This window comes from Hydra vulgaris, chromosome 13, assembly GCF_038396675.1.
Source record: "Hydra vulgaris chromosome 13, alternate assembly HydraT2T_AEP".
In the NCBI taxonomy this organism is placed as follows: Eukaryota; Metazoa; Cnidaria; class Hydrozoa; order Anthoathecata; family Hydridae; genus Hydra; species Hydra vulgaris.
In genome coordinates, this window is record NC_088932.1 from 55,343,026 (window position 1) to 55,487,204 (window position 144,179).

The 144,179-nt window shown below is 27.1% G+C and overlaps 3 protein-coding genes and 1 long non-coding RNA gene across 4 annotated transcripts in view; 3 read left to right on the forward strand and 1 right to left on the reverse strand.

The window, feature by feature from the left end:
• The window catches only part of LOC136090024 (piggyBac transposable element-derived protein 4-like), a 1,730-nt gene extending 1,263 nt beyond the window's left edge, over positions 1 to 467 (forward strand). The window contains exon 2 of the mRNA XM_065816128.1: positions 1 to 467. This exon is cut by the window's left edge and continues 496 nt beyond it. Coding sequence (XP_065672200.1) covers positions 1 to 467 — 467 coding nt within the window.
• A 15,774-nt stretch (positions 468 to 16,241) lies between these two features.
• On the forward strand, positions 16,242 to 86,924 carry LOC101241111 (conserved oligomeric Golgi complex subunit 1). Its single transcript, XM_065816987.1, has 25 exons — positions 16,242 to 16,365; positions 27,611 to 27,655; positions 32,718 to 32,784; positions 36,347 to 36,432; positions 36,803 to 36,872; positions 47,730 to 47,861; positions 48,248 to 48,313; positions 51,608 to 51,649; positions 53,960 to 54,046; positions 54,497 to 54,533; positions 54,620 to 54,715; positions 55,083 to 55,145; positions 60,312 to 60,377; positions 60,462 to 60,543; positions 63,039 to 63,153; positions 64,071 to 64,181; positions 69,631 to 69,875; positions 78,277 to 78,370; positions 82,127 to 82,308; positions 82,544 to 82,883; positions 84,774 to 84,850; positions 84,916 to 85,081; positions 85,276 to 85,416; positions 86,451 to 86,600; positions 86,746 to 86,924. The coding sequence occupies exons 1-25, from the start codon at positions 16,286 to 16,288 to the stop codon at positions 86,818 to 86,820; spliced, it is 2,715 nt and encodes a 904-aa protein (XP_065673059.1). The 5' UTR covers positions 16,242 to 16,285; the 3' UTR covers positions 86,821 to 86,924.
• A 1,022-nt stretch (positions 86,925 to 87,946) lies between these two features.
• Positions 87,947 to 106,377, forward strand: LOC100211058 (U3 small nucleolar RNA-associated protein 15 homolog). Its single transcript, XM_065816988.1, has 13 exons — positions 87,947 to 88,100; positions 89,691 to 89,783; positions 91,904 to 92,035; positions 96,661 to 96,713; positions 96,807 to 96,930; positions 97,777 to 97,831; positions 97,924 to 98,049; positions 100,039 to 100,174; positions 100,540 to 100,624; positions 100,942 to 101,106; positions 101,187 to 101,416; positions 101,493 to 101,551; positions 106,121 to 106,377. Exons 1-13 carry the CDS (start codon positions 88,005 to 88,007, stop codon positions 106,363 to 106,365), a joined length of 1,599 nt encoding a protein of 532 aa, XP_065673060.1. The 5' UTR covers positions 87,947 to 88,004; the 3' UTR covers positions 106,366 to 106,377.
• A 21,160-nt stretch (positions 106,378 to 127,537) lies between these two features.
• Positions 127,538 to 140,817, reverse strand: LOC101240951 (uncharacterized). Its single transcript, XR_010643390.1, has 2 exons — positions 140,649 to 140,817; positions 127,538 to 127,969 (listed from the first exon to the last, which is right to left on the reverse strand). It is a non-coding gene; the product is annotated as an uncharacterized LOC101240951 (long non-coding RNA).
• Between the last annotated feature and the right edge of the window lie 3,362 nt (positions 140,818 to 144,179).

Sequence of the window (144,179 nt, forward strand, 5' to 3'; positions counted from 1 at the left end):
TGGGAGCTGTTGACCGAGCTGATCACTATTGTTCCAGCTATTCATTTCTACGCAAGTCTTTAAAATGGTGGAGAAAAATATTTTTCTGGTTGTTGGAAGTTGCAGTTGTAAACAGTTATATATTGTTCAATAAATTTTGTGAAGGCAATGGTAAAAACAAACTTAGACACTTAACCTACAGACAAAACCTCATTGAGCAATTAGTAGGAGCATGTCGTAACACTCAAGAACGAAAAGGAAGGCGATCATCATTAGATGACAATGAACGCCTCAACCAAAAGCCACATTTTATTGCACAAGTTCCAAGTAATAATGCTAAAGACTGTTTAGTCTGCAGTGACAGAAAAACACAGGGTGGTAGAAAAAAAACTGTATACTTTTGTAAAACCTGCACTAGAAAACCAGGACTACACCCTACTGATTGTTTTGAACTTTACCATACAAAGACTGACTTTCGTATAAAATAGGATATTTAAAGTCAATATTGTAATTTAATTGTGAATAAAAACAAGTGTTTACATATTTTTGTTTTTTCTTTCTTGTTTAGAGCTTGCACTTAGGTCATAGTGTTTTTGGTAGAATAAAAATTAAACAATTTAGTGCTACACTAAAAACCTTTTTTTTTTGAAAAATAAAGAAAAGCCATGGGTCAAACATATTTTTTCTGTTATATTTAAGGTCAATAAGTAAAAAAAAAATTTGGACCTGATAGGCAAAAAAAATTTTTTTTTAAAGACCTCAAAGGGTTAAGGAAATATTTCATAATATGTATATGAATTGAAAATATTAAAACACGAATATCTTTGGAACTAAATAAACTACAGAAGTGGTTGTAACCATTTTGAATATAAAATATATTAAGGAATCCAATGCATTTTAAAGAAAAAAGATTTACATTAACTATAAAATTTGCCTAAACTTTTATAATCAAAAAGCTTAATTGTAAGTAAGAACTTTACTTTAATTAAATACTCTTGCGTATTTACAGATCACAAACTTTTACAATTGTTAGGTTTAAGGGGTAAATATAAATAATTTAACGTGAAACATTTTGCTAAAATGCGCAGTTAAATTATTTAGGAATAAATTTAAATTATTTAGGAATAAATTTGCTCGTGAGATGACTATTTTATAACTATTTTATTCGATATCATTAAAGCATGTCTGATTTTAGCATACTTATCCAGTGGGTGACCTAAGAAAAACAGAAAAGTTTTCTTCCTGAGAATATGTTTCTTGTTATACTTTACTGTAAAGATATAAATTTCGACTAGAATATACACCGTGAGTTAAATATTATTAAAAGTAGTAAATTATCTCTATAAAAAATGCCGTAAAATAATAATAGTTCGCATGACAAAGTAAATGCTTTTAGTTTGGTTAACGTATGTTTTTTTTAATTTGTTCGTCTTGATCAATTATATATATATAAACTAAATATATATCATTGGTCTAGGTTAACAAAAAATACCTTGACTGTTTAATTTGCTTACTTATAATATATAAGTAAGCAAATTAAACAGTTAATTTGCTTACTTATAATATATTTTAATTAAATTTAATTAAGCAAATTAAATAGTTAATTTGCTTACTTATAATATATAAGTAAGCAAATTAAACAGTCATTGATTAAATTGATCAATTAAACATTTAATCATTTAAAAGATTTAAACATTTAATAATTAAACGTTTAATCAATTGATTAAATTGATCAATTAAACAGTATTGATCTACTTTTTTAACTTAACTGTTTAATGAGTATCCGTAAAACATTATTTCGTCTAATTTAATTTACTTATTTAACGTGATACCAGGCTTATAATGACGTATAATGAATACTATAACGGAGGTTATACGTATTCATTATACGTCCGAAAATCACATTGCGGTTCATCTATTCAGTATGTTAAATAGGCCAAAGCCCAGCAGTGCCATTAAGTTGGCACTGCTGGGCTTTAAATTTCAAAGGTGAAGAAACAACAAAAGCAATGATAAAAATAATAAAAACAACACTATAAATTCTGTTTTAAAAAAAACGTGAACTGCTTTAAAAATTTGTGAGAACGAAGTAAAACGCCATTTTTCAAGCATCAGTCTTTATATATATATATATATATATATATATATATATATATATATATATATATATATATATATATATATATATATATATATATATATATATATATATATATATATATATATATATATATATATATGCAGTATTTAAATAAAATATGTTGAAGTTAGAGCAAGACAATGATTTTTTTATAATAAGAATTGAATTATTTGGAGAAAAGAACTAACTTAGATTGAAGTAAATAAATTAAAAGATGAATAAATCAACAGAAGATATGAAAAACTGAATTGTAAAAGTTGAGGACATTTTTTTTAATTTTTTTTTTAGCAAGCAGTTGGGTACATTTTAAGGATTTGCCTACCCTAATTTTTTCCTAGAATTGCCTCTTTAGATGTTGTATGTAAATTTATTATTACCCAAAAGTCTGTTATTTAATCTCATGTTATTAAAACTCATGTCAGCATTTATTTTTTCAATTTTTTTCAAGATTTTCTTCAGGAACGACCAAATTTAATTTATCTCATTTGTCAGTATGAAATACATACAACAAAATAAGTTAAAGAAATTTGGCCAATGTACTGAGCAAGTTAGCGATTGGGTGGCTCGGGCGCAAACATTATGTGTCGAATATAAGACAGTATACAATTGGGTTCACAGCAGAAATTCAAATAACATTGGAAAAGATGGTTTAAGCTAAAAAAAGTGACTGTCGATTGACATTGATAACCATTAAAAACAAAGATATTAAAACAATTTAATATTAGCGTCACTACAACAACTTCCTTCAGTTAGCTTTAAGGTAAATCATTTTCATTAAAAGATGTGATTAAAGAGCTTTCTACAATAAGCACTAATAAATAATAAATAAGCTAAATCAATAACAAATGTTTTCGATATAGAAACTCGCAGAAGATCAATTAATGCAGATTCTTGTAACGATTGAATGTTGGCTATGTTTTACTAGTGAGTTACATCCGGAAATTGTTTAGTGGATTTAGCTGTCAAAGTAGACAGTGCTCAAAATTACGCTCGTTTGTGAAAGTTGTTACGTTTGAGATCTACAGCCCAATGTTAAACCTGGTGGAAAAAATCTGGTCCAAAATAAAAAATATTGTTGAAAATGTAAATCACATTCTGCCTGTGTTAAGTGCTGGGATTGTGGAATGCAGTATTTAGAAATTATTGTCACTGCGGAAAAAATAAAATAATGGAAGTTAACTGTGCACGTTCTGAACAAGATGCGATAATTCAACGTGCATAACTCTATTACAAATGTAACCAAAGAAACTTAGTGAAACAATGAACATGGAGATAAAAGAAAAAGCAGTGGATAAAAGCGGGCGCAATCAATTAGAATTGTCATAACTCAAAATCAGAAGTTGTTGCAATTCATTGATCCTTAGATTACCGAACGAGTAACAACGGGTACGAGAACGTGCTAATTCGCACAAGAATAAAAGTCAACTTAACTCTTTTTTCATTCTAGTCACATTGGTTAATAATGCATATTTAAAAAAATGCCTTAGAACCTGAATTCGCTATGCCCGGATCGCGCGCGTGCTTGGTAAAACTTGCTTTCTTATACACATTATAAATGACAAAATGACAATTATAATCTTTCAAGTATTTCAAGATGTCAAGCTCAAAAATTAATAATTTTTAAGATATGCATACATATTTTTAGATATATACCTCATCTTTATATATGAATGTGTGATAAATAAAAATAATTGAATTCATTTGTAAATCAATATACTTCGAAGCTTTAATAAACAAAAATACTAAAAAACTAAAGATACAAAAACATAAATAAAATTATTGTTTTAAATATCAGATGTGAGAGAACCATGGCAAGAAGCTTGATTTTAGTAAACAGACACTAATCAAAGTATGGTCTCCCAATCTATTTCTCAAGCGGCTATGGCGAGTGATTAAAGCGCTAGCTTTAGAAAAAAGAGATCCGGGGTTCAAAACAAATTCTGGACATATTTCGCTTCATCGATAAGAAAGGAGGCGTAAACTTCCTAATTTATTGCTGTTTCGCGGTGCTCTGTGACAAGACCGTTAGGTCTTTTTGGGGCACCTAAAAACAAAAAAATAATAATAACGCGACTGCACATATAATTAGTAGCTGAAAAAGCTCGCTAGGCCTCAATGCTTGTTGGCAATATTGTTACCAAGTATGTTATACTTAGAAGGTTGTTTCTTAGTCTGTTACTTTCATAGGCAGACAATTTTTATCTTTTTTACATTTTCTGCCCATTTTTTTTTTCTCTTTATGTATTTGATTTTCTAGTTCATCTTTTAGTGATGGAACAGTAGGACTAAGTTGTTGAGAGTCCTCAATAGATTCTTCATCGTCATCTTCTTGTTCTTTTATTGGATAAACTCTTGTCATCAGTTTTTTTTATTTTATGACGCATAACTGTTTTGTTTGGCATTTAGAAAATATTTTAATTTTTTTTAATTTCTTGTTTCTATTTTTTATAATTTCTTTAACTTTAGCCTTTTTCTTGTAAGATATACTTCTGTAAAAATGTATTTTTTTAATAATTTTTTTAACTTATAACTTTTAATAGAATCTATGTAATTGCTAACTAATAAAGCAGATGGTTGATCCAAAACTATTGCTAAACCGCAATCTTCACGTATAACTTCATCACCATCAGTGGTATCTTATTCTTCATCTTCCACAATTTTCATACGTTGTAAACAGTTTTTCAAATTCTCCATTATTTTTTTTGAACAAATTATCCATAGCCGCATTTTGAATTCTGTGAACATAACATAAGGCCGGGTGAATAAAGAAAAGCAATTGATTTTACTCGGCGTTTTTGGAGTAATTTTTTAGTTTTACGTGAATAAAAACTCGAGCAAAATCGCTCAAATTTTATTCACGTAAAGTTAAGCAGTTTACTCCAAAAACGCTGAGTAATTGCTCAGCTTTACGTGAACAAATATTTGAGCAAATTTGCTAAATTTTTTATTCACGTAAAGCTGACTAATTCACAAGCTCCCGTAATTTACAATGTCTCTACACGACCGTTCAAAATTAAGAATCTCTGATTATTTTGTGATATCCATCAGTCAAACGTTATGGAAAACTTTTGGTTTTTCTTTTTTTGAGTTACAAATTCTTTTATGTTGGCTATTACTGATTCTGAAAGTTTTTAAACCATTGGTTTAACTGCATAAGGTGAAGAAGGAAACCGAAACTTTGAAACCACACTTTGAAAACAAGTACCACAAAGCTGAAGATGTGCAGAAACTATTAAATGTGAAGTCATCTTGAGCAACTATACGCGATACCATTTTTTCACTAAATTTCTTTAATAAAAAATGTGTCAACTGTTCTGCAGCCGTATTCACATCTCCCCGTTAAACTATCAGAGAATTTTAGTGTCCGTCAAGAAAAAAAACATAAATCAACGGGTTAAAAAACGAAGGGAAACAAATGGTACTCTAATCCTACCGTTTAGTCTCCGTATATTAACCGTTCCGACAGTTTTTTCAGTTAAAATTCCTCCGTTAGCAAGTTCCGTTAACTAGTTTTTGTGCTGTTTTTCTCATTGCATCTAAACGTTGCGTTGCCAAAAGATGATGATATTGTTCAATTAATAAATCGCAACCAGTGATTTTTTAAATGGTTGCTGAGTAATTCTTTAAATTAAATTCAAGGAATTTAAAGTTAGTTTTGTTTTTTTTAAATTTTATGTATATGCCTCCACATTCTTATGGATTAGGGACGAGCGGGATTGGTTGTCACGCGGATTGGTTGTCACAACGCTTATATTAAAAGACAATAAAAGATGCAAAACTTTTGAATCGCTTGTTTAATGAACATTGGCAACGTTTATCTGCCCACTTGATTTCAAATTGATCAGACCATTATAAAAATAGCTATTGCAAATATTTCATTTTAAGCATTGGTAAGTAAAAATTTTGATATATTGTGTTTTTCATTTGCCGAATTTAGTATATAATAGATGTTTTTAATATTGATTAATCTAGTTAGTTCATCAATTCATGAATTTAAATCAACTAACAAACGGCTATTAAAGCACGTGCATCTAGGCAAAATCAAGCTTCATATATTTATAGTCATGAAGGGGTTGATTGTCACATTTTGTTTGGGGATGGTTGTCACACTGTGACAAACAACCCCATTAACCTTTTTAATTGAAAATAATATATTTTACATAATGAATATGTTTTTTTTTTCCCTACAGAAATGCTGCGACAGTTTTGTAGAAAATCAAATAAAGGCAACATTCTATGATATTATGCTTCGAGCTATTGAAGATGTCAAAATGAATGCCAAATCTATCAAAGGGGTAGCAAAAGACTATGGCATAAGTTATCGAACTCTAGCGAGATATTGCAATAAACTAACCCTGACTGACGTACTAGAGAAGTCTTAAAGTATTAGTGCTTGGTATATTAAAAATTGACAGACTTAAAAGATTTACTGCACTTATGAAGCGCCATCCACAGATCTCCATTTGGCAACCTGAAGCAACCAGTTTAAGTAGAGCTTTTGGTTTCAATAAAGTAAATGTGAAACTATTATTTGACAATCTACAACAATGCTTTGGACGTTGTTCTTTTTCTTCTAATGACATATGAAATATGAACAAAACAGCAGATAAGGGGCCATTACTTCTGTAATGAAAAGCAGATCGGGGCCATTGCTTCTGTAGAAAGAGGAGCATTAGTTACACTTGCTTGCACAGTAAATACAACTGGCAAGTATTCCTCAATTTTCATTTTAAAGATTATTTTATTAGAGATGCTCTTCCAGGAGGTACAGGAGATTCAAATGCAAGTGGCTGGATGAACGAAGCCAACTTTATGAAATATTTAAATACTTTGTAATGAACATAAGGTGCAGTAAAGAGAAGCCCTGTCTTCTACCGCTTGACAACCACAAGACTTAAGCATTGAAGATAAAGATAATGGAGTGGTGATGCTGACACTTTCACCACACTGCACACACAAACTACAACCATTAGACAAATCAGTATATGGCCCACTTAAAGCACACATTAACACTGCAGTTAACTCTTGGTTGTTTATGCATCCTGAAAAATCATTTACTATATATGACATTCCAACAATTGTGAAGGCTGCGCTTCCCATGGCTACTACTCCACGAAATATTTAAAGTGGTTTTGCTTCAACAGGGACATTTCCTTTATATCCAGATATTTTTCTGATAAAGAGTTTGCTCCCAGTTGTGTAATTGATCGTATGAATATTTTGTAAACATCCTCTCTTTTTAAAAACTCTAAAACAACCTTTCAACCTGCTGATATACCTAATGTAGGTCCATCCAATGAAACAAATTATTCTTTAAATCTTGTCCAATTTTATATTGTATTAAAAAGCTTTGTCTATTATTCCAGATGTAATGTTCAAATGTAAATGATTTTATAACAAAATAACACAATTAATTATATTTTAATAATGAATCAACTGATACAATTGTGTGACAACCAACCCTGTCCTTGATGATAACCAACCCTCATACAAGAGTTTATTGTCACTCTGATGACAACCAACTGATTTTTAAAATTAATGTTTCTCATAGTATCTGCACTTTTGTGGAATAAAATGAAATAATAAATATGCGGAAATGAACAATACACTTTGTTTAAAATTGCGCTCCCTTTGGATAAAAATTGAATAAATGACATTTCAAAAAGTACAAAGTGTGACAACCAACACCGCTCTTCCCTACACACTTTCTCATAACTATTTTCTTCGATTTTTGCAAACTGATCAAAATATTAAAACTGGGTAATTTTATTGTGATACATTTTAGGAAATCACAATCTTCGTTATCGCACCAGAGTGGAAGTTTTATGAAACATTAACAAACAATGTTCCATAAAAGATTTAAATCCTTGATAACTAAATTTACTCCTGCCATTAACCTAACAGAGACACAGTGTTATAAAATAAGTTGTAACCTTAACTTTTTGACCCGGGAAAACCCTTTGGTGGAATGGTAGCCCTTACTACGGGAATTATTAGATATCAGGGCTGACGACACGGGTTTCGAAGTGGGGGGGGGGGTACAATCGTAAATTTTAAAATAAGTCTTGTATATCTAACATATTTTTTTTTTTTAAAAAAAAGGTCTTTCAGAAAAAAAGAGAGGACACTTTTTTTCTGAAGAGGCACTTGCTGCCCCCCTCCCCCGGTGTTGTCGGCCCTGGACATAAGTATCAAAACCAGATTACATCGTCCTGCAAGTTACATTTGAGTTTTTGTTTGATAAGCAAAAACGTGTTTTAAACGTTTAATATACGTATTAAAACGTGTTGTAGACGTAATTAACACGTTTTGTGTTTAATTGAATATTTTATTGATTGCACAAACATGCAAAATTAGAGCTTATTTTGCTTTTCATAGTATTAAAAATCTTCAATTTACATCAATATAAACAAGGAAAGCAAAATAATATATTCTTGAAGTTATGCAAGTCAAAAACATAACATATGTTCACAAAAAAACTGTTTCTTTTAAATATAACTAATTCAAAAATAATTCATTCATAAACCCCTTCTAAAAATGACTTCTCACAAACAATGTTTACTGTTGAAGGCAACTGTGCAACATTGCAACTTTTTACTGTATTTTGGATGGTGATTGGGCCTTTTGTACTTTTGCCAATGTATCTGAAAGTTGTGATGGATTGCTTCTGTTGCCTGTTCTGAGTAAAGCCCAAGAGCTTAATCATGCCTGTCGATGAAATCGTTTACAAGGAAAAACACTGCATGTTACAGACACATTTTGCAATGCTAGGTAAGACATTTTGAATGCTTTAATTATTTGTGAGTAGTTTGGATTAAGGTTGCATCCAAAACTGCCAGACACTACCGCATTAAATTTTCGAAAAGCATTAATAAATGGGATGACTGAATGGCATGAGTATTTCTCAGCAATTGATTAAGAATATCAATACTGTGTAGCAGCTTTCTGGACGCATTTCCTGCAAAACATCTGCCATGGTAAGGTTGTGTTTAATGCATCAGTCTACAGAGTTGCTGGAGGAAAAATTTGAAGTAGCGCAGCAACAAGATGGTTAAAGCTCCAATTAAAGATGGTAGCAGCATAAAGCTCCAATTAGGAAATACAGTTCCATGGGAGAAAGAAACTTTTTTTGTAGTCACGAGCTTTTCTGATATTGGAACCAGCTGACTTGAAGTGAGACATTTTTTTCCAGATATTCAAAAGTCCTCAACTTCCCTTGATTTACAAGTTCTTTTTAACCAGATTCACGCCAGGTGCAGGGATGTGCACTTGAGTGTGCTTGAAGCCCACAAATAGTATTTGTAAGTTTTAGATCACAGGAAATGAAAAACTCTTTTCAATTTAATCAACTCAAATACTTGCAAAATGTTAGTATAATTTACTTGAAGCTCCTTAAAGACAGCAATGATGAATTGTTGTTTTACACCAGTGTCCTAAAAAACCTGGCTTGTACAGTTGAGTTTTGCTGGGGGAATGCTAGGTTTATGATTTAATTCAATAACTCTCAGGCTAAACTTCAGAAACCCACCTCCTCCGTCAATTCCAACCTTTACAATGTGATTTTTTGATGCACTTCTAATGGCTATAATTTCATTTTTAAACTTATGGAAGTCCTTGCAATGTATGACAGTCCTCACACATTCAGCGTAATCTTAAGTTGATGAACTTGTGAAAGTTTTTGTACAAGTTGCTTGCTGAATTTGTCAAATTTTATGGCGTAATTTTTCTCAACAATCTGTTGTAAGGTTGACTAATTAATAGCAGCTGTTAACCTCTTTATGCCACTGTTTGAGAGCCCTGTGTTTACTAAGGTCTTTTACACTTATTGATGAATTCAGTGAGAAAAGTTAAAAATTTAAACTGTCAAAATATAAAACTAATATATTTTATCGCTGGCGTTAAAAACTGCCGTTTAACTTTTAACCAGTCGTTAACTAATTGCAGAGTTTAACGGAGAGGTGAATACGGTTGCTGACCATTTTTTTTTTATATTTTGTGTTATATTTTCATTCTCAATTTAGACCATCGTGTGTACACTATAATGTATTTTTTCATTGAATTTGTAAGTTAATTTTTTAAGTATCAATGAATGTCAATTGTGGATTGTTTCCTCGGTAAGTAATTGTGCGTAAATACGAAATTGTGAGTAAATACGAAGTTTTTTATTTTATCATTTGAATTTTTTATTTTATTATTTTAAATAAAATGATTTAAATCTTAATTTAATATTTATAACCATTGATTAAAAATACATTTTTTATTGTGTTCGTATTACATAATAAAATCCTTTACAACATGTAAAATCCGTAGACTTATAAATTCAAAGTCTAGATAATATAAATATACACATTGTATCATAAAAATTCATTATTGTAATAGCTACGTTATCAAAAGTATTTAAAAATATTATTTTTTTTTAATAATTATTAAACATTTTATTCAACTGATAGAATGAAAGTTTTAAAAATTTTATTTTTGAAGACTGAAAAAGTAATCGACAAATCAAAATTTTGTAAAACAATCCTATCCAGAGAACCAGAGATGTAGTGCACGATATGAAATACAAAATTGTTAAATCTTGTTTTAGAAAGCGATTCATTTACAAAATTATTATTTTTTAAGGCGTATTAGTTTATGGTTTTTAAAAAAAATAAATCTTTAAAAACTAAAGGGCATAAATCGTTTTTCCCCATATAAATGAAACATAAAACATTAAATACATTTAATTCGTATACATTGAGTATTCTAGTTTCCATAAAAAATATTTTAGTATGCGAGAAGTGATTTGCAAAATTGACGCATAGCCTGTTTCTGACGGTGGTAAAGACGTTTTAACTTACTTTTGCCTGTGCTACCCCAAGCAATAATTGCATGATTTGTATAACTGTGAACAAATGAGTAAAAAAGTTGTTAAACTTTTTTAATTTAAATATATTCTGGTCTTGTTTGAGATTCCAATACTTTTAGACACTTAAGCGCAAATGTAATTAATAAGTTGTTTTCATGTGATAATCTCGTCAAGAAAAACACCTACAAATTTTTTTAACTAAATCTCTTTTTATTCCAACTTGTTCAATAAAAATTTGCGCCATATTTGTGGGTAAAGAACGTTTTTTGGAAAGGAGATGAAAGTGAATCCCTTTTGTTTTGTTTATGTTTAGGGTTAATTTGTTGCATTTGAACCAATTAAATACTTGTTGCAATTCATCATAGTCGAAAAGAGTTGGTAAATATTATTAGAGAGAAACAAATTGATATCATCTGCAAACATGATACTTAAAAGATTTGAGGCTTTATAAAAGTCTTTTACGTAAATTAAAAACAAAAGTGGCTTTAGAATTAAGTAATTAATCGCACCTATTTAGTATCAAATGTTGATTTTTATATAGTAAAATCGTTCCTACTAATTCCCACTAATCGCTAAAGCGATAGTCCTACTAAAACTTTAATCTAAATTTATACCCTGCACATTTAAATAATATTTATAAAACTTTTTATAACTTTTACTTATACTAATGAAATAGTTTTTCTATCTAGTAGTAATTGTGTTTTCACACACGATTTTATTCCGTTTTGTAAGAAACAAAACCTAATACATATAACTATGTTTAATTAAGAACCGTTACGTTATGGCTAGCGGAGTTAGAGATCGAGGGCGAAAACACTTAAGTGTGGCTGAAAAAATTAAACGGAAGGAGCAGCGGGATAATTATATCAAACAGTAAACATACTCGATTTTAAAGCATGTAATTGAAACTCATAGACATTCAAGACATCAAATGAAGATGAAGAACATGCGGTAATGAATTAGATAGCTTTGCAAGAAGAAAAGCATGAGTTGAATACATCTGTGAAAGAAAATGAAGAAGAGATCAAAGAAACTGAATAGGATGAAAGTGAAAGCAATAGAAAAACGAGCGGTTGTGAAATTCAGCAAGAAAAAGGTACAAAAAATATGTAAATTAAGGTGCAAATAGAAGAAAACACAAATTTCGACATTAAAGATCCAAGCATGTTATTCATTGATAGAATAAACGGTAACTTTAATAGTTAAGCATTGTCCGGTACAAAGTTGCCCAATTTAACTTCCCTGAGAACGAAAATAGTTTTTCTAAAACATATTTCAAAAATATACTGACAAATGGGCAAAGGACAACACGAAGATAGAGAATTTATTCTAAGTCTAAAGATAAAGTTTATTGTTTCGCTTGTAAATTATTTTCTACTACAGATATTTTTTTGGGGCGGACGGATTTTGCCATCGGTCTCCTTTAACACAACGTATCAAAATGCACGAAAGATCCATTCACGAGTCATAAACAGTTGCTTCAAGTTGAGCAGAATTTTTGCACTGGCTATTTGACAAAGAGTGCGAAAAACTTATACGACCTGAAACAGCACGATGCAAAAAAGTTTTCCAAAGAAAAACTGCTGTTGACTTGTATTTGGCTTAACATAATTTGGCTTTCCAAAGAAGTTTCGATACTTTGTACACAGCACACAGCGGTAATTTCTTTTGTTTAATAGAATTGATTGCCAAATTTGATTCTGTTCTAAATGATCATTTAAGTAGACCATAAAAGAAACCATTGTCAAATTCAATTCAAAATAAACCCATAAGTTCAATTGCAAATAAAGTACAATAATTAATGATCGAATAAATAAAAAGAGCATAATATTATTCCATTTTATTGGATTGTACATCAGATACTAGCCATCAAAAGCAATTATCTGTGGTTCTTTGTTATGTCAACATAACAGACAAAAAGATTGAAGTCAAGGAACATTTTATTAAATTAGATATAGTTCACAATACAACAGGGAAAGGACCATCTGAAACTATCATGCTCATTCTGGATCAGTTGGGAATACAAACATGCAACTGTCGTGAACAAGGATATGACAACGGTGCAAACAACAGTTCAAGCAAATATATTGCGTGTAAATCCTAAAGCGTTTTACGTACCATATGGGAGTCACGACTTGAAATTATTATTGGGAAATATAGCAAAATCATCAACCCAAGCCAAGGGCGGATGCAGACCATGTTGTAAGGGGAGCAATTTTAATTTTTTTTTCGATTTGGGGGATGCAGACGATCTAGTAACGGGGGGAGGCGATTTTCAGATTTAATGATTTGTATGCAAGCAATCACAAAGTTTTGATTTTTATTAAAATTGTAATTTTATTTAAACAACATAACTATGTTTTGTAAGTTTATATATTAAACACAAATGGCTGTGTAATATATAAACTTACAAAAACAAAAAATTTGAAAATTTTCTGATGAGGGGAGGTGGGTGGGGGGCAATTAAGCGTTTAAAGACGCCTTGATCAATAGAGGAGTCATTAATTGACATTCTCAGATCTAATCAAATTGGTGAACGCGCTATAAAACTAAAGAAACTTCATGCGAAATTGAAAAAAATTGAATTTTTGAATCTAAAGTTCATAAGAAAAATTTTTTTTTAAATCTTTCTTGTATACTTTATACAGATTACTAACTGTTCTGTTTCTTATTTGTTAATAAAAGCTGCTTATTTATTACTATTACTATTTTGAATAAAGAAAAAAACATGTCATTTTTTTGAAAAAAATACATTTTTTAACTTTTTTTTTTCCAAAAAAGAACAGGGGGAGGGGAGAAAGGACCTTTTTTTTAAAAAAAATTGTTATTTATATTCTTAAATAACACAAAAAGTTTCCTCAATTGCAAGTGTTTTCATAAAAAAATTTTTTTGTTTTTACTCTTAATGTGTTTTACACTTTATACACTTATACAGATACTGTATAGTATACATCAAATGTCCGTCATGGTTCGGCTGTATTTCCGTCAGTTTAACGGGGTTTTTGTCATGCTGCTCATGGATTGAAATCAAATCTTTACGACTCGCCAAATGCCAAGTTAAAGGCGACATTATAATAGTTATTGTCACATTTTTACGATAATGACATGTGACTTGAAACATTAAATGTTGAAAAGTCAACTCATTAAATGTAATAAGTTAAAACTTAAAAACTGGTAATTTCGAAAATAATGCAACAAAATGTCTTATTTTTTAATTAGTATCATAAATGATATAGAAATAAGCAATAATTACTTAATTTTAACCAAATAACTGTGTTATTAGGTTATAATTAATGTGCTGGAAGAGAAATTATTTTCCTACACATTAAAGTAAATTGGTTTTGAATGTAGATTATTTAAAACAACTATCTGAAATTATATTCTGCCTAGTCTCAGAATGTATTAAAACTTTTTCTTACTAAGAAAAAATAAAAAGTAAAATTTGTTAAAAAATTTATTGTTCTTTTGTTAAGCCTAATAAAAGAAAAAAGTTACGAATCTTAGACATCTAATGAATGATCTATTACATACTAGATGATCTACTACATTAAAGTCCTTGATTTTCACTGAGATTTTTTAAATCGGCCCAAATTATTACTTTATTTTGAATTTTAGTAAATATTGGTTATAATTATTAGAAATTAATTATTATTAAATATAATTATTAGAACTTTCAACTTCTAATAATTGCTAAAATTAATAAAAAAAATTTATTAGTTTTTTAAGCTAGCAAAACTTTGCCAAAAGGTTGGTTAATAAAATTTAAACTGCAAAGAAGTTTAGGTAGGTTATCCAACCTTCTTTGCTTGACTCGTTGTTGCAAGATATACAATTAGTGGAATATATAACAAGTGTCACTTATTTAATGTGAGTCACATAACAAATGACAAGCATTTAACATAACACACTGTCAAATAACAAGCTTGTCACTTATTTAATATCTCTCTAAATTAATAGTATTAAATGTACTATATAATCAAAAAACCTAACAAAGCGCAAAATTGTTTTGATAATTAGTTAAAGTTCCAATTATTAATTTTTAAAAAAAAGTTCATTTTCGTTGTTTTTTTTTATTTTTTTTTTCAATTATGTAAAGTTAACTAAGTAACTAAAGTTTTATTTTATTCATTTTATATGACTATTTAAAATTGATTAAAATACAAAAAACTCACAATGTCTCTCTAATTGCTAATTCAGAAAGATGCAAAATTACAATTTTTTTTTGCTATAATTAATACTTTAAAATGGGGTTTCTTTGGACCTTACAACTTGAGAGAAAAAATTTAATATTTTTTTTTAGATATATATAGCATCTGTATGACTAAATATAATGATATAAATAATCTAATGTAAATATATATATTTATATCAGCCCTTGGAATAAAAAAAAACTGAAAACAGCAACCCTTTGTGACATTGCTTTTTTTAATTCTAATATTAATATATATATATATATATATATATATATATATATATATATATATATATATATATATATATATATATATTTATATGTATGTATATATATATATATATATATATATATATATATATATATGTATATTTATATGTATTTATTTATATATATGCATATATATACATATGTATATATATATATATATATATATATATATATATATATATATATATATATATACATATATATATATATATATACATATATATATATATATATATACATACATATATATATATATATATATATATATATATATATATATATATATATATATATATATATATATGTATATATATATATTTATATATATATATATATGTATATATATATATATATATATATAATATATATATATATGTATATATATATTTATATATATATATATATATATATATATATATATATATATATATATATATATATATATATATATATATATATATATATATATATATATATATATATATATATATTAGTAGTAGAAAATCACTTAACAAAAATTTTTTCCATTTAACACTGTGTTTCATCAACAAAGATTCATCAGAAAATCTGATGAATCTTTGTTTTCTGATGAATCTTTGTTGATGAAACACAGTGTTAAATGGAAAAAATTTTTGTTAAGTGATTTTCTACTACTAATATAATTGCTCTGTTCTTTTAAGAACATTGAGCACTCTATTGTGTAGAATACTTTTTAAAGTTGTTTAAATATATATATATATATATATATATATATATATATATATATATATATATATATATATATATATTTTTTTTTTTTTTTATATACATATATATACACACATACAGATTATTAAAAATAAATGTATCATTGAATATGGTTTCCTTGCCAGATGTCAGATTACTTTTCCAAACTCATTCAATTGAAGAAATAAATGTTATTGAAAAAAAAATAAGGTAAGTTTTGAATTTTTTAAATCTTTGATTGTGGTTATGTTTATAGCATTTATTATCGTAATACGTAATTATGTAGTTTTATTGTAATAATTATATAGTTTTCTCACACAAATACAACACTAAATTGAGAAGTTTTCTCTTAAGTTAATGAGAACCTGTCTCTTGAAATTCTGAATATTTTATTAAACTTTCTTTTTTCCGGATACCCAAATAGTTTTTTGGAAATTCAAGTTAAAAAACGTCTTTTTGTAACTTTCTCATGGAGTAATTGAATTACACAGTAAAATGATTGTTTGTAAATCACACAATGCTATATTTGGTTAATGAGCAAAGCGAAAAAGATGGAAATTTTACCTCCAGAATCTTTAATTAAACCATTAACTGCTTAACTACAAGGCTCAGGAATTCTGGTAAAATGCGTTATGCTGCTTGCATTTTATGGCGATCAAAAAAAGTTTTGTATTAAGCAAAAAAATTTTGATATATTAAAATTATCCTTCAATATCATTTATGTGTTACTTATTTAGGAAATATTAGGTCATAAAAAAAAAGCATTTAAGCACAACTATGAATTTATAATGAAAGAAATTATTTTATAAAAATATTTTGAAAAATACTTTAAATATAATTTGACAAGTGTAAATATGATTTGAAGGAATGTAAAATAGTTTTACAATTTTTATTAAAGAAATTTTTTTCTTAATATCTGCTAATTCATTACATAAAACATCTCTCTACATCATGTGTTAACATAAATTATAATATGCAAAAGCTAGTTAAAAACTTTTTTTTTTTCTTATAAAAGGGATAAGTGTTTTGTTTAAGAGAATTTTTTTCACAAATGTATTTAAAATTTTTTGTTTCCTATTAATTCCATATCTTGTAAAGTTTTTTTGATGTAATACATTTATGTAAATAATTATGTTTACTTTTATTTTACTTACGTTTATCTTATTATTAACTTATAAAATCTATCTATAAATTGTTTATAACCTATATTTAAAATACTACATTAAATTTGTAAAAAGTAAAATAAGTAAATAAATTGTGACTAACAAACAAAATATTATGTTAAGTATGAGGTTGTTTTAAAAAATAAATTATGAGGAAATATAATCTTATTAATCAAATACTACCGAATTTATATTCTATCAATAACTTTTGTTAAATTAGTTTTAAATGATTTTTAACACCATTTAAAATTAAATTAATTAACAGTGCGGTAATTTAAAATACTTTCAAAGTATCAATAGTTTTCAGCCTCCTGTAACAAAAAAGATACTAATAATTACAACGCATTAAAAGCAAAGGATTTTAAAGTATTTGTAAATTGTTTTTTTTTATTTGTGAAGACTTTGATGTTTTAAAAAAGAACGCTGATTTTTTTAATAAAATAAGTGTTTAGTTTAAGTGAAAAAACTAATGGGGTATATATCGGCATGTGCTTTATCTGAGAGTAGATAAGTGAATGTTATCAATAGTTTTCAATATTACTTTTATAAGGAAGCCATATAAGAAAATATGACTAGAATATATGAGAATTTTTTTTTTTTCAACTGTACTTTTAACTTTGTTTTTCTTTTATTTCAATCTTTGTATTTATTTTCTTGTACATTAACATTTTGCCCCAAATTGCAATAAATAAATAAATGAATTAAAGTTATTTTAATTGCACTTTTGCGTCTTTTTTTTAATAATAGGATGCTTAAAAAATATATATATATATTTAGTGAATATTCATTTTACATAACATCAGCAGTTTGTAAAATGATTTTAATGAGCAGAGAAATAAGTTGTGCAATTATTTTTCTTTAACTTTTTTAACTTTAAAGATTTAAGTTCTTATTTAGTTACTGCTTGAAATTGTTATACATAACTAAAAGTTGGAAGTGAAAAAACATTTTCACTTCCAACTTTTCTTTTTTTTTTTTATTCATTCGCAAAATCATTGCAATAAAAAAATTATTTTAAAATAAATTTAAAATTATTGATAGAGCATTTGCACATGCTTTAATTAATGAAAAAAATCAGACAAAGCATATATTTGAAAATATATTTTCAGTAGAAACTTTGTTTTATGTAACATAAATTATTGTTACAATAGCATTTCAAAAAAACAATTTCTTTAGTATTAAGTATTCAGCTTAAACTTTTTAAATATTTTATAAAAATTGTTTCATATTAAGAAAAAAAAATCCTTTCAGTATTGGCGTAATGTTTGCCTGGCTCCATTGCCTTGATAATGAACTTGAATTAAAACTATTCATGAAAATTATTTTTAGTGGAATACAAAATAATGTTGCACAGTGTTTTAGAACATATGGACTTATGCCATCAATTCCGATAGATTTGTGAATATTTAAATTTTCTAGTTTCTGTATTATTGTGGTTTCATAAAAAAGAAGATTTGCTTTATCGTTTGCTTGACTTAAGGAACAGTTCTCAAATACAGGAAGCTCATTATTTATATTATTTGTGAAAACTGATTGAAAATGTTTGTTAAATATATTAGCTATTGTTGTTTTGTATGTTAATTAAATTACTTGTCTTGTATTGAATTGACACTCAAGTTCAATTTTAGTTTCATTTAACATACAAAAACAAGTTTTTAAGTTTGTTTTTTAACTTATTAATTAATGACAATTTGAATCAGAATTTCTTATTCTTTATTTTTCTATAGATTGATTATTTTGAGTCTTATATTTCCATATTATACTACAGTGACCATGTGTAATGTTGCCAAGCATTGGCCCCGGAGATATCTCTGATATTCGTTCTTGCATTTCTGTAAATATTAGATCGATTGTAGACAGATCATAGGTGTTTTTATAACATGTTGAATAAAATGACAATTTTTCACAGTATTGATAAAATCTGATTCGTTTTTGAGACTGTTTGAATTGAATGGGTTGCATTTTATGTCCCATTTGTTGTCAGCATAATTAAAATCACCTGCAATCATTGCCTTATTGAAATTTTTAGACACGGGATAACAATCAGCTTCATTGCAGGATTCCTAGCAGCAGTTTTTCTTTGCCAATTGATAAACAGCTTTCTACAACACATTCCTCAGTTAGTATCTTATTATTTGTTTCAGTACTGGTATATTTCGAATTAACATATATGACTACTCCACCCCCACAACTACCACGATGTTTTCTAAATAACTCATAGTTGGTAATATAAGGAATGGATGTTTCTGTAAACCATGTTTCTGTGATGAAAATAAGGTTGAAATTATGATGAAGGGCGATTGTTCGAAGCTCTTGCAGTTTGTTGTTCAATGATGTTGTGTTGATATAATAACAGTTCAATGAAGTTTGAGCTGAGTAATAAGTTGATTTAGATGATGAAGTTCTGTGTAATGGTTGGAAATTTAAGTGTATAAATATTTTTAAGTTACTCAATGGTATAAGTTTGCCTTCCTTCAAGGTTAACTTTAATCAGTGAATCTCCTTTTAAAATGAATTTAAATTTGTTTTCTTCATTTTCGTAATTATTTGTTATTTAGCGTAGTAGCCCTCTTATCAGAGGGCTACCACGCTAAATTGGTGGATTACCTCCTGTCTGAAACTCTGAACTAAGAATGCTACCACTCTAAATAACAGTGGATTACCTCTCATAGTGAGTTTTTTTTTTAATTATTATTACCTTATTAACACAAATACTGTGAGAAGTTTAGATGTGTTTTTTTCTTAAAAAATATTTTTTTGATTTTTTTAAATATATTTTTGGGAAAATATTTTTGGATTTTGAAACTATGACCTAGATAATCATTGATGCATTCTTCTTAAGTTCATTGCAAAAATTTTCACTGTTTATGTGCACTTTATTTGGTTCAGAAACAAAGAAAAATAAAGAAGAACCATTTCAAATCTTAATAATTGCAGCAGCAATCATTAAAGAGGATATTCAATCATTACTACTTGATAATACCTGTTATCCCTTGCCTAGTTAAATATTTGAAGATTTTATGATAAGATAGGCACTATTTAAATTGTTACCTCAAAAAGTTCCATTACAAAAAATCATATACCACGAATAAAGGAAGTCTTTTCAGCAAAAGATTTTATGACACAGCTTATGCGCTCCATGTACAAATCTATCAAAATAGTTTTGTAGTCAGTTAAAGTAAAATAAATGTGCAAAATATGTCTAATGTAGCTTGATAAAATATTTTTGCAGCACCTGACAGGATTGAATTATCAAAGATCATAGTATAACTAATAGGATCTTATTTACTAATGTCATTTGACCACGTATTTATTATATTTTTGCAACAGCTTAACCATGGCTTTATAGATTTTTAAAAACGTTTAAAAAATGTGCTAATTAAAGTATAAGGTAATAAAGCAAAAAATTGCTTTTAAAGATTGTATGCTGTAAAAGACATTTATTTAAATTATCAAAAGATATTATTTTGTTGAAAAGTATATTTTTTATTAAGAGTATAAATGTTTTTAAAACAATTTGTATAATTAGTTTTACAAAAACAACAAAAATGGTTTATTAAATAAACTTTTTGATAAATCCATAAATTTAATTCAATAATTGAACACATAACAAAATTATTTTTTTTTGTTATGCTATGTAAACTGTCTAATAAAATTTGTTTACACTTAAACGCTTTTAAATAAAGTTTTAAAACGCTATTCAATAAATTCATAAAACGCTATTCAATAAAATCATAGAATATTAAATAAATCTTTTACAATTTAAAAGTTTTTAAAATATAATTCTATTGATGAATGTTTTTTTTAAACAATTTGTATTCTTAATTTTTTAAACAATGGCAACAACAAATGCGTTCAATAAACTTTTTTCAAAAATACTTTTTAATAATTTAAATAAAGTTAGTCTTTTATTAAACGATAATTAGATATAAGTATTTTCTTGTTTAAAGAGTTAGCCTAATATTATAAAAACATTAGAAAATATTGAAGTTTTATAGTTCATCACGTTAGTTTCAAAAGGTTATTAACTGAAATTTTTTGTATTAGGACAGTTTAAAAAAAATCTTTTTATTTTTTTTTTAATGTTTAATTAAAATTAATGTCATGATTAGAGTGCGATCGCACGCCTTTCTTGTCCATGACTGATTCAAGAGGTGCTTTTAATAACTTATGCACCTAAATCATTAGAAAAATGCTTAATACATTCTTATGCGAGAGCTGTTAAATGTTCATACATTACTTTAGCTCATTTTATCAATAATAATATCAAAAGTTCTTGTTATGACAAGATAGTTGCAAATCTTCATTTAATAAAATTATAATAAGGATATAATAAAATTAGAAAAGTCAATAAGCCATAGTGTTTATCAAAGGTGTATTAAAGGATTATTCACTGTTAGAAGTTATAATAAACTTAGTTATGGTTCAACAGGTATGGTGTTTGAGCAATCAATTATTAAGAATGGTTACATCAGCATGCAGATACAAGTTAATTCACGAATAAAAAAAGATTCTGAAAAACTTTATAAATGGTTTTCATCACATCATCTTTTCGCTTAAGTTAAAGAAATCATATCAATTACCAGTGGAATTGTTGGTGATAATAAAACTAACTGCCATAAAGCTCATGTAGTTGGGATTATTTTATTTTAAAATGTAACATCAAATAAAAATGCACTGATTCAGTGCTTACTCTTTTAACTACAAGTAGCGTCATAAAATTTCATGATGAGATAGAAATTATTATTTTAATGTATAAGTATTGTATATTACAATGTATATTATTGAGTATTGTATATTACAATGTATATTATTAAGACATTTGACAATAAAATTAAAAATATTTTAAATATGCCCCTTATCCATTATCACTGTTCAAGGAGGAATGTGTAAAACACAGAAATCAGCTTTTTACAATTGCTTTGAATCAGTAAACATTCAAATTGACATCAAAAATGCTTGTTACATCATAGATTGAGAGTATTTATTTTTGTCATTGAGTCTTTATAGAAGTATTTGATGGTTATACTGAAGAAAAACATCAAAGCTGTAGGACAGCGTTATTGAACCACAAAAACATTTTTATTTTTTGATGTCATTTTTTGATTAATTTATGACAGTTTCAAAAAATCAACAACAATTCCTTGCCAATACTCTCTCAACAAGTCTCTCTTCATTTTAATGTTATGCAAACAGCTAAAAATATTAAAGTGAAAGAAGCTGATAATAACACCGATCCAATACAACAAATACAACTATTGTTGATAATGTAACAAATACAACTTTTTTTTTAATGCTAATTAACCTCCCCAAGGCCATGAAGACTACTACAGTCAACGAGGCTTCTTTAGTTGTGGTTAAAACCCTCTCTCAACTCTATAACTCAGAAACACGAACCTTGATGAACAAGGCGGCTGCTTAAAGAAAAAGTTGAACAGGGTATTACCAAGGGCATAAAGGTTATTGTAACTGCTGGCTTATGAGGCGAGCACTCTACCACTACACCAATACCCCATTGTTAATAAAATAATATTTTTAATAAGGACTTCTTATTTATTTATTTCTTTTATTATTTTTTTCTTATCTTATTTTTACATGCAATAAATGGCTGCGATACTACATCAGCATTTTTTTAATAAAACAACAGTATTTAAATTATTTGAAAAATATTTAACTAATTGTGCCCAAGTGTTTCACATGATAGACTCTAATCCTTTTTTTTTCCTTCAACATCTGCTAATTAAGTATACTATCAAGTTTAAGTCTGGCTTGTCATTCAACTGAAACCAGTAGACCTCTGTTGGAAATTAGTAGATAATACATTAGACCCAATTCAAAATTTACCTCTACCTATTCTCCACCGGAATGTTTTCTCAAGACCATCTTTTTCAATTGCAAAAGAAGAAGAAGTAGAAGAAACCAAGGAAGATATATACTAATATATATACTTATGTATATATATACTAATATATATATACTAATATATATACTAATATATATACTAATATATATACTAATATATATACTAATATATATATTAATATATATATATATATATATATATATATATATATATATATATATATATATATATATTTATATATATATACAGTGGTGTACACTTGGATTTTAGTCGGTCGCCCAGCGGGCGACTGAGAGTAATAATTTAGCTAATCTCGGACACCCTCCAATATTTTCAGTTGTCCATTACCATTTTTTAACAACATTTGCATTTTGCGTAATTCTCATACAGTAAAGTCTTGACTATCTCTCCTAAACTCGATTTTTTTTTAAACATGAAATATTTTTTTTCTGACTGTCACAACTGTTTTTTATATTTAATGAGGATTACATTATGAATAATAAGGAGAGAAAAAAAAATTGAGCGATAATTGTTCAAATTAATGTTTTTATTTTTTGCAACGTAATTTGATTGGTAGCATAAAGATGTTAAATAAAAGCAAACTTTTTATGTATTATTTTTTTAAACTATGTCACTTTGTTTTTATCATTTCTTTTAGAATATTACAACAAGATAATATTGAAATAATAAATAATGTGTACAATTTTTGTTTTACTAGAAAAACTCTTTTTTACCATTGACCTTGAATAATTTTATATGCAGATGTGGGATTGGTGGGGACCTTTAATATTTTATTAGTAATAATGTCAATATGATAAGAAAAAAAAAGTTGATTGAATGAAGAGTTGCTAAATGGAAGTAGACAATGGAAGTAGAATGGTCAGAGAATTCAAACCTAATTTTACATCAAACAGGTGAATTAATTTGCAAGTATCTGTCTGAACCGAGCATGTGGTTGTTGGAATCTTACAAATCAAAGAATTATAACCATCAAAAGGTCACAGAAGTCTAAAGATGAAACAGCTAAATTCAAATTAGTCTTTTAATTAGAGCAAGATCTTGTGAATTTTACAAGAGGTAAGATTTACCTGGTGAAGAATTATTTTAAAGACCATAAATATTCTCAAAAGACAAATTTTAACAATTAAGTGCTGGTAATGTTTTTTTTTATGTTTAATATTTTCAAAATATTTTATTCATATTTTAAGTTATTAGAAAACTTGAATCAACTATAGATAGCAGGCTTCGGCAGGAATGGCGGCCTATGGCCCGTGCCCGTCTCCGCACCCGTCTAAGTCAGTTTAGACGGGCCAAAAAAAGCCCGTCTCAAAAATAAATTTTAGGTAAAAATTAAGGTGAATTTTATGATGTTTTTTTATTTATGTACTCTTTCAAAATTTCTCTTATGACATAATTTTAATATGGATAGCAAAATCCATGTTATATTTTTTTATATTCAAATGTAAAATTTAAACAATTATAATTTAAACAAATAAATAATATAACTAAATCGTACAGTTTTTCAAACGACGATAACTGATTGATATAATATCGAATTACCGTATTATATCGAGTATAATATCGAATCGATATAATATCGAGTTACCGTATTATGTTATAAATTTAATAATTATTTGATTAAAAAAGGGAAATATACGCAATTGATGCACAAGAATTAGGTTTTTATTTTGGGTTTTTGGTATTTATAATAATAATGATAATAAAAAAAATTATCCATGTGATCTTTTTTTCGATAAACTAGTTTGTCTTACTTTAAAGACATTTAAATTATTTCCCTGTTAACTTCCACGTTAACTTGATGGTTTTTCTTAACGAGACGGCAGCTTATTTAATATGCAATTGTATAACTCGTTATTAAAAATGAAATATCTCATTAAAAATCAACAGACGGCTAATCAATTTTTATAGAATAATATAAATAGTGTGTCTGCTTTGTAGTTATCAAGTTATTCAAGTTATCAAGTCATTCAAGTTTTCAAGTTTTTCTAGTTTTTCAGTAAAGATAGTAATGGCATCTTCTGGTAGAAGAGTTAGACTAACAACATTTTTAAGTTGGGGTAAAGATGGAGTCTGTGGAAAAGAAACCGAGGTGGAGAATGGAACAATTTTTGTTGTGAAGATAGGGTGTAAAGTTTGCATTCAGTATAAAAAAGAATAATGCTTATATTGTATATAATACATGCTTATATTGTATAAGAATTATTTAATACATGCTTATATTGTATATGAAGTAATGGAAGCCCGGTATCTTAAAAAATTAATAGTACTTCTAAATAAAAACTTTTTATTAATTTTATTTAGAGAAATTTGATTTCAAATTTTTTTATTTACGTATCAGATTAACTATTTCCGATCAGGATAGGCATAGGTAAAGCGAAGTTATAAAAATTATAAAACAAATTATAAACAGTTTTTAGTTTTTGCGCCCAATAAAATGCATAAGTATATAAACAATTGAATTGAAACATTAACATTAGTTACCAAACAATTCTTAAACTATCGAACTCATTCATTTAAGGTTTAAAAAAAAAAGATTTCAAACTATTTGTGGCTATAGCTTAAAAAAGTCGCAGTTAGATTTTGAAAATTTTGTCATTCTATAAGATTTTTATTCACTAGAAACGAAAGGAACTAAAGAAGCACGATATACTAAAATATACTAAAATAAACTTTGGTAAAAAAATATACTAATAATATACTAAAATAGACTTTGGTAAAAAAACACGTCAGGATGCTTAAATAAGGAAATGTGATGAAATGCATGGTTGTTTCTATGATTTTTTCCGTCGTTTTCAAGTTTATTGGTTTGCCTATATCTGGAATAAAGAAAAAAAATGAACATGAAACTAAATAAAGTTCACTCAAATAACAAATCTAAATAAAAGCAACCATAAAACAGCTAACCCGCGTGAAACGAAAATAGCTCTGAGCAAATAAAAAACTTTGAAAAACAATTATTGAAACTTGAAAAGTATCCAACTCATTGACTTTTATTAAAAGATTTTTTTCTAATTAGCTCTCAAACAATTGGCTCTCTAAGTTATTATTTTAGTTCAATTCACAAAATATTTCATATTCAATGACATTTTCATTCAAAAATAGAAGATAAATTTATAAACTTGAAAAAAAAAAAAAAAAAAAAAATTTAAAGTTGTAAAAGCCCGTGTGAGATCATCGAGACGGGCGGCCCTCCTAGCCCGCAAAGTCTATTTGTGACGGGCTTTTCATAGCCCGTGCGGTTTTTACTCCTGCCGAAGCCTGAGATAGCATATAGTATCTTAAGCAATGAGCTATGCAGTTACTTCAGTTCTGCTAAATTAATCAAATGTTGTAACAAAGGATTTCTTGTGGTTTGCCGATTCACACCAAAAGGCATCATCTATGTGTGACATGGCACTATTAACACTCTAATAATTTACAGCTGGTAATGTAATCAGTTTCTTTGAGTTTAGAAAATCTTACTCCCAGCCTCAGAAATATTAAGCTGAGTTTTAAGTTAGGCAAAAACCCATGTGTGAAGTCAAAAAGCTCCAGTATTCATCATCCTAGGCGTTATAACAACTACTTCAATGTTTTTTTAAAAAATATCAAGTACTGTTAGATGATTGATGCCTAGTCAAAAAAATGCTCCTACGTTATATGTTCATTGCTCACCTTTTACTGTAAGTTTACCTTTCACCGTTCGAATCTTCAACAAGTCAATAGCTGGATGCAGTTAACATCTGTCCAAGATTATTATTTTTATTAAGATTATATTATCTAACCTTTTTAATGTACAGGTATTTTAAGTTAGGTATTTTAAGTTAGATATTTTAAGTTAGGTATTTTAAGTTAAGTATTTTATTCCTAGCCTTCACCTAGAAAAATGTTACAAGACAGAAGAGCATGGAGCAGGTTGTACTGGATTACATTTTACACACAAGTTGGATCACAAGGTGATCATGGTAGTCACAAACTTGACCTGACCTACTCTTAAATATTTGAAAATTTATTTGTTGTCATTTTTTCCTTTTTCTTTTTTTCTTTTCTGTACTAATAAAAAATTTTCATTAAACATAAAATATACGCTTTCAAAAACAACAACACATATACGCAAAAACAAACATATACGCTTTCAAAAACAACATAAGAAAGTAACTTTATAGATACAATTGCTGCTTTGTCTGTAGCTTCTGTATCTCCATGTTCGTCAGCATAGGGGGGCCTGGTGTAGCACCTCTTCATCAAATTATAAATAGATTATTGTATTTGTATTTGATCACTGAATAATAATAATAATAATAATAATAAAAGTTTGCTTTTTTTTAAAAGTTTTTTCTTTTACTGTTATGTTTGTTTGTTTACATTTGTTCAAAAAAATGCGCAATTCCTACATTTCAATTAAACCCTTTTATGTTTATTTTTTTAGAGGAGAAATTGAAAAGAAAAAAGATGATCTTCGTATTATGGTTGGGTAGGCTAAAATTTTTCGAAAAATTAAATATATATAGTTTTAATTATAAATACATACATAAAGGTTTTCTAGTATATTTTTTATATGTGTCAAAATTTTTTAGTGCTGAAATTGTGTGTGCATACATATTTTTTTTTCATTTATTCCAATCATATTAACAAAATACATTTATAATTTACTTAAAACTAAAAAGTTTTCACAGGTTAGATCTTAGTTAAAATCATAGTATATATGTCACTAATAGTTACAACATTTATTCTTTATTTATCTTAATTTACACAATTTCGTTTTTTCCATTTCATAATAATCTTCAAAAACTTATTACATTGTTAATTCATTATCATTAAAATTGTTATATTTATTTGTTTAAATTTTTTATTTTTTAATTGATATGAATTTTTTTTGACCATTATTCATTTATATAAAGTTTTTTTTAAGTTATAAACTATTTTTATGCTTTATTTTTTTTTTTTCCATTATTTTAATATAATATAATGTATATAATAATTTATATTGTAATATAACATATTAATAATATATGTTTTAATATATAAAATATATATTGTAGTATAACATATTACAATATGTTACAATTTATTCTTAATCTTAAGCTCCATGATTTAGTGTTGCAGCAAGTTTAAAATTTATATTGTGTTCATTAGTATTTCTGGACTTGGGTATCCTTTGTATGGCTGCTGTTTTAACTTCTTTTCTTTCATCATTTATCATTGCCAATAACATATTCTCAGTGTTGGCAAAATATGAGTTTTGTTTTAAAACTTGCTCCATTATCTCCTTGTATTTTGCATCAATAACTGTAATTCTTATTAATTGAGGTAGATGCCATAAATTTTAAGCACCATCTATGCTAAATAATTTAAAACCATCTTGGTACATAGCATTGCAGGCCTTGTTAAGAAATGTTACTCTGCTCGCATTTTACGCGCGAAAAGGCAATTTGCCTACGCGTTCTGCAATTTTATGTTATGCAAAAAATAATATCTTTTCGAATATTTAAATTATCTTTTGATGTCGTTTATGTGGCGTTTTATTCAGAAGATATTTGGTCGTAAATAGAAGCATTTTACCGCAATTGTGAACTAATTGATTTTTAATTAGAAAAAAAAGCTTGTTTAATAATTTTATGTTTAAATTAAAAATGAATTCAAGAAAATAAAATGTTATAAGTTTAAACTTTTCATCATATTGAATTTAAAAAAATACATAAAAAAAGTACTTATGATTAACTTAAATTATTTAGGTTAATCATAAGTACTTTTTTGATTAAAGTATTGCCTTATCATCGAATGGCAAGACCCAGTGCAGAATTCACGGGTAGTGTGAGAAGGAGGTTCTTGCCCTTCCCTCAACCCCCTATCTTCCTTAAGAAGAGGGAAGAGTCAACATTGGGCTTTTCAAATTATGAAATAAATGACTTTTTAGTGTCAAAGTGTTGCTTTTTCAAAGTTTTTCTATTATCAATTATTTTATTAGATTGATCATAGAAAGAACGCTGATGAGAAATGTTGAACAAGTTTATGTGTAGTAGACAAATATTTTACCAAAGTCAAGTTCTTTAAAAAAAATTGTTGATAGTTTTTTTGCTTTGCTTAAGCACTGTCTAGAACTAAATGAAACTTGTAACAAATCAAATCAAATGTATTCTGAAATAGATTTTATATTTCATGGAATATTTACATATAGTACAAGTACTAATTTTAAGGTAAATGCCATAATAAGGAGCTAAAAAACAAACAAACAAAGAAACAAAAAAAGCGTAAAACAGTACCATACTTAAGCAAAAAACTTTATGGAATAATAATAAAGTAAGAAGTTTGATAGATTTAGGACAAAATTCAATTGATTTTATACATCTATCTAGAACAACTATTAGAAAGAAACAAAATAAAAACAGATCTTTTTATTACTTTTAATTTCAACCCAAAATGGCGTGATATGACTGAAAATTAATATCCGGGTTAGATAGCAAATGATTGATCAGATTTGGTTACTCAAGTATTTAAACTCAAATTACCTCCTCAATGATATTTATAAAAATTTATACAAAAATATAATATTTATAACAAATACTTAAAAAAAAATGATACTATTTAGCATAACTAATTTTTTCTTGTTTCTAAAGATGTTTTCCCTTTAATCACGATGATTTTATGGATCTTTCTTTGGTAACGGGAACTGTTACATTGCTTATAATTAAAACTTAGTTAATAACTATCGGATTGTAAAATTTTAAACATTTGGAAAAAAATTAAGACATGTGACTACAATAACTATAATTTAAAGTAAAGTAGTTGTTACACTTAGTAAGGTTGGCTATTGTTTAATGCGCCTTAAGTTTGTTTCAAGACAGTATTGCTTTTTAAAAAAAAGATAACGGCAACGTGTTTTTAATAAAGCAGAATAAACTTCTAGCTTATGATAGTTATTTGTTATTTCCTAATGACATTTTCTTTATAAGGGGTTTTATGTTTATTATGGCTTTCAACAAATCAAATATTCAATCTTTCAATAATAATCAAATTCAAATTAAGTTAAAATTTTATTTGTAACTTTAGTTTTAGTTAAACTGTAAAAGTTGATTAATTGAAAAAGTTTTAATGATTTTTAATGCTGTTTGAAAATAACAATGCAGTACTTTAAAGTACTCTAGTGATGCAATTTAACTTTTAACGATATAAATATGTAAGCTAAGTTGAGTTACTCTAAAATGCATTAAGCGTTTTTGTTACGCAGCAAAATCTCATAAAAAGGCCTGCATTGCATAGTGATTGTAACCAAGTTAACAATTTTTTTGTTAGCTACTGTAGATCACATTACACTTTTGTGAGCCACCAAACATAATGAATGTTTCCAGGAGAACTTTTAGATATTTTATTTGAAACCACTCCTGATCGAATAAATAAACCGACACTGTAAAGATATTTTTGATCTGAGCTTAATGTTCTGAGGATGTTATCAGAAAGTAAATGAAAAGCATCTTTTATTTTTTTTGAAAGGAATTACTGCTAAATTGGTTAAGTCTTCTGTCATTTTTTTACCAATATCTCCTTTAAATGATGCTGGACCAGAAGTTTTTCTGTCAATCAACTCAAATAGATGTTTAAACAGAAGTTTATTTAAATGGAATAGAATCATATTCTGTTTCTATTAGTTTTATCACTCTTCCAAACTTACCCGTGTTTACTACAGTTGCATCGCATAAGATAGCATTTAAAGAACCATTAGTGCTAGTTTCAAATTATGAATATATAATTTCATCAGCAAAGCAGCAAGAAATTCCATTATCGAGTGTTAGATGATCTATATTGCTGCTGCTTGGTTCTCTAACTATTGTAATAAGTTATTTTTTAACTGTCCCTGTAGTTGTGTGTTTGTATTGTCTTTTCTTCCGTCGAAACCAATACATTGTAATTTCAAATTTTCTCCTTTTCTCCAATTACATTTTTTTGTCCAACACAAAGTCTTCCTCAATCTACTTTTTTCATATTAAGATGGATGGATTCATTTGGTATTCCTATGTCTTTTAGTATTCCCATATCTTTTAGAGCAGCATTAATAATAGCAGTTGTTGCTCTGCAACTAACACCATCTGCCAGTTTATTGTAAAAAAAGAACAATTTTGATTACATGTAAGACATTATCAGGTTCATATAATTTGTCATTTTTATCATTAGATTCATCTATTTTGATACTTTTTTCAGGTTCATACAAATTATCATCAGTAATGTGATCCATCTCTTCCTCAACATTTTATTGTGTATATAACTGCTGTTGCCTTGATACAAAATTTTTTTTGTGTGTTTCAGCTTTTTTTTAAAGTAGATGTGTAACAAATGCATCCCATTCATTTTTTGCACTTTTAAATTACATCTGTATTTCTCTCTTTCTACTCCTGTATCATAACAATGGCACAAACATATATCAAACATTGTCAAAACAAATTTGCTTTATTTGGCAAAAAAGTTATCTTAAAAATTATCATGAAATTAAGTCTTGAAATTTTATTCAAATGCTTTTTCCATTAATCTACATACTTTTGAGAAAATTCCTTCTGTTTTGATTGTTGTCAGTGCAATTCTTTTGATTTTCTGATTCAATTGTTGCGCCATATATTTTCAATTTCTGTAGTAACTAAGAGTAACTAGTAACTAACATTTGTGAGCAGAACTTTTTGTCATTGGTTTTATATGTCATATTTTTTATTTAAATCTTTTAATAGTTTTATTTAAGTCATGTAACACTAATTTCTAAGTTTTTAGTTATATGTTTTTTTTTTTATAATTTTAATATAGAATTTTATGTCATTATTAATCTGAACAATATAATAATATTAACAATATAAAAAAATTAAGGTTCTAAAATTTCAACTTACAAAAGAGATTTTGATAAATATTGATTTATGTATACAGAAACGAAAATGCTAAAGGTATCTTCATTTCTGCATACATATAAGCAATGTCAATATATTGCCCAATAGAACCAACCTATTCCTTGAATTAGAAATTCCAAAAGACACTCATTAATAATTTCTCAACAGATTTAGAATTTGTGCTTGTGCTTTCTTGTAAGTTGGTACAGTTCTAAAACTCAGTTTAATATTTCTAAGGCTGGATGGTAGTAATATTTCCTGAACTCAGAGAGACTGATTCCATCACCAGCTGGAAATTATTAATGTATTAATAGTGCCATGTCACGCATAGATGATGCCTTTTGGTGTGAATTGGCGAACCACAAGGAATACTGTGTTGCCTTTGAAATTTAGAATCTTACTATTTTTCAGATTTATAATGACATAAAATCCTATAATAAAAATAAAAAGTATAAATAACTAAAAACTTAGAAGTTAGTATTGCCTGAATTAAATAAAATTATTAAGAGATTTAAATAAAAAAATTTATTAAATTTGTATTTTTTGCAAAAGTTGTGGTTTTTGGTGCTGATTACTGTTTTTTACAGTAAACTTTAATTTAGCTTATTTAATTTTAGGTCTCTGTTATTACAAATGCCTGTCTCTATTATAAGAATTTTATTATCGTTTTAGAGAGCGTTATAGAGACCTTATTAATGCAGCAGATACTATTAAAGACATGGAATCTGAAAGTAGTCAGGTATTAACATAAACAAAATTGTCAAAATCTTGTAACAAATAAAAAATTAGCAAAAAGCGTTAGTTTTTGCTAATTTTTTTTTTGTTACAAAAAATTTTTTATATAAGCAAAAGAGTGATTTAACAACTTTTATATTTTTATTATATTATTGGTTACTGAGTAGGGTTTCTCAAACGGGATCCCGGGGATAAAAGTGGCAGCGGGAATTCCCGGGATATCACTGTTATATCCCGGAACATAATTTTTTTTTAATTTTACATATGATAAATGTTTGAACTAATTCGACCCATAATAAGAAAAATATTATTGCATTTAGTTACATTTTTATGTGTTCATATCTCTTATTAAAACCTAGCACAACAAGAAATGTTATTGAAACTATCTTAAACTATCTAACTCAAGGAATCCATTTCAATTTGCAATGCAATGTTTTCTTTTTTCTCGTTATTATAAAATATAAAAAAGATTTCTTGCGACAAAAACAGTAAGTTTGATTTTTAAACTTCTAAATTATTGAAAAGTTAAACTTTTTCTGTGTTGAAATATTTAATAATTTTTGTATTTAAAAAACGGCAAACAAAGACATATAAAGTCATACGTAAGATAACATACATATGTAAGAAATATTTATAACTTTGCCTTTAGTTGTTTTACGATTCAATTTAGTTATACCATGTCAATTGTAAATGGATCGAAAGCATGGCAGTATTTTTGTAAAGAAAAATCTGGTGAATCTGCAATTTGCAAAAAGTGCAATGTAAAGATAATGTGCAAAGGATTTTCGACAAGTGGGCTCCTTCGTCATTTAAAAAACGCACATAGAGATTTGGATTTATATATGAAACGTCAACATGAAGATACTAGTTCAGAAATTAAAATTGTGCAAAAGAAAATCACATTGTTTGTTAAACAGCAGACTATCGAGAAAATTGTGTCAAAGCTAGCAACGGTGGATGGCTTGTAAATAAATGGCATAACAAAAAGTTAATTTGTTAGAAAATCATTGTCTGAAAAAGGCATGTTATTACCAAAAAATCCATCCCATGTCATGAGTATATTAAAAAAACAATATGATTTAGCTAAAAAAACTGTAATTTCTGAGATAACAAAAGAAATATCTAGCAGGTTGCAATTTTCTTTATCGTTAGACAAATATATGTCTTTATAAAATCGACGTTATTTAAATGTAAATTTACACTTATTAACAAAGTTTTGGAACCTGGATTGACTCCGATAGCTGGATCACTTCCTGCAGAAAAAATTGTCGATCTGGTTGAAAATAAACTGTCAGATTTCAATTTATCAATTAAAAAGCATATCATAGCTAGTGTCATTGGCGGAGCATCCGTAATAAAAAAATTTGGACAGCTAAGTGGTATTGAACATCAGCTGTGTTATGCCCACGGACTTCATTTGGCACTTTACAAAAAGTCAGACTCTTCAGTAAAATATATTGAATAGCAGTTGCAAGATTCCGATGAAAGTTTGAGTGATTACAATAAGTTTGATGATGTCTTTGACTGTAATAAGGAGTCATACAGCTCAACAGGCGTTGCGTTTATTGATGATTTACAAAATAGCGTAAATATAGCCTTAACAATTCAGAAGGTTCGAAATGTGGTTTTAATGTTCCGCAAATCATCTTTTAAAAATGACGTTTTACAAATCTACGTAAAATCTATGTTTCATAAAGAACTGAAGCTGATATTAGATGTCAAAACAAGGTGGAATAGTCTTGTTGCAATGCTAGAAAGATTCCTTTAAGTAAAGAAATGTATACTATAAGCAATGATCGATTTAAAAGAAGTTCTGAATATCTCCGAAGATGAATATGCAATTATGAACGCCATAGCAATTTCTCTGCAACCGATAAAAGTTGGAATAGAAAGACTCGGTAGAAATAATGCTACTCTACTTGACGCAGAAGGTGTTATGATATTCATCTTGGATGATTTGGCGGAGAAAAAAAATTTGATAATTTATAAACTGCTTCAATCTTTTCAGCAGAGAATTGAAGAACGCAAAAATGCCAATTTAATTGAACTACTAAAATTTTTAAACAACCCAATTAGTTATAATCAGGAATCAAATATCAACTCCAAACTACTCTTACCGTCCAAACATGCATTAAAAGCAACAGCAAAAAAAATTTATACCAGGTTGTACATAGAGGATGCTAGCACTAGTTCATCAAATAATGAAATAGTTGAAGTGAGTTGTGATAATGAAAGCATGGTTTCTGACCGTCAATACCTCAACCTGTTGCTCCAATTTTATTAGGCAAAAGTATTTTGACACTTGAACAAAAATTGGATGCGACTATTTGTAATGTCAAACAAGTAGAAAAAGCAGCTCTAGAAGACATCTGCAATATAAAAAACCTCACAAAAGAAATCAAACTGTTTGAGGCAACTGGAAAACGTAGCGAAAGTTTAGAAATGATTATCAAGCCGACATCAATTGAATCAGAAAGAGCTTTTTCTGCAGCGGGTCTATTTGTGGGAAAAATTTGTTCACGACTAAGTGACAAATCAATTGATTGATTATTTTAAACAGTAATATAGATTAGCGTGCTAAGATAAATTTGTCCGAAATTGCTTGTATTTATATTAAAAATAATGCCAGGAAATCTCGGGAAATCCCGGGATAAATAAGTTGCACACTGGGAATCCCAGTGTGCAACTTATTTATTCCGAGATTTCCCGGGATTTTAATTCTAACTTGCTCCAAACAATAATAGTGGTCTGCAAACAACCACCTTTAAGTTGTCATGTCACAGAACACCACGAAAAAATACTTATCAAGGAAATTCATGGCACTTTCTTAAATAACAGGACTCCCAGGGATCCTGTTATTACATTAATAATCTTCCTAATAAAATAATTCCCCAGAAGCTACTGAAAATGAAGAAAAATGTTGGCATTTGAGGATGACTTTAATACTGTATATAGAAAGAAATAATCTGTATATAGAAAACCAAAATATTGTTTGTTGTAAATTTTAAATTAGCTATTAAAATGAACTAAAGTTTGTGCAGGTATGAAATATAGGATAAGAAGCAAAACTGACTTTCTAAATGTAGACAAAGTAAGAATAATTAATTTGAGTTGATTTAATTCTTATGAGCCCTTTGAACTTAAATGTTCAACAATAATATTTTAATGTTTGTTTTTAATATTTGCATTGAAATATTTTTAATATTTGCATCTAAAAGTGTCAGTTAAACAGTACAACGTTATTTAATAAAATAAATTAAAAGTAAATTAAAAAAATAATAGTTTTTTGTTTTCTTGTCAAGATTAACTTTATTTATTGCTTAATTCAATGATTATGTTTAGTAAATCATATTATTTAAAGATATATGTTTCATTATTTGCTTTAAAACAATGATATCAGCTTATTGTTAAAGTGATTTGTAATAAACTTTGCCCTATTTAGTTGCAAAAAAAAAAAAGAAAAAAAAAAAAGAAAACCAGATGTACCTTTATTAGTTGATAAAAAGAAAGGATTAACCAAATATTATGATGCTAATAAACAAGATATAGTTATTTTTTTTATTTAGGTGTTTGGTGGTATAAAAAATATACAAAACTTATGTTTGAGTTTTCATACTTCTCTTATGTCTTCATGTTCTAGCAAGATTACTCAGTAAGTACTTGATGTTCTAGCAAGATTACTCAGTAAGTACTTGATGTTCTAGCAAGATTACTTAGTAAGTACTTGAAGTTCTAGCAAGATTACTCAGTAAGTACTTGATATTCAAGAAAGACTACTCAGTAAATACTTGATAAAATAGTTTGATATGTATTAATGTAACAGTTGAGGTTAATAGGTTTTGTAATTTGAAAACAAATACTTGTAAAAACACTATTATTTGAGAAAATTTTATGAAATTGAAAATTTAAAATAAAATATTTTTATACAGTTAAATATATTTTAAAGAAATTCTATAAACTGTAATAAGTTGATATCCATAAGATTTAAAATTTTAGTTTTAATATCTTTTATGATTTAATAGATCTCCACGAGATGTTGCATTTTATTCATTAGCTACTCAAATGGATCTTTTAGTTAACACACCTGAAAAGGTTTGTTTTAATCATTTATCTTTTAATTTATTATTATTGTTTAGTTGCTTTAATTTTTAAAATTCCAACTTAATATAGACACTTTTTCAGGCAAAGCAGAAAAAGTATAAAAACAAAGTAATTTTTTCCAAAAATTCTTCATATTAAGATTTTGCTGCTTAAACCCAAACCTTTTGTTGATGTACTGAAGTACATCAACAAAAAAAGTACGATGTACTACACAAATAGATTTTTCCATATGAACTAATCAGTATTAGTTGATTTTCACTCAAATTTACAAATCCTTGGTATGTTATTAGGTTTTAAAATATTCGCTGGACATGTCAGTTACCCGCGTTTTACTTATTTGTTCTATCATTCAACTTATTTTTCATATAATTTTAACAGTTCTCTATAGGTACGAAAGTACGATGTACTACACAAATAGATTTTTCCATATGAACTAATCAGTATTAGTTGATTTTCACTCAAATTTACAAATCCTTGGTATGTTATTAGGTTTTAAAATATTCGCTGGACATGTCAGTTACCCGCGTTTTACTTATTTGTTCTATCATTCAACTTATTTTTCATATAATTTTAACAGTTCTCTATAGGGCTCTGGGGGATTTCACAGGCCAGTCAAACACCTGAAAGTTCTTAGTTTGAAGCAACTCCATGACCCTGTTCTTAAGTAATTTAAACAATACAAGGAAGTTGTTAAAAAAGGAAATACAGGTCGTCCTGAATGAAATACAGGTCCCCATGAGGAAAATACAGTTTGTTCAGAATAAGCATATTTTACAGTTAAACTGTGTACTTATTAACATGATTTAATAACAATTCATATTTGATAATTGTTTAGCATATATTAAACCTGATTGGATAACTCTAAAGGTGTTTTCATTATAAAACATTACTTGCCCCCACTGTTTTGAAAATATAAAGATTGCTGTCCAATCTTTATATTTTCAGGCAAATGCTAGTCTTTTTTTATGATTTTTCGATTTAGCGGTTTTTTGACAGCAAAATGACAAGACATTTTTAGGTCTTTTTGGAAATGATACTGTATAGTTCAAAAATTGTGTCCGCAAGACTTTCTTGGGTTCAATACGTGTATATTAATATATATATATATATATATATATATATATATATATATATATATATATATATATATATATATATATATATATATATATATATATATATATATAAATATATATATATATATATTTACATTTTAGGTCTTTTTGGAAATGATACTGTATAGTTCAAAAAATGTGTCCGCAAGACTTTCTTGGGTTCAATACGTGTATATTAATATACAGTGGCGACAAAATAAATAGCACAGATTGATGTTCAATATGTCATGATATATTTTCAAGAGATCTGAGTTTTTGAAATCTAAACTTTTTCAGCCAAATAAGATATTATTTTTAGAAGATAACATTATTGAGTAAGAAAAGAGAGTAACTTCGTTAAAAAAAAAGTACAATCGTTTAAATGATTTAGAAGTAGAGAACAAGGGGGCAATTCTTCTTTGTATAAATAGTTTAGAAAACCTTATTAGAGGTAAATTAATACATAGTGGGGTATCCTTTTGAGTCAATAACTGCTTGACAGCAACAGCCCATTGACGAGATCAATTTTTGGCATCGTTCAGGTGTAATGGCGTCCCAAGCAGCCTTTATTTCGATCCAAAGTTGGTCTAAATTTGTTGCAGTTGACCGGTTTATGTTTCTGTCAACTTCCTTCCACAAATTTTCTATCAGATTTAGGTCTGTGACTGTGCGGGCCGCTCCAATACATTAATCTTCTTGGCGTTAAACCACATTTTAACACTTTTGGCAATGTGCTTAGGGTCGTTGTCTTGTTGGAATTTCCAAACCAAAGGGAGATTTTCCTTGGCATATGGCAACATGACGTTTTCAAGTACTTCTTTGTACATGTGTTGATCAATTGTCCCTTGAATTCTATGCAACGGGCCCGCACCACATTATGAAAAACTGCCCCAAACTATCACATTGCCACCACCATGTTTTACGGTCTTAAGAGTATAGCGAGGGCTGAGTTCTTGGTTTTGGGGACGACGAACATGATGTTTTCCGTTGGATCCAAAGCGATTAAACTTAGACTCATCAGTCCAAAGCACATTTTGCCAAAAACTTAAATCTTTGTGTACGTGCTGTTTTGCAAACTTTAAACGGCTGACAAGATTACGTTTTGAGACCAATGGTTTTTTTCGGGCAACCCTTCCAAATAGCTTATTTTCGCGTAAGCGACTTTTAATAGTGCTGACAGGCAGATTAAGTTTTAAATTTTGAGCAATTTGTTCTTTAATTTTTGGTGTGCCAACAAAAGGATTCAGCTTAGCAATACGGGCAATGGCTGCGTCTTCTCTTGGGTTTGTCTTTCGTTTGCTAGACTTGCGTAATTTGTTGCTTAAAGAACCAGTATCGTTAAATAAATTAATAGCATAACTTTCTTTTGATAACTTTCTTACAAGAACAATCCAATCTTCGAGCTATTTCAGAATTGTTCAATCCTAGATCTCGAAATGCCTGTACTTGTCCTCGAAAGACACCTGTTCCATGTTTACCTCGTCCCATAGTTGATAGGTAATGAATTTTTTTTTTTTTTTGCCAAATGAATTACAAGGATAATCTTTAAATACTGAATAGAATGATTATCTTTTGATATAATAAAAGAATTTAAGTTTTTTTGAATAAAAAGTAAATATGTGCTATTTAAAATGACTGTCAAAAGGTAAACACGACCACTTAAATGCTCAAATCAAGCAATTTTGACAGCTATAAATGTCAAATGAGTATTTCCGTTCCAAAAGGTGAGCATTGTTGATGCTATAAAAAATAACAGCAATTGCTATAAATACAAAAAAGTTCTTTTATATATATATATATATAAATATATATAAAAGAACCCTCGTAATCAGGGTCGGCATTGGGCAATGCTGACCTACCTGCCGACTTGAAAGTGTTTGAGGTCGGCAATTTTTTGCCGACCTCGTTTTTTATGTTTTATGGTTAGACTTTTGTATCAAATAGTTTTTGATGAACTGATGCACACCTCAAAAAGATTGAGGTCGGCAAATTATTGCCTCATTTTTCCTAATTCTGAAGGTTAATATATATATATATATATATATATATATATATATATATATATATATATATATATATATATATATATATATATATAGATATATATATATAGATATATATATATATATATATATATTTATATATATATATATATATATACACATGTATATATACATACATATTATATGTATGTATATATATATATACATATATATATATATATATATATATATATATATATATATATATATATATATATATATATATATGTATATATATATGTATATATATATATATATATATATATATACATACATACATATACAGGCTTCGGCAGGAATGGCGGGCTATGGCCCGTGCCCGTCTCCGCACCCGTCTAAGTCAGTTTAGACGGGCCAAAAAAAGCCCGTCTCAAAAATAAATTTTGGGTTAAAAATAAGGTGAATTTTATGATGTTTTTTTATTTATGTACTCTTTTAAAATTTCTCTTATGACATAATTTTAATATGGATAGCAAAATCCATGTTATAATTTTTTATATTCAAATGTAAAATTTAAACAATTATAATTTAAACAATTTAAATAATATAACTAAATCATACAGTTTTTCAAACGACGATAACTGATTGATATAATATCGAATTACCGTATTATATCGAGTATAATATCGAATCGATATAATATCGAGTTACCGTATTATGTTATAAATTTAATAATTATTTGATTAAAAAAAGGAAATATACGCAATTGATGCACAAGAATTAGGATTTTATTTTGGGTTTTTGGTATTTATAATAATAACGATAATAAAAAAAATTATCCATGTGATCTTTTTTTCGATAAACTAGTTTGTCTTACTTTAAAGACATTTAAATTATTTCCCTGTTAACTTCCGCGTTAACTTAATGGTTTTTCTTAACGAGACAGCAGCTTATTTAATATGCAATTGTATAACTCGTTATTAAAAATGAAATATCTCATTAAAAATCAACAGACGGCTAATCAATTTTTATAGAATAATATAAATAGTGTGTCTGCTTTGTAGTTATCAAGTTATTCAAGTTATCCAGTCATTCAATTTTTCAATTTTTCTAGTTTTTCAGTAAAGATAGTAATGGCATCTTCTGGTAGAAGAGTTAGACTAACAACATTTTTAAGTTGGTGTAAAGATGGAGTCTGTGGAAAAGAAACCAAGGTGGAGAATGGAACATTTTTTGTTGTGAAGATATGGTGTAAAGTTTGCATTCAGTATAAAAAAAAACTGCTTCGCGAGTTAAAAGATCTGGCAAAATCATCAGCATTAGCATTTATAGAGGGCACTACTAACGTTAAAGCTAGCAACGTATGTATTTACAACTAATTATTAAATAACGTTTTAAATTTTTTTCTAATGTAATTAATATAAGAAAAAATATATTTTATTTAGGTTAAACGACATTACGACGAAGGCAATTGCCATAAACTTGCATTGCAATTTCAAAATGCCGAACATGTTTCTTCTGCTGCAACTACATCGAACCCTTCTAAACGCCAGAAAACTTTGGTTGATATGATGCATAACAATAAACGGGATTCTTACAAAAAACTGAAACAAATAGCATATGAACTTGCATTGAAACCCAACCTTCCTTTAACGGCTTTTAAATTCGCAATCGATGTCTTACAAAGATGTGGTGTCCAGATAATTAAAAGAATTAACTTTTTTTATTTAAAGTAATATTTTTTTAATTTTTAAATAAGTTACTCAAATAAATTTTTCCTGAAACACTGATAAAACAAGGTTTTTTTAAAAATTATCAATAAAGAAAATAATAAAGAATGAGTACCCAAACTTATGCAAACTAGCAAGTTTAATCATATGCTAATCTGGGTCGAACTCATCAGTGGAACGAGCCTTTAGTCTCTTGACAATGCTAATGGCAGATCAAAGACTCCGTATTAATCACAAAACACTTAACGCTATCTTGGCCATTAAAATAAATGATCCGAATTTCACTAATAGTGAGAGGGAAAGTGTTTTAGAACGTGTTACTGATGTTTTTTTACAAAAACGACGTACAGCTATTTTTGATCCGATCAGCCAAAAATCTGCTACACAAAAAAAAGATGAACAAGTAGACATAGATTTCGTTGATTCAGATTTAAGCAGTGAAAGTGAATTGGAATTATCAGAATTGAGTGGAAGTGAAGAAACTGAGTTAGATTTTGAAATTGGAAAAGTTTTGCCATAATTTTTGTAAAACAATTAAATATAAATAAAATATAACTATACATGTTACCTTTTTTTTATAAAAAATTTATAAAAAAAATAATGTACAGTTGTCTTCATATTATCGCTGTTATTCTAACACTATATTTAATGCATTTGAATTCATTATAAATATATTTTAAAGCAATAAAATAATGCTGAATTTTAAAGTCAACAACGGCGAAATTCAAGCTTTTTTTAGTTTATATAACGCTTCTTTAATACATGCTTATATTGTATAAGAAGTAATGGAAGCCCGGTATCTTAAAATATTAATAGTACTTCTAAATAAAAACTTTTTATTAATTTTATTTAGAGAAATTTGATTTCAAATTTTTTTATTTACGTATCAGATTAACTATTTCCGATCAGGATAGGCATAGGTAGAGCGAAGTTATAAAAATTATAAAACAAATTATAAACAGTTTAAGTGAGTTTTTAGTTTTCACGCCCAATAGAATGCATAAGTATATAAACAATTGAATTGAAACATTAACATTAGTTACCAAACAATTCTTAAACTATCGAACTCATTCATTTAAGGTTTAAAAAAAAAAGATTTCAAACTATTTGTGGCTATAGCTTAAAAAAGTTGCAGTTAGATTTTGAAAATTTTAGCATTCTATAAGATTTTTATTCACTAGAAACGAAGGAACTAAAGAAGCACGATATACTAAAATATACTAAAATAAACTTTGGTAAAAAAATATAATAATAATATACAAAAATAGACTTTGGTAAAAAAACACGTCAGAATGCTTGAATAAGGAAACGTGATGAAACGCCATGGTTGTTTCTATGATTTTTTCCGAAGCCTGCATATATATATATATATATATATATATGCAGAACGAAGCCTGCATATATATATATATATATATATATATATATATATATACATATATATATATACATATATATATACATATATATATATATATACATATATATATATATATATATATATATATATATATATATACATACCTGTATATATATATATATATATATATATATATATATATATATATATATATATATATATATATATATATATATATATATATTGTCAGATCAGGTTATCCTGCTACTGGTAACATGTAACCCAGTACATTCTGCTTCATGTCCTGCTGCCTTGTAGGATACGTCTTTTTAGGCAAAGGTTAGGAGATGCCAATTCCGATTTAAAACACCCCCTGCCTTGGGGCTCTTGGTTGAGTAAAGGCTAGAGATGGTGTCTCAATAAAAATACTCACCTTGGGCAGATGTTAAATGCACCCGGCTACTGTCTCGTAGAAGGCCTCCTAGGCAAAGACTTAAGGGGTAAACAGATTCTATCTGTTGACCAGCCTCGCACCCCTTCTTCATCTATTAGGCTGGCGCAGATGTATTTTTAACACATTGTTTCCAGTTTAGGATGTTGAATGCTGGATCTTCTTTACTCAATGCATGGGTTTTGCTTCTGTCTCTGTTTTTATGACTAGGCAACTCATTCTATTATCTCCTAATGAGGGTACAGCTCTAAAACTCAGTTTTATGGTTCTGAGGCCAGCTGGTAGTCAGGTTTCCCAAACTATGTGGTAGCTCTCAGAGAGGCTGATTCCATCAACAGCTGAAAAATATCAAAGTGTTAACAGTACCATGTTGCGCATGGATGGTGTCCCTGTTTGTACTTTTGGTGTGCATTGCGGAGGCCACATTTGGAGCCCTTTGTTACGGCTTAGGGTTTATAAGTAGTAATGAGGCAATTGCTTGGGCTATTAAATGGTGTTCTGAGTACTATCTATGCTTTGAGTCAAGTTCTTCAATCTAATTTGAAAATGAATAAAGTACCAAAAACTATAAAACACAAAAAACCATCATCATCACCAAGTTCTCTAAACCTATCATTCACTAATATACGTGGTCTTCGAAGTAACTTTTCTTCTGTTGAGTCTTATCTCTTGCAAAGTTCATTAGACCTACTTGCTCTTTTTGAGACTAATTTGAGTTCGGCTGTCTCATCTTGTGATCTTAGTGTTGATGGTTATCTTCCTCTAATTCGTAAAGACTCCAATAGTCACATGCTTAGCCTGGGCATTTACATTCGCAAGAATTCACCCATTTGTCGTGAAACTAGGTTTGAATCCACAGACTATTCTTTCATGTGCTTTCGTTTAGCACCACTTCACTCTATTGCCTTTTTCTTTGTTCTATATCGCTCTCCCTCATCTCAAGACTGCACTCTTTTTGACATTATTTCTGATCATATTGACCAAGCCCTCTCTCTTAGTCCATCAGCTAATATAGTTGTTGTCAGTGACTTTAGTGCTCACCACTCTGAATGGCTTGGCTTTAGTGTCAGTGACTCTGCAGGCATTAAAGCCCACAACTTTTGCCTTTCTCAATCTCTAACTCAAATAGTCAACTTTTCAACTCGCTTTCCTGACAACCCGAATCATCTACCTTCTCTACTCGACTTATGTCTTGTTTCCGATCCTAGTCAGTGCTCAGTTTCTCCACATTCACCCTTAGGTTCTTCTGATCAAAGTTTCGAGTTTGATCTTTCATTGAGTTTGATCTCTCTAAAACTAATATCTCATTCTTCTTCATAACCTGAATCCCCCTATTATTGAACCTGTTACAACTACAGTAAAGCTGACTGGGATTCTTTCCGTGATTTCCTTCTGATGCCCTTTGGATAGAAATCTTTCGTCTTCCTGTCGACAAATGTGCTTCTTACATAACTACGTGGATTCAGGCTGGCATGGAATCTTTTATTCCCTCTCGACGATTCCAGGTCAAGCCTCACTATCCTCCATGGTTTTCCTCACACTGTGCTGCTGCGATTGCCAATTGAAACCGTTACTTCCATATTTATCAGCAAAACCATTCTCCAGAAAACAGACGTCTAATTATTACTGCAAGAAACAATTGTAAAAAGGTTTTGTCTAACGCTAAAACCCGTTATTCTCAGGTCATGAAATCTCGTATCTCATCTCAAAAATTAGGCTCTCGTGACTTCTGGAGAATCTTTAATAATATCAATAATAAGGGCAAATCTATAATTCCATCTCTCTTGTATGTTTCAGACTTTGTCACCTCACCGAATTGTTTGCTAAAAACTTTTCATCAATATCATCTCTTGATTCTACCAGTTGCGTTCTACCTGATATTGCCAACAAACAGGTTGATCCATTGCTTGACATTCATATCACTCCAGCATCTGTATCTAAAGTGATTTCCTGCCTAGACTCTTCTACAGCTTGTGGTCCGGACAACATACCTGTTATTGTCTTGCAGTAGTGTTCTCCGGAGTTGTCATCTATACTCTCAAAACTCACTGCTTAAATTCTTCTTCCTATCATAAGCAAAACTTTTGAATCTTTAATTAACAAACACTTAATTTCTCATCTTGAATCTAATAACTTTCTGACCATCAATATGGATTTCGATCTTCTTGTTCTACAGCTGATTTGCTAACAGTAATAACTGACAGGTTTTATCATGCATTAGATGAAGGTGGAGAGGTTAAGGCCATCGCTCTTGACATTTCAAAAGCTTTTGATAAAGTTTGGCATGCTGGTCTTCTCCATAAGCTTTCTTCTTATGGTGTATTCGGCAACATCTTTAAGACCATTGAATCCTTCCTTTCCAATCGTAGCATCAAAGTTGACCTCGATGGACAACACTCTTCTTCTTATTCTGTAACTTCAGGGGTTCCTCAAGGTTCTATCCTTGGCCCTATACTCTTTAATCTACATTAACCATCTTCCAGATATTCTCACATCTAAGATGGCATTGTTTGCTGATGATACTACCATTTATTCTTGTCGTGATAAGAATTCAACACCCTCTGATTGCTTGGAGGGGACATTTGAGCTTGAAAAGGATCTCACTTCTGGTACAGCATGGGGCTCACAGTGGCTGGTGAACTTTAATTCAGATAAAACTCAATTTTTTTCAGCCAATCGTTATCGCAATAATTTAGATCTTCCTATATTTATGAATGGTGATGTACTCGATGAGTCACCTACTCTTCATCTTCTAGGACTAACTCTTTCTTCCAATCTTTCTTGGAAACCATATATCAAATCAGTTGCAAAATTAACATCTGCTAAGGTTGCATCTCTTTATCGAGCTCGACACTTTCTTACTTCGGATTCCATTCTCTGTCTCTATAAATCTCAAATCCGGCCTAGTATGGAATACTGTTGCCATATCTGGGGCGGATCTTCTAATGATGCCCTTTATTCTTTTAGACAAGGTGCAAAAACGCATTGTAAACATAGTTGGACCTGCTCTTGCAGCCAACCTCCAACCATTATCACATCGTTGTAATGTTGCTTCTCTTTCTCTTTTCTACAAATACTATAATGGGCACTGCTCTAAAGAGCTAGCGTCTCTTGTGCCATCTACTAAAATTCATTCTCGTGTTACCCGTCATTCAATTAAGTGTCATCCTTTTTCTGTGACTGACTGTGATCTTAATTGCTCAAAAAATGCTTATTCGTCTAGTTTTTTTCCTCGAACATCAGTTCTTTAGAATTCGCTTCCTTCATCTTGCTTTCCTGAATCTTCATATAATTTGCAATCTTTGCTCTAAAATCTTCATCTTTTCTCTTTCAGTAACTTCCAACTTTAATTAGTGGCTGCTTGCAGCCTTGTTGGAAGCAAAGATGTTTAAAAATATATATATATATATATATATATGTATATATATATATGTATATATATATATGTATATATATATATATATATATATATATATATATATATATATATATATATATATATATATATATATATATATATATATATATATGGCTTAACACAAACCATTTGAAGCAAATTACTTCATTGCACATGTTGTGTGCAATAAAATAATTTTTGCTTTTTTTTTTTTCTATGCAACCTAAATATTTAAAAAGTTGAGTTATTAATTCAAACTGGTAATATATATATATATATATATATATATATATATATATATATATATATATATATATATATATATATATATATATATATATATATATATATATATATATATATATAACTCTTCCTGATGACTGATTCCTGATATATATATAACTCTTCCTGATGATCCAGCAATGGTGAAACTTCAAGTCGAAGATAAAAGTTAGATAAGTGTTTTTTACTAATTTATTATTGCTCTGTTCTTTAAGAACATTGAGCACTCTATTTGTAAAATACACTAACATAATTTACATATATATTCATATATATATATATATATATACATATATATATATATATATATATATATATATATATATATATATATATATATATATATATATATATATATATATGTATATATACATATATGATTATACTTTTCTATATGTGGGAATAAGTAATTCTTTTGCAAATGGGTTAGTATAGAATTATTTTAAAAATGCAAGGAATAAGAAATGGGTGTGAGGATATTTTATTTACTAATAAATATTTATATTTGCAAATTTTTTAATTATTTTCTGATTTGTTTTAATTATTTTAAAGATATGGAATGCACTTGACAATCATGAGTATTTAAATGCAACTCAACTATATATGTTTTCACATCATATTGTTAACAAGAGTTTAAATATTTTGGTCAACGATCCGAAGCCATCTAATAATCAAGATGTCTATGTAAGTATGTTCAAAATTTTCAGTTTATTTTGTTTGTTATGTTAATGGTTATAAAAATACAGAAACATAAAATGTGATTTGTTTAAATTATGCCTCGTGTGATTTATGCTGTAAAGCATATTTTACTTATATTTTATTTGATATATAAAATTATTTTTTAAAAAAATAATTGAAAATTAAACATGAGAAAACATTGTCTGTGTAGTACCTTGTGTCTCTGTGTATAATTCAGTGCATAACTTACTTTTTCTTTGTGTGTTTTGCTTTCCCTTAGTGTGCGTTTGCTATGTGTTGCTGTGTATTTTCTTCATTTTCTTTTTATTATATATTTTTCAAAGACTTTTTCTTTTTTATGTGCTTAATAAAATGTTTATTTTAAATTTAAGGCCTCATTTCCAGTGTTACATCACCAATGGGCAGCAATTAGTCACTTTAAGACATCTATTTTAAAGGTATTTTATTATTGTTTTTTAAAAGTAATTTTTTCTTGGTTCTTTTCTATATATTATCTTTAATTCTGCTCCAGTATCTTGAAAATCAATATAAAGGTTAATATTAAACTTCTAATAATTTGCTAATAATATTCCTTATAATAATATTTTTGCTGATAATAATCATAGTAATATTTTCTTATAGCCTAATAAAATAATAGTAAATATTAATAAAAATAATAATAAAACAAGAATAAATAAGAATAAAGTAGAGAAAAAAAAGTAATAAAATTAATTTATAAATTTTCAAATTAAGATTGGATTAATGGCTTGTTTTTTTGTTGTTGGTAGTTGATAAAGTTGTTTTTTTTCAGTTGATAATTGGTTGTGTTAAGTTTCAGGACTGAATTAGCTAGTCACAAATTGAATTGATGAAAAGAAGAACAGTACTAGTCCGATATTTTCATTTTGAGATAATCAATGTTTAGGTTTTAAACAGTTATAGTTATCTTAGCAGGTGTTTACTTCCATTTCCTTAGCACCTGTTAATATAATGGTTGTTCATAGAAAAAAAGTAGTTTTTGCTATTAAACAAATAAGTATTTAAATTAACAAACAATAGTCAATGCAATAAAAAAAAGTCCTCCAAAAAAAATAAACCTTAACGCTGCCAGTTGCTTTCCAGGAATATAAATTTTTATAAAACTCAGTTGCGCTAATGGGTATGTAACAATATACTATATAAATCAATATACTCATCCACAAGGTAGATGCGATCATGCTTTCGTATATTTCTTTTGATAGTACCAAAGTCTCTAGCACAGGGATATTTTTTTATTTTTGTATATTTATTTTGATAGTACCAAAGTCTCTTATCAAGGAATGAGTGTCCCCGCGTAGGAATATAATGATAAATTTTACTTTTAACAAATCTTGGCCTGGCCCCTCTTGTTCCCTTAGAATTGTGATCTTTGTTTAAAGGTTCCAAGTCACATAGCTTTAAAAATATTTGATCTTTTTACTAAAAATTTTGTACCTGGCTATTTTCAGGGGTGAAGAATCCGATAAAATAATCAGAAATGTAAAAAATTATTATTAAGTACATCTAATTATCAATTTAAATAAATTTAGGCAATTTTTTAAATGATTTGATGCTGATTTTGATACTCAATAAACCCATGTGGCCTTTATGATATCATAAAAAAAAAAAAAATACACATCATTCTATATTCAATAAACTTTCAGAAAACATAGGGAATTTGATCTGCTAATATGTGGATTTCCATATAAGGATAACAGGGTAGGGGTCCCATTTTTTTGTAGTGGAATCTTGCAATACATTTTTCACTACCTTTCAGAAAGTTTACAAAAAAAAGAACTTAATAGATAGTTTTAAAGTAATTCCATGCTAAATGACCCAGAAATTTTTAAAATATTACCTATATCTCAGATTTTTATATTTTGCTGATAATCAAAACATTTTTGTTGAAAATAACAAAAAAATTTTTTAGATGAAGCATCTTATTTAAACAAAAGTTTATTTGAAAAAAATAAATTCTGAAACATTGTCATACCTATATTCACCAGAATTCTTCCGGTAAGAAGAGTCAGCAGAGCATAATTCAACACCAGCAAAGTATTTTTTTAAAACAACATAATTACTTTCAAGATTTTATAAAATAACATTTTAGATATAGCTATAGATATATCTATATATTTTAGATTTAGATAAATTTTCAAAGGATTCTTATTTTACTAAGTACTCTCAACAAAAATCAGTAAAATCTGAGATATATGGTGGCATGGCCTGGATGAAATGACGAGGAATTAATCAAAAGCCAAAATAACAAAAACAAATTTGTTGATAACAAATTTATTTTTGTTGTTTAATTATTTTAATTTGAGATTATTTAACTATCTCAAATTAAAATAATTAAACAGTAATAACAAAAAACTAAACAAAAAACAAAATGAATCAACAAATCAAAATATCAACAACAAAAAAAAGTTGACAAAACACCTCAAGTTAGTGTTACTTGTCTTTATTGGATTATTTGTCTTTATTGGATTATTATAAGTATTTTAAAATTTAAATATTGTTAAAAGATTCTGTCAGTATGTAATCTAAAGTTAATCCCAGCAACTCAAACACTGGTTAACTTGAACTGTTTGGTCCCTTGAAATCATCTAATTGATTACTATTAAAATTCTCCAGTTAAGTTGAACCCCAGATAACTGTATTTATTTGAACCACTTTTTTGTACCCTTTCAGCAAATTTCTTCAATTATCTCAAACTTTTTGTATATGAAATAAGGAAATCTAATTAATTTGATTTATTCTTAAGAAGTCATATAAAGCATATATATAACAGTAGCCTTATATTTTCTATATTTTTTCGTATTTATTTAAATCTGAATAGAATAGATTATTATCAGATGTAAAATAATGCTACAACATTAATTAATGTAACCAAAACAAATTATAATACCGTTGAAAATAATTAAATTAATTAATTTATTTAATAAATAAAACATAAAATACAGATAAGTACTACTTTTTAATTTATTTATGTGATATTTCAGTCTGATTAGCTCAGACCGTCATTGGACATCTTTTATGTCTGACTAAAAACATATTTATTTTAAAAGTTAGTGCTTACCCGTATTTTATGTACATTAAGTAAATTATCAAGTACTACAAGAAATGTCATTGAAATATTGAATAAAGAAAATCCTCATTAACTCGAACTATTATCTTATACTAGTCAAAGTTTGACTTAACGGGAATTTGCTTTAGTCAAACATTTGCTAATTTGAACCATTTTCCTTGGAGTCCCTTGGAGGTTATCGGGAATTAACTGTATTAATAATTGGTAGTAAAAATATTGAAATAATTAAAACAGTATGCAATATCAAAATGCTTTTGAAAATTATATATTTTCATGATATTTTTGCTTTCTACGTTTCTTGTTAGCTTGCCAAAACAATAAGTCTTCAAACTATCTATTTAGTAATGTATAATTAAGGACTGGTTTAGCAGGTTTTTTTTAGGAAAAAAAACCGGCTTTCTGTTTAGAGAAAACAGAACAAAAAACCGGTTAATGGGTTGTAATTGCCACCAGTTGCCAAACCTTAACGATTATTTATTTTGCCCCTGTGTTTTATTTTGTTTAAAAGTTGTTTTATTTTTTAGTTATTAATTGATTGTAACGTGTTGTTCATACTTTTATGCAACAAAGATTGTATTTGAGTGTTGTAGTGCATTGAATATTATTCTACTAAATAAATAGTATTTATAATTTTGGATATTTTTAGGGGGCTGAGTATTCTTTAAAAGATAAAACTCTTCCAGACAAGGTATTACTTTTAAATTTCAAAATCTGCTGAACTTATTCAACAGATTAAAATTTTTTTTTAAGTTTGTATTTTATCTTATAGCCTAAGAAAAGGTCTTTGGTATTGCACCTTGTTTAAGCTATCCACTACTAGGGCGCTTCATTTAAAACTTTTAAAAAATTTTTTCTTATCTAAAAATGCTAAATACCAAAAATTTCAAAATTAGAATATTTTTTAGATCCCCCATCAAACATTGGAAGTTTGAGTAACAGAGTTGCGCAAATGTTTCACAACTTTTTACCTACTAACTGTTATTGTTTCTAGTGGAGTTCAATTTAGTTGTTAAGGAAAAATTCTACTTTAATAAAACTTTAATAATTCATGACTACTTGTACTTATCCCACAAGAGATTTGTTTTAAAACACCACAGATGTTGTGTACCATAAATTAGTTACTCTCATTCTAATACTTTTCAAATATTCTAATCTTGATACTTTCATGTCATTGCATTTAATATTGTGAAATTCCATTAAAGGAAGTCATTAAGTCTTCAGTTCTCAATTCTCTTGAAACAAAAGTAGTTCTTAAAAACATGCCACAATGTTAATAAGTATAAGTTGCTACAGTTTAATGTAAAAAATTTTAATGAACCCTATCCTATATCCTTTTAATCTTACAAATGGTAATGTCTAAACATAGTTACTAACAGTGTTTGATCTACAAGCTTCAGTCTTGTATTAAATAATGGCAATGGCTCTCATTTCAAAGAAGCTTGATAGATTTAGTAAAAGTGTGGGGAAAAATGTATCTATTGAAGCAGTAGAGAAAATACTTAGATCAGTACAAAAATGTTTAATAGACCCAATACATATTCCAGCTATTGCTATGAATACAATTATTGCTGCTAAAAACGACATTCTTGTTTAAATCATTCAAATGTTAGTTTTTTTCCTTAGAAACTTTAAAGGAAGAGAGCTATCATTGAATATTGCAATAATATCTTTTTGAGAGAAAAAATGATCATAGATGTTATCTATGATCATTTTCTCTCTCAAAATTTGATAAATCAAAAATATTGCTAATTTGATGATTGCAAAACATCAAATTAGCAAATTGATAAGATTATGATTGAAAACTTTTAGTTACCTGCTCATATTCCAACAAAGGCTAGCAGGAAGGACTGTGTTGATCAGATCTTCCATTTGGTAACCGAATATGAGACACTAAAAAAAATTCCTGAAAATAGAAGTCAAGAAAGAAAAGTAAAATAAAAAACTACATGTTTTTCATTAGAACTATTCTGCTTTTAGTAACGTGATTAATTGTATATTTATTAATAGTTTAAATCTTTTGTCGGATATGCACAAATAGTACGTATTATAATTTAATTGTGTGAACCCCACCAAGAAACAATTACAGTTAGTGGATAAAAATGTTGCACAACATTTGTGCGATCTGTTATTCTAACTTTCAATGTTTTGTGGGGGATCTTAAAAGCGTCTTAAATTTAAACGTTATCACCTGTAAAAATACCTAAATGGACCACCCTAATCCACCATGTAATTGGCACAGCTGTTCACATTTGTTTCTCACAATGCACCACTACAGAAACATTGAATATAAACATTGACTGCAATAAAATAATTTTGATGATTTTTTTAGTAAATGATTCTTATCAAACAGTTATGAAAACTTTTTTTAAGCAAAAAACTTGGTAATTGGTGTATTTGCATTATTTTTGACGATTACAAAGACCTGATAAAGATATTTTTAATATTTTGGCAAAAAATATCTAGAATTTAAGAATATTCTAGGTACAAATACAATATTCTGGCTACAAATAGAGTATTTTAGCAACAAATGTGTTATTTTGCACACAAAGAAAAATTTATCATCTTAAAAAATTTTTTGACTAAATAAATTATATTAGTTAAAATTATGTAATGACCACAACAATTAATAAAGTCATAACATAAAAATACAGTTGTGACTAAAGTACAGTTGCAACATAAAAGTACAGTCATAACCTAAAAGTATTTATGTTGCAACTGTACTTTTATGTTAAAACTGTACTTTAAAAACATAAAAGGACATTTGTAAAAAAAGGTACATTTTGCTTTAATGTTAACATTTTGAAGGTTATATAAATTTGTAATGTCTAAAAAAAATATAAGTTTGGTAAAATTTTAAAATAATTGAAAAAGGTTTTTATATCAGTTTGTAAGAATTATTTTTTACTCCTTTATATCAAATGACAGAAACTTATTTTTGAGATAAATGATAAAAACAAAAAAAGTGTTTAAATTGTTTCCATTACTATTTAATATTTAGAAATTATGTGAAAGTCTTTGCTCGCTTGCATTGCTAGACAATTGTTCACCACGACAAGTATTTGCAACTCTTTTGCTTGCTAGAAAGGTAACTTCTTTAATTAAAAAACTTTTCTTAGTTAAAAAAAGCGACAATAAAAAACTAGTTCCAAATGTTTTATAATAGCTATATTCTTTACCATATAAGTTCAGTTATTACTTTAGCAATGCAACAATGTTGAAATTTCCATTCAAACATTGTTACATCGTTTATATATATATATGTATATAGTAGTAGAGCGCTCGCTTCATAAGCGAGAGGCTCCGAGTTCGATCCCCACCACGTCCTTGGTAGTACCGCGCTCAACTTGTTTCTCCGCGCAGCGGCCTTGTTCGTCAAGTTTCGTGTTTCGGAGTTATAGAGTTAAGAGAGGGTTATCACCACAATTAAGTAGCCTCCTTGTCTGTAGTGGCCTTCTGGGCCTTGGGGAGGTGAATTAACAAAAAAAATATATATATGTGTGTGTGTATATATATATTTTTATATATATATTTATAGGTTGCTATTCAAGATGTTTTTCGTTCAAATATATATGGTATGAATTTTTTTTATTTTTCAATTTAATTTGTTAACAATTCAGTAATTTTTTTTATTATCCAATTTTTTTTTTTTTTTTTGAAGCAACAAGTGTGAAAAAACAGATTGTTGAAATTGCATACATTTTAAAACTTACAATTGAGCAGATGACTTTGTTTTACACTGAAGAAGAAGTGAATGGTAGGTTAGATTTTTACTTGTATTAAAAACAACATAATGTTAAAACAGTTCTTTAAATTTTTAATCCAAAATACTTAACAAATGATTTATTGCAAAAGTACAATAGATAGAGTGTTGATAGGATGATATGTATGATGTTAGCATGGTTTGTGAGAGCATGCTATCTCTATAAAATAATAATATAAAATAGGTAATAAGTATCTAAAAACAGGAGGGAAAAAAAAACTTTCTTTTTCCTTTCTTTTATTTACTCTTTCATAAAATCATATCCTTAACACTTTTTTTAAAATTTTATAGTATTTTGTAAAAATCCTGGTAATCAATGTTTCATAACAATATTTCATTATAATAACGATTCTTACTTTAGAAAAGTCTTTGTTTTATGCAATATTATCACAAATAACAGAAGAAAGATCAGATAATAAGACAGGTTCATCTTTTTTTTTACACTAGGTATAGTAATATTTCATACTTTGTATAATATTGCTTTATAATTTTAATTTCATTTACAATTTTTGTTAGTAGTTTTATATTAATACCTTTTTTTATTTTTTATGTTTTTTAAATTTAAATTTATGTTTTCATTTAAACGGTAAAAAAGAAACTTTTTTCGCTTTGTTATTTTTACTACTATTCATTGGCATAATTACTTGAAATATTGAAATATTGAAATATAAATATAATTTCTAGAATATTCAAGTAACTTGATAACCAATAGCTATAACCAATAGCTGGTGTATCAAGTTATAAAAATATTCTAGAAATCTTATTTTTATTTAATTATAAAAGATAATTACAACATTTCTTACATGCAGTTCTAAATGTATAATATCAGATGACTTTAATCTGCCATCAGGTGACTTCATCATCAGTTTATGATCTTCAATCATTAACTATCAATTCCAATTAGTTTTGGAGATTAATCTCATAATCTATTTGTAGAAAGACGCTCTTTAAATGCCTTAAGCCAACTTATATCTGATAATACATGGGCATAATAACCTTTCTTGATCTAATACTTAACAACTATAAAATGTGTTTAATGAAAGAAACTATTGGTCCATTCACAAGCATCTTGTGAATGGACCAATAGTTTCTTTGACCACTGTATGATTTTTTTCAATAGTAATTTGAAAAATTCTAAAGTTAGTAAAAACCAACCAAATATTATTTTCACAAAATATTATTTTCATTTACCATGCTTAATTACTTAATTTAAAACTTTCCTTACATTAAGTAAGGAAAGCTTTGAGAAAGTTAATGATTGGTTTGTTTTTTATGTTGGTTTTTATGTTGTTTGGGTGGTATTTTACTAAATTTAGAATTTTTCAAATGCTACCCAAACAAAATAAAGATGTCAAATTTTTCTTAAAAAAATTTCTTAGAGCAAAAAAAAGTTTCTGAAGGCAAAATCTAAATCTGGTAGTTCTATTGCACTGCTACTCTGGCCTGATGGTTCTCTTAATACCGATGATTGTCAAATATCTTATCTTATGAATTTATCAGTTCTGTTTTTGTTACAGATAATGGTATTGCAACTGTCTTATATTTGCAGACACATCCAAAGTCTTTAAACAATATGTTTTCTTACAATTCTGCTGTGTCAACTCTCCAATAACTTCTATTGAAGTCTCCCAAATTACCTGATGGGTACCCAGCAATATTTTTAAAATAAATCACAAATGCAATTGCTATTACTTTTTCCATTCTGTTACAATTTTAAATGTCAAAAAATGTCATTCTTGGTATCTGGAAAACTACTGTAGTATGCCACATCTTTAAGAAAAAAATCTTTAACCACAAACTATAGGCCTATTTATATAAAGCGCATTGTTTGTAAAGTTATAAAGTAAATCATTGCAGAATGCCTTACAAATTACTTACTAATTAATAGATTTATTTCTGTTCATCAATGCAGCTTTTTAAGCGTAGATCCACCTTAAACCAATGTAAACCGAATCAAATTGGTTTGTACAGTTGCATAAGTATATTTAGACACATGGCTTATATTTATGAAAAATCCAATGGTTTCTGCAAGTGAAATTTTAACAGAATATGATTTGAATCTTTTTTTGTGATTAATAAAAAATATTTAGTTATCTAAAAAGTTTATAATTTCTCCAAACCTGTATGCATTTAAATAGCAACCAAGGTTTATTAAGTAATGTTAATGAAACTTTAAGTATGAACCTTATTAATGGGCCTTTAAGCTAAGTTTTAACTTTTATTTGTTGCAAAAATGCAAAAGTATTCCAACAAATTATTTTTTAACAAATTTTTCTTTTCTTTGTTATTTAATTAACATTTGTTGATATATCAGGGTGGCCTCCTCTAAAATCCTCTGAAAGTTCTCTTTTTTCAAAAACCATCTCTAAAACCCTCTATTATCCTCTATTATCCTCTAAAAAGTTAAAAATGTGATCAACCCTCTATTATCCTCTAAAAAGTTAAAAATGTGATCAACCCTCTATTATCCTCTAAAAAGTTAAAAATGTGATCAACCCTCTATTATCCTCTAAAAAGTTAAAAATGTGATCAACCCTCTATTATCCTCTAAAAAGTTAAAAATGTGATCAACCCTCTATTATCCTCTAAAAAGTTAAAAATGTGATCAACCCTCTATTATCCTCTAAAAAGTTAAAAATGTGATCAACCCTCTTTTATCCTCTAAAAAGTTAAAAATGTGATCAGCCCTCTATTATCCTCTAAAAAGTTAAAAATGTGATCAACCCTCTATTATCCTCTAAAAAGTTAAAAATGTGATCAACCCTCTATTATCCTCTAAAAAGTTAAAAATGAGATCAACCCTCTATTATCCTCTAAAAAGTTAAAAATGTGATCAACCCTCTATTATCCTCTAAAAAGTTAAAAATGTGATCAAATCTCTTCTTTAACTCCTCTTTTTTTTCAGGCTCACAAACTTTTTTTTTTTAATTGTATAAAATAATGTTGTTATTGTTTAGCATATTTTTATAATAATTGCAATAGTTAGGTTTTTGAAAATCTTTAATTATTCTTATAAAATATTATAGAGTTAAGCAAATTTTCAGTGTAGGAAATGGTTTAAATATAGTTATTTTCTGTTATGTCTACTGTAAAGAATTTGTTTGTTTTGTTTAGAAAAGTAAAAATAATGCCCTAAAAATCAAAATTTCAAGACTTGTGGCTCATTGAAGATGAGTTCAAATGCTGGTTGCAAAGAGATAAAATGGATGAAAAAATGCATTTTGTAAAGCTTGTTTGAAGTCCGTCAGCATTGCAAAAAGCAGAATAGAAAATATAAAACAACATTCTAAAGGAAAGAAACATGTGGCAAGATGTCTATCTGATGGCAGTAAGACAAATTTTTTTAAAAAGCTATCTGAATTAGATAATCCACCTGAACAGAAAACAACTCAAAAGCAAGCGAATTCAATTGATATGAATTCAAGAGATCAGACATTAAATGCGGAGGTTATTTGGTAATTTTATCACTAGAAGTTTTAAAATGTAAATATTCATACCATTCTTCAGAGTCAAAACGTACACTGTTCTGTTCCATGTTTCCCGACAGTCAAATTAATGAAAGTTTTATATGTGGAAAAAAAAATGTAGTTACATTTTATGTCATGGTGTTGCCCCTTTTGTTAAAGAGACGATGCTAAACGAATTAAACTAAGTCCCTTATTACACCACTTTATTAGATGAATCTTACAACAAAATATCTAAAAAAAGTCAAATAGATCCCCATGCTCATTTTTGAGATGACACAGACAATGAAGAAAAAACATCTTATTAGAGTTCTGAGTTTTTAGGTAAAGCATCAGCGGTTGACATTTTTTCTAAATGTAATAATTGTTTAAATTCTTTTGATCTTACTAAAGTCCTCCAAGTTTCTTCTGATGGTCCTAATATAAATTTAGCATTTTTAAATCTGGTAAATGAAAGCAGAAAAGAAGATTTACTTGATCCTTTAATTAATATTGGGACATGTAGTCTCCATACCATTCATCATTATTTTCAAACTGGAGAAATGGCTACTGACTGAAACATTAAGAAATTACTTATTTCTATGAATAAAATATTTGATGAGTCTCCTTCCCGCAGAGTGAACTATGAATGTCTAACAGCTGCTACTTTTTCCGGCTATCCTCTTGAGTTCTGCGCACACCGATGGATTAAAAATAGTAGTGTTACCAAGCGTGCCCAAATGATTTGGCCCAAGATAATCAAAGCAACCTGGAAATAGAAAGCCTGGACAAAACAACAGTTTCGATTGTCTTGCTAAAGCTGTGGAAGATCCCACTATTCCACTGAAACTTTTTAAGGAAATTGCAGCATCATTAAATAAGTTCTTAATCACTTTTCAAACTGAAAATCCAATGGTTCCGTTTCTTACCGAGTCACTAGACAATGTCCTTCGTACTTTATGCAGCCCCTTTTTGAAGAAAGATGTTTTAGAAAAGGCAAACTCTGTATATAAACTGCTCAAAATCAACTTAACTGATAATGTAAATCAAGTGTAATTGGAGTCAGTTGATCTTGGTTTTGCTATCAAACATGATATCAAAGTTTTGACAAAAAAAGGAAAAAGTCTCGTCAAAAATATCAACTATCACTTGATAAATATAAAATGAAATTGAAATGAAATTAAGAAGGAGAAGAATTTCTCAAAGAAAGAACTTTTAACTTTTTTCCAATTTCAAAGGGTTTGTTAACTTATGTCAAATCTTTTCGACAAAAATATCAACAATTACTTGTTCATAAATCTATAATGAAATTGAGCAAAGAGAAGAAAATGAGATTAAGATTGATTTTGAAATTCAAGAAATATTAAAGTTGCTTCTTTAGAAAAAACTGTTTTTGAACTTAATAAAGATGCTGATAACTTTGCATTCAAGAGAGAAAAATAGAACAATTAAACAATCTTATCCAAATGTAATGCTTTAAAAGGGATACAATTGTTAAAGAGAGTATTTTTAGTGAACTGAAATGCAAGAAAGTAAAGTTGGTAGAACTTAAAGAACGCATTCATTAATCACAAATTTATGAGTTTTTTTTTTTTAAGTCATTTAATAAAGTTCATCATTTCTTGATGGTAGTATAATTTAAAAATACCCACGCTTGGTCTGCAAAACTGGGTAATGTCTAAAAGGGCATTGGATTGTAAAGAATTGCTTTAGCAAATCCATGTCATTTAACATAAAAAATAGCATTATTGAAACATGTCCAAACCACACAAGTGTAGAAACACGGACGTTAAACCTATTATAGTAAAAGAAAAAATCTTCTAAAATCCTTAATTTTTTTTTCAAAATTTTGTAGTTATGCAAAATTTGTTAGTTATGCAAAAAAAATCCTCTAAATTAGATGCAAAATCGTTCACTCTAATATCCTCTTTTTTATATAAAAAATTTATGTGGCCCTATATATTCTTTATTATTTCTATTGTTATTATTATATCTATTATTATTATTATTATTATTATTATTATTATTATTATTATTATTATTATTGTTATATAACAGATATTTATTTTATGATATAAAAAAAGTTTTATAAATGGCATTTAATTATTAAGGTATTTTAATTAGCATTACTATGACCTGTTTTATAGTATTAAAATTGTTTGGTGATGAAATTACATCAACTGTTGCTCCTTATCTACCAGAAAGTGTTTCAGGTATGTTAAATAAATAATTTTTAATACACTTGGTATATATAATTAGACTGTATAAATTTTTTTTGAGTTTCTTTTTCTTTTTAGGTTTTGTTCCTAAACTAAGAACTGCCCCTCTACCTATATCTAAACAATACATTCAACAGCATCTAACAGAATGGTTTCAAAAGTATTTTTTTTTTTTTTTTTTATAGTAGAATTTAAATTAGGAGCATTGAAAAAATCATCTTTTTTATTAGATTTCAGAGAAATTATATTCAGATCATTAGATTTAAAAAAAAATATTTTGTATCATTAACATGAATTATTCGAATGGTAGATAAATTAAATTAAATAATTTGTTTTATAAAATTAACATTATTTATTTCATAGAATTAATTATATATTATTTTATTAAATAATTTAAATAACATAATTTACTCAAATCCAAAATTCACCTCAAGTAATGTATGTTCATATACACAATAAAGCAGCTATTTTTTTTCTAAACTTACTAAACTCTAAATGAACAAAGTAAGAAAAGAATTATTATGTATACAAAATTTAAAATCAAAATAAAATAAGTTTAAGTATTTTTAAATTGTTGCATTATAATTCAAATTTGTCTTCATTATAGCTTACAGATAATGTTTCAGTCCAGTCAAATCATAGTTTTGGTTTTTTATTGTTAGATGGTTAGATGGCTCTTTAATGATTGTAATAGTTTCGGTGTCATCAGCATAAAGTTTGCAATGATAAATAATTAGAGTAGGCATTGTAGAAGAAGGTGAGGAATGACACTTATCCTTTTCGCAAACCCTAAGACATATCAAATAAGTTAGGCTCTGAATTTCCTTGATAAACTAACTGTTTTCTATTGGAGAGGTATGCAATTATGCGCTGGTAGATGCGCCCATTGAAACCATGCACACATATTTTTGTGAAGATATAGAGAGTGACTCTATCAAACACTTTAGTGAAGCATCGTAAATGAAAACATGACTCCATAGCTTTAGTAATAAGATTAAATGTTACTAATAGATTTGTCACACAAGACCAGGGGGGGAAACTTTGTAGGTTTTAGACAAGAAGTTTCTTAGAAGAGTGAGTGTTTCCATCACTTTGCATAGTACAGGTTTAATTGAGGTTAGGCAATAATGCAAATAAAAGCAGATAGATTTTATTTTGGTGTCTGAGTAGACAACTTTTCTGTGAAATGGAGTAGACAACTTGTATGTAAAGTGTAAAATGTAGACAACTTTTATGTAAAATGGCAAAGTCAACTTCTGTATCAGAAATCAATACTTAAATGATAATCAGGAAGTATAAACAGTTATAGTTTTATCTTTTACCTTTTGCAAATAAGGCAATGCAGTATAGAGTAATAGTTTTATATTTTACCTTTTGCAAATAACGCAATGCTAACTTTTTCAAAAGCCAATACTTTAATCATATTTTGTTTTAAGTGTTGTTTATTCCAGCATGGCCTGTTTTTTCATGTGCTTGTAATAATAATATTTTTGATGCTTGACCCACTATGTTAGTGTCTTCCAGCATACTAAGAACAGTATAATCAATCTTGGATTGATCAGTTTTTTAAAATCAGCTATTCCATTTAATTTTTTTAGTTTTTGTTTTTTATGTTTTTTCAACTCTGAATTGCTAGACAAGTTTAATATTTCATCATCAAAGGTGTTTTTTGTTTTCCATTAACTAGGGTCATTTATACACATCTTGTACTATTTAAACTATTAAGTTTTTTTAAGTTTGTTTAGCCATTTAGGCCATTTAACATTTTCAGAATTCCTTCATCTAAAGAAAATCAATCAATTAAAATTGTTTCTTGTTGTAATTTTCTTTAAAATTTAATTTCTTTTAAGTTAATTGCAATAGGTTTGCTGATTATAACTATCAAATAGTAATCTTTATGTTATTTCTTTTTTATCATAAGTATTTTTAATAAAAACAGATGGTGTTCGTATCAATATTGTTTGTTATGAGCAATGATTTGTAATAGTTCTTTTTAGTTTGAGATCATAAAGATTGCTTACTTCTTTTTTGTTACCTCCAAATTTCTCCAATCAAATTTTTCCAATCAAAGTTTTCCAATTAAATTTATCCAATCAAAATTTATCCAATCAAAATTTTCCAATCAATTTCTCCAATCAAATTTCTCCAATCAAAATTCTCTAATCATGTTTCTCCAATCAAATTTCTCAAAATTTTAGGTAAGTTTACATTACTGTTACACATTAGTGAAATTAATTTTTATTAATAAAATAGATATTTAGTGAAATTAATTTTTAATAATAAATTAGATATTTTATTAATGAATTATATCAGTTCGTTAATAAAATATCTAATATCTTTTATAAACTAGATAAATCTGAATATATAAAAATTATTAAGAAAAATTTTTTGTAGAGTAACCAAATTCAACATTTGTTACCTACCAACTATGCAATAGTGATGCAATAAACATTGTAACAATATTTGGAGCATTGTTTATTGCTTCACTATTGTCTGTCATTCATTACTATTGTCTGTCATTGTATCTATTGACTAGTGAAAAAAAAACAATTGAACAGTTAAAGTTTAATGAGAAAAGATCTCTTTTTTTCTTGCATTAATAATGTTAATATAGATTTTTGCTGGATGTTTTTAAGTTTTTTTGTATTTTTTTAGTTGTTTAGAAGAAATTCAAAATGGTATAAAAATATTGTTTCCCTATGTCAATAACATTAAAGGATTGTCGGCTATACAAGATAGTGTTTTTAACTTATTTCTGCCTGGTAATTCTGTAAGTTTTTTTTTTTTAAGATTTTGATTTTAAAGTAAAAATGCTTATGAATATACTTAATCAATAATCTAGACTGTATCCTGAATGTATCCACAATGAAACTTTTTGATGTTCTTAAATATTTAACATGCATGCCTTTAATAATATATAAACTGCATAGTTTTTATATCATTAAACGTATATCTTGAAGTAAATATCAATTGTGTAGGATTTTATAAAAGTTTAAATATTAAATTGTATTCCAACAACCAAGTGATTGTTTTTTTTATATAAAATTTTACCTTAAATTTTTTATTTTAGTATAATATAAAAATTAAGTATAAAATTTGTCATTCAGCTAAAATATAAAATAATTTTAGATTTAAATTTTTAAATTTGAAATTAAAAAAAAAAAGATTATAACTAAAGATTTTTTCATAAAGTTATATTTTCTTGTTACTAAATTAATACTCAAGAAGTATGATTGAAATTAAATTGGTAAAAAGTTTTTACCTGTTTATTCATATAATTTTTTTTTAAACATTATAATTTGAGTTTAATTTGTTTTCATTAATTTCATCTTGTGATCTGTTGTTATGAAAGTTTTTGTATGCAATTCGGATTTAGCTGAGTTTTCACTATCTCAAACATCAAAACAGAATCTTAAACAAATTAGCTGCAAAGTCTTTAAGTATACACAATCTGTGCCAAATGTTTTATAAGACCAGAAACTGGTCTTGGAAAAACTTTTCTCTAAAATCAACTTTTTTTTCAGTTGCAAACTTGAATTTTTTCCCTTTCAAATTTTTTTTTTGGTAAATTAATCTCATTAACGAACTGCATTTGATTGGCTCAACTTCAATACAGGTATATATAATCCTTAATTTATTATGTTTATAAGATATAATATAAGTAACTAATAATTCTAGAATTTTTAGGTTTCTGAAGACTTCGAAAATCCATGGCTTAAAAAATGTGATTTATGTTTTGGGAAACCTATTTCAATATGGGATGAGATATTTAAACCAGGTTTTGTGTCTCAAGCTGAGGTGAATTTAATTTTGTTTATTTATGATTTAATAATGTTATTATTTTATTTGTTATTTTAAATTTAATTATTTGTTAATTTTATTGGATTTAAAAATCATATTTTTATATACATATTTTGAATATTTAAATTTTCTATAATGTCTTAAATTTTTGCATTCAGTATATTAAAATATTTAAATATTATTGGATATTTAAAAACAAAGAATTTGTTTTTAAATATCCCATAGTTTTTTTTGTTTGGTTAAAAAGGTAGTAAGTTAACATAAAGGTATAAAAAATGAGAATAATAAAGTAGATTTAATAAAGAAAATGAAGAAAAGTATACAAATAAAGTAGAAATAAGAAAAATTATGTATATATTTTTACAAAATATCTAGAAATCTAAATAAGTCTAAACATAATCTATATATTGTCAAATCTAAGCAAAATAGTAATATATTAAAGAATATTAAGGGATCATCCATAAAGTATGTATGCTTGGAGCGGAATAGGGGGTCTGCAATTGGCGTATATGAGATGGAAAGTAAAAGCATATGTAGTTGATGGACAGTCCCTAAGGATTCTTAATTAAAGCAATACAACCAGTATTGATACGAATAGATACAAATCTGACACAATAAAAAAACTCCTTTGATCAAGAAAACAGAACCTTCGAATATTGGTGACAATCAGATACAGGTGTCTTGATTAATAAAATCTGAAGCAATTGCAAAATGAAAACACTGGTTTGTTTCTTATTAATTATTGACCATCAAAAATATATAAATTTTTTATGTTTGTTGGCCTAATCACTGGCCATCATCAAAATTTAATCACTGATTTGTTTCTTATTAATTATTGACCATCATCAAAAACTATTTATTGTTTCTTTTTTGTAAATCATTGGCCATCTAATCATTAGCCATTATCAAAGTTTATATATTGGCCATCATCGTTATTTAATCATTGTTCTATCCTGTAAATTTATTTCTACTTAACTTAATGAATACTAAAAACCTCTAGCAGTAGGATTTTACATTTAAGATTTAAGTTTGAACTCAGCATGCATAGTTACTAGATTGAACTTTAGTGCTATGGAAAACTTGCCTCAATTAGCTTTGCTATTGGAATATTTTTTTTTTTTTTACAATTTGTGCAAATAAATAAAATAATCGTGTAAGTTAAAAGCTTTTGTTTAAAAAAATCTAAATGTAAAGTCCAAATATAAATAAAATGTACATGCATATAAGCATTAGCATACAAATGATTTTTTAGGCTAGATAGTTGCATTAGTATACATATGCTGGATAGTTACTGTATACGTATGCTGGTTTTTTAAACTATTATAAAGTTTAAACTAGATTGAAATAAAACCTTTTTTTATATTTCTCTTGTTTACTGTTGACTTATTAACCATTAATTACATTGTACATTTGATGGAAAATAATGGAGGACACAACAAAAGAAAGTACATTTGATGTAAAATAATGGAGGTCATAACAAAGGAGAGTACATTAGATGGAAAACAATGGAGGACACAAAGTGGAAAACATGTTATGCAATTTATGCAAAATAAGTATATATACAGTAGCGTCCAAAAGTAATTGGACAAACACCTTTTTTGTTATATTTTCTCATTAAGTTAACATTTTTAAATGAAATTTCAAATCAAATTATATAACAATTATGAAAAACAAAACAAAAATTCCCTTTTGGGAGTTATTACTCAAAATTTTGATAAAAGAATGGAAATGATTGGCTCAAAATTTTAATAAAAAAATGGAAATGATTGGCTCAAAATTTTAATAAAAGTATGGAAATGATTGGCTCAAAATTTTAATAAAAGAATGGAAATGATTGGCTCAAAAGTAATTAGACAAACTAAATTCTAATAACTTAGTCTTTGATATAACTTAGTCTATTTTAACTTCTTTTTCTGACGGCAGATTTTTATAAAAACATTGAATGATCAATAATTTGCAATGGGACATAATAAATATTTAAGTGAGGCAGTTGGCAGTTGGCGAGGCAGTGAAAAAGTTGATTGTACAAGCATCTAATAAAGATTGTGCGACAAATTTCAATAGATTGAACATTCTGCAATCAACAGTTGGTTATACATTAAAAGTTTTTCAAAAACGGAGTCATTTCCAAGTTTTAACAAAGTTTTAACAAAGTCAGGGCGCCCGAAATCAACAACTTTTCACCAAGATAATGTTGTAGTAAGATTGTCAAAGGAAGATCCACACAAGAGTGCTAAAGATATTCATAGAGAATTTACACAGTCACATCAAATTTCTTGCTCTTATGTAACAGTAAAGTGTCGCTTAAGACAAAATAACCTTTTTGGCCGTCATCCTGTTAAAAAAAATTTGATTTCTGCATAAAGTTGTAGAGCACGTGGAGCAAAATTTTCTTAAGAACATCTAAATTGGACAGCAAACCAATGGTCAAAAATACTATGGAGTGATAAGTCAAAGTTTAATATATTTGGTTCTGATGGTATTAAGTTTGCTTGACGTCCAATATGTTTTTGAAATTATGTTATGTACCAAGTTCCTACAGTAAAGCATGGTGGTGGTTCAGTAATGGTTTGGTCATGTTTTAGCTGTAGGTCTAATCTATCGAGTTCAAGACATTATGGACCAAAACATGTATTAAGGAATAATCAAAGATATAATGCTGTCACATGCAAAAGACAAAATTGGTTAGACTTTCCAAAACACACCTCCAAGCTAGTCAGGGAATTTTGGCTCAAAAGAAAGTTCGTATCATGGAATGACTGTCACAATCTTCGGACTTGAACCCAATACAACTTCTTTGGAAATATATATAGAGAGAAAAATTAGTGTTCAAAAACCATCTAATCAGCATGATTTCTTTGAGTTGATTAAGCGCACTTGGGAGGAAATACCAATTGATGTTTTAATTAATTTGGTTGATTCAATGCCACATAGATGTAATGCTGTCGTTGCGGCAAAAGGTTTTCCAACGAAGTACTAGGATTATGCACAGATTACATACATTATGTAACAGAATATAACACTATGTAACATTATATATATTATTTAACAGAAATCTTCATGCGAAATGCTGAAAATTTGTCCTTTGTTGATAAAGTTTTTTTTTAAATGACATATTTAGTTTGTTAATTACTTTTAAGCCAATCATTTCCTCTCTTTTATTAAAATTTTGAGTAATTACTCCAAAATTTGGATTTTTGTTTTCTTTTTCATAATTGTAATATAATTTGACATGCTTATGCAAAATTTCATTTAAATATGTTAACTAGATGAAAAAATATAACCAAAAGATGCTTGTCCAATTACTTTTGGATGCTACTGTATATATATAGTTCTATAAATTGTTGCCTTTGGGAGTAAAAATGACTTTTTCGCCAACAATTATGTCACTTTTAATTACTTTTGACTTTTGTCCAACATTTCCGTGTTGTCAGAAAGTTAAAACCATTAATTTCATTACAAGTTAATTGTTTTTTAAAAAAAAAACAATTAACTTGTAATGAAATTACAAGGTCCCTTCAAAAAGATTATCCCTTATTTTTTTTTTTAAAAAACATCCCTAAAAAGAATATCCCTTATATGGACATCAAGTTGTAATGAAATTATAACTTGATGTCCATATAAGGGATATTCTTTTGTGATGGGACAAACTTTGGACCAAGATTAAGTAGTTCAGTAGTTGTTTTATCCAGATTAATATTTGTTAAATTTAGTATAGCTGGTTTTAAAATTCAATTAGGAAGATTTTTTTTCAAAACTGATTTTATAATTGATAATATTTTGCAATTTATAGTATTTTTCTTTCATTTCAGTTTTTTAAAAAAAATAATGGTAATTCTTAGACTTGTTTGTTATATTATTAATTAACTCATAATCATTAGATCTAATTTGTGATTAATGATATAAATTTAATTCATCAATTAATTTCTTACTTAAATATAATCTTTCTTTTGATTGGTTTCGAGAATGAACTAATAATTATTTTTTGTATTCTTTCATTATATTTTCAGCTTTTTTCGTACGTAATGGACTTTTTATTTTAAACAAAATTGGAATTATTTTTTTTTATATACATTTTTGAAGAAAAACAAGTAGATTTTTTGCAATTGCATTTCGTATCCTAAAATTTTGTAATTTTTTTGTTTCATTGTAGATCTCTATGCCGTAAAGAGCAGTGATAAAATCTTTAAAAGTCATTTCTTGTTATACGATATGTTTATAAATATATAAATAGATTTTAATAAAAAAGGCAGTGTATAACTATTTTTTAAATATATTTTAGATATAATAATATACTAACGATATTTCGTTGACCTATTGTGGTCAGCATCATCAGGTAATCAAAGCAGTTTATTAAACTACCTTGGATACCTATTATTGGCCCTAAACTCCAAAGAGAATTTAGAAAACAAAACATCAGAATTATATATTCTTCACCTCCCAATTTAAATAACATAATACGCAACAACAAAACAAAACTACCACCGAACTCGAACCCGGGTGTTTACGAGCTTAAATATATATACGGAAGTATATATATTGGTGAGACCAAAAGTATGTCATAATAACTTATTAAATAAGAGGAATAAAATAGTGTCTAAATGTCGACATAATGCAAATTTCTACTTGCAAAATTCAATACGGGTAATTAGGCAGCTGTTTTTAGATTTTTCTTTTTTCTTTTCATTGTTTGTTATTTTGACGACGGAGCACACACCACTGTAATTTTATATTTTAACAGTATTTTAGTTTCTTGATTTGTATTAAAGACAAAATCATCAGCCATCAAGATAAAATTAGGGTCAAACTATGTCAAGATGCATTAATTTTAATTGAGGAAACTAAATAAATGTATTGTTTTTTAAAAAAACCCACAAAAACGCAAGTTAAAAGACAAGAATGTTTTTAGTTTGAATGAATGTCTTAAAGTAAAAAAATCGTGTTTTTCATTTTAGTTACAATGATAATTTATACTTTTGAGAGAAATTTTACTTTTGTAAGAGCCGTAAATTGCTTCTGTAAACTGTTTTAGGGGAGTGTGAGCAAAAGCTAAAGCTTTCACTTCTTGCCGAGGCCTGTATATATATATATATATATATATATATATATATATATATATATATATATATATATATATATATATATATATATATTATATTCCTGGTATATCGTAATTCCTGGTACTTTCTCTGTAGATAAGTATGTAGATAAAGATCTCTGTAGCTTAAAAAAGTAAAATCAAAATAATTCTTTTTATTTTAGTTAATAATTATTGATTTTATATAAAAAGCATACTTTAAACATATTTTTTATTTTTTTTACTAAAAAAATAAAAAATATGTTCTTATATTTATTTAAGGACCTAATTATAAAAATTTTAATATATTTATGTTATAATGACAGTAAAAGATATTTTTTTAATGGTTTTAATTTTACTCCTTCTTAGATAATTATTAGCAAGCATCTTGAGACAAGCTTTAATTCTCTGGAAAAACAGCTTGAATCATCCTTAAAATCAATGGAAGATTCATTGAATGAAACATCAGAGGTTTTCTGGGATCATGATTTAGTTTCATTTTTATGGCATGATTTTCCTCAAGATTTTTCAAATTTGATAGACGATAAACTCAAGGGGCTTGATAAAAATTTTCTTTCTATGAAAATTAAAAGTTATACACCAAGCCTAAAAAAGTATGTTTTTTTTAAGAAGAATTTTAAAAAGAAAGTTCTTCTCTTTATCATTTATATATATATATATATATATATATATATATATATATATATATATATATATATATATATATATATATATATATATATATATATATATGTTTTTTTTAAGAAGAATTTTAAAAAGAAAGTTCTTCTCTTTATCATTTATATATATATATATATATATATATATATATATATATATATATATATATATATATATATATATATATATATATATATATATACATATATATATACATATATATAAATATATGTATATATGTATATATACATATATATAATATGTATATATGTATATACATACATACATACATACATACATACATATAAAGGGTGCATGGGGAAAACCAGTGATTCATGCTTTCATGGTTCCGTATATATATTTCAGGTTTGTAAATTAGTATGATCTATTAAATAATAAATTAGCGTAAAAATATTTTTTAGGAATGTAAATTATACATGCAGCATTGAATCCTAAATGAATGTCCATTTTGGACATCACTGGTTTTCCCCTTTTAATTCTAGATTCTGATTTAGAAACCAAAACAACAATCAATACGTTGCTTATCAGGGTTGATAAAAATCACGATTTTTTGAAAAAAAAACTTAAAAAAATCGATTTTTTTGATTTAAATCAGATTTTTTTGATTTAAATTACATTTTGGAAAAATAAACTCTTAATCAAGTAGTTTTTAAAAATATAATGAAATCATAACTAAATTAATTTAAAACATTGAAAAATCTTTTTTAATGTTGATTATTTACAAATTTTCAAAGATTCAATCAAATAAACTCATTCTTTTCTTATGCTTTTTGATTAAATAGTTTGAATAGGAAAACCAATTTGCCTGCTTTCTCAATTCTGAGTCTATTTGGTAGTGGTGTAGTGGTAGAGCGCTCGCTTCATAAGCGAGAGGTTCCGAGTTCAATCCCCACCACGTCCCTGGTAGTACCACGCTCAACTTGTTTCTCCGCGCAGCGGCCTTGTTCGTCAAGGTTCGTGTTTCGAAGTTATAGAGTTGAGAGAGGGTTATGACCACAATTAAGTAGCCTCCTCATCTGTAGTGGCCTTCTGGGCCTTGGGGAGGTGAAATAACAAAAAAAAAAAAAAAAAAAAAAAAAAAAAATTTCTAATGTTTGAATGCGCAAGACCAAATGATGAAAATGTTCTTTCAACTCCTGCAGATGAAGCAACAGCAGTAAGTAACTGTTCAACAACTTTTAGTAATTCCTGATTCACACGATCATTATGATATTTCCATCAATCACATGGGATAATAGTTTGAACAATGTTATCATGGAACATAAACTTTTAAAATGATGCTGCTTCTGCTTTAAAGTTAACCAAAAGTGGAAGAAAATCTGGATTTGTTGAAGCTGCAAAGTCCATGCCAATCTCTATTTCTTTATCAGTTAATTCTTTACCTCTGTATTTAGGATTAATAATATTAGCCAAGAAATGAGCTGGGTAATTGCATGTTGTATTCTTTTGGATAAATTCATCTTGGCCAAGCTTAGGACTTAATTTCCTCTGAAGATTTTTCCATATCACCACACTGTCACCAGTAGTACTACTATCCTGCTGTTGGTTTAAGCATTTGTTACAGTTCTTCTGCACTATGCTTTACACCAAGTGTATTTATAATATTTGTAATATTCTTATCAATTGTTCTGTTTTCTTCACAAATTGTTAACAGAATCGGCCAGTATTTTAGATAGGATTCAAGACAATCAGCCAATGTGTTCCATCTGACATCTTAAAACATTATAAGTTGTAGCCCCTCTTTTGCTTTGTATGTAGCAGCAGAAAAAAGGTTGTTTCTAAAATATTTAACAACTTGAACAATCTTGATGTTTTGAATTGCCAAATCTTGGGTCAACAGATTGAGAATATGAGCTAAACATCCATATGTAATAACATTAACATTATCCCGAGATTCCAATTGTTGTCTCATTTTCAACACATTTGCTGCGTTATCAGTTACTTCACTGCAAAGTTTACAACCAAATTGTTTTTCGCATTTGTTGATAGAATTAACAGCAACGTCAACCAAATAATCAGAAGTATGTGAATAGCCGGAGGTATCAATTGTATCTGCAAGATAGATATCTGAATTTATTGTTTTTATTGTTGCACAAACTATTGGTTCATTATGAACATTGCTCCACCCATCAACATTCATAGTTACAGACTGATCATGTAGCAAACCTGAACAGATAGTTAAACTGTTCTTGTGAACAGTACCTAGTAGTTTTCCACCAATATCAATTCTATTAAGAGGGTTATATCCTGGGCATAAAAAATGGATCATCTTGATAAATTCTAGATGGTCAACCATTCTTAAAGACAAGTTAGTAGTATAAATCATTCTTGCTATCTGCTCATCAATAGCTTCTTTTTCAGATTTAGTGGTTTTAATAAGGTATGAATCCAATTTAGTTGTCACTGCCTTTTTATTTTAACACAAAAAACTTGTTTTATCTACAGCAGATTAACTAGATTCAGTTTTCTTAACAGAACATTGACTAGTTTGTGGTTCTTCAGTTGTTTGGTTGATATTTTCTAAGGTTTCTTGACAAATAATAATGTTTTTGTCATCTTGAACATCTTTCAGAAAATTACATTAAGCAGCACTTTTGTGGTTTCTCATTCAAGCAACCAAATCTGCATTTGTACACCGCAGCTTTTGCATTTGGCTTTATTACCCTTTTTCTCAAACTTTGCAGGTTTCTTCGAACCATGTCCAAACTGCATCTCCTTTTCTACATTTACCAGACATTTTTGTTTCTAGTTATATTAATTTTATTTTACAACTAAAAAACAACAACCAATAAATGAACGCTGTAATTTAAACCAACCCAAATAAATGAATAATGTAATTTAAAAACCAAATAAATGAATACTGTAATTTAAAAAAATTTGAATATACTCTTATATAAAAGGAATATATTTATATTTATTATATAAATAGCAACAAAAACAGAAATTAATGTAATTACTCAATAAGTTAAAATATTAAAAAAAAAAGTTTACTTATATGGATAAAAATCTTACAATAAATTTAAAAATTTAATGATTTATATGACTAATATATATTTTATATTATAACTATTATAACTAATACTAGTTTATGCAGTAGTTATATTTAGCTAGTGCAATTGACTTTAATTTGATTAATCAATAAATAATTGTTAAAAATAATTAAAATAAAAAAACTCAATTTAAATCATAATTTTTATTCGTCTGATTTAAATCATGATTTAAATCAATTTAAATCAAAACAACCCTGTCGCTTATAGTATATTTAAATCAACCCTCAGAATTAATGAGGCCTTAATGGTGACCTAAAAGTGATTAAGGTCGGTAAAAAATTCCCGACCTTGTTTCTATGTTTTATGGTAAGCCCTTTGTGTCAAATATTTTTTGCCGACCTATTGCCAACTTCTAACAGTTAGAGGTTAGCTATTTATTGCCGACCTCATTTCTTCTAATTCTGAGGGTTGTTAAATACATTTCTGTTGTTTTTAACTTTTGTTTTGACTTTTGACTTTATATAAATTTTGACTTTATATTAACTTGACTTTTCAATTTTGAGCAATAGTCACTGTCAGTGGGTGTGCCGAGAAACAAAAAAAACCCCTTGCTTTAGATTTATATGACTTACTGCCGTAACTTATAAGTAATATGCTTGAAAAATTAAAATGTATTAAATTCATTTTGTTAAGTCTTATTTTGACAAACTTTCTAAACCTCAACCCTTCTCACCTTCCACCACCCTGAGGCTAGCTTTCTAATCTTCAACCCTTAGGTTAACAAACGAAAAAAGAAAAATTTCATCATAAAATAAATAAGAAAAATACATATGAGGTTAGTAAAGAAATCAATTTATGAGGTTTTTTTTTTTTTTTTGAGGTTTACATTTCTAAACTTTTTAAATGAAATTTTACAAACAAAATTTTTTTTTTGGTAAAATGAAATTTGGTGTTACGCAAACATAAAAAGTGTTCCTTACAGCGCAAAGAATTTTGAACATCTCCGAATTCCCCTTTGAACAATATGGACATATCTGGGGTACACCTTATGCCCTTTTTTTCACATGAAATTTTGTGACCTAACTTTTCTTTTTTTTCTTAAAGATGCACCAGCTTACCTACAACATATTAGGGATAATAACTCAAAAAATTTTATTATGTGACATCACTGGTTTTCCCCTTGGACCCTTCATATATATATATATATATATATATGCGTGTCTATATATATATATGAAGTCCAAAAATGTGGTCCAAAAATTATGCGTGTCTATATATATATATGAAGTCCAAAAATGTGGTCCAAAATACAAAAATATTTCAACAAGAAAAATTTCAGAATTATGTTCTGAAATTTTTATTGACAATGTAAAAAGAATAACAAAAATAATTAAAGACTTTTTTTATATATATATATATATATATATATATATATATATATATATATATATATATATATATATATATATATATATATATATATATTCATATATATATATATAATATATATATATATATATATATTTACATATATATGTGTGTGTATTTTTATCACAAAATTCAATAGTTATTATTCAATTAAAAATATTTGTGCATTGATCTTGAAACGTCATTTCGATTTGAAAAATGTTTTTTTTGTATATGACGTTTTTTATATAATAGGAAAATAAGAAAATAAATTGCAATTTATTTGTATAATATATTATTTGATTAATAAATTTTGTAATTAAGTAATAAATTAAATAAAAAAATAACATGATTTGCATGGACGAACAAGGCTTGCGACCACACGCGCTTCCCGAAAGGCTTGATATTATCATCATAATAATTATGATTTAAACTTCAATATCTCAATTCGTTTACCAAATCATCAGAAAAAAGAAGAAAAACAAAGTATACAATACAATGTAATATTAAAAATAAAAGAACTACAAATCACAACAGTTTAGCGATAATCAAAGAGTTTATTTAAGAAGACTTTTTATTTAAATCTTATTTGTATGTAGTATGTCATTTTTGTTGTATGTATGTAGTTTTGGTGATCAAATATTTAAAAAATAGTGACTTTAACTCATGATTTAAATCTTTTTCAATATTTTCTTTAAATCTTATTTAATTCTTATTTAATAAAATAAAATTTTTTTTTAATTAAAACATTTTATAAAATATATATGTTTGAAACTTAAAATCAATATTATATTGGTTTGATTTAACTTGTTCTTCATAGCAATATGTTCAACTTAGTAATATGCCAGTAATATGTGAATCCAGTAATGTGAGACTTCAATTAGCTATAAAATCAATCAACCTAAAATTATTTTTGAGTTTTTTTTTTTTTTTTTTAAATTTTATTAAATTTTTTTATTAAATTTTTTTTAAAAATTTTATTAAAGTTTTCAACTTTTTTTTAAATTTTAAAATTTTTTTAACATTTAAACAATAATGCTCTAAATAGTACTCTCTTATTTGTACCCCTAATTTTTTAGCATTTCGAAAACTTAAAAGCAAACTTGTAAAACAAAAAAACAATTAAATGTTTGTAACTCTCTAGTGCTGATATATAAAATTAAAGATAAAGGTGTTTAAAAAATACAAAAAGTAACTCAATCATCTTATAGTTATTTTAAAAAGAAACTAAAAAACTCTAATAACATATAACAGTAATATCTAATAACAGTACAACTTGTTTCACGTCCTGCTGCCTTTCAGGATATGCATTTTTAGGCAAAGACTAGGAAATGCCAACTATGACTTAACACACCCCTTGCCTTAGGGTTTTGGTTTGGTGAAGGCTAGAGGTGGTGTTTCAATAAAAATATTAATCTTGCGCAAATGTTAAATGCATCTGGCTAATGTCTTGTAAAAGGCTTCCTAAGCAAAGACTTAAGTGGTAAACAGATTCCATCTGTTAACCAGCTTCGCACCCCTTTTTCATCTATTAGGCTGGCGTAGATGTATTTAAAATACTTTGTTTCCAGTTTAGAATGTTGAATACTGGATCTTCTTGTGTCATTGCTTGGGTTTGCTTATATTTCTGTTTTTTAAGACAAGGCAACTTGTTCTATTATCTGCTAATGATGGAACAGCTCTGAAACTCAGTTATATGGTTCTGAGGCTGACTGGTAGTCAGGTTTCCCGAACTCTGTGGTAGCTCCCAGAGTGGCATTGTTGAGGCCACATTTTGAGCCAATTGTTACTGCTTAGTGTTTATCAATAGTAATGAGGCAATGGACCGGACTGTCGAATAGTGAACTGAGTACTATCTGTGCTTTAAGTCAATTTCTTTAACCAATTTAAAAAATGACTCAAGTAACAAAAACTATAAAACACAAAAAACCACCGTCATCACCAAATTCTCTAAATCTATCATTCACTAATATTTGTGGTCTTTGAGGTAACTTTTTTTCTGTTGAGTCTTATCTTTTGCAAAGTTCACCAGACCTACTTGCTCTTTGTGAGACTAATTTGAGTTCAGCTGTCTTATTTTGCGATCTTAGTGTTGATGGTTATCCTTTAGTTTCCTTTTTAAAACTCTAATAGTCACATGCTTAGCCTGGGCATTTACATTCGTAAGAATTCACCCATTTGTTCGGAAACTTTGAAGGTTTGAATCCACAGATTATTCTTTTATGTGCTTTTGTTTAGCACCACTTCACTCTTTCTATATGTTATATATTGCTCTCCTTCATCTCAAGACTGCACTCGTTTCGATGTTATTTCAAATTGACCTGGCTTTTTTTCTTTATCCTTCAGCCAATATCATTGTTGTTGGTGACTTTAATGCTCATCACTCCGCAGATGTTAAGGCCCACAATTTTTGCCTTTCTTGATTTTTAACGCAAATAGTCAACTTTCCAACTTGCTTTCCTCACAATCCCAATCATTTACCTTCTCTACTAGAATTGTGACTTGTTTCTGATCCTAGTCAGTGCTCAGTTTCTCCACAATCTCCCTTAGGTGCTTTTGATCACAGTCTGATCTCTCTAAAACGATTATCTCATTATTTTTTATCATCAGAATCCTTTTATTATTGTACCTCTAATAACTACCATAAAGCTGATTAGGACTCTTTCCATGATTTTCTTCATGATGGTCCTTGGGTAGAAAGCTTTAGTCTTCCTGATAACAAATGTACTTCTTATGTAACTTCATGGATTCAGGCCGGTATGGAATCTTTTATTCCCTCTCGATGATTTCAAGTCAAGCCTTATTCTTCTTCATGGTTTTCCTCTCATTGTGCTGCTGCAATATCCATTCATAATTATTACTTCCATATCTATCGCCAAAACAATTAATTAGAATACAGGCGTCTGTTTACTATTTCTAAAACTTTTAAAAGATTTGTTAACAGTTATAACTAATAGCTTTTATTGTGCATTAAACAGATGTGAAGTGGTTAGGGCTCTCAACGTTAGGTGAAGGGCCATCGCTCTCAACGTTTCTGAAGCCTTTCATAAAGTTTGGCATGTTGGTCTTCTCCATAAGTTCTCTTCGCACAGTGTATCAGGTAATATCTTCGAGTTTATTGAATCTTCCTTATCAATCGTAGTATAAAATTTGTCCTCAATGGACAGCAACTCTTCTTCATTTTCTGTAACTTCAGGGGTTCCTCAAGGTTCTATCTTTAGCCCTATACTTTTAAATAAATCTTTTAAGTAATCTTTTAAATAAATCAAGTGTTATAATTATTTAGTTTTTACTATATAATGCTCTACTTTGGTATTGAGCACTCTTTAACAAGAAATATTTACACAATTACTGCAATATATATATATATATATATATATATATATATATATATATATATATATATATTTTTTGTTTTTTTTTTTTTTTTTTTTTTTTTTTTAGATTATTCACCTCCCCAAGGCCCGAGGGGGGCCACTACAGTCGAGGAGGCTACTCATTTTTTTGTGTTTTTTTATTTTTTAGTTGTTATTCGTGGTGCAACCCTCTCTCAACTCTTTAACTCCGAAACACGAACCTTGCCGAGCAAGGCCGCTGCGCGGAGAAACTAAGTTTATATATATATATATATATATATATATATATATATATATATATATATATATATATATATATATATATATATATATATATATATATACACCTAATGCTATAAATGGGTGTTTAGATAAGCAGTATGACCTCACACTGAATAAAGCCTGCTGCTGGCGGCTTTAGTATATGCATCTTATAACCTGCTGCTGCAAAGGAGTGCTGCTACATGAACTGAGAATTTTGCATGTGGTAGCAATCTTCTTTTTCTTAAAAGTTTTCTATAAACAAAAGTTATATACATATGTATATTTGTTTGTTAAAGCATTTGCTCGAATTTTGATGGTTCATTGCTGAATATATTGCAAGATGTTTGCTTTCTTGTTGAGGGATCATCTCAAAATACTGCAAAGCAAGAGGTATCTTTTTTTAACACTAACAATAATAATTCATAAAAATTAAAAACTATTGTTGACTTATTTTCATATATAAAATATTGTATGTATTATATTTTATTTAAAAACATTTGGTTTTCTAATAAGCATGGTTTTTAAATTAAGAGAAAAGACCAAAAAAAAACTTTTTATAATGGTAGCCAATTTTCATTATTTATTTTATAAATCTTTTTCTAAGAAATATTTTTTTTTTGGTCATAATTAATAAGAACTAACAATTTTGCATCTCTTTAATTATAAAAGTTATCTCTTAAATGCAAAGTTAGTAATTATGTATGTTGATTAATTTAATCATAATATCCTGTAACTTCAGGGGTTCCTCAAGGTTCAATCCTTGGCCCAATACTCTTTTTAATTTACATTAACGATCTTCCAGATATTCTCACATATAAGGTAGCATTGTTTGCTGATGATACTACCATTTATTCTTGTCAAAAAGAAGCCAACTTCTTTTTGACAAGAAACTTCTGCTACAGCATGGGGCTCACAGTGGCTGGTGAACTTTAATTCAGATAAAACTCAATTTTTTTCAGCTAATCGTTATTGCAATAATTTAGATCTTCCTATATTTATGAGTGCTAATGTACTTTATTAGTCATCTACCCTTCACCTTCTAGGATTAACTCTTTCTTGGAAACAGTATATCATCTGCTAATGTTGCGTCTCTTTATCTCGACTCTTACTCTGGATTCTATTCTTTATCTCTATAAATCTTAAATTCGTCCTTCGATGAAATACCGTTGCTATATCTAGGGCCTAGGGCCGATCTTCTAATGATTATCTTTCTCTTTTAGACAAGGTGCAAAAATGCATTGTAAACATGGTTGGGCCTGCTCTTGCAGCCAACCTCCAACCACTATCACATCGTCGTAACATTGCTTTCTCTTTTCTACAAATACTATAATGGGCACTGCTTTAAAGGGCTAGCATCTCTTGTACCATCTACTTAAGTTTATTCTCTTGTTACTCGTCATTCTATTAAGTCTCATCCTTTTTCTATGACTATTCCTAAGTGCTCCAAAAACTCTTATTTGTCTAGTTTTATCTTTCTTTCCTGATTGATATAATTTGCTATCTTTTAAGTTGTCTGTCAATCATTATCTTGCTCTACAAGCTTCACCTTTTCTCTTACAGTAACTTCCAACTCTTATAGTGGTTGCTTGCAGTCTTGTTGGAAGCGAAGATGTAAAAAAAAAAAAATATATTGAAATATTATCTGTTTAAAGTTGTTTTATTAACTTCAAGGTTTTTTTATATTTAACCTAAAATATATATTTTATTTTCTTCTTTCTTTATTGCTGAGATCTCACAGTCCTGATCAGATATCAACAATGGCTGATATTTGATCAGGACTGTGTAAATACCATTAAAAACAACAAGAATAAGACAAGGTTAAGGCAATGTCAAGATAAGGTTAAAAACAAATTATTTTTCCTAATGAGTGATTTTAAATTAAAATATTTTGTTAAAAAGCAAAAAAAAAAACTTGAAAACAATTTCAAACTTCAACATCAAAAAAAGCATAAATCCAAAAAAATTTTTTATATAAACATAAATGATTTATAATTTTTTATGTCTACATAAAAATTAAAAATACCTGGGTATTTCTCATAATACATAAAAATTAAAAATACCTGGATATTTCTCAGGTAATACCTGGACTATTTTATCAATTACTTTTCTCAATATTAGCAGCCAAGACGAGGGTGTGAATTTTGTAGTTTAATTTTATTAAAAAAAAAAAAAACACGAGTTTTTATCAGAATAAAATAAAAAAGTTTCATAACTTTTATCTTCAAATTTTGTTTCTCTATTAATTTTTTTGTAGAACTGAATTTTTTTTTAAGTTAGTAAAAATGTTTATTAAAGTTTACAAAAACATATTAATACTTTTGTAGGATTTTGTAAGTGTTTTCTGTAGGATTTTGTAAGCGTTTGTGATTATAACAAACCCTTTTTAATGTTTTTTTTTTTTTTAGAAATTTTAAACCATATTAACTTTTTTTAAAGTTTTTAGCAATTTTAACATCACTTTGCTTTTGTTTAAAATCTCGACTTTTTTCACTGAGTAAAAATCATGGTTTCACCTACTAACATAAGGCTTTATGTTTTATAACATTTCTTTTCTTAGAAATTAAGTAAATATGTTGTGAATATGAATTCTATTTATTTGAAAGTGTAAGAGAAAATCGGAAAAAAAATCACAATTTTTTAAATTCCTTTTTAACTAGATAGGGATTAAAGTTTTATGTAAAAAAGTTCTAAGTGAAGCAACAGATGCTTTTGGAGCATTTCTATGAATTAAGTTATTTTCGTAATAAACCTAGGCTCTTGAAAAAACATTACTAAAACTATTATTAATTACTAAAACGAATTTTTGAATGATTTTTTTTGGTACTTTAGATGCTCAATACGTATTTTTAACTTTTATTTTTTAGCTCGATTATAGCTTTTGCTCTTATTACAAGTAGCAGATTAAATTTATAAACAAAAAAAAGGTTCCCATTTACTTTTTGTCCAATAAATACAGCAAGTTAGACGTCTAGTATATATATATATATATATATATATATATATATATATATATATATATATATATATATATATATATATATATATATATATATATATATATATATATATATATATATATATATATATATTTGTTCATTCACCTTCGAGAAGGCCATTACAGATGAGGAGGCTGCTTATTTGTTATATAACCCTCTCTCAACTCTAAAACTCCGAAACACAAACCTTGACAAACAAGGCTGCTGCGCGGAGAAACAAGGTGAGCGCTGTACTACCAGGGATGTGGTGGAGATTGAACTCGAAACCTCTCGCTTATGAAGGAAGCACTCTACCACTCCCAGATTATATATATATAGATAGCTCAGCGGCCTTGTTTGTCAAGGTTTGTGTTTCAGAGTTGTAGAGTTGAGAAAGGGTTATAACCATGATTAAGTAGCCTCCTCGTCTGTAGTGGCCTTCTCGGCCTTGGGGAGGTGAATTAACAAAAAAATATATATCATTGTCATAAAATTGAATTAATATTTTAAAACTTTTTTTATACCATTCACAGCAGTCCACTAATCAAAGTTTGGTCACAGCAAAAAGTTTTATTTACAAAAATAATTACAAAAAAAAATTACAAAGTTTTAAATTACCTGACTTTTGTATAATGGCAATAACGGGTAAAAAGAAACTCACAAGTTACCTGGGTAACAGGTAAAGTAATATCATGGTAAGAAACACTAATGTCAAATAATTTTTTTATTTTTACTTAAATTTAGTTTTAGTATAGTGTATTTTACTGGTACCTAAAAAGAATGTGTTATTACTATTTTATATTTTATTTTTATAAGGGTATTTTTATCATTTTATTTTATCTTACTTCTAAATCAGTTAAAAGTATTTAAAGTTCACCATTAAAAGTATTTTCCTAATATACCAGGATTTTTTTTAACTGATGGGTTATAAGAACATATTTAGCTTTGTCAATTATTGATATTTTAGCCCATTATTATTTATTATTATTATAGTTATTTCTTATATTTGTTTTATATATTTCTCCTTAGTTTGTTAGTGTTACATCAAAATTGCAGAAAATGAACTTTCAATCTTTTAAAAGTTTTTAATTATGATTTAGAGAATCATTATTATGATTTACAATAACTGATATTTTTAATTTGTTATTTGAATTTTTTTTTTTTTTTTCAGGTTGTATGTAGTTTTAGTCCGTTTGATAAATATGCCAATTCAAAACATCTTCTTAAAGTTATGCAAGAATGTTTACTGAACCATGTTGAGTGTTTATGTACCTGTGTAAAAAATGAGTTGAATGTTTTTGCGAATAAGTTAGTTGACGAAACTTTGAAGTCAACCACATTAATAATAGACAAGTAAGTTTTTTTTTTTCACTGTATTTTAGATATTTTACATTTCTTAGATATTCATTTCATTTTTCTCAGATATTTATTTTGTTTTTCTTAGATATTTATTTCAATCTAGTAATATTGATTTAAATGTGTTTTTTGAATTTATTTATTCAGGAAGGTTGATCTTTTTTTAAAGGTGTAATAACCTTTTTTAATTGCTGTTCCTCTTTATAAGTGCGGTATATCTTTTTTTTTAAAGGATAGTTTATCTTGGTCGTTTTTGTCTGGCACTCCCTGATCTATGTCAAAATTTAGAAAATATTGTTGAGTTTGATGCAGAAAAAAAAAAATCAAAAACTGCTTCTTCACACTCAGCTGCCTTTAAACTAGTTGAAACTAAATTTAAAGACCAAGCCATATTTTGTTTTGAAATCTGGATCAAATGGATACACAGATTGTGCTCAATCTTAATTAAAGAAACACTTGACTCTGAAGAAAACCATAGTCTACTGTCTACAACAAATTGGGAAGATATTGTAATTGAAGAAGAAGGCGAATCTGGTGCCATTCTAAAATCAAATGTCAAAGTACCAGCTCAGGTAATTGTTATTTGTTTAAAGGTTTACATAAGTACTGCTCCCCACAGATATATACATAAAATAAGAAGACTGCAAATTATGAAAAAAATGTTTAAAATTCATCCATTCAGTCTCCATTAACAAATTCATTTATCTACTTTGACAACTTTTAAAATTGTCTCTTGAAGCAAACATAACATCAAAAATAACATCAAAACATAACATTTTTGAGAAATATCTATTTTCGCAATAGTTATTTGTATATAAAACACTAATAAATGTGTTTACTATTATTTTAATTTTTATTGCGATTTAAATATTAGCAATTATTAATTCTATTTAACTTTTACTTGATAATTTTCACAGTGATTTCACATGTTGATAATTTTCATTGTGCTTTAAGGCACCTTTTAAATAAGAGATAATTACAGTAAATCTAATGATTAAAAGCATAAATATATATTTAATTAAAATAAAAAAATAATATTATTAAATAATTTATTAAAAATATTATATAATATTTTTAATAAATTAAAAATATTAATATAATTTTATTATAATGTTAATATTATAATACATTAAATAAGTTACGTTTACTATGAATTTTTTTGAACATTAAATAAAACTTTCTGAAAAAGTTGTTTTATTTTTTTGTTTTTCTAAAATAAAATAAAATAGCGATCTAAAGATTAAAAGTTTGTTCAAAAATTAAATTTGCATTATAAATGTATTGTTGCATAATTACTTGTATTGTTGCATAATTACTTGTATTGTTGCATAATTACTTGTATTGTTGCATAATTACTTGTATTGTTCCATAATTACTTGTATTGTTGCATAATTACTTGTAATGTTGCATAATTACTTGTATTGTTGCATAATTACTTGTATTGATGACTTCAATTTTTACTGAAACATTGCTCTGAAAGTTAACATTGCTCTGAAAGGATATTTTTAAAAATCTTTCAAAAAAAAACAAATTTTTCATACATTCCATTGCTTTAAATTGAGCTTAAGTTTTAATTCATTTTTTTATGTCCAGTATTTTTTATGTTTATGTAACCAAACAAAAAAAAAGTTAAACAAGTTAAATACTTTTCAATTCACTTTATTGTTCTGAAGTAAAATTCAATAAAGTTCTGAATTAAAGTAAAACTTGGTAAAATAAGCAGAAAATTATTTTAATACTGTATTTTAAACCAAAACTTTTTTTCCTGTTTTTATTAAAAAAAGCAAAAGAAAAATAACAAAAAATGAATATTTTTTGGTCATTTTTTAATTTTATTTTAACGCCCATACTGCTACAACGGTACCAAAATAGGTCTTGGTTTGTCTCTTGGTTTATTAATAATAATTATCAGATGTATAGATGTAGGTTATAAAATTTTATCAAAGTTGCTTTAGCTTTGGTTTTTATTTTTTCATATTTATTTGTATATTTGTGCGTAAACACATATATATGTATATACAAATATTTGGATTTATAATTGCCATTTGGCAATGCGGACCTAAAAGTGTTTGAGGTCAGAACAAAATCACAGACCTTGTTTCTTTTTTCTCTGGTAAAGCCTTTGTGTCAAATTTTTTTGCCAATAATTTTGTTAAGTTTCTTTTTTTGGTAAAGCATTGACATGAACTCTTATGAATTTTAATTAGATCTTAATTCACTCTTTATTTACAAGTCAGGCAAACTACAAATAGTGTAGTGGTCACACGCATGTGACAAAGATCAAGTGTAGTGGTTGAATTACAAATGTGTTTTGTTTACAAATGTGTTTTTGTTTTTGCTGTAGTTTGTTTTCAAAAAACACAGTTAATCGTTTTATATAGAAGGTAAATTATTAAAAAAAAATAAACCAAACAAATAAAAGTAAAGTTTGAAAAATATATAAAAAAGCAAATTTTTTTTAGCTCTCATTTTATCTGTCATCATTGCTTTTTCGAATAGCTGAAGAATTCCATCGAATAGGTGGAAATCTGCTTGATAGGTAAACACTTTTTTTTCTTTATGTTTATTGTTTTCTTATTTAAACCAGTTATCATTTTATTTCAGTGTCTCACTACAGAAGTTAAGGCTTGGTGTTGCTGCTTCTATTATTAGCAGTCATGAGTTATTTCTCTCAAGACTAACTGACAGCGTTTTTCAATACAGAATGTTGCAAATTTTATTTGATATTAAGTTTATTAACAAGCTGTTTATTAATGAGCACAAAATTCAGGTTTCTCACAATTATTTTACTTTTTAATTGCAATCATTTTAAATAAAAATTTCACAATTTTAAATAATTTTAGAATTTTCAACAAGGCATTTATAAGCATTGTTTGAAATGTTGCATTCACAATATATTGCAATATTACATTTACAATGTATAAAAACAATGGTCATAATTATAAACTTAGTTTTAATTAATAGGAGAATTCAGAGTTAACACAGTTACGTACCAGTGCAAATAAATTAGTAAAGAGTCTCGAACAACATGTTGATCCATTTGACTTGGATGTTTTTACTCCTCATATTGAACTTAATATTCAAAAATACTTGCAGAAATCAATGGTATTATAGTTTTAACATTTGTTTTAATATAGAATTAAACAATTATAGAATATAATTTATTAATTTTAATATTCGATTTTGTTTTAATTAAGTTAAATATTTTTAGGTTTTTCTTATAATACAGGGTGTCCCTTAGTAAACAAAACCCATTAACTCGATTAAGATTTATTATTAAAACTAAATACGTGGAGGATATGAGAGTGGCTGGTGTGTCAGTGGAGGACACTTATGACAGGGCTAGATGGAGGAGTTTGATCTGCTGTGGATCGATTAAGATTTATTATTAAAACTTAATATGTTAAAAATTTTAACATTTTCTGAGAGCTCACATAAAAACAAATGAATATTGAAAGTTTTGGGTCTTTAGCTTAATTTTTAAGTTTGTTTAAACACGTGCTAAAAAATGACCACCATTCCATTTGCGTTTGGTCATTCATGACCAATTGCACATCTGCAGATCATGTCTTCTTAATTTGCCTTTATAATTTGATTTCCTTCCACTAGATGGATTCTCTGATTTCTTGCTACATTTTTATTTACCGTTCCATAAGTTTGAAAGTTAAGATACCATAGGATGAGTGAGATTTTCCAGGATGAAAGTGTTGAAATTGAACTGTCTGAGAAAGTGCGTTTTAACAACCTTGTAGGATTTTTTCTCATATGTCATGACGCAAAGAAAAATTTCTTCTAACTAATGATTGTTATTCATTACTTCTGAAATCTGAAAAATAAAAACGACAGGGGTAAAATCAGCATAATTATTGGAAATTTTATGGGTTTTGTTTATTTTGGGACACCCTATATAAAATTATTATTTAATACAACAGTTGTAGCAAAATAATGCTCATATATTACATAACTGTTAAAAATCTTATTACTTTTTTAATAAAAAAGTAAATTTAATAAAAAAGGTTTTAGATTTGCATTGTTTTAATTAAAAAAAGTAATGGTTTTAGATTTGTATCATCTTTATATTGGTAGGTGTAAATTGCAATAAATATATTTTGCAATACTTTTTTTGTATATTTTTTAAGCTTGTTTATGGATCAATTTCATCTTTTGAAAAACACATTAGTCAGGTGTCAACATCCCAGGAACAACATAATGTAGTTAAAATGGTTGAGAATCCACCTAGATTTATGCTACTGCCTATGAGTGCAAGAATAAAAGAAGAAGATATTGATGTATGTTTTTTTTTCGTACTTTTTTTATTTGGTTTAACTTCGTTTAAATATATATATATATATATATATATATATATATATATATATATATATATATATATATATATATATAGATATATATATATTTAATTTATTTATTTTTTAGAGCAACATAGCTGACTTTGAAGCATTAGGAAGTCCTATACTAAATCACCAAACATCTGTTATAAATTTGTCTTAAGCAAAAACAAACTAAAAGATGTAAAGATATACATGTCAAAAGCTTTTTGTTGCTAAGCAACATCAACAATGTTTTGATGCTTGAAATATTTTCATTTAGTTTTATATTTATTTTCATTATTTTTATTTAATTTATAGTAATATAGAATTAGAGAATAATTTTCTGAGTTTAACAATATTTATAAAAACAATGGTAATATTTTTTTTTGTTTTATTATAAAAATGATAATCATGTTATAAATTTGAAATGCACTTGTGAACGCATTTTAACTTTTCAAGTTTTGTGTATTCTTTATCTTTTAAATTTTTAAGGTATTAACTACTTTTCTTTTATGCTTCTATCATATTTTTATCATTTTACCTTATTACTTGTATACATTATGTTAGTATATAAGTTTGGAAACTTTATTTTTAAGCATAGAATTTGTCATATATTTTATAAATAAAGTCTAAAATGTGAAGTTTTCAAATGGGGTTTAAAAAATATAAAAACGTCAACTGTTTTAGCTGTTTCATTTTTAATATCAGAAAAAACAAAAATATTTTTTTTTTGAATCATTGCTTATTTAAAACCATTTGAGATTTTTAGAAAAATTTTTACTTTAAAACTCTATGCTTGGATTTCATTCTACATTTATGTATGTATATATGTAACATCATAGATATATATGTGTATAAAATTCTTATATTAAAATACTGGAAAAAGTAATGATCTAAAATAGATTATTACTTTTCTCTAAACTTATATAATACTTTATTGTAAAACAGATTTTTTTTCCATCATTATTAGGAAGGTTTGTTTTTTTACATTTTATTATTTTTTTAAGCTCCATAATTTTTATTTTTATCAGACTCTGTACCAGTATTTATTAACACATTAGATTTCTTTTATATTTTTTATAATAAAGTATTACAACTACAAAAAAAAAATTATAATTTCTTTAAATCACATTTTTTGCCATCGTTCATTTAATCAATGTTCAACAATGAAATTTAATTGATATTTTTTAACTCTTTAATTACTTTTCTAATGTGTCTCATTAAAAAGTTGTTAAATTGAGTTGTGAATTTCTACACAGTTTAAGCAGCGGTCACTCATGTATTTCTAGGCTGGTTTTATTTACTATTTACATTTTATATACTTTTTAGTTAAATTATTCATATTAAAACAACAGTTTTTTTAAAATGGCCACAGATTTTCAAAAACTTCCAAGAAAACAATTTCCTAAAACAGAACTTAGAACAGATTCAAAAGAAAATAAACAATGGAAACTATTTCAGGTATATATTTATCTTCTTTTATCAGTATTTGTATTTTCTTTTTGAAACTATCAGCATTTAGTTTTAATTATTTTATTTAAAATATTTTATAACTTTTTAAATTTTTAATGTTAGTTTTTTTATCTGTCTATAGTAAAAAATTATTTTCTAAACTATATATCAAAAAATTATTCCTACCATCAGTAACAACTAGGCAATTTGATTGACACCCAAATTTCAGCTCCTAGAAAATTTATAACTCTTGTGCAAATTACTTGAAGCTCTTGGCTTCTTGTTGAAACAAGTTAAAGTTCTTGTAGGAATTATCTCCAATTTTTTAATTGCATTTAAGTAAAAAAAATCTTTTGAATAATTAAAATAGATTTTAACAAATTTGTCAACTTTAAATTTCCTATTTTATTTTTAAAGCATTTTTATACTAATATTATATAAATCAAATGAATTTTTTGAAAGCATTTGCTTATTGTTAACTTAAATTGTTGCTAGTGCAGCATTAAATTTGAATGCTGATTAAATAATAGCAAGAAAAGATTTTTTTAAACTGGAGTGCTAGTACTAATATAAAAACAAAATCAGTTGTAAAAACATTCTTCTTTATACTAATATGTATACAATAGATCTTTTATTTCTTAATTATGGTTCCAGTTTTAGCAAAAGCCAATTAAAAATTAACTTTACGATGATGTACCCAGCGTTAGTTTGGGCATTATCATTCATGCAATTTGTTCTTCCTCTCTCCAACCTCCAAGGTCTTTAACCCAGTCAAATCTACTATGATTACAATGCATAAATAAAATTTCCAAATTTTATACCTTTAGAATGACTCCACCAAGTGTTTTTTAGGATTTAAAAAATAATCATTTGCTGTGTCTAGTTTTCTTTGCTGTGCATGGATTTCAAAAAACTGTATATATAAGTATTTTTTGGAGGTAATCAAGTTTATTTAGACCAACAACACCAAACTCATCAACTAATATAAGTCGGCACAGATACATACTTTGTGTGAAGGAAACTAAAATCAGAAAATCTGTGCTCAACAAACACTAAAACTTGGTGTGATCAATAAAAATATTTTTAAATGTTTTATTTTGGAGTGTTAATTTCTATCTCATCAAAAATCTCATCAAAATCTTTAGTTAAAGAAGCCATATGTTTAACTTGCTATATTTGATATTTTTGCAACTTGCCTTATTGGCTGCAGATTTTTTTTTTTTTTTTTTGTTATTTTAATTATTATTATTATTATTTTTTTTTTTTTTTTGATCTTTTACAAAGGAACTTCTTGGTTGAATTCAAGTGAAGCTGCAGCTGATTTTGTTTTCCCATTTAAAAATTGATCGATCTGAACAATATTTTGAAACTTCTTTCTCATTCTCCCTTATCTCCGATAAATTGGACTTTCGTATTTATAAGTTACTTTTGACATTATAGTCAACAAAAAAATAACAATTCAAATGCATTCCTTCTAGCACCGGTTAAGCAGTATCGGTTTAGGTACAACAATGCCATATATGCTTTGTTTTAATTTTCTGTTTTACTTTTATATGTTTTAATTATGGTAATTTATTTTTTTGTATATATTTTTTTTAGTTCCCTGTTATTGTTAAAGAATATTCAGCAATCAATTGTGTTCATTTTTCTCCTGTTGAACCTTATAACTGCCTGGTGACAAGTTCTGCCAAGGTTTTTAATTTTAGATTTTTTAAAGTTTTTAAAAAGTTTTAAATTATAATCATAGTCGTTTAAATTTTGCTACTTTTTATATAAAATTTATCTAAAATTGTTTGTTATAAAATTGATTGTTATCTTTGTCAAACATAAACATATAAATAAAGTTTATTGAACAGTTAAAGAAATTAATTGAAAGTTATTAGTGTGCATCAGTTTGAATATATCAAGCTCATTTAGCTGTGTTACTATGTTTTCAATAAAGACTTGGTTTTTCTTCATGAAAGAGCATAGAAGTCTGCGCAGACTTTAAACTTAGCAGACTTTTATGCTCATATAATGGTAAATATAGTTGTTTATTAAGTTACAGTAGTTTATTAAGTAAAAAGTTGTTTATTAAGTTTATTAAGTTTTTATAAAAGGTAGTCAGACTAGGACTTTGCAAAGGCCATTCCATTAATCAAATTTTTTTGGTCTTAAAAAAGTCTTTCACAAGGGTTGAAGTATGTTTTGGGTCATTGTTCTGCTGAAATATCTTTCTTTGATTTTTTTGAAATTTGATTTGAACAAAGGCAAGATTGCTGAAAAAATAAATCAGGAGGAGAATTGCATATCTTAATAGTTTGTTTGCAAAAGCTTAATAGTTTTGTTTTAAATAAGTCTATAACATGGATTAAGCTTTTGGGTAAAACATCTTGTAGAGTAGTGAGAAGGTACAAATGAAAAAAACTCAAAAAAAGGTAGATAGACAAGATTGTGTATAACTTTGTATGTCATTGTAAGGCCAAATTTTATTCTACGGGGTTCAAGAGATTCAAGATTAAAGATATTGAGGAGTAATCTTTATAAGAAATATGAAAACTTTTAAAGACAATTCTAGTAAAATATGTGTGAACCTTTTCTATCCGACATTAATCTTTAAAAAATTTGGATTCCACACTGAGGTACAAAATTCTAATAAAGGTCAAAAATAAACTTTTTAGGCTCTAATCAAAAAATTTTGGGAGTATTGGGAATCATTACTAATAAAAGATTTTAAAAGTAGGAGAGTGTGTCTTGCCTGCAAAGAAAGAACAGTGAAGCATTAGAAAACAGTGAACGTTAGAAAACTTTGTAAATGAAGACGCAATTATACCAATATCTTGAATAGATTTAATAGCTGTATCAATGTTCTTTGAGTATCAATGTAATGGGAAAGACCTGTTTCCATAGCATAGATGAAAATATTTTTGGTTGCTATATTAGGCAACCAAAAAATGTTACTTAATATAGCAACCAAATGGCAAAATAGTTGCAAATGTGAATGCTAAAATATTTGGAAATATGCAAGTATTTAACCATTCCAATAATTTTTTTAAGGTATTGACAAGGTGTGTGTTTTTTCCATCATCTTCTGCCTGATACAACTTGCTGTCGTACATAAACAGCTTGATGCACTTGATCACCATTGATACACAAGGTTAAATTGTTTATAAAAAATAAAATCAAGGTTTGGCCTAAGACAGTCCCTTGATTTGATATGAATATATCATTGTTTTTTTTTTTAATCATTTTAATATTTGCTTTGTATTTTTTAGTTTGATATGGATGCAAATGATTTTCCATTGTCACCTTCTTTTAATCTTGTATTATTTAGTTATAGTTCTTGTTTTGAGCCTTCTTTCCTTCAATTTATCAAATCAAATTACAAGCAAATATGTTTTCCTGCCTTGTGCAATTTACTGACTCATGCAATTTGTCAGTAAATTTTTTAAGTCTTCTAGCAACCTTTTTAACTTTGATTGTTTTTTATTTTTTTATTAAATGACTGCGTAAAGCTTTGTTGGATTTAAATTTGAATTTTTTTAAAAATTACTATTCATAATCTTAAGTGATCTGATGGGTTTAATAACATTTTGTTTTCTATTAATTTTATGTTTTTTTCTTTATTAAGGATACAATTAATTATTTATCAGATTCTAACTTATTCTTGTATTGAATCTTTGCTAATTTATTATATGTGATGCTTTTCCCTTCATACTGTAATTTACTTTTCTCACAAACTGTTTTTTAGTTTAACTGATTTTATTTATATAAAAAATATATTTATACTTATATATTCTAAAAAAGGAATTTGCAAATTTTAATTGCATTAGGTACAAATTTTCGCTCCATATACAAATGAAATTATACGAACTTCTTCTCGATCAAAAGAAAATGTTTATGGTGCTCGGTTTAGATTAGATGGAAAGTTAATGGTCACTGGAGGAGAGAGTGGTACTGTACAGGTAAAAAAAAAGCTGCTCTAATACTTGTTAGTTCAATATTTTTAATATTATCCATATTTAATGAAAAGTTTTTTTGTGTGATTTCTTGGGTTTACTTAGTACATTTTTGTGAGGTTTTTTTAGTCCAAAGTGTATTAAAAATTTTCTTTTTAGTAATTTCTATTTTTCATATCTTTATTTTCTTTTCTTAAATGTTATATGTGTGTGTGTGTATATATATATATATATATATATATATATATATATATATATATATATATATATATATATATATATATATATATATATATATATATATATATATATAGTGAAAACTAAATAATTATTAATATATATTTCAATTACATTACTTAAAGTTTCACGCAATAGCGATCATCAGATGTAACAACAACAAAAAATAACGACAAAAATTTTATACAAAAAATGCTATGGAGTGTCCGCTTTGATAACACACACACACACACACACACACACACACACACACACACACACACACACACACACACACACACACACACACACATATATATATAAAGTTGCACTTAAAAATATTTACTATGCATTATTCTCATCTTATCTTAACTATTGTTGTCAAGTTTGGGGTATTGTTGGTCAAGTTGGAAACTATTGCATTACAAGTTGCTATCATCACAGCGTCATTGCATTAGATTAATAAACTTCCCACCAACTAAATCAAATACATATGAGTACTTTAAAAAACTTAACATTCTAACATTTCCAGCACTTGTAAAGTATGCTAATCTTCTTTTTTTTTTTGACTTCAATAAAAATTTACCATCTTCCATTACAAACTTGTTCACAAAAAGTAGACTAGTACATTCCAACTCTTCTAGAAATATATACAATGGGAAACTAAATATACCATCTTTTGAAACCCAGATTTTAAATGAGTCCAAAAAACTACATCCTAAAATACCTTTTCTCCATCTTAAAAAATATCAATATCAAAAAATTTTAGGAAAACATTTTATTCCAAAGCTTTAGACATTATCCTTATTATTTTTTTTTTTTTTAATTTTCTTTATTACTACTTTATCATCTATTTTTTATTTATACATCTTTATTCATCTATACTTCTTTATCATCTATTTACTATTTGTACTATTTGTTTGTTTATTTATTTATTTATTTTTTTTAATATTATAACCAGCAAATTATGATTTCTACATGTTTATTTTTAATGCATGTTCTATGTGCTTTAATCTATGTGTTTATGGTTCATGTTTTTTAATATATGTTTTTGCTTATTATTACTTATATTTAAAAATTCACTCCTTCGATCAGATTTCTGTATAAGTGACACCATCCTAATAAGTTGTTAACTTATTATTATAAATAAATTTATTATTATAAATAAATTTATGTTTATAACTACCAATATAATTTTTTTTTTTTTTTCATTGTATTTATTCTAAACATACTTATTATTGTAATTACTATAATTTGTATTAATTTTGTTATCTTATATTATAGTTATTATTATTATTATTATTATATATTATTGTTGTTATTGCTACTATTATTGTTATTATTATTATTTTTATTATTAAAAAAATTGTAAAAATGATTTAAGGAAAATAAATAGCTTGTTGTTGTTCCTGTTTTTGTTGTTTTTGTTAATTGTATAAATGAATAAAAACATGATAATTTTTTTTTTTTTCATTATTATTATTATTTCTTAAAATTGCGGCTTTGCAAATAATAATTTTTTACTTTTAAAATGTTAAACAAAAATAAAAAATATTACTTGTTGCAAACAAAAACAAAAAACTTTTTTAATCAAAATTTTTTCTAAATTATAAGAATTTTTCTGTTTTCACTTTTTTGATATTGCACAATCTGTTAATTAAATAAAGCTTTATAATGTAACTATTATAAGATATTATTTTTGTAAACTATTATTTTTTCTTATAAATATAAACAAAGACATTGCAAGAGTTGTTTCAACCGTAAATACTTGTAATAATTAAATAAAAAACATCTTCTATAGATATAACTCTGTTATTAATATTTCAATACAATATATCAAGGGAGTTTAGATTTTAACCCTTGTTATTAAATATATTTATACTTGATATTGTTATTAAGTATATTTATTCTAAATAACGAGGGTATCTAAACTCCCTTGAAATATTATTCTGAAAAATTAATATTAGAAGTTTTTTAATTATAAAAAATAAGCTCTTTATAAGATGTCATTCAAAGTTTGTAGTAATAAATGTTTTCTCATTTTTTTGATAAAATCATTTTAATAAAATAAACAAACAAAAAAATTAAAATATCAAAAGCTAATATAAAATGAAGTTTAAAGTATACTATTTTTTAGCTAATATTTTTTTGTTTTGTTTGTTTTGTTTTTTTTTTAATTTGGTAATTATTTTTGTTATTGTTTATTATGAGAAATTGCCTAAATAAATATTCTTGCGTCTGCAAGATGGTAAAGAAAAGTTATTTTTATTACATTTCTTTCATCAAAAAAGATGTTATTAAAAAAAAGATGTTATTAAAAAAAAGATGTTATTAAAAAAAACATCTTTTTTGATACAAAAGTAAGTAGATTTTTGTTTTTTCTTATTAAAATAGTATTTAGTGCTATAACACAACTAGTATAGTACAATAGTACAACTATACTATTTTTCCACAAACTTTTATTAAATTAGAAGTCAGACTTTTGAAAATATTAAAACTCACTGTGTAACCAGCATACACCGATAAAAATATGGACTTCAAAAATGTAGCACATGCAAATACATTTTCACTTGTGAAAATATGCCTTAGAGAAAAATCTTCAGACAAAAGTTTGCTAAGATTGAAAGTTATCATTTTAAAGCATTAAACCACACTTAACTTGGAAGTTGTAACTTCTAAGCTAAGCTAAGACTAAAAACCGCTTCACATCCACATTTGTTTTTTATACTTAACAAAAACTGTTAACTGCTTAGTTTTTAATAAAACCCACTACAATTAGTACCCACTCCTCTACAGTTAAATTGATTTTATACCATGTTACTACAGAAGTAGCCAGAATATTATTTCACTTATAAAAGTTCAATTTATTGCAGAAAATTTATAACAAATAAAAAACTGGATACGTCTGTAGTAACATGGTCAAATCAATCAATCTTTATGGACACACAAAAATAATGATCCAAACATTTTTTTTTATTTCTTTGTTTCTAATTTACAAAATATATTAAAATGTAATGTTATCAATAAATTATCTCATGTAATATAAAGATTTTGTGAAAACCAGGGTTTTTCTTACCCCTGAAAATCCCACACCTTAAAAGGGAAATTTGGAATAAGCATCTTTTAATTGATAATGGCATTTTTATTAAGATTCATAATAAGGTTTACAGATGTACATATTCAGAATCAGTTTTAAATATAAATATATATATATATATATATATATATATATATATATATATGTAATATATATATATATATATGTATGTATATATATATGTATATATATATATATGTATGTATATATATATATATGTATATATATATGTATATGTATATATATATATATATATATATATATATATATATATATATATATATATATATATATATATATATATATGTATATATATATATATGTATATATATATGTATATATATATGTATATATATATTTATATATATATATATATAAATGTATATAAATATATATATATATATATATGTATATATATATATATGTATATATATATGTATATATATATATGTATATATATATATATATATATGTATATATATATATATGTATATATATATATATATATATGTATATATATATATGTATATATATATATGTATATCTATATATATATATATATATATATATATATATATATATATATATATATATATATATATATATATATATGTATATATATATTTATATATATATATATATGTATATATATGTATGTATGTATCATGGGCTATTCTAGACCATTTTCAACAGCGCCGACTGTATTTGGGTGCTGCCCCAATTAAGAAATTGATTTTTTTTTTTTGGTTTGTTTTTACTGCAAATATCGTTTTTTGTTTTTTTCTTCGCAAAAAAACGCCTACATAGGGAAAATTTTCTTACAAAAAGGTGCCAGCACAGGGGGTACCACTGCCCAAGTTATTTTTCTAGAATAGCCCCTGAATTTTTATATATATATATATATATACATATATATATACATATATATATATATATATATATATATATATATATATATATATATATATATATATATATATATATATATATATACATATATATACATATATATGCATATATATACATATATATACATATATATACATATATATACATATATATACATATATATACATATATATATGTATATATATATATATATATATATATATATATATGTATATATATATATATATATGTATATATATATATATGTATATATATATATATATATATATATATATATATATATATATATATATATATATATATATATATATATATATATATATATATATATAGAGAGAGAGAGAGAGAGAGAGAGAGAGAGAATATATATTGTATATAAATGTATTATAACTACCATTTTCCTTATCAGGTATTAGATGTTAACAGTAGAGCTATTCTCAGAAATTTAAAAGGTCATACAAAGTACGTTTTTTTATGTTTTTATATACTCTTATCTGATTTTTTGTTTTTTTTTAATTGATTATGATGTTTGTAGTTCTATATTATAATTTATAGACCCACTCATGTGTGTCATTTTGGTCGAGAACATATGAAGGTATTTTCTGCATCTGATGATAAAACTGTTCGCTGTTGGGATCTTCCCACTGAGAAAGAAACTTTTGTTGTAAAAGCCCATAAGGTAACATGTTTTTCTAGGATATTGAAATGTGCTATGTTACACATTAAAGAATGAAAGTATTTTGTATATTTGTTGCTATGTATTTCTGTCTGCTGAGTACAGGCTGTCATCTAATGCAAAACTATTCAAATTATGCCATTTAAATTAAAATCGAATTCACAAAATCCAAATAAATGTAACGCAAAACTAATTTAAGATAAAAACATTAAATTATTTAAAGATAAAAATATTAAAAGATTTTTTATATTTCCTAATTTTTTTATATTTCCTCATATTATCCGCTGATTCAGTTTATAAGTATCATTATTAATGGATTTGATAAAAAAGGATTAGTTTAGATCAAAAATATCAGTTTATAAATTTATTAATGAATCAACAAATGAATAAAAAGGATTAGATAAAATTAAAAGATAAATTAATAGAAAAAGTTCAAAAGATCAATTCTTTATTTATTTTGCAAAACACATAAGTGTTTGATAAATCATATACAAAGTATTGCAAAATATTGTTTCAAATATTTTGGTTTAAATATTATTAGTTAAAATATTAAATATTTTGGAGAATAGTAATTTGTCTGTTAGAGACTTTGAATATTTATGCTTCAAAAGTATTTGTTTTTTAGGTTTAAATTCTACATGTGTGTATTTTGCCTTATGAGAGGCAGATTCTCTTAAATAGAATTAGCACACCTCCCATCATTAATTAAAGCATCTTATGAATTAATGTTGTACATAAACTTTTCATTAAAAAAAAAAATCATAGGAGAAAGTTGTTGAACAGTAAAATATATTTATTAAGTTAATACCAACCTTTACAAACAATGTATATATATATATATATATTTAGGATTATATAAGATCTGGATGTGTAAACCCAACAAGCTCAGATATATTCATTAGTGGTGATTAGTTTTTATTTTATTTTATTGAAATTTGTTTTCATTAAATGTTTTTTTTTATTTCCATTTTTTATTTATTATGTTCAAACTATTAGGGTCCTATGATCACAAAATTAAAATGTGGGATTTACGTTCACCTTCGGTAGCTATGGAGATGAATCATGGTGCTCCAATTGAGTGTGTAATATTTCATCAAAATGGAAGTCTGTGCATATCCTCAGGTACTCTTTATAGTCTACTCTATAGTAATTTAAATAAAAAACAATAGTTTGATGATGATAACTTTTTTTTGTATTTGGGGGAAAAACATCTACAACCTAACTCACTAGTTCAACCGCTAGTTTACTACTGAGGTTAAAAATTAAAATAATTTAATTATTCAAAATAATAACCTATAAATAGTTTAATTTAAGATATATTTAAATCCATATCTTATTATAAGTTTATATAAATTTATAAGTTTCTGGGGACTAAAAAGTTTTACGAGCTAAGACTGAATGCCCAACCTCCTCAATTTTTCTTTTACACTAATTTACTTACTAATACTATTTACGAGAAAAACATTTGAATCAATGAGTGTTTAACTAATAGAAAAATTTAAAATTTACTACTGATTTCCATGAATGCCATGTTACTTACTATTACTTTGTCTAAAGAAATTCTTTTCCTAACTTTTAGAGTCACTAACATTCATTTAATTATCATTTGTTATTATATTCGACATCATCAACCTTAATTGCTCATATTTAACCTTCATAATCAATCAAAACCATCATAACAATCTGGTAGATATAATTCTCCGAATATAACCCAAACACACCTAACTCTTGCTCTTGATGCTTCTTCTCATCCATGAACTGATCTAATTTTTTTCAAGGTAATAAAACTTACCATAACACTATTTTTTTTTTGTCATTATTTATTTTAATCACTTTTTGACTTCTCTGTATTCAACAAAAGTACTTTCCAATGTTTCTACACTCCAATAATGTCATAAGCATCTTGTATACTATTACATCTCATGTTAACCTATTGTTTACAAACTGTGCAAGTAACAGATTTTGCTCTCCGACGCTCCACATAGCCGCCTACCAGTTTTTTCTGCTTGTTTATTGTTGACTTTACAATCCATATCTTTTATCTTAGTTGTGTTTATTAAAAGTCTTTTTGCTTGCATTTCATCTTTCCAACACTGAAATTTTAATAATAAATATTCTCTCTCTGCAATTGAGCATAAATCATAGTTCTACATCACAACATTCCTATTTTTCCTTTCCAGTTGTTTAACACTGCATTACTCTTTTCCTCAAAATTTAAGATCTCACCAAATAATTTTTGCTCAGCTTTGTATACAATTTGTTTTGCTTTATGTTTAACCAAGCGTAGTCTTCGTTCCCAGATTTTTTTTGTTTAGCTAAATAAATGAGTATTCATTTTCGGACCTCTTCCACATTTTATAAAATCTCCTAGTTTCTTATGCAAGTATTGCTTACTTCTGCACTCACAAATATTTTTCAGGTTATTTGTCACTAATTGTGTGTCTCAATTTGTGATGTGTGATACATAGTACAATAAATGTTTGATGTGTGCTTTACCTTGTATTACTCTCATATTATTTACCCATTTTCTATTTTCTTTTAGTTCTCTTGTCATAGTACACTTGTGTGTTAAAGCTGTGTGTCTTTATGTTACTATTTGCTGGTCTTTTTTTGTAAACCATATAAAGCTAAACCTCTTTCTATAATGTACTCCCTTAATATTAACTCTGGCTGCACCAACACGTCCATACGTATCTCTACATACAATCAGTTTTTCATTTTTTCTAAGAGTTTTTGAACCAATAACATAGGCAGTTTAGAGTTATTCATTTTTTTCAATAGTCCTACCTGATCTGCATATACTTAAACTTAATTTATTTTACATTTGTCTTTTATTTTTATCTCATAATCTTTTGTTTATTTTTATTTTGTTCATAAATCTTTTTCAACAGTTCCCATCTTAGAAAAAAAGTTTGTTACTGTAAATTTTTATTAGTTTTTTTATTATTACAAACATTAAAAAAATAAAATCTAAACCAATCCATCAATCCAGCTAACATTAATCCAACAAAGATTGATGCATCAATCTAAACAAAAGTAGAATACTGTAATAACAGTTACTGTATCACATTTGAGTATTTACAAACAAGTTGATATTGTTTTATTGTATAGGTGGGAATTATATAAACGTTTGGGACATAATCGCTGGTGGAAAACTTTATCATCAGTTCTCAAATCATCAAAAAACAATAACTTCACTCTGTTTCAATGGGGATTACACTCGCCTATTATCTGGATCTCTAGACAGGTGCTTTTACAATATTTTATGGCAATGTTTCTTTTTTTTTCTTTCTTTTTTTTTTTTGTCTTCTTTATTATTATGTTATATTGAAAAACAAATATGTAACCGCAGAGCACTAAATAATTTTTTTGTTATTACTTATATATATTATTTTTTTGTTTTTTTTTATATTGTTTTTTTTTTTTTCTCCTTTTTTTCCTTTAAAGTATATTGGTGTTATTTATGCTTTGCATCATATTATAATTTATATATTATATAAAAGTTAAAAAAGATATAATACAATAATGCATTTTTATATAATATATAAATTATATACATTATGGTAATAATTTCAAGCTTAACATATAAAATAAAACTAAAAATTCATTTAGGCATGTAAAAGTATATGATATAGAAGATTATTCTTTGGTAGCAAATATTGACTACCCATCTCCAATTCTAGCCATGGACATTTCGGTAAACAAAATTTTTTTTTAGTTATTTATGGATCGTCCCTAAAGTACGTACACTCGGATGGGGGAGAGGGAGTCTGCAAATAGCATTTAGAGATAAGGGTAGGTGTAAGGAAACAAAAAATTTTAAAAAATGTCATAAATTGTTGGGTAGGTAGGTTAATAGCGTAGGTACTTTTAGGAAGGTGGATGGTACCCAAAAAAGTGTATAACAATATGCGGTAGGGGGAGTGGGAATAGGTGGAAATAAAAGCGTACATACTTTATGGACGACCCCTTATTAAATTAAAGATATAAATAATTCATTTAATATTATTTAAGGCTGATAGTCAGCATATAGTAGTGGGAATGTCAGATGGTGCAATTTCTCTACGTCATAAAAAGAAAACTTTATTAAATGAAAAAGTTAACAGGAAGCGGTCGTATAAAGTTTTGCCGGGAACTTATTTGCACCGAATCAGAAATCGATCTGCAAAGCCAAATAAGGTAACTATAATACCAAATAAGGAAATTGTTTGTTTTTGGTAAATTTTGCAGTTATAATTTACGTTGTTATTGCCGTGTAGCATGATGTCGTTATTCGTGACACTTTTACTAAAAAACTTTCAAAAGCTGATCGTCATTTACAAAAATTTCGTTATCATGAAGCACTCGATTGTGTGTTAATCACGGGCTGTGATAATACAGAATATGTCATCAGCGTGCTTACTGAATTATCAAGGAGAAATGCATTAAAAATAGCTCTTAAAAATAGAGACGCCAACTCATTGCTCAGCATAATGAAATTTTTAGTTAGGTAATGTTTCTTATTCATTTTAATTGATTATTTCAATTTTCAAAATGTACATCACATGCTTGTATTTTTATTTTAGAAATATATCTTGTCCATTTTACGCAAAAATATTGGTACCAATTGCAGATCTTGTTTTAAGTAAGTATGCTAACTTTTTTTTAACTAATTTAGGAAAAAATAAAGCTGCTCGGGCCTTGGAAATAAGGCTTTTTATCACTGGTTTCCAAGGCTCAATTTATGTTTACATAATAGTGCATATAATTTTGCTTCTGCATGGTGTCCTTAAAGACAGGAAATATTGAGTACAACTTTTACATTAGTTTCTGACTTCTAAAATGTGTCAATTCTAAAAGTATATATATATTTGATATATCAATATATTGATAGCTACATATCGTAGCTTTTTTGCAAGCTACTACAAACGAAAATTCTATAGTTATTATGTTATTAAAGCCACCTATCGCTATAGCGTTAGGTGGCTATAGTAACTAATCGTAGCTTTGTAGCTTTAAACAATGTTGTTTTATATAAAACTATCAAATCAGGTATTAAAAAAAGGTATATTCTCAACGCAAAAATGATAAATAGAAATATTGAGTGGTATGAATAAAAATCTAGCGTGGATTGACACGTGTTGCGCAAATAAGATTTAGAAAGCCGTCTGCAATTAAAATAAGTATATAAGATTATTATATGTAATAATAATAATAGTCTTTATATGGTATAAATAAAATATAAAATATAATGCGAATTTTTGATAGCTAACCGCCGGCTTTTTTAGTTGAAGATCCTCTTTGCAAATCGCTGTCTTTATTGTTATGACTTGTCGCTAGCATTGCTAGGTATCTAACCTCGGACTTCGATTCTGAAACAAACTTTAAACCATGGCTGCTAAGGGCAATGCAATTTTTTAGCAGCCTACACCTGCGAAACTCCATTGTGGTTGTCATTCATTGACAGGAAATTATTTGTCTTTTTTGACATATTAGCAACACGGCTACTTCTCTTCACTCAATTGTGTCATAAAATCATTCTGATTTTCTTTATCAAATAACTTTTCTATTTTAATGGTGTTTGTTGATGTTAGTTAATTTTCTATATTTTATTAAGACAAAAACTTTTTATAAATATGAGAAAAATAAAAAACATCGAAATCTCTTTTTGTTATCAAAATACAACTAATATTGATTGTTTTTTATTTTTGTTACAAATTCTAAAAACGTTAAAAAAAAAACAAGAACAATGTAAAGTTAAAACAACAAATATACAAAAAGTTAGAATATTAAAAGTTATAACAAATTTATGCAACATAAAATTTAACATAACTCATATATTTATATATATATATATATATATATATATATATATATATATATATATATATATATATATATATATATTTAACTGTATTAGTGTTTTACTAATACTATTAGTTTATCTGTCCAAAATGAGTTGAGAGTTCAATTGGATAATCGGAAAAAAAGTTTTCAAAATTGTCAAAAGTTGCTAAATTTTCAGTAGGAGACATTAAGGCGATGGAATAGATGGTGGAAAGATAGAAAGTTTTGTTAACAAAAAAGTGAATTTGATCATCCGGTCAATTACAAGAAATCCATTCCAATCCCAAAAAGATCTCGCCAAAAAGTTTGAATGCAGTCGTTTTCTTGTCAGAGAAGCACTTAAGAACAAGGGTTTTTAAATCCGAAGCGATCAATTGACGGAGGATTGAGAAGAAAGCAATTCGTCGTGCAAGAAAGCTTGTCAAACTTTTTAACGAAAAAATTTATGCATCATTGAGGACGACGAAACATGCTGCAGAAAGAATTTATCACATTTGCCCGGCCATCGATATTATTATCATTCAAAAGGTGTCTATGTCAGCAACAAATTTAAGTATATTCAGACTGAAATGTTTGGTTCGAATATCCTTGTGTGGTAAGCGATTCGTTTCTGTGGTCTTAAGAGTTCTCCATTCGTCACTCGAAAGAATTTGACTTGATTTATACATCATTGATTGTCTTCAGAAACGTCTTTTGCCATTCATTAACAAACACAGCAAGGTAGTTATTTTTGGCCGGATTTGGTAACGATTCACTACTCAAAGAAGACAATAGAGTGGTACAACCAAAGTGGCATCGAAATCCCTAAGCTGCGCGTTATCGAGAGTTACTGTGAAATTACAGAAGGAATCCTGTTGTAAAGCAATAAATCAGCGAAAGATGACAAAAAGTTAGAAAAATATGGATAGCAGCATCAAAAAAGATCACTAAAAGCAAGATTTAGGCCATGATGGCACCTACTTTCAAACAAAGTTCGATTAGTTTCTAAGCGTCCTCTGAAATTTGTGCAAACTGATTAAATACTTTAACTGATACAATAAATTTCATAAAAAAATTTGAAATTATTTTGTTAAGTATTTCTCGAATTATTGCTAAGTATATCCGGCCAGAAAGTACTGATCCCATCCGATAACATACATTCAAAAATTTTAGTCAATTCAATTAAATAAGTACAGAATGAAATATTTTTATAAATAGAACAGTTTACAAATTTAAATATCTTTATTATTAGATCAACTTACTAACTAAACGGTTTCAATTAATAGAAGCAGAGATAAAAAAAAAGGGAAAAATGGCGATTATCAAAAAGTTCTTCTTTTTCTGTATTTCCTACATTAGTACGTATGACGTTCAGAAGTAGTTTTAAATAATGGCGATACAAAATTATCTGACTTTTATTCTCCGCTTTGATATCTCTTAATGTTTGCTTTCTGTAACAGTAAAAGTTTGGTTTTGTAAAAAATTTGATACATATTTTATTAAAATTTAATAGTATTCTAGTTTAAATTAAAATATTGTAAATAGTTGCTAAAGTAAAATAGTTGCCATTGTATAATAGTTTGTCGCATAAAGTTTTATGAGTAACTATAATGACGTTCAAAAAAAACTTTTGTTTAAAATGAGAATTAATACTTTATATATAAATTTTTATAATGTAGTAATACAGTTTACTTTTAATATCTCAAACTCTCAGGGGACTGGGGTAAAAGTTCGAGATATCAAAAGGACATGAAATAAAGTTTGAGATATCGAGTAGTCGAGATATCGAGAGTCAACTGTATATATAACTGATATATGAGAGTCAATTTTCAAAAAGCAAAAGTCAAAATAATAAAACTTTTGAGTTAATTCCATTTCATATTTTATATAGCAAGGATTATCTTTTTCCGCATTTATCCGGAATTCATAATTTCGGAAAAGAAATATCTTTTCAGAACTCCGAAAAAGATATTTCTTAAACTTAAAGTTTTTGCGGATTTCCAAAAGTTCCTGTAAATAAAAAATTTAAATATATATTTTTTTAATGTATTTGCTTTTTTAACTTTTTCAGTCATTAATCACACCAAAATAAAGAAAAGTTTCTGTAAATAAAAAATTGAAAAAGCCATCAGCTTAAAGCTAAATAAGGACATAAGGAAAATAAATTCCGAATTTTTTTCGCAACTTTGTTTTCCAAATTTTTCAAATATGCCTTGGATGATAATAGATATAGTAAAATCTATCGTTTTTTTAAATATTAGATATGAATCTATTTAAATACTAGATATAGAAATGAAAGATTCTTGGTTCTAATAATAGATAGAGATAATATGATTGTGCGCCTATAAGTAGTATAAGTATTTTTTCAAAATCAATTTATTTGAGCTTTTAATAATGCACTTCTCTTATACTTCATAATATAAATATCAAGTAAACATAAAATATAAATATCAAGGAAACATATAGTAGTTGGTTAAAGGGGTGAAAGCTTTTCTTAAAACTTACTAAATTTACTTACAAAATTACATTGTATATTGAATTAAAAATTAACAAAAATTATTAAAAAAACACTTGGTTAATAGAAAAGTTTATAAAGTAAAATAAATATATTTTTTTATATTTTGTTGTGATACGCAAAAACTCAGCCAGTTACATAAGAATAGTTAATTAAAAAGAAAATATTACAAAAATTTATTATTTAAAAAGCAAAAAAAATATATTCTACCAGATATTTTTTCATCTTGATGTTGGCAATATTTTTTTAATTATGATTTTGATTGTGTTCATTTGTTTACTAAGCTCCGCGTGAAAAAACGCATCAATAGGTGTCTTAAAAATTATTATACTAGATTCTTTGAATTTTGTTTAGTTTTCTCGACGGCTCTCGAAGTTCCGTATGGAATATTTATCCAGGTTTCTCTTTTATCACACTGACATATATAACAGGGATGAATTGAACTGCGGTTCGAGTTTATCTCTGTTAGAATTAGACTCCAAAATATCTTTGCTTCTCAAAACTCATCAAAGTTGTTTGTTGCTCAGCAGCAATAATAAAATTGCCAAATAAACCTAACAGTTTTTCCATAAAATGTTAAACCAAGCAACAATTTGAAAAATATAAGATATGGTTTTTACACTATTGGGAGTTAAGGGTATATTTGTTGGAGTAAAAAATAAATTTATTGTTGTTGGCTAGTGTGGTGGCGCATATTGGCGGCGACTCTAATGTTTATACAAAATAGATTCTTTGTAACTTCCCACAGAGCTTCTACTAATATTTTGCGTGGACGTTTTAAATCTTAAGTAGCCTTATTTGGCTCCAGTCTCCTCAGCTCTACTTTTTTTGTTTTTTCTTTTTACATCAAACAAATTTTATTTTAAATTTTAGCAATGTACTCGTCAATCGCTGGTACAAACAAAAAGTTTGATCTTATGTTAAAAAAGTTAAGCGTACGCATTAAAGCCGACTTACGGACATATGAAGAAATGATGAAATTGCTTGGAGCTATGGAGCAAGTATTTACAATGATTACACCTCATACTATTAATTCACCTCATACAACGATTATGCCAAATGCTGATGAAGTCGCTTCAGATCAAAATGTAACTGACGTTGATTTTGTAATTGAATGAAAAATTTAACAATCTTTTTTTTTTTCTTTAATCATTATTGCGCTGTATTTCAGTTTTAAATTACGTATATAATGCACATACGCTTGTAATGGGTTATAAATAAGTTTTGAACTGGAGTTAATGTTAAGTTATCTCTGCAAAAAAATGTACAAGGAGGCTCGTAATAGTCTCATTTTGAAGCAGTGCTTAAATTGTATTTAAAAAAATAAAAAGTATATATTTTTTATCTAATAATTTTTAAACAATGGCAAAACATGAAAACATTCGAACGATTTGTACAATTTTTTGGAAAATAATTCAGATTAGCAAAAAAAGGAAATTGCCAACCATTTTATAGATCTTGAGTACACAAATGCAACTGTTTACTATTGGATTAAGTCTATTAATAGACTTAATTGTTTCAATTGAAACAAACGGGTCATTGGAAAGAAAAATATCTTGTGGTAGACCTGTTATAATTGCATCAAAAACCGACATTCGATATATTAAAAAAAGTTTGATCATCGTTCTGACTGTTCCCAAAATCACGTTGTCAGAAAGCTAAAATGTCGTCTAATTTACGTTAGAGATTGTAAATAAAATAACTTACATCAAATATCGTAAAAAAAAGTAAAAGACCACTTCTAACTGAAAAACAGAAGAAGGAAGTGAAAATGTCGAAAAATGTTAAAAGAATATAAAAATGTCGATTTTGTTTTAGACGATGAATCGTTCTTTACTTTATTCCTCGCAACCTGGCAACTCTAGTTTTTATTCAAGTTATATTAATCTGACTCCCCCGCGTGTAAAGATTGATTTTAAAGCCAAAAATGAAAAAAATTATAGATTTGGATTTGTTTTTCACCAAAAAGCGTATGAAAGCCGTTTTTTATTCCTTCAGGAATGGCAGTGAACCAACTAGTCTAAATGGAAACCTTTTCTAAATTAATTTTATAGTACAGAAGAGTGCGTATTTTGGCCAGACTCGGCATCTGCTCATTATGCAGAAAGTGTGGTAAATTACCTAAATGAGCAAAAAATCAATTTTGTACCAAGATCGATCAATCAAAACCATTTTTCAGGTGTTAGGAAAAGACTTATCCATATAAGAAGACATGTTGTCTAATATTTTTCTTTTTTTCAAATACTAAAAAGAGATAATTTTTTATTATTATTTTTAAGTTTTGTGTTTTAAATACAACTTTTTGTTCTGAAAATAAGGCTCTTATTCCAGTTCAAAAACTTATTCATAAACATTATATAGGTATATCAATGTATACTAAAATCTGAGGGTTTTGAACGCTTATTTTTTAATTTCCGTATTCAAGCTAGAGCACAATGATCACTTATTTGAAAATATTTATTCAAAATTGCTGAAAATTTGCTCTATGATGTATAAATGGTGTATTAATGATGTATAAACTTTGAATTCATTTCTATCAATTTAAATTCTGTCCTCAATAACTAAATAATGTTGATCTTTGGTAAACTTTACATTTATTTTCTATCTTAGTGAAAGAAAAATGATATTAACTTTTGCATGCATGCATACAGGGCTACTGAGAGGAAGGGGCAAAAGAGGCATACGTGTCCCGGCGCCAAGATAATATGGGCGCTAGAAGACGAAAAATAAAAGATAAAACTTAATCAGATTTATATTACAAAAAAATTAAAGTAGTTGTTTGGATTAATAATTTATAAAATAAATTTACTTGGTGATGCACAAAGCAATTAACTTTGATTAATTTATATTATCAAAGAATTATAGTTTTAAATAATTATTCTCTTTTCGTTGGTGGGTGCGGATTAACCCTTTATTTTTATATTGACGACAAAAAGTAGAAACTAGATCGTACCCAAAAAAAATATTTTATAGTTAAAAATCTTATAAATTATAACATGAAAAAAAAAAGTGAGTTATAAGATAAATTATCTTTTTATTCACTTTTATTTTGCTAAGTTTTAAAGGCTCCTTAAAGATTTTTAAAATCTCAACGCAAAAAACTCTAAAAAAAGAAAAATAGTACAAGCAGTGGCATCAGCTTTGGTTAGCAATTCAATCCTTGGCTGTCTCAAGAAGTCATTTCGGTGTTGAAGCTCTCTAACTATGGAAATAAACTGTATCAATTATACACTAAGTACTGGATCTAGAGATTTGTGTGCATGCCTGATCATCTCAAAAATAGCTATACTCAAATGTGTCTAAAAACAAGCAATAATATTAATTAAACATTTTGTTTACAATCAAAAACTAAAATTACTTGGGTTAAATACACTCAAAGAATGCTGTGACCTCATACTGCTATACAAAATATATGTTTGTCATTTACAATAGGTTGAATATTATATTATCCAACTGCAGCTTTTCTCATTAAACTTAGCATATAGTATAAGTAAAAATGACCTGTTTAAAATCCTATCTAATCAAAGGTTATCCTAACCTTATGCACTTTTTTACAAACCGTGTTGCAAACCGTTGAAATAAACTAGCGCACAATGTAATTTATGAACTTACAGTAAACTCTATTAAAATTTATGTTTATGATGTTAATTCGGCTGCAACAATATCAATCATCAGCATTTAAAAGCGTTATGACACCAGACATCCAACTCAAATAGCCTCTATTAAACTATTAGCAAAGCGGCCACGTGTGATCACAGGAAATTACTGCTGCTCTAAAGCTGTTACTTTAGTTTCAGCCGAAATATCAACCTGTGATGTATCTTGGTAGTTCTCTATCCATGATGTCTCTAGGTTAATCGTCTTAGCTATAAAACAGAATTTCAGGCAAAGCAAATGATAATAGTAAAATTGCAATGAGCCTCGAAGTGCAGTTTTTTTTTCCATAAGTTGGAAAATATAAGCTTAAAGTAAATATTATTGTCATTTCGGTTAACAAACTCAATTCAAAAATAGGATTGCGAAAACCGTTTCTTTAAGATTCCCATTCATCTGGTTGAAAGATTAAGTATTGGGAAAAAATTAAAGCTTGAGAAATTGAAGACAACTTTAAGGAAAAAATTTTGCATATTAGTTTTAATCTTCATTTTACCCTTGTGAAAGCACTTTAGGTTTTCTCAACTAAATATACCCTAAGAGTTTATAGCCTATTTCCTAATTTATATGCATTCTAATTTGAATTTTGAAACGCAATGCCAACCCCGTGTCGCAAAAGGTGAACGTCCATTAAGTAAACTAAAATTAATTTAAAAAAAAAGAATATAGGGTTACTATAGAACTAAAGCGTCTATCGGACATACATAATGAAAATGAACTGGATACAACTCTATCGTAAGATGACATAATAAAAATAATAATTTTTGTTAGTAAACAAGCAAGAAAAAGTGTTTTCTTTCTTCTTCTTTTTTCAAATAATCGATTTCATAATCGTAATCAGTGAATTTTAAATGCACTGCATAAATGTTATTTAATCTAGATTCGCCTCCAGAAAATATGGATGTAAAGTAAAGGTATAAGGAATAAAAAGAAAGTCATTAACTTGTATAATAAAACATGCTTTTGATATATCTATATATATATATATATATATATATATATATATATATATATATATATATATATATATATATATATATATATATATATATATATATATATATATATATATATATATATATATATATACGATGATACGATGGTACGATGATAGAGTTTGAAGAATGAGATAATAGTTTTAGAGAGATCGAACCATAATCAGAAGCACATAAGGGAGAATAAACTGAGCACTGACTAGGACTATAAACAAGACGTAAGTCGAGTAGAGAAGGTAAATGATTCAGATTGTCTGGAAAGCGAGATGGAAAGATGTTTATTTGTGCTAAAGATCGATAAAGGCAAAAATTGTGACCTTAACCTACAGGGTCATTGACACTAGAACCTAGCAATTTAGTGTGATGAGCATTAAAGTCACCAAGAGCAACAAAAGCAAATAAAAGAACAGTCTATGGATTCAAATCTAGTTTTCCAACAAATGAGTGAATTCATACGAACATAAATGCCAAAGCCAAGCATGTAACTATTGGAATTTTCACAAATTAAAGGAAGGTAAATATCAATACTAAGATTACAAGATAAAATGGCTGAACTCAAATTAGTATCACAAAGAGCAAATTGGTCTAGTGAACTTTGCAAGAGATAAGACTTAACAGAAGAAAAGTTACTTCAAAGTTCACAAATATTAGTGAATGATAGATTTAGAGAAATTGGTGATGACGATGGTTTTTTGTATTTTATAGTTTTTGATACTTTAGTCATTTTTTAAATTTTATAAAGAACTTTACTTAAAGCACAGATAGTACTCAGTTCACTATCTAACAGTCCAAGCAGTTGCCTCATTACTATTAGTAAACCCTATGCCGTAACAAAGGGCTCAAAATGTGACCTAATATGCATTTCATATCAAAAGTACAAACAGGGACACCATCGATGCACAAAATGGCATTGTTAGTACTCTGATATTTTACAGCTCTTGATGGAATCAGGCTTTCTTAGAGCGACCCCAGAGTTTGGGAAACCTGACTACTTGCAGGCCTCATACTCATAAAACTGAGTTTTAGAGCTGTACCCTCATTAAGAGATAATGAATGAGTTGCCTTGTCATACAAAACAGAGACACAAGCAAATCCCAAACAATGAGTCATGAAGATCCAACATATGACATCCTAAACTGGAAATTAGGCATTACAAATACATCTAGGCCCGCCTTATAAAGAAGGGGTGCGAAGCTGGTCAACAGATGGAATCTGTTTACCCCTTAAGTCTTTGTTTAGAAGGCTTTCTACAAGACAGTTGCCGAATGCATTTAACGTTTGTCCAAGATGCTTATTTTCATTGAAACACCATCTCTAGCCTTTACTCAACCAAGAACTCTAAGGCAGGGGGCGTGTTATGTCAGTGTAGGCATCTCCTAACTTTTGCCTAAAAAAGCGTATCCTACAAAGCAACAGGACATGGAATTGGTTGCACTGCATTACATTTTACCAAGAGCATGAACAGATTGTTCTAGGTTATATGTTACGAATACATTTTAAATTAAGTTCACAAAGAGCAAGTAGGTCTGATCAAGTAAGAAAAAGGTCTTAATGGATATAATTTTAGTGATAATAATTGAATAAATACAAAGACTTAAAAAATTTCTAAAACAAAAAGTTAGTAGGAAATAATGGTTTTAATAATAATTTTTAATAACTTTTATGTTTTTTATAAATAGAGAACTTCAATCATAAATAGTGAAATCCTAAGCATTTCTGTGAATCAACACAAAATATATAACAAAACGCTCATTTTTCAGCCTCAACAATGCACACCAAAACTTTTAAAACGGACGCTTTTTATGTGCCACATTGCGCTGTTAATACTCTAATGTTTTACAGCTACTCAAAAGGTTTTTTAAGAGCTGCATTAAAGTTTGGAAAGTTTTACTAGCAGCAGATCTCAGAATTATTAAACAAAGTTTTAACGCCCCACCTTTATTATACTATACATACTGCTACCAAAAAGATACAAGCAAAATCCGGTGAGTAGAATTAAAAAGATCCAGCGTTCATCATCCTTAGCAGAAAATAATGCAACGCAGATTGAAATATGTGATTTCCACAACTTTCAATGATTTTCTCGCAGACCTCAGTTGATATATTGTAGATCTTTTAAGTCGCTTCAAACTCTACCGCCAGATTTTTTATGTCAAAAATATTTTTCACTTTGCGCAAATAATTAACTAGTTTTTTTCTTGAAGTTTAATATTTTTACTTTAAAAATATACATATATTTCTAACCCATAAACCACTAGAAGAAATTTAAAATAAATCTGGTTTGCTTTTTGTCGTTTTTAATTGCTTTTAAAATACTTTTAGAGTAGCATACTGCGTATTTATTTTTTGTTTGAAATTTTCATATTAAATATGGAAGAAAAAAAATTACAAAATATATTTTGATAGCTACACAATTAATCCATTTATTTAACCATAAAATATGAAAAGTTTACATATATATATATAGCAAACTCACATAAATAAGGTTAGGTGCCACTCATATAGTTATAAACTTGCCAATGGAGTGACACCTAAAAAAAAACAAATACAAAAAAAAAAAAACTCTAAATAAAACATAGAAAAAATTTAAAATAAAATTTAATAAATTTATAAATTTCCTTTTATAAAAGGAAAAAAAAAAAAAAAAGGAAACAATAAGCAAAGATAACTAACATAAAAACAAGAGAGAGAGAAGAAAAGAAAAAAAAGAAAAAGAAAATAAAGTACTAATAAATAAAGATAATATTAATAGTTTCAATAATAATAATAATAATAATAATAATAATAATAATATAATAATAATAATAATAATATGAATAAAAAAAACATTACAAATAGTAACTATGATATGATAACTTTACTAAAAATTATAACTAATTATAAAAACTAAGGCTAAAATAATTATAGTAAAGTTTATAACTATTACAAATATAATTAAAATTAACATAACATTTGCAAATGCTATGACAATAACCATAAAACTATTACTACAATGGAATCACTATCACTATCATTATAAATAATATTAATAAGGCTTCTAAAACAAAGATAAATTAATGATAATAGTAATAATAGATTTAAAAAAGACATAGTCAAAAATAAAAGTATAAAATAAAAGTAATAATAGTTTTATAAATGCAGTAATATAAAAAATGCAATAATGATAAAAAATAAGATTAATATTCATTAGATTATATAATCAAATCAAAATTTCTTAAGTTGGTTTTGATTGGGAAGAAGAATGTTGGTAGTAAAAGGGTATTTAGTTAAAATCTTTTTTTTATAAATGGTATTATTTGGTCTGGTGATAAACGCATTAATGTTTTATAGAGAGCTTGCCATATTTGATTGTGTTGAAAAAGGAAGTGTGCAAGTTAAAATTTTCAGTATTTTGAAGGTAATATTTGTAGGTGTCACTTTTTAAAAAATAATAAACAAATTTTGTTGTTTGTTTTGAAGGAAATCAAACACAAAGAGACAATTATAAAACTTTACAAAATCCTAAAATTTTAGAATTTTTAGTTCAGAAAACCTATTTTAAATATTTGATCGTAAAGGAGGAAGTGTTAAAATTCTTATGGAAATTCTTATGGAAGTGTATTGTAAATTGTTTATACGATTTAATATAAAACTACGTTTTTGACCCCAAACAGTGCAACAATAACTTAGGTGGGAGGAGAACAAGGAATATTAAATTGATATTAGGAATTGCTGGGGAACATAGTATCGTATTAATGACAACATACTATTGGCACGTGAGAGTTTTTTATTTAATTGAAATAGTTGATAGTACCATGAAATTGTTTTGTCAAGAAATAGCCTAAGGTATTTTATATATTTTGATGGGAAAAGTCTTTTACCGTTAGTTCTAATTTTCACATTATCGTTATCAGTCTTTTTTTTTTGAAGGTGAAAATTTAGAAGGAGAAATACGGTTACTATTCATTCTTTTTAATGACAATATTTTGAAATACTTTTAAAAATAAGAAATTTATATAAATACGCTCTTTTGTTTTTTGTATTTTGTCATTTTTATTTGTTTATATTTATTAATAGCTTAAGTTATATTTTATTATAACGATTTATGGTTCTGGCGACAAGATCATTAGATCTTTTATCAGATACCAAGTTTTTATTTAAACTTTCTTTTTGTTATTTTATTTTTAATCTTATTGATGTGGTGATTATATACTCTATTATAATTTATTAAAAGTATAAAAATTCCAATATTTGTAAATGTAAAACTTTATATTAAAAAAAAAAGAGGACAATTTATACATACAAAATGTATGTATGTATGTATGTATGTATGTATGTATGTATGTATGTATGTATGTATGTATGTATGTATGTATGTATGTATGTATGTATGTATGTATGTATGTATGTATGTATGTATGTATGTATGTATGTATGTATGTATGTATGTATGTATGTATGTATGTATGTATGTATGTATGTATGTATGTATGTATGTATGTATGTATGTATGTATGTATGTATGTATGTATGTGTGTATATATATGTATGTGTGTAAGTGTGTGTATTTATATTTGTGTTTACATACAAATAATAAACATAAATAAAAAATAAAAATATTTATTAGACCGGAACACATTGGTCAAAACAGCAATTTCTTAGTATCTACGTCTTTATTGATTGTCAAGAACTTGAGACGATTTAAAAAATAAAAAAAGAAGAAGAAAAAGAAAAAAAAAAAAAAAAGAAGAAGAAGAAAAATGAAGTGTTATTTTATTAAAACTGAAAAACGAACATTGCGATGAAAGGAGAAAAGATTAATAATTTCTTAAAAAACTGAAGATTTGGATGTTTAACAACTAAAAATAATTGTGAATTTGAACAAAATTATAACCGGATATAAAAACTCGAAAAACAAATTTTTAAGTAAAGACACAAGTTCTGCAAGACACAAGTTCTGCAAGTAAACATTTTTACCACAAACAAGTTATAAAGATAAAAATGTAAACTATGTAAACTATATTATGGAAATAAAATAAATAAAAACTGAAAAAAAAAAAAAGATTTGGCCAATGGCACAAATGATGGAGATTTGAATTAGCTTTTTTTAACAAAGCAGCGAGAGTGATTTATGCAATAATAATAGTAATTTCAATAATATAGGTCTGTGTAATAGTTTTTTGCGAACCTTGAAAGCATAAAAATATTTGTCTTGCTATATTGATATACCTATTGCTTGAGCAAAGCTATTACTTATCAATAAATTCTTCGTCCATTCAACTTTATCGTCCGTTAAACTTTACTAATGTATCTTAACGTAAATATGTTGGTGGCAAGTGACTTAAACTTAGAGGAAGTTATTCCTCGTTGATATAATATTTCAGTATTGTATAGCCATGACTGTTTCAAGCAACTTGAAATGAACATTGCATATAAAAAAAAGCATAAATGATTTATTTTTGTTTTTGTTGTTAAATAAACATATACATTATGCAAAATAAAAATGTTTATTAAAAACTAAATTGGGATCACTTTTCTGTTTCTGGCAAATTTTACGGATAGCCAGTCTGGATCAAAGTTTGACTTGATATCTTTTTGTGTGATGGCTGAAAATATTTTCGATGATTGCTTATTCTATCTAATTTCTGGTGCGCAATGACAATTTTTTGTGCACATTGATGATTTTTAGTGCATTTGGTGATGGGTTTGTTTTATGCATTTTTAATTTTTACAAAAAACTTTTATATTCTGCACCAAATTATTAAAACTTTAAAATAAAAACTTTATCAAAAAAACTTTAAACCATGCATATAAAAGTTAAATATTATTTTCTGTACTTTTAAGTATGATATAAAATTTAAACTTGGCATGTTTAGCAACATAACCTTTAAACTTGGCATGTTTAGCAACATAACCTTTCTATTTACATTTAAAAGCGATGGCTTAACCTAAATGCGTTAAAGTCCTAGGTATTATTAAACTTTATTCAAACAACTGTTTTGGCGTGACATACATTGACGTATAAAATAAATAAAGTTACGTAGAGTTTTTTGTCTCGTGAAGAATCCGAATTATTTATGATAAGTTGTTTATTATATCTAGTGCATTTATTTGTAAACATTTTGTTTTGAGTTATTTGTATTACATCTTTATTGCAACGTCAAAGTTTATTTAAGAACTTGATATTCTATTTTGAGGGATATTCTGAAGCTATAGATTGGGTAAGAAGACGGCTAGGAATGTACTTTTTATAACCCCCTCATTTTAAGGAATTCAGAAACATTTTTTGGTTATAATTGTTGAACACTTAAATATTATTTTATGAAATTTGGGATTGATTGGTGAATATAAATTTAGTTTAAAATAGTAAAAATATAAAACTCAGTAAATTGTTTTCCTAACATTTAATGTGGGGGGAGGGGGAAGGGGGGAGAAGATCACAAGTTTTAGTCTTATTCTTGTTCTCAGGCTCCAATCATAGCAATTTTTTGCAAAGCATCCTTATTTGATATAAGCAGAAACATACACAAGTTTGAAGTTTGCTTAGTGTCTGAAAATTATCTTACTCCAACATCGAATTAAGCTATCGCAATCCCTCGTTGTTAAAACGGATAAAATAACCAAAAACTTTAATTTTACTTCAAATAAAAAAGAACTTAATTTTGCCTATTGATTTTAAGTTGCCTCGTCCTGACAAGTTTGATAAAATGTGCTGAAGAATATTTTTTCAATTTTTGAGACCTCAAAAAACGAATTTTTTTTGAAAATCCAACTAGACCACATGCATATAAGAAAAGGTCATGGATGCAGATAACTTTTTCATCTAAATTCTAAATCAGGAGCCACGGAGTAAAGTTAAATAATTAATTTCAGTAAAAAAAGTTTCTTCTAAATTTTAAATTAAATAACAAACTTCTTAAAGAAAAGTACAATAAATCCGTGTCAGATAGTTAGACCTACAAAAATCTCGACCTTCTAAGTTGTTCTACAAAAAGAATATCTAGTAAAAAGTGGAACTAATTTTCATTAAACCTACTAAGGCCTAAATTATTTTCAACCAATTATTGTCTTTTTTTATTTTCAACCGATTTATGTTGTTTTTGTTTCCGACCGATTTATTTTTCGACCTATTTTATAGATTTTCATTTGCAGCCGATTTAAAATTTCAACCGATTTTCAACCGATTATTATTTTAACCGAATTTTCAACCGATTATCTGGTCTGTGTTTTTAACGTTGTGTTTTTTAAACTACGAAATTTTTTTTTTTTATTAACAATCAATAAGTTTTCCAAGCATTCATCGAACCTTATACCTCCTGATTCTGAAGACAGCGCTTCAACCACTGCGCCTAGACTGCTCAAATTTGGTTCTTATTCAAATCAACAACAAAATATACAAAATACATACCGGAAAGACGTAGCTATAAAATTTAATATAGGATGAATATTCAGTAGGTTGAAAATTCAGTAGGTTGAAAATTCATTAGGTTAAAAATACAGTAGGTCAACGATTTAGTAGGTCAACGATTTAGTTGGTTGGAAAAATAGTAGTTCATGTTTTAATTTGTTGTAAATATAAAAATAGAAAATTGTCGGTTGAAAATCAAAAACGTTATAATCTACAAATACGATATTTCAAAATTAGGTTGAGTTGTATAATATATATAGGCCAATAAATCGTTATTTGGATGCAAATTGTATTTATATTTTTTATATTTTATAAAAATATTTTTATTCAGTAAATCATGCCATATATTATGAGTTAAATGAGTCTAAGTGAACCTCTTTTAAGTCTAAGTGAACCTCTTTTAAGGAAGCTGTCAAGGTCTGGACTAAAGTTTTGTATGATGATTTTTGTAAGAAGTCTACATTTGCAGACCTATTTTTTTTTTTTACATCCCATTTTATACGTAACAAATTGACTGGAGCAAGCAGAAGACTTATCATCTTGCCCCGCTAATTTCAATTATGTTTTACAATCAATATCAATTAAATATAAGATAAACACAAATTATAAGATATTTAAATATATATAAATATAAGAACTCGTATAAGTAAAATAGCCAAATAAATGTATCTTTATAAATATAAATACAATTAAATGCATTTTTATAAATATAACCATAATCATTTTCAGCTATTGTGTAAATGGAAAGAAAAAAAAAAAAAAAATTTCAAGACGTGTGAAAGTTTTTTTAAAAATAAGAGATTGTTTCAGTAATGTTGAGGTCAAGTAACTGTTGTTTAACAACGCATTTAAAATGTTGGAACGAGTTTATCGTTTTAATCTCATTTGTGAGAAATGAGTTCCACAATTGTGATCCTCTTCTAGATATTGAGAATTGGGATTGACTCAAAGACATTTTTGGAATATAGTAGTTCTGCTTAGAATGTTTTGTTTCGTATTTATGATCGATAAGTTGGAAGTAATTATGGAATATTTTTGGGACCAAATTATTTTTTACTTTGAACATAAACTGAAGGATGCTATAGATGTTTTGTTCATAAATATTAAGAACTCTCAGTTCTTTCATTATTTTTTTAGAACTTACATATCCATATGTAAATATGCGGCATGCTTGCTTTTGTTTTTTATAGACTAAGGCTTGTTTTGATTGGTAAGTACTTGCCCAGACAAAATTGCAGTAGCTATGAACAAATGCAAAGTATAAACTTTTAAAACATACTTTATTTAAAATATACTTAGTTTTATGCATAATCCCAATGCTTTTAGATATTTTATTTTCTAACAACTTGATATGCTCTTTCCAGCTTATATGTTCATCTAGAATGACTCTTAGAAACTTCACAGAAAATGCTCTTTTTAATATTGTTTTGTCAACTAAAATATCCGGAAGTTTTAATGGTAATGTGTCTGACTTTGATGGTTTTGTGAAAAGAATGTATTTGCTTTTTTCAATGTTCAAGGAAAGTTTGTTAGCTTTCAATCAATCACTTAGCTGTTTAAGCTCCTGATTTACTATGTTAAAAATAGTTTTAATATTTGAGTGGGTGAAGAAAGCTTGGGTGTCATCTGCAAAAAGAATAAAATTCAGTATACGAGAAGACAAAAATATGCCGTTAATATAGACAAGAAAATGCAAAGGACCTAAAATAGATCCCTGAAGAACGCCACAAGCAATGGTTTGAAGGGAAGTGTAAGTTTTATTTTAATATAAAGCTTGTTTACGATTGTTTAGATAGCATCTAAACCATTTTAGATTTTTATTTTTTATATCATAATTACTAAGTTTGTATAGAAGGATCTTGTGATCCACTGTATCGAACTGTATTGAGAGATTAAAGATATACAATAGGGGATATTCAATAACATCATAAACTTCTTTAACCACACGAGAGCTGATATCATCAAGGCCCGGACTCTTTTTTGATTGTATTGTTTTAAATGCGTTTCGAAGCTCATCAGAAGATAAGTCAAACTCGTCCATTACAAAGTCCACTTCTTATAAATACGATTTAAATATTTTTTTACTTTGAGTTATTTTATTAGCTAGTGTGTTTCCGATGTTTGTAAAATAATTTTTAAAACTTTCAGCAATCTTTTTTTGATCATTAATAACAATGTTTTTGTTATCGATATTTAAATGGTTTGGCAGGATATTACCTGGATCAATCTTTTCCTTTCCTATTACTTCTTTTATAACATCCCATGTTTTTTTATTATTACCAATATTATTTTGTAAAAGATTTGAATAATAATTTTTTTTAGCTTGTTTCTTAAGTTTTTCAAAAAGGTTTTTATAAGTTTTATATATTTTTTTCATTTTTGTCGGTTGTTTTTTTTAAATATTTTTCGTAGAGTTTTTTTTTTTGTTGGAAGATTTGATGAAGCCTTGTGAAATCCATGGACTTTGTAAATTGTTTTGGAAATGCTTTTTCATAAACATTACTGAACTCACAGATAAAATGTTCATAAGCTTTATTTGCGTCTTTGTAGTTAATAAGTTGTTTCCAGTTTATTAGCGATAAGTGACCGCGAAAAATTTTTATACTATTTTTATTTAATTCTCTTTTTTATATATATATATTATTTTGTTTGGTATCCCATCAGATTTTTCTTTGTATATTGTATTAGAAGTAAAAAAGATTGGAAAATGATCACTTACATCGGTTTTTATGATCCCACTTTGAGTGTTATATTTTGAAAAATTATCAATAAAGATATTGTCTATGAGTGTTTTAGTTTGATGAGTAACACGAGTTGGCTTGTTAATTAATGGTAATATACTATGTTGATAAAGCATATTTATAAAGCGTTTAACTTTATTATCAGTTTTTATGTCTAAAAGGTTTATATTGAAGTCCCCCATTAAGCATAGTTGTTTATTTCTTACCGTTTCTACTGTTCTAAATATTTTTCAAACAATTTTATATTACCACTAGGTGGTCTATACATTGCAGTTAAAAAAACTTTTTGTACTTTTTTCTTATTATTAATCAGTTCTAAGGTTAATGACTCACATTCTTCACTACAAGAGCTAAGATTTTCTGCTTTTTTAAATTGCAGTGTATTGTGGATAAAAAAACATATACCGCCACCCATACCTTTACATCTGGTTTAATGAATTGATTTGTACCCTGTCAATTGAACATTCGAATTATTGGAATCTTCATCTTGACACCAAGTTTCTATAAGGTATATTACCTTAAATTCACAGTTTATGTTATGTAACATAGACTTAAAATTTTCAAAATTCTTTTTCAGACTTCTAATGTTTAAAGTTAATGACGTAAATGATGGTTGCGTTGAGCCTATATAACAAGAAACTTCCTCAACATTACAGTAACAAGACTCAATATCAATATCCTCAAAATCATTTATATCAGGATCATTATTTTTATTTAAAAGTAGTGTATTTTTCTTGTCAAAAATCTCAAAAGTTTTTATTTTAGTTATTTTATCAGTCATTTTTGTTATTAAATTTCTATATCTCTTTTATGATAATAAAAATTAGTTTTTTTACTTAACTTTTTACTTTTTAATTTTTATAAAATAAAGAGTTAAACAGACAGGAGCTCAAAGAAGATGAAAATGATAATACGTCATCGCAATCTTTTTATAGAGCCCTTTTGTGCATTATCAATAGAATATAAGTATTAAATTAAAAACCCCAATGGGCATAAAACTAAGGCGCTACTCAGTAAATCAAAAAAAGATCAAATAAAATAAAAACTAAAATAATTAAAATTACTTGGTAATCCCTTTAAGCACAAGCGCAGCTTAAATTTTAAAAGTTTCTTTTTTTTATTAGAAACTTAATGACTTTTCCATACATTTGAATCCTTTTTGATAACTATTCCATATATTTGGTCCTCGATATGTAATGTTATATTTAGCATATTTATTAAAGTTTTGAGGCAGTTTATATAAGTTAATTATATATGTTCTTAGATAATAGTTTTCATTTATGTTTATTTCAAACTTGTTATTAAAGTTTGCAGGAGAGAGATTATTGAAGTTACTAAAAAAAATTTTAATAAATATAAATTCAAATTGAAGTAAAAGAAAATTTTTTATTTTATTGGCCTAATATTTGGGTTAGGGGAAAAAATTTAAGGTATTTTTGTTCTTAGGTTCCAACCACAGCAATTTTTTGCTGTGGTTGGAACTTTAATCTTTTACGTATATTTTGCAAGATGCAAATATACGTAAAAAATTAAAGTAATAATAATAGTTTAAAAAGTAATTATTTAAAAAACAAAAAATCCTGCTAAAAGTATAAATTAAAAAAAAAGAAACTTAGAAAAAGAGATTATTTTATGTGGTTTCTGGTTTTGTCAAGTTGACACGACCAGAATTTTTGTTGACAGTGTCAACAAAATTACGTTTGCTTTAAACTTATTTTTTCTGCTTGTTGCCGAAAAGAAAAACGACCCTGGGCTTTCTTGCTTCTTGATAGTCCGTAGTTGAGCCTTAAAAAACATGGATGGATCAAATAATGATGAAGCTTCAAGAAAAACTTCTTTAAGTTTTATTTCTTCCATATTTCGCCGAACGATAAGTTTTTCAGAAAACAATACAAACGAAATTGATAATTTAGGAAGAGCAAGAGATAGAAAACGAAGTATTTCTGAATCTTCTGCAGACGAATTTCGTAAATGTGAAGACGAATCTAAAGATTTCAATGATATTGACGATGAACTGCCACGTCGAAGAAGTGGTTCTTCTTTCCAAGAATCAGAATTATCTAGCGGGGAGAGTAGTCTGAGTAATTCATTCAATCTTTCTAGGCTTTTATTTGGATCTAGAAATAATCAAAATATTTTAGCAACTCAAGTTGTAGGCTCCCAGTCAACATCGTTGCAAGAATCTGAATGTAAAAACACCGAAAACAGTAGCGATAAATGCACAGCAGACGTGGATAATATTTCAAATAGTTCGATGCAACCAAGTTTGTTATTATCAGAAAATGTTTCTCAGAATGATCATATAAATAGTAAATTGCTGGGAGCATTTCTTTCTCGAATTAATAATGTTGCTGCAAACTTTGTTGATCCTACAGGGAAAGGAGATACAGGGTTAGTTTATACAGATGATCCTGTTATGGATAGAATTTTAAAACGAACAGAATCTCCTAAAGATAACTAATAGTGTTAGAACTGAGATAACACTAAACAGTATTTAAATTTTATGCTGTTATTTTTATTTGTTCATTTCAGCATGTAAAAATTACTGGTATTCCCTCTGTGTACATATTGCTTTGTTTCATTTTGGTTATTGTACATATTTATATATCATTGAAAGATTGAAAACAAATTTGTTTGTATAATCGTGATGTTGTATTTTTTATGTTTTTGAACAGTAACTTTGATTTTGTTAGTATGCTTTGAAACTTATTCAAGTTTAATAAAAAATTTTTTTTTTTCTTTAACAAATTATTGTTGAGTTGCTAAATAAGAAATTTATTAATATCGATTTATATTTTATCTTGATCAACAAAATGTTTTCTGTATTATTATTTTTTTTAATATATTGTTCAAGCTTGATAAATATATCTTTTATTGATAGCAAGCTTGATAACTTTTGTTAATAGAATTTATATTTTGTTAGAAATTTATTTAAATGTATTAAACATGTAAAAATATTGGATTGCTTATAGAGTTATGGGAAATAGATTTTTCTCCGTTTAATACTAATAAAATTGGATAAAAAATAATTAAAACTTGAAAAAAAAAAAAGTTCCTTTTGAGTTTTTCTTCACAATTTTAGTATTTTTTAATTTTTATTTTTGATGGATCAAAATCATAGATTTTTATTATAAAAAGCCCTTTTTACTATTAAATAGAAAACAAAACTAATGTTTGAAAGGCGTTTTTTTAAAATAATTTCTTTCGTTTTCAATTTATTTGTTTTAATGTTGTAAGTAAGTTTTTAAATTTTTTATATATATAAGTAAAAGTCTATTGTCAATAATTAAAAATTTGTGATGTGTCAGTTTTTTTTTGTGCCTATTTTTACCTATATGGTAGCATTAGGTAGGTATATTATACAAATAATTTCACAAATTAAAAATCAAATTGTTTTTATTGCTTGTAAGACAAACATTCCAAAAAAAAATTTTTCAACCTTTGTCCTACTAGAAGATGAATCGAATCTGTGTTTTATGTGACATAAAAAACTTATAAGAAGATGAATTGAGTCTGTTTTATGTAGCAAAAAAAATTGAAGATGAATTAGAAGATGAATCTGTGTTTATATTATAACTTATTAGAAGTTGTTAAGTTAATAAGTTAAGCATTAGAAGTCTGTGTTTATACTTATTAGAAGATGAAGTCTGTGTTTTATGTGACAAAAAAAACTTATTAGAAGATAAATCGAGTCTGTGACAAAAAATACTAACATAAATGTGACTGCGAGAAAGATTTGAATTGTGTGTGTGTGTTTTTTTTAATCATTTCTTAATTCAAAAAAGTAAAGTACCTTAGCTGAGGTGCAAATAACTTATCTAGGAAAATAATGCTTTGACTTTAAAACTCTCAATTTACTTGTGGGTAAGAGAAGCTTGTAAACCTTTAATGGTGATGTTTCTAGCTGCAGTATCTCAATTAAAATACCATTTTTATTTTTTGCAATTAAGATTAACTTGAGGAAAGGCATCGTTTTATGAAAAAATAAGCTTTTTTTAAAACCCTTTCCAGGCACCCGAGTATTTAGTATTGTAAGTTTTTATGTAAAACTACCCATATTTGATATAAACAATTCTAGACTTGTTTTTTCCTATCATACAAAGGTTTTTTTGGATTCTAAAATATCTAAATATTATATTTCTACTTTATACAGCATTAAATTACATTTTTACTCACATATTGAACAGTTAACTTTTTTTAATGTAACAAATAAACTAGCTCTAACTTTTAATAAAGTTAACTTAGTTATGAATTTTGAAAATTCTTAACTAAGCTAACATAGTTAAGAATTGTTATTTTTATTGTTTATTAAAATAATGAAAATATTAGTTATGAAACAGATTAAGATTGTCTCAGAAAAGCAAGATGAATAAAAGTTATCTGAGTATAAAGAAACAATTACAGTAAAAAAAAAGCAATTTTGCTAAATGACAACAAATCACAAAAAAATTGAGTTTTTGTGGATAGAGCTGGTGCTGATAGTTTGCTTGAGCAGCGGCAATAAAAAATTTTGTCTCCCTAAAAAACATGCGTTTTTGCAGAAAAAAAAACCTTACGAGAATGGTGCAGAGAACCATGCTTAGCAACTAAATTAATAGATTTATAGAGGAAGACAAAGAAGTAAGAAATAAAAAAGCGAACAAGAAAAAAAAGAGCAACCTTAGCATACACTAACTTTGCAAAGGACTGTGTATTTGGTTTCCATGAGAGGTTAGCAGGGAATGAAATTATTAGAAGATGAAAAGTAGTGGGCTTAAAAAAAGCGTTGATGTTCATCAAAATAAGAATATCATCAATACTGCGATAATTATTATGTTTTTCTAACTGAATTTTGTTCTGCTTAAGACTTTCAGTTCTGCTTTTAAGACTTTCAGTTCTGCTTTTAAGACTTTCAGTTCTGCTTTTAAAACTTTCAGTTAGTTTTACTTTTCTTTGTTCTGCTTTTAAGACTTTCAGTTAGCTTTACTTTTCTGTGACATCTTTCAAAATATCACAGAAAAGTAATCACATTATAAATTGATTGGCTGTTACTCAAGAATTAAAGTTCTTACTTCACATTGTCTGTTAGGTAAGCTGCTTATTAGTAAAACACACTTCGCATTGTCGAGACACTCTCATTAGAGAATGTTTGCCTCAACGTGTTAAAGTTCTTCAATCCTAAATATTCTCAATATTTGCAATGCTTTTGCTGTACTGTAAGTAACGCAAACAACATGCTTCTAATTTTTATTTCTTCTGCTTCATTTAGTGTGTTCTATTTTGAATAAAACTAAGTAAAAAAAAATTTTATTAACTTGTTGCTTTGATGTTTGGGGCAGTTGTGGCCAAAATTTTAGGGCCTTTTTTGTTCCAGACTCCAACCATCGCAACTTTTCTGCAAAGCATCCTTGTTTGATATATGTATAAAAATGTAAATGCTTGGAGTTTGCTTACATCTGAGTATTCGGTTTGTGAAAATGATTCAGATGTCTCAGAGCCGAATTATGTTTCTTGGAGACAGAATAAGAACAACAAGATTCTTTTAGAGCTTACATGTGAACAACTTATTGAACAACTGAACAGCTAGAAGTTTACATATTTGAGAACTCAAAGGGAGAGAGACCCGTGCAAGAGAAAAGTTTAAGAATCTTCGATACCATGATCATGCAGATCATATTTTTGCAGATAGATCTATTGCAATACTGGTACCACGTGGTAAATACCACGGAGCTATAACAACTATAATAGCTATAATAACCAAAAATTAATAACTCTAAAAAGTTTCTGGTTCTCTGTAGACATAATATAGATTAGGTCTGTATTTCTTACCATTTCAAACCTTCCCCTACCCCCCCCCCCCGCCTTCCTCCGTCACAACATTGTAACATTTTAGTTACAATTTTCACATGAGTTGTTATAAAACTATGATGTAATTTATCGACGACTTCTAATCAGGTTGGAGAATGTGGTAGTCTTTAATTAGAGCACTCAGATTTTTAGTTTCAAATTTTATGAAAAAGACTTAGCCTACTTGACTTATGCGCAAGGAAGAATATATTTTTCCTTGAATGAGTTTATATTCCCCCAGCCTAGTGCAATGTATAAAGCAAGATTTATGGCTGACACATATTTTGGTGTCAAGCTTCTTAAAAAATGTATATTCCAAAACTCCTAAATTTAGAATAGCAGCTTTTGCTCCAAGATGTGACTTGAAAGCATTTAAAGACTCTTTTAAGCTGAGTGAATGGTTTTGTTATGAAAAGTATAAAGATCTTGGAAATGAGAGCTCCAAAAACTTCGTTCAGTTTGTGGAAGAAAAAACAAATAACAAATTACTGCGCTGAGAGAAATATTTTTTTTAATCAAGATTGCGTTTTTGTAACCAAGTCTGACGATAAATAGCAGAATGTAATACTTGTATGAGTAGAGGAAAGAAATAAGACGCCAGCTAATGTTACCAAGAAAACATTATATAAGATGGAAAAACCCAAGAAAGTAAGTATAATGTAATAATTAGACTCATAATTAAAATCTAATTAATATTTTTTTTAGACATTATCAACTGTTTCTTTCGCTTAAAAGTATACAAAAAAAAAAAAAAAAAATCAAATTTGATCCAATCTTGATTACCGTCGACAGCAAGTGCGCCAATGAGGGATCGTCCGTAAAATACGTAACGCGAAATTAAACTAATGGATGAAAGACAAAGAATTAAAAGTTTTCCCGTGCAGAGTCTTTAATTAAACCAAGTATATAAACGACCCTTCAAAATGATTTCCTACTTAAATTTTTAAATAAGTTTGGCGTTGCGTAATTTAAAAAAAAAAATTTAATTTATATACTTCGATGGCGTAATTTAAATAGCAAATTTAGCAAATAGTAAATAAGCAAACAAACAACGCAAAGGAAAAAAAATTAAAAAAGTTTTTGCAGTAGAAAACCCCAGGGAAAATTTTTTACTTTTCAAGTTTAAACAACCCTTTAAGTCCAGGGAAAATAGAAAAGATCTCAGTGCATCGTCGAACATTTTGTTGCGAATTAGATTATCTTATATTATTAAATCTTAAACTTGGATGTTTTGTAATGAAACTTTTCGAGGATATTTTACTTCCCCATACTCAACTAGCTCGGTTCTACTCTGTTATAAAAGAATTAAAGATTGTAATATAGAAACTGATATAAACAGTTTTTTCATTTACAAAAATCTTTGCTAAAAATTTACTTTCTGCCTCCTCTAAAAGTCGATTATAATCCACAAATTATTTCAGGCTCATAAAACGTTACGAATAAAAGTTTTAATAAACACTTTTAATAAACATTTAATAAATGTTTACTAATATTTAGCGCTGATAAAAAGAAAACAGTTATTTTTTTGTAATTTTTCCAACTATTTTGTCTCGGAAACGAATATTTTTCTGCGTGGGCATACCAAGAAAAACCCTACTACCTATCTAAAGCATAGTCACACCATAAGAAAGTATTTTTAGAAATAAATTTGCAAAATATAAAACATTATAAAAAAAAAATTCTCATTAAATAAACTAAAATCACAAACGGGTTATATTAAAAAGTAAAATTTCAGTACAAACATCAGTACATACAAGGCTTGTAATTATAACAAGTTTTATCGCATATACGTCATCACATACTTTAATGTTCAGCTAAAAATATTAAAGCCCAAAAACTTATACAAAATGATTACAGAGCGAATTTTTGAATTTTCCAAAGTAAGATCACAAAAATATTTTAGCTCAGAAAGAATAAACATTGGTGAAAGAAAACGAAGAACAAAGTTTTCTTTTATAAAATTAAAAAAGTATCATTGTGTAGCGTTGTTAAAAAAAAAAAAAAAAGTTTTATAATCAGTTTGTATTTAGTCTAAGGGCATTTAATCTCATTTGCCTTTTATAGAGCAATACATTTTATCAGATTGATAAGTTGTTGCATTCGCTTCATCATCGACGGCCTATAAAAGTAAAATTGAATAAAAGTTAGTAACAGTTTCCAGTTTAGAAAATTTTTTTAGTTAAAAGTACAACATTTCTTAAGTTCTAAATAGTTTTAACAAAAAAAATATATATATGTATATGTATATATATATATATATATATATATATATATATATATATATATATATATATATATATATATATATATATATATATAAAATTGGTACAGTATAAAAGTTTTATTAAATTTTGCATTAATTTTAAACTTTGCTTAAGTAAAAATAAATGTTTACCATTATAGCTGGAAAAAAAAACAACTATCAAAAAGTTCATTAAATTTATAATCACATCAAAGTTCATGAAATTTATAATCACATTAACCAATATTCGATCGCATAGTCCTTGAGGCAATCACAGAAGCACATCGTTAAAAATTGGTTTGGTTATTTAGTGAAGAGCAGCAAATAATTTTTGTAGAGCTGCAAATAATTTTTTTTTTATTAAAACTATTTTCTTTTATATAGTAATGATCAAACATAAATTTTGATTTGGATTCAGTTTAGAACTTAAATAATCATTAAGTAATTTGAAAAATTAAAATTTTTTGTTATAAACACAGTTTTGTTATTGAAAATTTCAATAATATAAAAACTTATAAAAACTCAAAAAAACAAAAACCTTGCTTTTCAGCTCTTTAAATTTTTATTTTTATTTTCAAAACATCTTTGCTTCCAACAAGGCTGCAAGCAGCCACTAATTAAAGTTGGAAGTTACTGAAAGAGAAAAGATGAAGATTGTAGAGCAAGAAAGCAATTGACGGACGACTTAAAGGATTGCAAGTTATACAAATCAGGAACGGAAATTTTCCAAAACTGATGTTCGAGGAAAAAAACTAGACGAATAAACGGAGCACTTAGGAACAGTCACAGAAAAAGGATGAGACTTAATTGAATGACAAGTAAGACGAGAATGAATATTATTAGATGGCAAAAGAGATGCTTTTTAGAGCACAAGAGATGCTCTTTAGAGCAGTGCCTATTATAGAATTTGTAGAAAAGAGAAAGAGAAGCAACATTACGACGATGTGATAATGGTTGGAGGTTGGCTGCAAGAGAAGGTCCGACTATGTTTACAATGCGTTTTTGCACCTTGTCTAAAAGAGAAAGGGCATCATTAGAAGATCCGCCCCAGATATAGCAACATTATTCCATACAAGGCCGGATTTGAGATTTATAGAGATAGAGAATAGAATCCGAAGTAAGAAAGTGACGAGCTCGATAAAGAGATGCAACCTTAGCAGATGCTAATTTTGCAACGTATTTGATATATGGTTTCCAAGAAAGATTGGAAGTAAGAGTTAGTCCTAGAAGATGAAGAGTAGATGACTCATTGTACATCACCGTTCATAAATATAGAAAGATCTAACTTTTTGCGATAACGATTGGCTGAAAAAAATTGAGTTTTGTCTGTATTAAAGCTCACCAGCCACTGTGAGCCCCATGCTGTAGCAGATGTAAGATCCTTTTTGAACTCAAATGCCCCCTCCAAGCAATCAGAGAGTGTTGGTTTTTTATCACGACAAGAATAAATGGTAGTATCATCAGCAAACAATGTCACCTTAGATGTGAGAATACCTGGAAGATCATTAATGTAAATTAAAAAGAGTATAGGACCAAGAATAGAACCTTAAGGAACCCCTGAAGTTACAGAAAATAAAAAAGAGTGCTGTCCATCGAGGACAACTTTTATACTACGGTTGAAAAGGAATCAATAAAAAAGGATTCAATAATCTTAAAGATGTTGCCAGATACACCATAAAAAGAAAGCTTATGGAGAAGACCAACATGCCAAACTTTATCAAAAGCTTTTGAAATGTCAAGAGCGATGGCCTTAACCTCTCCACCTTCATCTAATCCATGATAAAACCTGTCAGTTATTACTGTTAGCAAATCAGCTGTAGAACGAGAAGATCGAAATCCATATTGATGGTCAGAAAGTTATTAGATTCAAGATGAGAAATTAAGTGTTTGTTAATTAAAGATTTAAAAACCTTGCTTATGATAGGAAGAAGACTAATGTGACAGTAGTTAGACGAATCAGATCGCTCTCTTTTTTTTGTTATCCCTATCTTTTTTTTGTTATCCCTAGGGATAACAGATGCTGCTTTCCATTAGGCTGGAAAACAAGACTCTAATAAGCACTTGTTGAATAGTTTTGAGAGTATAGACGACAGCTCCGGAGAACACTTCTGCAAGACAATAACAGGTATGTTGTCCAGGCCACAAGCTGTAGAAAAGTCTAGGCAGTAAATCACTTTAGATACAGATGCTGGAGTGATATGAATGTCAAGCAATGGATCAACCTGTTTGTTGGCAATATCAGGTAGAAAGCAACTAGTGAAATCAAGAGATGATATTGATGAAAAGTTTTAAGCAAACAATTCAGCTTTGTCTTTAGGTGAGGTGACAAAGTCTGAACCATACAAGAGAGGTGGAATTAGAGATTTGCCCTTATTATTGATACTATTAAAGATTCTACAGAAATCACGAGAGCCTAATTTTTGAGATGAGATACGAGATTTGATGACCTGCGAATAGCCTTTTTACAATGGCTTAGCAGTAATAAACAGACGTCTGTTTATTAAAACCATGGAGGAGAGTGAGGCTTGACCTGGAATTGTCGAGAAGGAACAAAAGATTCCATGCCAGCCTGAATCCACGAAGTTATGTAAGATGCACATTAGTTGACAGGAAGACAAAAGATTTCTACCCAAGGGCAATCACGAAGAAAATCCTAGAAAGAATCCCAGTCAGCTTTACTGTAGTTGTAAGAGGTACGGTAATAGGGGGATTTAGGTGATTAAGAAGAATGAGATATTAGTTTTAGAGAGATCAAACTGTGATCAGAAGCTCCTAAGGGTGAATGTGGAGAAACTGAGCACTGACTAGGATCAGAAACGAGACATAAGTCGAGTAGAGAAGGTAAATGATTCAGATTGTCAGGAAAGCGAGTTGGAAAGTTGACTATTTGAGTTAGGAATTGAGAAAGGCTTAAGTTGTGGCCTTAAATGCGTGCAGAATCACTAACACTAGAGCCAAGCCATTCAGAGTTGTGAGCATTACAACAACTATATGAGCTGATGGATAAAGAGAGAGGGCTTGGTCAATATGATCAGAAATAACATCAAAAAGAGTGCAGTCATGAGATGAAGGAGAGCGATATAGAACAAAGAGAAAGGCAATAGAGCAGGCTTGGCCAGGAAGGCGTGCGATTTCGCGTCATAATATGACCACGCAAATTCTATTTGATTTTACTTAACTTGACGACAGCTGTTAATAAGTTTTAAAAAATTTGTATGCGTTTTAAAAACGCGCTATAAAAATCATAACTCAACTATAAAGAAACTTAAAAAAAACGTTAAAGAAGCGAATAAATTTTCGTCAAAAAAATAACGAAAAACAAAATAAAAATAACTTGCATAAAACTAAAATTGCAAAAATAAAATTAAAACTTAACTAAAAAAAATAATAAACTATAACGATAAGATTATCTAAATTACGTTTGGAATAAATAACTTTGAATCGTTTATCGTTACTAATGTTTTTATAATTTCATATTATGCTAAACCTTTTTTAAATAAAGTAACAACTTACAACAGACAATTGTTTAATAAACGCGTACATTTAAAAGTTTAAAAAAAGATTCTTAACAATTCTTCGCACAAAAAGTAAAAAAAGTAAAAATAATTAAATCGTTTATTTAAAAAATTGTTATAATTTTTTTTTATTTAAAAACATTTATAATAAAAAATAAATACTTATGTAAATATAAAAAATGTGATTTGTTACTTTATTTAAATGCGTTTCAATAATATAAATACATAAGTAAAGATCAAAGTTATTTAATTCAAACGGCTTTCAAAAAAGTTTGTCTTTTTTTTCGTCTTCTCAGTAAAAACTTTAATGATTCTAATATAAAGTTATTATAATATAAAGTTAAATTCTAATATAAATTCTAATATAAAGAGACCTTCGCTGTTTAAAGTCGTCGCTTATAAAATCATTTTTTTTTTCTTCAATTTTTACGTTTGTTTTACTTATAAAAAAAATCTTATATAATTAAATAATATAAATAAAAAATTATACAACTTTCAATGATACTTTAATTAAAATCATTAGCTACTTTATTTAAAAGCGTTTTGCTAATAAAAAACGTTAGTAAAGTTAAACATATCGAAATTATTTATTTTCGACGTAATTAAAAACTAATTATTTCAGCGCATTTGTTAAAAACCGTGGTTAAATCATCAAAACAAAATATTATTTGCGTGGTCATAAAAGACTTGAAATCGCACGCCTTCCTGACCAAGCCTGCAATAGAGTGAAGTGGTGCTAAACAAAAGCACATGAAAGAATAGTCTGTGGATTCAAACCTAGTTTCACGACAAATGGGTTAATTCTTATGAATGTAAATACCCAGGCCGACATTGTGACTATTGGAGTCTTTACAAATATCGCAAGATGAGACAGCTGAACTCAAATTAGTCTCACAAAGAGCAAGTAGGTCTGGTGAACTTTGCAAGAGATAAGACTCAACAGAATAAAAGTTACTTCCAAGACCACAAATATCAGTGAATAATAGGTTTAGAGAACTTGGTGATGATGATGGTTTTTTGTGTTTTATAGTTTTTGGTACTTTATTCATTTTAAAATCAAATTGAAGAACTTGACTCAAAGCATAGATAGTACTCAGAACACTATCTTATAGCCCAAGCAATTGCCTTATTACTATTAATAAACCATAAGCCGTAACAAAGGGCTCCAAATGTGGCCTCCGCAATGCACACTAAAATTACAAAGAGGGACACCATCCATGCGCAACATGGCACTGTTAATACTTTGATATTTCTCAGCTGTTGATGGAATCAGCCTCTCTGAGATTAACCACAGAGTTCAAAAAACTTGACTACCAGCCAACCTTAGAACCATAAAACTGAGTTTTAGAGCTGTACCCTCATTAGGAGATAATAGAATGAGTTGCCTCGTCATAAAAACAGAGACGCAAGCAAAACCCATGCATTGAATCAAGAAGATCCAGCATTCAACATCCTAAACTAGAAACAATGTACTAAAAATACATCTGCGCTAGCCTAATAGATGAAGAAGGGGTGCGAGGCTGGTCAACAGATAGAATCTGTTTACCTCTTATTTAAAACCCTTTATTTAAAAACCCTTAAATAAAAAAGATTTACCCTTAAATAAAAAATTACCCTTAAATAAAAAAACCCTTAAATAAAAAAAATTACCCCTTATTTAAAAACCCTTAAATAAAAAAGATTTTCTAACCCTACTCAAAGGGTTTAAAAATCCTCTCAGGGAATCTTTCCCTGTGCCTACTACTAATTGCACATTTGTATTTGTGCGCTCATGCTCTTGGTTGCAATTCATTTCTTGCACTCTTATTCAACTTAAATTAAATTCTCTAATTTGTTGCAAATTAATTCAAAAAATGATCATTAGAAATAAAAAATATCTATTAAGGTTGACAACAACCATTTAGATACAATCAATTTATTATTATTTTTGTTTATAGGGTTACCTTTTGTTATTAGGGAGAAGTGCTTTTGTGACAAATGCATTTTTTGTTTCTTATTAATTCAATATCGCGTAAAGTTCTTTTGAGGTAATACATTTATGAACATAAATTATGTTTACAAATATCTTATTGGTAACTGATAAAATCTATCTATAAATTGCTTATAATCTTTATTAAAAATGCTACATTAAATACAAGTGTTGTTATGACTATTAAATAATTTGACTGTTGACTAAATGGACCAATATATTATATATTTTTATATTATATAATATATAAGTCGAATAAAATTGACTAATTCATTTTTGAAATTGACTAAGTTGACTAAAAGTTAATTTAGTCGAAGTATGCTAATAATTAGTTATTTTTTATTGAAAAAAATTGTAATAAAAGTAATAAAATAATTTAAATTTGCTTTTTATTTTTTAGTATTATATAATTTAAACAATAATGGAGGAGAGAAAGATCATTCCAACAATGGGACAATCTATTCTGTGCTCACCTTATGAGAGATAAGTTCCGAGTTCGATTCCCACCATGTCCCTGGTAGTATCGCCATTACAATCTTATAATCTGTACTACCAGTCATTACACGATTGTAATGACTGGTAGTACAGTCATTACAATCTTATTTACAATCTAATTGTATAGAATAATGATATTTAGATATTTTCACTACTAAATTTCGGTTCAAGGCCGCGAGCCAGCTTGGAGCAGCCCTTTAGAAAAGTATTTATAAAAATCGCAAGCATCGAGTAAACAAAAGGAAAAAAAAATAATGAAATACATAATCAAAATTTAGTTAGGTATAAATAATGTTAACATGCTATGAATTAGATAAAACTTAAAGAGAGTAAACAAAAAACTAAAGGAAAAAATAGATGGAACACATGTAATAATAGAAAATAAAGTGTTAAAAGACTTTATTAAAAATATAAACATTTATTAAATGAATTAGAAATAAAAAAATAATTATTGTGTACCTTGATAATATACAAAACATAAAAAAAAAAATGTTAGAAAAAAAGCATGTTTTAAAATTGGAGGTAGCCCCAGACACATAGTTTAACCATGATTTTACCTCCTTTTTACCCGTGTGACATTAATATAATATACAATTAATTAGCATTGGAATGTTTTCAACACATTTAAAAAATATTGTTTTTAAAAATTGCCTCTAATATATAAGGAATTGGAATTTAAACATCATCATTTAGAAATATAAACATTAGCTTTTACTAATAAAAATAAACACTTTAAAAACACTTTTTTCAAATCTTAGGGTTTTTTTATTGGAATTAAATAAATTACTATTTTGGGTTTGTGTATTATAGTAAATGTATAACTATTTATATAAAAAGTTGCTCATTTTTAATGTGTAAATGGATTAAGTTGTCTGGAACCACCCTCCAAACATGTGTCCGATACTCATTCACAAATACTAGTTTTAAAACTATTAAAGTATTGAAAAAATTTATTTTTTAATAAACATTGTAAATAAAAATGAATCTTTAATCAATAAAAAGTTATTAGTTTAAATAAAATTAGATGAATTAATGTAAATCAAATATGATGAAACATTGCTCTTCTGGTGGTGGGAAGCGATATCTTTTACTCCCAGCCAATTGCTTCGTCATATTATGATATATATTTTGAATATGCAAAACTTTTAAATAATATTTTTATATTACAGGGTTCCCACTATTAAACTGAGGCTAAAAGTAAGGATTTTAAGGAGATTTTAGGAGATATTTTCCTAATATTAAAGGAGATTTGGTCGTGAACGACAATTTTTTGAAAGAAAAGTAAGGACAATTAAAGAGGAAATTGTCACATTAAAAACAGAATCATATTTTTTTCAATAAATTTTAAATATAAGCAAAAAAATTATTATGAATATTACTTGATGTATATATAAATATATTTATATAATAGAAGTATAGGTTTGCAAACTATCAAAGAATTATATATTGGCATTTTTATTAATAAGTATAATCCATTCATTTTAATAAAATTTCCAAGGTGATTAAAAATATATATATATAAATAAGAAATTAAGGAGAGCAGTCAAACTTTAAATTTTTTTAAGATTATTTAAGGACTTTTAAGGATGTTTTTTTTTTTTAAAGATATTTAAGGTTTTTAAGAAGGAGTGGGAACCCTGTAGCATTTAAAATCACGCAGCTTCTTTAGTTTAAGATGTACATCAAGTGTTCGGAGTTACCCACAGTCCGAGGCTACCCGACTTTCCCCTAATAGTACATACTATAGTTATCAAATTAACAAACAAAAATTAAAAATTGAAAAGTTAAATCTAATAAAAAGATATAAAGATTTTAAGATTTTTTCTCGACTAAATTGACTTTTAGCCTATTAGTAGGATGTCTATAGTCAATTAAATTGACTATTCGATTTTTCAAAAAGAACTAACTTTGACTTTTGACTAGTCAACTTTTAGTCGACTTAGTAAAAGTTGATAACAATACTATTAAATATATAAAAATTAAAATAAATAAATTGTAATAAACAAACAAAAGATTATGTTAAGTATAAGATTGTGTTAAGAAATAAATTGTATGGAAATATAATCTTTTTCAAATACAGAACTTAGATTATATTAATAATTTTTGTTATATTAGTTTAAATAATTTTTAGCGTGGTTTATAATTAAATTTTATTACAACACGATGCTTTAAAATATATTCAGCAAATTTTTCCAAAGTTCCACAATTAGTACATGTAAATGAATTCTTAAAGTAATGTAAATGTAAAGTAATGTAAATGTAAATGTACATGTAAATGAATTCTTTTTTGTTTATTACAGGACTTTTGTTTATTAGGAATAAATAAATATGCAAATAATATTTTAATAGAAAATAATAATTTATTTCATAAAAAACTTTAAGTTAGAAATATTTTGAAAAAACAAGCAAAATATCTATAGTTCCATCAAAAGTAAATCTTTTTAATTTTTGTTTTAAAAAATAACTTTTTAAATACTTTAGTTTTTCACACTATATAATTCGAAGAGTCTGTTTTTCATACTTTATATAAGATTTTCCAAACAGAACTTAGAAATACTGTTCCATGCTTGTTGGATAGAAGTTTTAAGTTCTTGTATAATATTATACTATCAGGGGTTATTCTAAACTGTTTTCAATAGCGTCAACCGTATTTGGGCGCCCCCCAAATTAAAATTTGAGGCCTTTTTTTTTTTTACATTTTGTTACATTTTTTACAACAAATATTGTTTTTTTCGCGAAAAAAAAGCCAATTTTCCACTAAAGTTTGCGGGTACGAGGGGTTACCGCAACCCAACTTTTTTTCCTAGATTAGGCCCTGACTGTTGAGAACTTCCATATATAGTTCGTGCCAATATTCCTCATAAATTTTTAATAGGGTTTAAGCCAGGTAAACATGATGGCTTATCCAAAACATATATATTTTTTTCCTGAAACCACTGATTTAAACTTTATGCCTTGTGAATTGCTGCAATTATCGTGTTGGAAATATCAAATTCTCAGTAGGTAAACCATCACTAAACTGGATTAAATCATCCTCTAAATGATCTTCATAATTTCTTGCATTCATTTATTTATGTAATAAAACATATTGAAAACTTTGCAGTGGAAACAAAATGCAGCTCATACCATAACTGTCCCTCCTCCAAACATACAACTCAAAGCAATCCTATCTTTTTTTTTTCAAATCCTGACTTTTGTATCACTACAGCCTCTGTATCTAAAGTAATTTTGTGCATAGACTCTTCTACAGCTCATGCTCTGGACAACATACCTGTTACAATCTTGCAGAAGTAATCGCCCGAGCTGTTTTCTGTACTTTCAAAACTATTTTCTCTCATCTAAGGTGGAGTTGTTCGCTGATGATACTACCATTTATTCTTATTATTCTACCATTTATTCTTTTTGATAAGAAGCTAACACTCTCCGATTGCTTGGCGGGGCACTTGAGATTGATAAAGATCTCACTTCTGCTACAGAATGGGGCTCTCAGTGGCTGGTGAACTTAACTCAGATAAAACTCAATTGTTTTCAGCTAATAGAGTACATATTTACATATAGTACAAGTACTAATTTAATAAGTAAACACCATAATGAAAAACTAAAAAAACGTCAACAGTACAATACTTAAACAAAAAACCTTATGTAATAATAATAAAGTAAGAAGTTTAATTTATATTTAACACTTAAGACTTTTAAATACCTAATTAAAATATAGCAATAAAAGAAAAGTAGATTATAATAATATACAGTTACATAAATAATATAGTAATATAAGTTTCAGTAATAATAATTGCCAATAATAATAAAAACTCCAGTTATTGATAATAATAGTCAAAATAATAATAATAATACTAACAATAAAAATAACAATTCTATTAGTAATAATAATAATAATAATAACAATAATAACAATAGTAATAATAACAAAAACAATAATATTAATAATAATAACAATAATAACAATAGTAATAATAACAAAAACAATAATATTAATAATAATAACAATAATAATAATAACAATAACAAAAATAGTAAAAAAAAAATTATAATAGTGAGAGTTTGAAATAGAATAGTGATATAAAAAACAATATTAATTTGAGTAAGAATGTATATTGTTGGGAACAGGACTGTAATCATTGGCTGTTTTGTTTTTAATGCAACTGTGAAACATTTGAAATCATGAGCAATAAAGATAACAGAGTATGCAATGGCAGGCAACATTTTATTATTTATTGCTTTCTTAATACGAATGTACCTTTCAGTTGTTGCAATACCTGCTTCACCATTGAACTCTTGTTGATTTGGCAGAACTTTTAAAAAGTATTCTCGCAAGTTGTCAAACTGCTCCATTACCCTCACTAACTTGTCTTGAATGCTTATCCAACAGGTAGAGATATGTCTCAACATCCGTTGAACTTGGAGCTCAGTGAATGATTCCACAGCAAAATATTCTTCAATTATTTTTGCAGAAAATTTAAAAAACTGTGCTAATCAATAGCTAATTGGTCCAAATCAATAGCCTCAGAAATCAACGATTTCAAACCTTCCAAAAAAGAATTGGAAACTGTATGGAGTGGACATGACCCAACATCGACAATGAATTTTTCTTTTTTTTCAAAATCATTTTCCAATTTTTTTCAGAACAATTTATTGGCATGTCCATACTAATGGAGATAATTGACTTTGGATGCAGCTGAATTTTCCCTAATAACTTTTTTAAATGACCAAGACGGTCTTCTGCAGTACACCTTCCAACAAACAATGTCCTGAAGTACGATGTTATTATTTGCTGAAAGTGATTACAATGGTACTTGGCATAAGCGTCATATTGTTTTTTGTCTGTGATGTAGTTGTTTCATCAAATTGAAATGTGAATGGCAAACATTTCAACTCATTCCAAATAATTTTTTTGATAATAGGGGCAATGTATCATATATTTAAGTTTATCATATTTTTGTTGACATGCTTTAGCAATTTCAATTTGAATTTGTCACAAATTGAGACTGTGATCTAGCTGATTAATCTGGGTTATTAATGTAGATTAATCTGGGTTACACCAGCTAAAAATGTTTATGTCCATAGAACAAAATCTACAAAAGCCATGATTAACAGACTTATTTGAAGCTTTTATCCATGGATAGCTCTTTTCCCAGGATAATTAGTATTTAGTCTTTCTCATACGGAAAAATTTACTTCAAAAAAATTAATTCTTTTAACTAAAAAATAAAAATATTAAATTGCACTCCCCCTGATCAACAAAACAGGTAAATGACATATCAAAAAAATTGCTCTTTAAAATAATTTAATTATATTTATGAATTCAGTTTATTTTATTTTTAAATGAAGTGAAAACTTCATTTAAAAATAAAATAAACTTTCATAATTATTATTATAATTTAACTATTCATGTTTAACATTACACAATAAACAAAAGTTATTTGAAAATTCAATTTATAACATTTATATGGTTTAATATTCTATTTCAAAAAAATAGATGTTACAACTACGTTAAGTAATAACTGATATTGTACCTAAAACAAAATTAATTAATTTTGTTTGAAGAACTCTTTATCTTAATTGCCTCCTAAATCCATAAAATATATCATTTTATATATAAACATCGTCAGACTTTTAAAAAAAAACAGGCTAATGCCTTAAAAACAGGAAAAAAGGCCAAAATGGAAAAAACAGGAAAAAAAACAGGAAAACAGGCTCTGTAGGAACCCTGTTATAACTAAATAACAAATGTTAATTAAAAACATACAAAACTTCCTTATATTATTTTAAAAACCAGATTTTAAAAACATTCTAGAAAATTTAGTTTCAATTATTTCTGAAAAACATAAAATTCTCATAAACGCATTTGTTTGCAATAGGTCTAATAAATATAATTTTTGTGTTTAATTTTATAAATAACTTCTGTGTAAAATCTGCAATAACTACATGGAACTATGGAAATTTTGCTGAGTGTACTTTCAAAATCTCAATAGTTTTTAAGCTCCTGTAACAAATAATATCTTAATAATTAGAACACATTAAAAGCAAAGGGTTTTAAAGTATTTGTAAACTGTTTTTTTATAGTTGTCAATACTTTGTTGTTGTAAAAAAAAAACCTTTTTTTAAAAAATAAGCATTTTATTTAAGTCAAAATAATAATGGCGTATATATCAATGTGCCTTATCTAAAAGTAGAAAAGTGAATTTTACAATAGTTTACAATATTACTTTTATTTATGCAAAGTATTTCTAGTCTACACTTAGCCCTATAATTAAAAATGACTAAAATATGTGAGAAATCCACTGAATGCAAATAATTTTATAAAAAATAGAGACAAGCAACTTAAAAAGTCAGTGGGTGACTCAAATTAATGAACTGATTACTTTCAGTCACTCTTCTGGCGACCGACCAAAAGTCAGAGTGTACACCCCTGACTATATATAGAATTTTATATACAGCATTATTACTATAACTAATTTATATAAATAAATAAGTAAATGAAATAAAAAAATGTTTTCTAAATGCTTTTCCCAATTATTATTTGCTGCAAAATAATATTACCTGTTATATAAAATGTTACCTGTTTTTTGCTATTCTCTTCAGCTTCAATTTTTTTCTGATTGTTACCATACCAATAACGATCAATATATGGCTGAATAAAACTGTGCCAAATCCAGAGAAACAGGGGCACAAGAATACATGATACTCAGACCATTTTTTTTATTAAAATATTTTACAATAATCTGTCTGTTAATATAAATATATATTTTTTTAACAAATAGAAAAATGAAATTTTCTTAAAAGTTCTTTATTTACATTTTATTTTTGATAATTCAAAAAGATTTTTATATTTACATTAGGCATTAACAATTAAAACATGCTAATATATATATATATATATATATTATATATATATATATATATATATATATATATATATATATATATATATATATATATATATATATATATATATATTGTATATAGATCAACAATTGCTGATCTATATAAAATATATATTTGCTTACTAGTTTTGCTTTTCTTTATAGAATACAGCAGGGATGGCCAACCCTCTGCCCGCAGGCATTTTTTGCCTTTTAAAACATTTTCATTTGCTCTTCAGAGATTTCTGGCAATTAGCTTTTTCTAACATTATTTTAAAATTAATTGTTTTAATTATTTAATTTCCAAGTGACTAAATCAAATTTAATTAATAATCAAAATTAATTTTGAATCAGTAGTACCAGACTCCTAATGAAGCAAAGTAAAAAAATACTTTTTAGTACAAAACAGAACTGGCTGAAAAAAATAAGTGAAAAATGTTCCTTGAAATTATAAATATATTTTTCTATTTAAAATGGCCAAAAGTGACAAATGTTAAACTTAAAAAGAAAACGTGAAAGTGAATTATAATCACAGCCTTGTTTCAGAGATGAATGAGAAGAACAATTCTTGTCTATACAAACATCATCAAAGCTTTATGTCTTGTGTGTTTTTTAAGAAAACTACACAGTTAAAAAAAAAAATTTGCACAGACATTTCACTAAAATGCACCTGAAGCTCAACATAAAATATCCAGCTGGATCTGAGCTCAGGAGAAGTTTAATTCCAAAACAGAAGAATCAAAAAAAAAAAAAAAAATCATGCAAGATCTTCTTGGTCTCTGTCGGCTGCAGATCAAAACAATTGGACCAGATATTTTTAAAACAATAAAAAAAGTATAGAAAATTCTAAAAACAGCACACAAAGTCTGAATTGGAATAAACTTGACAGTATTCGCACTGATGGGGCACCAGCAATCGTTGGAAAGAATAATGGTTAAGTTTCTCTCCTTGAGAAATGTTTAAAAGGAAAACCTTTTTAAATATAATTCTACCATCAAGAAGCACTCTGTTCTAATAACATGGAATTTTTCTAATAACACGGAAAAAGCCTTGTTAATGACACTGTTGTATAATGCATTATTAAAATTCAAGAAAGAGTACTTAATAGACAAGAGTTTTGTTCGTTTTTTGAAAATGAAACTAATTGAAAATAATCAAGTCCTTCAGTTTTTGGAGAAAAAAGAGGAGTTATCATCAGAGTGTGGGCTGCTAAAAAGTTCATCTTGGTTAAGAGATTTTGTTTTTTTAGTAGATATAACAAATCTTAACAAATTGAACACATGACTAAAAGGTAAAAATAGCCTATTCCCAACACTTTTAACCAGGTCAATGCTTTAAATTATAAAATAGAAATTAAAGCTACTTGCTAACTGCTTAACTCAGGAGTCTTGATTTTTTTTCTAACCCTTCAAACATACCAACTTGAAAATTCAAGCTTTTTGATAGACTATGAAAAATATAAACTCAAATCTCAGAGTCCTCTGATTCTTGCTATCATGACTTTGGCGCTGTAAAAATAATACTGTTCATCAATCACTTTGCAATCACAGGAAATGACATAAGTCACTATTTTCCAAAAATTCAATGGAAATCACTAATATTCAAGAAAACATCAGAGTAAAGGCAAAGTTTAAAATCCATCGTCCCCTGACCTCAAAGAATTCAGGAAATTTGATCCTAAATCTGAAATTTCAGAACTTAATGATATTGCACTTAGATTTGTCTGCAAACTTTGTTCAACTTACATTTGGAAAAAAACATTTTTATCAGTGAACTTTATTAAGAACAAGTACAGATCCACATGACTGACAATCTTCTGGAAAACTTGATTCTGCTATCAACCTTAAAAATGAATCCTGATATTAATAAACTATCAATATATATCAATATATTCTAAAATGTTCTAAATCTGTTATATATTCTAAATATTCTAATATATCAATATATTCTAAAAATAAATCCTGATATTAATAAACTATCAATATATATCAATATATATCAATATTTAACAATATATATCAATATATCAACAATATTCAAGTTCAAAGACCTATTTAATTATATTTACTAGTTTGACTCTGCAAAAACTACCCATTTATACTTAACTAAACATAATTTATTAAGTGCGTAAAATACAAAACATTCAGTTGTATAGTTCTATGATTTTTATGTCTAAAATTATTTAGAACTATTTTTTTTTTTTACTGAAAAAATTGCTGCCCCATCCCATGCCCTCATTCAATTTAAAGCCGGCAACTTTACGGCAGCAAGCTATAAGATAGTCACTATATGTACTGAAAAAATAAAAAAACGAAAATAAACATTCCTAAGATGTGAATAGTGTTCTATCAGCTAAAACAAATATTTTTGGATTTAGATGAGCTTTTGAGGTTCCTCTTACACACAAAAACTTTGATAGGTTCTAATATTAGTGAAAATTCAGAACTATGTCGACCAGGTACTCAAAAGATGCAGAACTAAATGCTAATTTTTAAAATAATATTGATCTTCATTTAAAGAAAAACATATATATATATATATATATATATATATATATATATATATATATATATATATTTTTTTTTTTTTATTACAAACCCCTTTCTTCTACATAGTTTGCAAAAAAGCAATAATTTTGGGTAATTTTAAAACTAGCATTTTATTTTGCATTTTTTGAGTACCAAAGTTGACATTTAGAGTAGAAAAAAAAATCTTATTAGGATTTATCCAAAATTTTGATTTCTATAGGAACCTCAAGAACTCATTTAATAAAAAAAGTAAGGTTATTTTTTTACTGAAAGACAATGAATTGCAACACAGGTGAACCTAATTTCAAATACTTTTTAAATCTCCCCACTTTATTATGTGATGTCCTCATATGTTCTACCTATTTTAATTGATGTATGTACACTTTGCATTCAACAAAACAAAAAATAAAAATAAAACAAAAATGAAAAAAACTTAAAATAAATAAAAACCCACATATTTTGCATTAAAAGAAAAAAAATTCAAGTCAATTAGTCCAAGATTTAATGTCAGTCAATATTTTGTAGGCGGATATTTGGTCAAGATAACTAGTTTTAGTGTAAATTACTTATTGATTAGCAAGTTAACTTTTATCATTGAAAATTGATACCTCTATCATAAAATATTGTAGCATAAAACAACTAAAGTTTCTCTGAAATTGAGCTTTCTACCCTGCAAAAACTTAGTTTTTTTTTTTACCA

Coding starts and splice junctions, on each gene's coding strand:
- LOC101241111 (XM_065816987.1), top strand. CDS start 16,286: ATGGTTTCCTTGCCAGATGTCAGATTACTTTTCCAAACTCATTCAATT. Junction 47,862..48,247: donor CTAATAATCAAGATGTCTAT/GTAAGTATGTTC, acceptor TTTAAATTTAAG/GCCTCATTTCCAGTGTTACA. Junction 85,417..86,450: donor AATACTTGCAGAAATCAATG/GTATTATAGTTT, acceptor ATATTTTTTAAG/CTTGTTTATGGATCAATTTC.
- LOC100211058 (XM_065816988.1), top strand. CDS start 88,005: ATGGCCACAGATTTTCAAAAACTTCCAAGAAAACAATTTCCTAAAACA. Junction 92,036..96,660: donor GAGAGAGTGGTACTGTACAG/GTAAAAAAAAAG, acceptor TTTCCTTATCAG/GTATTAGATGTTAACAGTAG. Junction 97,832..97,923: donor CTCAGATATATTCATTAGTG/GTGATTAGTTTT, acceptor TCAAACTATTAG/GGTCCTATGATCACAAAATT.